This window comes from Fundulus heteroclitus, chromosome 17 (genome assembly GCF_011125445.2).
Source record: "Fundulus heteroclitus isolate FHET01 chromosome 17, MU-UCD_Fhet_4.1, whole genome shotgun sequence".
In the NCBI taxonomy this organism is placed as follows: Eukaryota; Metazoa; Chordata; class Actinopteri; order Cyprinodontiformes; family Fundulidae; genus Fundulus; species Fundulus heteroclitus.
This window is the reverse complement of record NC_046377.1, coordinates 16493638-16637816: the sequence shown is the minus strand read 5'-3', so window position 1 is coordinate 16637816 and position 144179 is coordinate 16493638. Positions and strand designations below refer to the sequence as shown.

The 144179-nt window shown below is 39.0% G+C and overlaps 6 protein-coding genes across 7 annotated transcripts; 4 read left to right on the top strand and 2 right to left on the bottom strand.

Annotated features, from left to right (window-relative positions):
* The first annotated feature begins 258 nt into the window (after nt 1-258).
* mybpc1 (myosin binding protein C1) lies at nt 259-45669 on the top strand. Its single transcript, XM_036149157.1, is given in 32 exon segments — nt 259-496; nt 6935-6961; nt 9632-9703; nt 11286-11501; nt 13117-13158; nt 13601-13642; nt 15367-15477; nt 16744-16892; nt 16984-17101; nt 17206-17257; nt 17877-17933; nt 23884-24050; nt 24124-24256; nt 28571-28695; nt 28784-28889; nt 29773-29939; nt 30031-30196; nt 30309-30415; nt 30510-30646; nt 31260-31419; nt 31503-31607; nt 31688-31876; nt 32777-32911; nt 33001-33168; nt 33255-33343; nt 33419-33614; nt 33701-33840; nt 33915-34074; nt 36904-37040; nt 37859-37957; nt 37959-38046; nt 44857-45669. Coding segments are annotated over 32 exon segments (3780 nt in total). The 5' UTR covers nt 259-474; the 3' UTR covers nt 44955-45669.
* Nucleotides 45670-46992: 1323 nt separating this feature from the next.
* chpt1 (choline phosphotransferase 1) lies at nt 46993-64320 on the top strand. Its single transcript, XM_012873833.3, has 8 exons — nt 46993-47414; nt 51708-51855; nt 51962-52103; nt 59359-59443; nt 59850-59981; nt 60056-60214; nt 60352-60477; nt 62725-64320. The coding sequence occupies exons 1-8, from the start codon at nt 47175-47177 to the stop codon at nt 62839-62841; spliced, it is 1149 nt and encodes a 382-aa protein (XP_012729287.1). The 5' UTR covers nt 46993-47174; the 3' UTR covers nt 62842-64320.
* A 2424-nt stretch (nt 64321-66744) lies between these two features.
* On the bottom strand, nt 66745-106194 carry gnptab (N-acetylglucosamine-1-phosphate transferase subunits alpha and beta). Its single transcript, XM_036149052.1, has 21 exons — nt 105905-106194; nt 104415-104500; nt 103400-103519; nt 103030-103080; nt 101237-101439; nt 101018-101082; nt 99372-99506; nt 86534-86695; nt 86246-86425; nt 85974-86144; nt 85770-85893; nt 85486-85692; nt 80833-81839; nt 79880-80079; nt 76481-76700; nt 76266-76379; nt 76098-76183; nt 75909-76007; nt 74845-75012; nt 70971-71061; nt 66745-68149 (listed from the first exon to the last, which is right to left on the bottom strand). Exons 1-21 carry the CDS (start codon nt 106064-106066, stop codon nt 68078-68080), a joined length of 3723 nt encoding a protein of 1240 aa, XP_036004945.1. The 5' UTR covers nt 106067-106194; the 3' UTR covers nt 66745-68077.
* A 9290-nt stretch (nt 106195-115484) lies between these two features.
* dram1 (DNA-damage regulated autophagy modulator 1) lies at nt 115485-123500 on the top strand. The gene is made up of 7 exons (XM_012869706.3): nt 115485-115859; nt 117581-117648; nt 117890-118032; nt 118124-118301; nt 118459-118517; nt 121407-121499; nt 121591-123500. Exons 1-7 carry the CDS (start codon nt 115576-115578, stop codon nt 121627-121629), a joined length of 864 nt encoding a protein of 287 aa, XP_012725160.2. The 5' UTR covers nt 115485-115575; the 3' UTR covers nt 121630-123500.
* A 2223-nt stretch (nt 123501-125723) lies between these two features.
* On the bottom strand, nt 125724-130368 carry washc3 (WASH complex subunit 3). The gene is made up of 7 exons (XM_012869707.3): nt 130210-130368; nt 129569-129667; nt 128848-128913; nt 128626-128763; nt 126360-126479; nt 126209-126273; nt 125724-126133 (listed from the first exon to the last, which is right to left on the bottom strand). Exons 1-7 carry the CDS (start codon nt 130258-130260, stop codon nt 126034-126036), a joined length of 639 nt encoding a protein of 212 aa, XP_012725161.2. The 5' UTR covers nt 130261-130368; the 3' UTR covers nt 125724-126033.
* Nucleotides 130369-132553: 2185 nt separating this feature from the next.
* On the top strand, nt 132554-140306 carry LOC105931150 (zinc finger protein 184). 2 transcript variants are annotated; one of them, XM_012869703.3, is made up of 9 exons: nt 132554-132701; nt 133215-133417; nt 133497-133595; nt 133673-133768; nt 133845-133955; nt 135368-135485; nt 135566-136232; nt 136847-136905; nt 138820-140306. In XM_012869703.3, exons 1-9 carry the CDS (start codon nt 132668-132670, stop codon nt 140280-140282), a joined length of 2850 nt encoding a protein of 949 aa, XP_012725157.2. In that variant the 5' UTR covers nt 132554-132667; the 3' UTR covers nt 140283-140306. The 2 variants fall into 2 exon arrangements, with proteins under 2 accessions (XP_012725157.2, XP_012725156.2); XM_012869702.3 differs by having other exon boundaries at nt 133670-133768.
* Nucleotides 140307-144179: the final 3873 nt, after the last annotated feature.

The following is a 144179-nucleotide window of genomic DNA, read 5'->3' as shown; positions in this document are numbered from 1 at the left end:
AATCAAGGTTTTGTTGAGGGGCTATAATTTCATCTTTAGATGTTTTATAATTTATTATTATCATTTTGGGATGATGGTATCATTACAGTTAGGGGATTGAAAGATGGTATGACAATTGTGAGCTAAAAACACAAAAATATAATATTTTTGTCTGTTTTATACAATAACCCTGCTATAGGTGTAGCACAGAGCTCCACCAGAGAGGAGGAGCATTCCACCTCTCAATATAAGCCCTAAAAGCCAGTCCCCCCCCTGGATCTGTCACTGGTCCTCCAGTCTCCCCCCTACTAAGACTTGTGTCCTCATCAGTTGTGGTTTAAGGGGATCATAGCTTCTTTTAAAGTCTCATCATCATAACTTTGCTGTTCCTCCTGGACTAAGGGGAACCCAACGGCCTAAAGTCATACCCACTGACTGCATCCACCAGCAGAAATCTTCTGATTCCTTGAAAGTTTTCTTGCAAGTCGGCTCAAGATGCCCGAGCCAACAAAGAAAGGTAGGAGTCCTGATTATAAATTCCCTTCATTCTAAAGCATCAAAGTTACACCTGCTGCTCTGTTGGTTTAAACCCACTTCTGGGTAAAATAGTAATTTCTTTGAGATGCAAATTGAGAATGTATTTCTATTAATACATCGTTGACTGGGAGAACAGAGAGTTGCTTCTCACTGCAGGGGAATCCATCACTTTGCAGCTTGCCTGCCAGCTTGCGCATAGGAATCCTCAAAGTGACTTTGACAGTGGTATTGTATTACTGATGCATGTGTGCCTCTGCCATCTTTGGTGCAAGAAATAACCTGAGGTTTGTGGATGGACAGTGTTGGTTGCGCGCCGGACTGATCTGACTGGAGAACAGCACGATGATGGAGAGCGGTTGCAGGAATGTGGATGAATGGTCTCAGCCGGACACAAGTGAACCTCTCAGGAAGGATGATGCAACTTCAATGAGTCGCCATACAAGGATAAATCGTCCAAATGCCTTCCTGATGACTTGTGTAGCCAAGCAGAAACGGCCTATTTTTTCCTACGAGACCTTCCCACTCCACATCTTAACTCAACCAACCACAGCGTCACTACGCCGCCCTATTGCTGAACCTTTATTTCAAAACATAACGTCTCTCATCTGCACAGTCATGTCCATCAACACACTGTTTGTGTCTGTCACCATATCATGGTATTACGCCCTGGCTCCTCATTAGCAATGCCCTCCCCGGGTCTGATGTCCACTCAGACGTGCCCTTACAGAAGAAAATTGAATACCCTCTTTGGGTAAGAGGATGCAAGCTTTTAATAGTGTTACTATTCAACTGTCCAACAGACTAAACACTGGACATCCATGAACAAAGTTTTCCATGGCTATTTAAGATCGGCCAGGACTTTTCTTCATTTAAAAAATTAAGGTTTAGGTTGAAAACTGGACTTTATGTCCATAGTTCCTGTCCAAGTTTAGCCTAAATACAGATGTTGAATTTGATCAAACCCTTGATCCACAGTTAGACATCAGTAAAGGTTGTTATTTTGAGAATGCCCTATCTGGTGCAGCCTTTGAGCAACTAGGCACAGTTCGAACCACTTTCCATAACCATCACAGAGACTCTGTCTCACATAAGGCTAAAAGGATGAATTAGGATTTTTTTCCAAGATTTTCTTTTCCTAAAAATTTTTTTAGGATTTTTTCTTTAGACAAACCAAGGAGCCACATTTACAAGACTCCCATTGCCTTAGTCAATGGGGGCTTAAAAGCTGTGCCACATGTAAGATAGAAATTTCCCCCAAACTCTGGGCATCACTGGTAACCGGTTTTATGACTATTATGGCTTTTAAATCATTCCTGTCTTTATTTAGCCAGGAAAGAAATGTCAAAAACTAGACTTTTGAACCCATCCAAATTAATCTGGAACAACTTTTGAGAAACTATGTAGTAATGTCTTTTTTAAGCCAAATGGAAAACTGTAGATTTAAGCTAAGAATCCTTTAAACTGAAAGCTGAAGCTTTCCTTCAAACTCTGAAGTCTGCTTAAGGTTGTGCGATCTTTTGTTATTTATCTCAGAAACGTGACTTTTTTTTTAGCTAACAGGTCCTTTTCTAAATCTAGCTGACAACAGAGACCATGAAAGTCGTGTATTTTAGCCCAGCTGATCTACCCTTTTCTCTTTTTAAACTCCTTACAGGTTCTTTATATAAAAAAACAACTGAATCCTTTAGATGTCGTTTTTCCTGGAGGATTTTCTCTCAATTCTTTGGTCAGTTATGGTCTAGAAAGTGTCGTTTGTGGAGGCAGACACACCTATTGTACCCTCTTGGCCTCCAGCTACTGATATAAACATCACAGACACCCAGAGAGGTAAAATAAAGCCAAAACATTCCAGTCCGCTGCAACTACTTCCCAAAAATAGCTACTAAACCAGCAGATAAATGAGCGGAAAACTATTGATCTTTAAATGAGTCTGAACAGCTGAGGAGGAAGGGGGCCGGTGCTGTTGTTTAGTCCACCCAAGTCAACGCTAGAAATGGCCGTCTGTGCGTCTCTTGGGAAACGGATTCTTGTCCCTGGAATAGTTCAGAATGAGCACACTTTTAATCCCTGCGCCCTGTTCGGTGCCATCTCCAACTATCGCTGCCCAACCCGTCCCCCCCACCCCCCTTCTTCCTTTCTTGCTGCACGCCAAAAACTGCCATCTCCCTGCCACGTCCTAAAGATGGATCGCCTAGAGGTCAGGCATTTGCCCATTAAACCTCCGCCGCCGTGCCCACAAGGCCCTCTGGGGCTGTCCTGACTGTTTACACGTCCGGCGTGTCAATGGTGGTCAGACCAATGTCTTCACCTCATGATGTTTATTGTATCCAGTCCATCACTCTCTCCGGACGCCGCCTCCTGACCGTGGCGCTTTGTGTTATGTGAAAACACATCATTAATCAAACCTGTGGTAAAAGGAGGACGGGCTGTCAGCAGTTAATTATCACCCCAAGGCAGTTCTCGTGTACCTTCAGAAGTTGGCAAAGGCGAAAGGAGGCAGAGGGACAGAAAAAAACAAACAAACAAAGCTAGAAACAAACGGACCGTCTTTGCCAACATCATAAAGGTGTATTTTAGGAAAATATGAGGCTGATGGTAATTTGGCTCTCATGTGAGCCTGTATGAGCCCTTCTGTCTGCAGGCTAGCATTGACAACAGCTGCACATACCTGCAGGCATGTCAGCTGCACTGGGAGCCCACCCCCCCCACCCCCCCGGGGTAAAACAAAACCTTTCTCCACACTCATTATCTCAGCGGTGATGAGACCAAGCGAGGCCGAGGCTCAGTCTTGGGTAGATGATGTGACCCTGCAGGATTGTGGTCTGCTGGCCAGCAGCGCATTGTTACGAAGTGAGACAGTGAGACAGGAGAGTGGGCAATTTTGAGATTGACAAGGAAGGCTAACGGGACTCGGTACAAAGAGACGCTTCATGAAGACGGTTAACAATCAGACTTAGGGTTTGCCGTTTTACACAAAAACGAGACGCCATCGAAAGGAGAGAAAGGTTTATCTAAAACCTCACAGTTTGTGCTACATGAAAAAATTAAACACTACATGCGCTAAATCTGAGATATTACAGTTTGAGATTATTGGGGCTGCAATACAATCTTTATAATCTCTCTTTTTTAAAGAAATATTGTGCTGTAATTCATTGGTTAAAGTTTAAACTTCAACTTCTCCCATAGGACCAGATCTTTCCATCAAGAAAGTGTTTTCATTCCTGCTCAGATCCCGTTTATCTGTCCCTCTCCTGTTTCCAATGCCTTCATACTGAGCTCAGTATTGCTTTTAGTTTGTTTCCATTCACGGGGCTGTCTCAGATTACTTTTGTGAATGTAGGTAGTGAATTGGGACTAAACTTATATGTTTATTTTTGTAATTAGGACAGTAAATCAGATGAATCTAATATTTTTTTAGGGGAACTCACTGTACTTTCTGCTTGATAATAAAAATAACTTAAAACCGAAATGGTCATAGTACGGTTGAACTTATATAGAGTGGGGATTTCTTTGAAGTGAGAATCAGTGAAGTTGTTGCAATTGGAATACCATGGTGGTTAATGTAATTGGTAGTAAGAAATTAAGTAGTTAAGAAGCTCTTTCTGGAGATGCCAGCTAACAGTTAATACATGCGGAGCCAACTTTAACTTGGATTTTCTCCATCATGAAATAAATGTAATCTAAAAACGTTTCATACTGATTCATGCAAACATAAATGTAACATTCTTTGACCGTATTGCTTTCCTCAGAATATTTACTTACATCCATTGAGGTGGTTGAAGTAAAAAAAAAATAACTGCTAGCTTTTCCTCTTAATTTTACTTTTCACATCCATGTCTAATTATTACTGTTGTACCTACAGAATCAAGAAATCTCTTCTTTTTTTTCTTTTTTTTTAAACATGTCTGTCAACATGAAGTGGGCCAAAGGATCTTAAGCTGCAGCACATCGAATCAAGAACACAAAATACACAAAGTCTTGACATCTAGAAAGGTCACAAAGCCAGTTGTTAGGTGTTGAGAGTCGAGGGAACCACAGTGAGAGCCATTAGAAAAACATACAACAGCGGAGAACCTTTCCCGGAGTGGCTAACCTATCAAAATTACTCCAAGAGCCCAGCAAAAAGGGAACTAAAAGGAAGTAAAAGTTTTTTGAAATGAGTGTATTTGTCCTTGATTCGAATAGCCCATTGAATAATATTTTTGCACTTATAATAGGAACAACTCATCTCCATCATCTTATTTCAAGTGCAGTGTATACAGTTATCTTATTTCAGGGGTCAAAATACTAACTCCATTAGCAGATAATCTTATTCACCTGCTCAAATTAAGGTCAAATACACTCATTTCAAGAAAATTTCACTTACTTTTAGTTCCCTTTGTGCAGTGAGTTCATTCACTCAACCAGTGGGTCACAAAACAACCATGAAAACATCTAGAGCTCTGCATTTTATATTTGTATCTCTTTCCCCTATTACCAATTGTTTGATTATCTAAGCTAGATTATGAGCTTTAGTGCCATGTTTTATTTTACACATACGAGGAATTTGCTTTGGTGATAAGGAGCTACGCATAGACAAACATACAGTTGACACAAGTAAATGTAAGATTATGGGATATGGAATAAACAACAAATGTAAGTTGTATACGAATAAGAGAAGAAAAGATTAGAATTATACGACTATTTGCAGAGGGCAAAACCACATTTTCACGGCACTTTAACTTTCATGAGTTACTGTTTTAAAAGTCTTGGGGTGGTTTTTATGCCCATTGTTTCCAGGTGGCGACCATTTCAGGCCCATATGATTGCAATGAGTAGATGCTCAGCAGATTCAGTGTGGTGTTCGTGTCATGTTAACACCGGTGATTAATGGCTACCTTTGAATCAAGCAGCTGAGTTTAAGTATCTAAGTGTCTTGTTTATGAGTGATGATAGGGCAGCGCAGGAGATGGACAGACCTCATCTGCAGTAATATGGGTGTTGTTCGTCTTTTATGTTGAGGAGCTGAGCCAAAAAGCAAAGCTCTCAATTCACCGGTCTGTCGGTGACTTATGAACGAAAGAATAAAATTTCAGATACAAGGAGCTCTATCATGGGATCTCTAGGGTGAGGATCTCTATCATTTCTGAGGAGCTCAGAATACGAGATGGTTTGGGTATTTAATCAGGATGTCTTCTGGGCACCTCCATTTAGAGGGTTTCCAGGCATATCCAGCTAGGGACAAACTGATAGTGCTGGGTCAGACCCAGATTGAGTTGGATAATGTTGTCTCCAGAATCTGCTTACAATGCCCTCCCTACACTAACCACAAACAGTTGTATTAGTACAGCTGGAAGTCACCTGCAAAGGCTTGTGAAAAAGCATTTTTTTATGGTTATTTAAAAAAATAAACGGCCAAGAGCTAGTCTAAAATCTATGTTAATGCCAATTTTGGAACTACGACATTTTCTTTATCTGTTTTTTTTATTTGAGATCCCAGTAAAAAGCAAAATTAATAATATTGTAACTTGATCTCCTAACTACTTTGATTGTATTTTTAACTTTCCTTCAGAAAAGCATAGCTTCTGGCAAACAGACAGTTTGTGCTTCACTGAAAATGTTAAGAAAACTAAACATTTTCCTCCACAGCTGCATTATGGGAAGCATTTCTCGTAGCATCTTCATTTTATCTTTGTAATCTATATGGTAAGATACGTTTATACTATGCTGAGCTTCAGCAAACGCAGATATGGGTGTAAAGAGCCTGAAGACACCCATCATAAACTTTGCAAATTATATAAATCAGTTCAAGACAGTGATTAAACAGTAAGCTTACACTGCAAAAACGGAACTAAAAATAAGTAAAATTTTCTTAAAATTAGTGTATCTGTCCTTGATTTGAGCAGGTAAATAAGATGATCTGCCAATGGAATAAGATCTTTGCACTTAAAATAGGAACAACTAATCCCCATCGTCTTATTTCAACTGCAGAATGTCTAATTGTCTTATTTTATGGGTCAAAATACTCATTCCATTGGCAGATAATACAATTTACCTGCTCAAATCAAAGACAAAAACACAAATTTTAAGAACATTTTACTTATTTTTAAGTCCGTTTTTGCAGTGTAAGAGGGTTCACAATTTTTTGTGCATTGTATCAGTACCATATCATCATATGACATCCAAGTGCTCAATTAAGATGCTTTTAACAAATCATAAACATTTTTAACCCTATAAAACCTAACATGGTGTCCAACCATGAGGCGCCATTTATCCAGCACAAAGATAATAAAGCTAAACGGTGAACAGGTATCCAAGTGAGGGGTCAATGCGTTCAAACAGATAAAAACAAAAAGGTGATAATTCCTTTTGCATTAAAGACATGACACAAGACCGTCTTACTGTCTTGTCTGACATCGTTTTGTTTGTCTTTCTGCAGACGAGATGCCAAATGGTCAGCCAGAAGGTGAGTGCAAATCTTTTCTCCCGGTCACCTCACGGTCTAGCAAGCAGATTAGAGCTAGCAAAGATGAGCAATCTTCCACAATTTGGTTTAAAACAAACAACTGCCTGAAGAAGAACACCAGAATCAAAACTGTGACGTTTTATAGAATCTCCCTCCGCCCACATGCGTGACATGTACATTTCAAGCATGTGGGCAAAGATCTGCGCGGACGCCGGACAGAAAGACATACATCTTGAGGATAAAAAGCGGTGTAAAAGTGCCAACACGGACACATGGGAGTGTAAATGTGGAGCCAATAGACAGCAGTATGGATGTGCTGCTGCTCTCTGGACTTATCTGTGACCAGGCTGTCACCATCTCATGCATTCCTCTCCCCTACCAGCTGATCCCCCCTTTGTTGATTCAGCTGACGGCCCTGCCATCCCATGTGAGCGCGCCGCTGGCATCTAACAGGCTTTTAGCAGGCGCTGCGGGGTTGACCTTGGAGCTTTAGCATCTTGGGGCTCCAGCATGGTTTACGGGGGGCGAGAGAGAGAGAGAGCTCATCTTTTTACAGTCCAACTAAAAATAATCCAGGGGACAGTTCAGATAAATAATTCTGTCCACTAACTCATAATACTTAGTGCTATGATAAAAGGATGACATGTTTACAGATACACTGCAAAAAGGGAACCAAAATTAAGTAATTTTTTTTTTGAAACTAGTGCATTTTTTCATGATTTGAGCCTCTAAATAAGATTATTTGCAAATGGAATAAGATTTATGCCCTTAAAGTAGGAACAATTTATCTCCATCATCATTTTTCAAGTGAAGAATATGTAATTATCTTATTTTAGGGGTAGAACTACTAATCCCATTGGCAAATAGTCTTATCTACCTGCTCAAATCAATGACAAATAGACTAATTTCTAGAAAATGTTACTTACTTTTAGTCCCCTTTTTGCAGTGTATATCTACTGAGCCCTTCGAACGATTTAAAACATCGTAAGATCTTTCACTTTTTGACATGATACAACCTCCAGCTTTCATGTATTTTATTTAGACTGCACGACCAATTCAACACAGTGGATAATTGGGCAGTGGAAGTACAGTAGTGAGGTATGTGGCTTTTAAAAGGGTAAAGAAAATATGTGATGTGCATTCATGCTCGGCTCCCTGAGACAAACTGTTACTACATCTGCTTTGGTAGATCTCTACCAGCTTTGTACATTTAGAGACTTAAATTGGATGAGGAGTCTCCAAGAATGTCAATTTTCAAAACTTTCCACAGATTCTCAGGTAGATTTAGGTCTAGACTTTGACTAGGCCACTTCCTCCAGCCCAGTCTCAAGTAATTTGCATCCCTGTACATGTTTAAGAAAGGATTCATACAAAAGGATGCTCCCACCATCATGTTTCAGTGTGATGTGCCGTATTTACCACTTTGCATATAGGCTGAAAAGTTATATCACTAGAGCAGCATCGTCCTAGGGCTGGGCCATATAGCTTAAAAATAAAATCTGATTGCTTTTAATCCGATTAATCGATTTTCTTCCCTTTTGTTACATAAAAACAAATTGCTAAAATTATTTTTAACAACTTACAGTACTTCTATTTCAATAATGTCATCTGGGAGTTCAAAGTGCAACTTATTAGGAGCTTTAAAACCAGCTTATAAAAACAAGATGGCAGGCCCCGCCATTGCATATAATAAAAATATAACACAAAATGTTTTTCTGCTGGTTGTATTACACATCCAACAACATGCTTCACTTCATTTGTATAACTTCACTCATAAATATAATTTATGACAATATAATTGCTATTACCAAAACAATTTCCCCTTTCAGGACTGATATAGTGCAAAGTTTCCAGGAGAATGCATTGGCAAAAAAAAAGAAAGAAAATCTCGACTTTTCAAAATTAGATCTTCAGGAGTTGCAAATTTTAATTAATGGATAAAATTGACTTATCACCCAGTCCTACTTTGTCCTCATGTTTGCGATATCTTTGACATGGTTAGGGCCTAACTTTAAACAGTACGTCTTGCACCGTCCCCTTCAATAAAAGAATTACAGAATTAACAGATTTGTGGACTGCATGTGTAATTGTAATCCTGTCAAGACTGTTTGTGGCTCGCTGCAACCCCTGTAGTTATCATGGATCTCTTGGGTTCTTCTCTGATTAATTTTTTTTTTTATTATTATTATTATTTGTGAAATTAATGGAAATAAATGTATCACATTTTTGACTTCCACTTGCCAGCTATGCACTACTCCAAGTAAAATACATTTAGGTTTGTTGTTGTAACAAGTAAAAGTTGACACAACACTTATGCACTGCAATTAATTACCAACTTTAAAAAAAACATAAACATAAAGGCAGCTTCAAAAACTGCCTTCTATCAACAAAATGCATGTAGAAACTGTCCATTGAGGTGCAGAAGGATAATTCTGTGTATATTTTGTATGTAAATAAACTGTGAGAATGCTAAAGAATAAGAATAATAGGGTTTGTGGCTTCGTTCAGGTAGGTTTTTTTTTTTTTTTTTTAGATAAAGATGTGTTTTTCATCTACCTGTCCGGTTTGGTGTGTATGAGTGGGAGAATGAAAGGCCTTGCAGATGTTGAAGCTTTCGTAACTCATTTAAAGCAGTTGCTCCATCCACCACTATATCTGTCACACGCTCAGAAAATGTTGCCACAGAAAGTAACGGTGCCCCAACCCTACCTGAGATTTCCCTGGAGGTCTCTCCCCCACCAGGTGGGTAATGCTTCCACCTGTTTATGTCACTCCCCCCCCCCACACACACTGTGTTGCACCCCTTGCACATCCCACTTACACCACATGTATTTCTGTTGTGTTTTATCACCTTTTTACGTTCTAAAATCACTTTAAGAGGCCTGAAACTGCACTTTTCTTGCACTGTATTTTCACACAAAAACACCTTGAATAGGTAGTTCAGCTCTATCAAATCTAGGGGCATGTGCTCCTCTAACTGGAATGTGGTGCTGTTACTAACTCAAGCTGTGGCTGTGTCTTTATGGGTCATACTGTATGTCATAGAGCAGGGGTGTCAAACATACGGCCCGCGGGCTGGTTCCGGCCCGCCGAACAATTAAGTCCGACCCAGTGGCTAAATGCATTATCATTAGTCAAAAAAAAAAAAAATAATCTTTTTTTTTTCTCTTGAGAAAAAAAAATCTTTTTTTTTTTTTTTATCCAGTGTCCCGTCTGTCAATGTGGTAATAAAAATTGATGTCTTAATGCCAAAAAAGAGCTCATCAGATTTGACTTTCACAAGTGGAGCATTACTGCTTTTGCCATAGTGCTCCGCTTGATTTATGAATGTGAATAGTTTTATTATGATTCATGCGGGGAATATCTCAAATGATATGGACACTACAATGGGAAAGTAGGAGAGGAAAGAAAGAAGAAGAACAACAAATGAAAAGGTGAAAGAAAGAGGAGATAAAAGAAAGAAAATGATAAAACAATTATTGAAAAAAAAAAAACATGTACTTTCGTTTAATTGAAAATCTGCAGTTCCTATATTGTCCACGAGGGGCGCTGTGTTTTAATCAGCAGATGGTAGCACTGAGCTTCAGATGTGGAAAATTGATTTTAAATAATTTCTTAATTTTTATCTGTTTGATGTATTTTGTCATGCAGGACAGTGTTTTTAAGTTCCAAGAAATGTGAATAAATGTTTTTCAACATTGTACAATCACTGTGATCAGTTCTTATGCATAATGCACTTAAGTAAATGTTTAACTGAGTAAAAGTATTGTTAAAATTGCACATACTTTTCTTAAAAACACTGAGGTTATTCATAATATATTGTGTAAATGTGAAATTCATTTAATATAAAAATCAACAACAAGTCCACTTTTATTAGTTCTATTTAATCTTGCAATGAGTTTACTCGTGTGGCCCTCTTGAGATCAGCTTAAGCTGTATGCGGCCCCTAAACCAAAATGAGTTTGACACCCCTGTCATAGAGTGATCAAACAGGAGCCATATTAATGAGATTGAGCCAAAATACTGCAAGAAATCAGAAAACACTCGCCTGCTTGATCACTCTAAAGTATAGATATGCAAAGACCAGACAGACTGACTACCCCAAATAAGCCAAACAGCGATCTTACAGGCCAATGTTAGCATGCTAAAACTTATTTAAAGGACATAAAGCAAATTTCAGACTCCAGCAATCTGTTGAAGATTGAGTCTGTCTGGTCTTCAGCTGTTTATACCAGCCTCGCCTGAACAAGCGCCGTCTTGTCAGGCAGCCGGTGTTTGTGCTCTGTGCTTGCTGCTCCAGCCTGGCGCTTTGTCTGCTGTACAGAGTCGGTAGCAGAGGGGAAAGAGCCGGTAGAGACTGAGGGGAAGAAACCAGAGCCCACGGGGCCTGAGCCAGTACAGGCTGTGGTGGCTCAGGAGCAGAACCCCGTCAAGAACGGCTCAAACCAACCAGAGCCTAGTGTGGTTGGGGTGAATGAGCAAGCAGAGTCCTCTAACCCTCCTGTAAAGGAAGAGAGCCCTTGCTCTCCCCCACCGCCTGGTAAGTATGCTGCTTTAATAATGTGATTCGTTCCCATGTCTCTATCTCAGTAAAAGTGCACGTGTCCCCCCCACCCCCCTCTCTAGTCTACAGACAAAAAGCTACTAAAAGTGGTCATGAAATTTGCAAAAGCAAACAACAATCTCCAAGCAGTCGGACTTTGTAAAAAAAAAAACGCTTTCTAGGAAACTTTACTTGCTCTTGGGTTGGAGCTTTGCCCCGGTAAGAATGCCATGGACTCTTGCTGTGTGACAGGAGCCATGCATCTTACCAGTCCAAGCTGGGTGTTGTTAATGGCATGCAGAATAAAAACGGGAACGCGGTACAGTGCAAAAGGGTTAACGAAGGCCTTTCAAAGCTTTTCTTTGAACTTTGGCTTGTTTCCAGCTAATCAGAATAAATAAATAAAAACTTTAATCACCAGGTTTCTGCACACAAACAAGGAGTTTCACTTCAGTTCAACTCTTCTATAGCATGAATATATAAAAGGTAAATAATTTTTTTATTTCTAATTGTGTAGTTATTTTTGCAACGTTTTTCTAAAAGAGTAAGACAAGGTTGAATTGGTGCAAATAGGCCTGCTATCAGTCTGGGTACATCAGAGAGACAGCCTGGGGGGAAGAAACTGTCTAAGGTCGCTGTTTTTTTACTTTCTTTATATAAAAATAGTGCTCTGTAGCGCTGACCCAAAGGTAAAAGTCTAAACAATTTGTGTCCAGGGTGTGTTGGGTCTGCAGATATTGTATGTTAGCTGCTCTATTCCTGACCCTAGACCTGTCCAAGTCCTGGATGGAGGGAAGATCAGCCCTGAGGATCCTCTCTGCAGACCTAATTGTTCGCTGTAGTTTGGACATGTTCTGGTTGGGTTTACAACATACTTTAAACGGGTCTACTGCTCTGATTGACAACTAGGTTTTAATAACAGCTATAGTTCAAACAAGCCATTAAACAGCTAGACATCTGAGCAAATTATCTAGTCACATCATCTTTAACATCCAAAATTCACAATAATTAACTGTGAACATTAACATTATAGCATGCTAATGTTAGCGTTAGCCTTCTCCTTCAGGCTGCCGTGCTGGAGTGGTGAGCCAGTCCACCTCTCTGCTGTTACTAAATGTTGGGAGAAATTTCCCTTTGACTTTGGATTGGATGAAAAATGAAGGTGAAATTTTTAAACATCAAAAACAAAATGGCAGGCTCAGTCGAGACAAACTACACTCAGATAGTAAACAGGTAGAGCAGATGAAAAGTTTATATACGAACGAACAAATAAAGGGAAAAAACTAATTATTAAAAATAAAATAAAATAAATAAAATAATATTCATAATATTCATACAAAGACAAAATTAATGTTTCTTAAATATGCCACAACTTCGACAATAAAAACTTACTGCAGTAACAACACCTTGATGAAGCAGATCGGACAAACCTTGAGCTGCCTCGGACCAGAGGGGGTTTGGTCTGAGCGGCTCAGGAGTTTGTGAAAAACAAGGTTGATTGTTCTGACTCTGTTAAAAAAAAAACCCTAAACACTCAAAAGATAAAGAAGGGAGCTTTTTGATTAGAGTACCTTGATTGATTTCAATGGTAACTGTGCTTTTTTCCCCACAGAGAATGGCAATACAGTGAAGAAACTCTCAATTGACCTGCCCAGTAAGATCCTTTGATTAAAACCCAGCATCGTCCTAGTCCCTCTTATCAAACTAGCCTACGCTAATGCAACACGACTAAATGTAGAAAACATGGCTGAGACATGTTTGATTTTGGATATTTTGTGTGTTTGAAAAGTTAGCGTTTTCAAAACTGGATAAATATCCCCTTGCTAACACATTAATACAAACTAAAAGGTCCTTCTAAATTTTATAAATGGCAAGTCATGCATTCAAACCTAAATAGTGCAAATTTTAATAAGAAATAAATAAAATAAATAAATACAAAAATCAGGTATCCCTGTATAAATATTTAATTTCTTCCTTTACCAATCTTACCCCCAGAGTGCATGTCTCTAACTGCTCGTAGCTCTCAGATTTCATGACTGCGTGCTTGCTTCTAAATTTTTATTTTAAATATATTGTGAATTTCTCTTTTTGTTTAGATGATAGTGCCCCTGTGGCAACCACGGGGAGAAAAGACTCAGGTAACAAAACAGTAAACAAAAGAAATTTGTGTGCTTTGCGCAAAAAAGGGGGAAAAAAAGCAGAAAGGCTTTTCTACAGCTGTCCCTCCACCATCCTGCCTTTCATGCCCTTGAAAGGCAAGATGGACACAACAGAGCTGTTAAAAAAATTATGGAAATTTATAATACAGTCTAAACTTTCCTGGAATTAATGCAAAATATATTTCTGCAAATCGCACAGTACTTTTTTGACAACTTGCGGCACACTTTCCAGGAATTTATAGGGTACTTAGAGACAGAGCCGGACCTGCCGTTAAGCGGATTAAGTTGCTGCTTAGGGGCCCTGTGGTAATTGGGGGCCCCCGAGATTAACTCAGTGTAAACTGACTCAATATTGCTCCACTGTCTGGGACAAAAAAAAGAGTACATTTTAATGACATTATAGATGATTTTGCTATTAAATAAACAAAGATACCTATAATTTCATGATACTTTCTATTAAAAGGAACAGACATTTTAAAAGGGATATGATTTTACCCCAAGGACATTTTATCAATTGATTCTTTTTAGATATATTCAACTATATTTTAATTTAGATTTTTTAAATTTATTGCCAATTGCCAAGTTGGCAATTGGCAATAAATTGGCCAAGTTTTAATACAAAGCACTACCAACAAATGGTAACTGTCTGCACTTGTATAGCATCTTTCTAGCCAAGCAAACTACTCAAAGCTCTACGTAACACAATCTGTGCCCTTGTTTACCTATTCAAACATGTATTCATTCAGCCTTTTCGGTGACTATGCTCAGTTATCAGTCAACTACGATACATCATGGTCATGTAGGTCAAGTGTTATGCATAAGGTACATAATTGCACACAGTATTTGAGTATTTTTCACTTTCTACTTATGGTTAAGTGGAGCCCCCACATTCTGGTTAGAGCCCCCAAATGCCCAGGTCCGGCCCTGCTCACAGAGCAGCCTTCTTGAACTTACAAGTCACAATTGAGCTGCACAAATGTACCTGTGTGATTTAGGTACAAGTACAGCTAAGACCTCAAAGTAGTCCGTAAATTCCAGGAAAGGACACTTATCATTTTTAGAAAGTAACCGATAAGATAACGAATGTACCTGGGTACAAGCAACTTTACAATACAGCCTTGTTTTTGGAAAGAAACATAACCCTATAAGTTCTATGAAAGTAACTTGTAAGTTGTGGAAAGTACTAGGTTACAAGTCACTTCATAATACAACCTGGTCCTCGAAAGTACCCTGAAATTACACATTACTAGTCACCTTGTAATACAGTCAAGTACCTCAAGAAACCGTGCAAGTTTCAAAAACCCTGTAAGTTCTGGAAAAGACAGCGTACACAAAGTATACATTTTAATAGGATAAAAGCGGGATTTGTCAACATTCCGACCTTGTGATCTTAAAAGATTTATCGCTCCATGAAAAAAAAAATTGTTACAAACTAATTCTTCCACACATGTTGTTTACATCTGTTTTAATGCTTTTCCATGTCGCAGAGAGCTAAAATTTCAGCTGCTGTATGAAGCGTGAATGTTGAAAGTGAGCAAAAGAGTCTGACTGTTGTGTTTTAGTCGTTCTTTATTTTATCTTTGTAACACTATGATCAAATAAAGCTTTCACAAAACAAAAGGTGGGTGTCGAGAATTCTTACTGTATTATTCCAACGACGTGACAGACGACGGTTATGGATTTATTTTTCCCTTATCAATCAGTATGGTCTCTGGGAGACGGTCAGGCCCCAGAGGATGTGGACAAGCCAATCGACAACCCACCACTGTCTACGCTTTTGATCGAGAGCCCACAGAGTGGAACTGTCACTGTGGGTGAGTGACAAAAAACCCTGACCCTATCTAATGATTAGACAGTCCATACAGAGTTTAATAGGGGCAACATTGTGGGTTTACATGAGGAATACAGGGTACCAACCCCATAATCTGGAGGATAGAGCAAATTAATTCAATGATTTAGGCAGTTTTAAATATTGGCCTTTGTCCAATATTTATTAAACTCTGGTCAAATTAAACTCTGGTTTGTTGATCACTAAGAGTTTAGTGAGCAACAAATAAGCTGAAATTTCTCCACCACCAGGTCTATAGAGGCACTGAAGGACAAAGAAACTTGTTGCTTCTGCCAGGTTATTTTGGGGATACCGGCACATATCCAGAAGGAAATCGGCAAAAAGTTATTGTTAAACAAATAAATAAATACAGATGGGGCCAAAATAAAAAATAATAAAAGACAGTGGCCAACTAACATACAAAAATATTTTTTCTGGAAACTCATCCACTGAAGAATCTGGGTGAATCTCTTATTCCAGACCAGGAAGCAGAGTTGTAGTATAAACTAGTGTTGCACCGATACCGATACCAGTATTGGACGAGGCCCCGATCCAGCACTAAAATGGTGGAATCGGCATCGGCGAGTACCAACAAATAGGCACCGATACCATTTTAATGTTTGTATGTCACTTGAACGCAGCCTTCTCTCTCCCGACTAGTATTATACATGTCATATATGTTCATGAAAGTTGCACTATTTTGGCATTTGAGAGACAAAACTCAGGGTTTAAAAGAGATTATTCAATTATTAATGTAATTTTACTGTTTTACTGTTGCACTACTATTATACATGTTATAATTTCACGAATGTTGCACTATTTTGGCCTTTGAGAGCCAAAGGTTTATTCAACTATTGTCACCCATTCCAGGTAGGCAATAAAAAGTTCTACTACCCTAAGTAGTACGCAGTTCTTCATATATATATATATATATACACATATCAATTTCAAACAGATGGTATCGGTATCGGCCAATATTGCACAGCCAGGTATCAGGTATCGTATCGGGGCCAAAAAATTGCATCGGCGCAACACTAGCTCCTCTTTGCAGCTTCCGTACAGTTACTCACCCATTACCCCAACGAGACACTTTAAAACGGCCCAAATCATATCAAAAACAGACTTAAACACAGTAGATTAGGTAAACAAGGAAGGAATCCCAAGGAAGATTGATTGCTGGGATACAAAACAGTAAAAGAGAATAATATATAATTGTCTTTTGAAATAGTCAGTTTCCTTTAATTCGTTACAGGTGGCGACATCACATTTGTTGCCAAGGTGGAAGCCAAAGATCTTCTCCGCAAACCTACTGTTAAGTGGTTTAAAGGGAAATGGATGGATCTGGCGAGCAAGACGGGAAAACACCTACAACTTAAAGAGACATTTGACCGGCAGACCAAGGTAAAGTGCCCACAAACTCCCACATCTTCCTTCACCAATCGCTCCAATTACGGTGCTTTTCACAAACTCTGGTTCCTCGCCCTGCTGGCAGATCCACACATTTGAGATGCACATCATCAAGGCCAAAGACAACTATGCTGGAAATTATCGGTGCGAGGTGACCTACAAGGACAAGTTTGACAGCTGTTCCTTTGATTTAGAAGTGAAAGGTTAGTCACGACACAAAATATCTTTAATGCTGCTTTGCACTGATCACATAGATTCCAAGTGGAAATAACCACGGATGTTTATCTATTGTTCTGCTGTTTTACAGAAGTTGAAACAGGCTCACATGCTATTGATATTCGATCAGCATTCAAGAGAAGGTAATAAAAAAATACCAATGAGACACCAGGAACCGTCATAAGTATAACAGCAAATTGTTTTCATTAGATATTTCAGAAAACACAGTTTAACTAAATATCTAAATTCGTCAATACGGGGAAAAATAAGAGTCTGAACATTTCTCCATCAAGTAATACTACTAAATTAAAGCTTTACAAGATATTTGTAATGTCATCAACCTTTCCTCAAGGTAATTACAAAACAATTACTTGACTGAATGTGAAATTAAAGGCAAACTCTTGCACTTTAAATCTCCATTTGAACAATGTAAAGCAATGCAAAGCATCCCAGTTACCATGCCTTACTACAATGCTGCTATTCAGCAATGTTGCTTCAACGTTGCAGAAACATTGTGGCAATACTGGCTGGGATAGTTACTGATGTGGGTTACACAGAAAACCTTGTTTTGAGCCTTTTGTCCATACAACCAGGGAAAAAAAAGGTTTCATTGTAAGCACAAATCATGAGTTAGCTTGGCGCTAATTCATCGATTGTCATCAGAGCTTTTGCTTTGTGTTGCTCTTATGGCATTGTTTTCTTCTGCTGGTAACAATTGCAAGTCTAATCAAATGTTCAATAATTTCTCCTTGTTAACAACAGCAGTGAAGGACAAGAAGATGCAGGAGAGCTTGACTTTAGTGGTCTCCTTAAGCATAGGTGAGAATCACATCCTGACCCTGAGTTTGTCCTTGTCATACTTTTTTGGATGTGCTTCTTTTTCTTTCCTTTTTACATCCTATGTAAAAATTGTTTGATGCTTCTGAGCAGCAAGTTAGATCAGGGCTATTTAAAATGTAAGACAATGTTATATTCAAAGGTTGAGAATTGCATTATTATAATATAATTGTATCAACCCTTATGAGCCATAACCATTGTTTTCATCTCTTCAATTAAGCAGTTTTATTTATTGAATCAACAAATGTGTAGAAAATGTAAAATTGTGTTTGCTAGTGCAGTTTAAAATAAGGAATTATTAATATAAATTATCATTTTACAAATGTACATCCTTCAAACAAGATAACTATACTGGAATGTGTCTTTTAAAGGTGCAATGTGTGGAAGCTGTTTAAATAAGCATAAAATACTAATACAATTTTCAATCTACAAGCTAAAAAAAGGAAAATAAATCCAACTTACTTGGATGGTGAACAAGGTACAGCATCTCGCAGGAGCAACCTAATGCCTGTAGCTGGGGAAAGAAAAGTCACAGTTGGTACTGTCGATTTATGTTTTAAATTACCTAATTAGGTTAGTCAGGCATCTGACTTCCATTAAATATTTTAACATTTACTCTTATTAAAACAGTTCTCATTTCAGTGTCTTAAGCAAACTAAAATCCCCAGATTGTCAGGTTGAAAGTTAAAATGAGTTTGTTGCCCCACCACCAACATTTGACTCAAAGAACTCGTCCTAGACGGAGATCGAGGATCCAAAAGGTCCAGAATGGTTTGGGGGGGCCTGGCCATGGATTGCCCTAAAGGTTACAATCAAATCCTCCGGTGCACAGGAAGCCAGGGCAGGGAGACCAGAACAGAAGTTATGTATTCTTCAGGAGTTGTGTTAGTTTCTGTCACCTTCAGTCGCCTTCAGTCTGTGAAACATTCTGACTGAAGGAGAGCCAAAGAAGAAACCATGAACAACCATCTCAAGCTCAGTCTGAGACACAAAGGATCTTAACTTGGAGATGAAATACACCTAGACCCTTTGTTAATGTTCGGAAGACTGTCTGTCTACTTACCGGCTCAAACATAGCTTTAGCTAACTAGCTAGCTTTAAAGCCACACTGACCATGTGCTGCACCACTCAGTTTTGGTCCTCCGTCTGAAACAGTTTTGTCTCAACCTTTTAGGTTTCACGTTTGCATCAATGTGACTGTATAAAATGACGAAATCCAAATAGTTATCGATTTGGCCATTCATAGAGCATGTTCCGCTACTCGTTAACTTTTTGGAATTTGTGCACACGGCCTGTGCCTTTGGCAAATTACAAAAAAATATAAAAAGGTCAACCATTTAGTGTAGAATATAAAGCGGGGTTAAGGTTCCTGCTGTTGAACAAAAGGTTCAACAGCAGGAAATGTTTGTTTACAGGGTAGCATGCTAACTGGTTAGCGTGCTCATTAGCAAGCTAATGTCAAGAAATCAGTAACTAGAAACTGATGTTTTTAAAACTAAACAGATGACATTTCTTCACATTTTGTTCAACTGTGACTTTTCGTCTACTTTAAAAGTTTAAAACAAATGTATGCATTGCACCTTTAAGTAAGACAGATATTTTCAGATAATCACACAGCTCAGTTATCTCAATAACTATGAGAACTGACTAAAATAGACAAATGGGAAGTAATCTTCTCTTATTCTCCATTCAGTTTAGGCTCAAAGCTTTAAAAACCTCAGCTTTATAGTTAAGCTACTGTATCGGCTCAGATTTAATCCCATGTTGAATAGTTGACATCCTGTTCAGGACAGATGGACCTATCAGCATCACTGTACACGAGCTAAATTACACATTTATTTTGGGCTTGTCTCTTCTTCTCCCCTACATATTCAGAAATCAAAGGTTAGTAAAGTGAAAAATATTGGTAATAAAACGATTAGACCTTACTGCAGGTGAGTACTATAATCCTGTAGATTCCCCAGCATGACGTGTAGCTCCAGGAATTGGACGAGCAAGAGTGTTGGCCTACTGTAGCATGGTAACACTTCATTTTGAAAGCAACATTTCTATCTGCTCTGTCAGAAGTCAGTAATGATCATGATGGGCCTTGCGTCAACTCACTGTATGAAGCAAAGACCACCATTTTGGATAATTACTGACGTTTTAGTGGGCCATAGAGAAATGATGCTGTAAAATAGTGTTATCACTACACACTGTCATCTGTTTCAGTTTAGAAATGTAAGGATAATACCACCATGTTTATGACAGCTTCTTTATAACTGACTGCCAATAAACAGATGAGAAAAGCAAGAAATAATAGAATAGCAATTCATGCCGTTTTTTTTAATTTAACCTTTCCGACATTTGGGGAAATGTCCAAGAACGAAAGGTCTGACTTGATGGTTCTTTGTTTGATCTAATATGTACACTCATCTCCCGTCGTAAGGAAAAACTCATCGCTTAACAATGTAAGAGCATTTCTGGAGTCATTGTTCAAAAAAGACAAATATCAAAGGGATGGGCTAGTTAACAAGAGCAGTTCCCATCTTCCTGCATGCAGTGTGCAATTAAACACATTAACCTCGCAGCTCGATTCTTCATCTACCTTAAAGTTTCCCATTCATCTTTGATGGACCCTGTGTTGAATTTTTATTTTGATTCTGTGTCATTTTCCACCCTTATATCTAAATTACACACACCAAAACTCCTCTTTAACCTACCTTTAATATTTACCCTTCATCCCTTTATTTGTTGTAAAAATGGAATTCTCAAAGTAGAAGATTGGTATAATTACGAATGAGCAAAAAAATAAAGTCTAGACAAAGAGAAATTATTTATTAGGCCAGTGGATATCTCAGTGTATCGTTGCATATGAAAAACGTAGGACAATGAGTACAAAGACAGCAAAACATATTGAGCTGAACACAGGCACAATCCATTATGTGGAAAAAGCAAAACAATAAATACTTAATTGCATGAGCAATAAAAGAAAATACAAATTAGCCGAATTACTTGGACACAGGAGCCTTCTGTGAAGATCTCAAAATGCTTAAAATAAAAAATATGTATAAAAGTTGTGAAAGAGTGTGGGAGAGGAGGCCTTGTGGTTAGAGCTGGGTGCTTGTCAACTGGGAAGGCTACAACTACCCCAGTTTGAATCCCACTCTGGGTACCTGAACAAGATCCTTAACCCCACTACGTTCCCTGTGGCTGGACTGTGGCAGCCTGTGGCTCCCTAAAAGGGATGGGTTAAATACAGACGACAAATTTTATTGGGATGTAAAGATGACAAGTTGAAGAGGATATGTACAGCGCCTTGTAAAAATGATAACCCCTTGACCTTTGAAACATTTTGTTAGAGTCAAACCTGTAATTTAAATGTCTTTAAATCCCGTTATGTAATGGATCTGCACAAAATAGTCAAAGTTGATAAAGTGAAATTAGAATTAAAAAAAAGATTGAAAATGTTTAAAACCTGGTAAACTTGGTAACCTATAATGCCCATATGTATCCAACTCCTTTGCTATGGTCCCCTAACAAGTTCTGGTGCAACAGATTACTTTAAAAAGTACCATAATTAGTATAATGAAGTCCACCTGTGTGCAGGTGTCACATGATCTGTCAATATAAACACTCCTTTTCTAAAAGGCACAAAGCTGCAACACCACCAAGCAAAAGGCATAACATCTTTAAGATCAAGGCCCTCGCCAAATAAGTCAGGGACAAAGGTGTTGAGAAGTCAGGGTGGGGTTATAAAGAAATATTCAAACTTTTATGATACTGCTGAGGACCATCAAATCCATCATCTTCAAATGGAAAGCACACGGTACCACAACAAACCTGCCGAGAGAGGTTCCACCACCAAAACGCAGAGACCAGGAAAGGAGGGCATTAATCAGAGAGGCAGCACAGAGGCCAAAGATTACCCTGAAGGAGTTGCGGAGCTCCAAAGTAGAGACTTGAGGAGCTGTCCATAGGGCAAAAATAAGCCATACACTACAGCAAGGCTGTTTGGATGAGTGAACAGAAAAAAGTAATAACTTTAGGGTAAAAATCAAAAAGCAGGATTTGAGATTGCCAAAAAGCCAATGGGCCACTCACCAAACCCAGGGAGGAAGGTGCCCTGGTCAGATGAGACTAAAATGTAAGTTTTCAGAAAACGTCATGTCTGGAGGAGATGCACCTTCTAGCAGGACAATGACCTAAATCATACTGCTAAAGCACCACTCTGGTGGTTAAAGGGGAAACATTTAAACGTATTGGAAAAGCCTAGTCAAAGTCCAGACCTCAATTCAACTTAGAATATGAGGATAAACTTGAAGATTGCTGATCACAAGCAAAAAAAAAACATCCAACATGAAGGAGTTGGAGCAGTTTTGCTTTGAGGAATGGGCAAAAATCCCATTGGCAAGATGTGGCAAGCTCATGAAGACCGATCCAAAGCCACATGCACATGTAATTGCTGCAAAAGGAGGCTCTAGAAAGCACTGACTTTAGGGGTAGTGAACAATTATGGATGATGAAGTTTTATTTTTGAGTAAGACCATCTGAAACATTATGCACTAAAACGGCCTGACTGTTTATATCAGTCAATAGCAAGATAATTTAGGCTAGATTCCATTTACGTAGCCGATATTCATAGATTCTTCCCTTTTATTCAATGTCAAATGGGTTATTGGTTGAAATATCCCTCTGCTAAACGGGACTCCTCCCCACTCCAAGAAGCTTATTACGAATTTCTGTGTTTTTGTTGGACTTTCAATACACCCCAAAACTAGTTAGCAACCATACCAACAGTGGCTGCAGAATGACGCTGTGCAGATGCTTTTCTTCAGCACTCCCACAGCATAAAATGGCTGATAAATAGTTTAGATCAAAGCGTATTCATGCATTAGAATGGCCCAATCAAAGTTCAGGCCTAAATCTAAATGAGAACCTATGGTGAGATTTGAAAATGTATATTGGTAGATGCTAAACATCAAATTAGAGACAGCTATTTTACAAAGAAAAAAAATAAGTTTCTAGAAGTCCAAAGCTGGTAGGGACATGCCCAAAAATATTTACACCTGTAATGGAAACAAACGATGGTTCTACAAATTGAGTTTACGAGGCCTGAATACATATGCATATTTAAAAAAAACAGAAAACCATGTATTATTTTAAAATTTACACAATCAATCACATAAAATCCTAATATTTTTATAATTAATGTGTTGATAGAGGTATTATACATCCCAAAAAGGCTTTGCACCAGACATTTGAATGAATTCAAGTGTATTTTAAAAGAGGCATACAAAATATTTTTATGCTTATTAAAATATTTTAAAGAACACCAGATCTAAAACATCAGGAAACCACAAAGTATTATTTTGTCATCAAAATATTATGCTTGTGTTTTCTTTGAGTTTGCTTGCTTGTATAGCTGGTAGTTTTTAATTTTTAGTGTCCTTCCAAATAATTTTATTTCATATAAAATGAAATAAAATAACAAAAAACGGAGAAGTCCCAGATCTGATGAGCATATGCTGCACGGGAAACAAGCAATCATTTTTCCCATAACAGAAAATCCTAAGTTATAAAGATTCCTGAGGGAAAGACCATGAGGGGGGAAAAAATCCTCCAAACCCTATTAACTCTACCTTCTCCAACACAAAACCTTCCGTTTTTTTGTCTACCCTTTTACCATTAACATATGAGATCAGATCCCAAGTCATAACAAAGAGAGCCAGGTATTATCCCCATCCCTTTGGGCAACATGACCTGAGGAACTCGTGACAAAGAATAATTAAGAAAAATATGAATTAATCAGTAAAATGGGTTTAGGTAAAAATTATGACATTGCCTGTAAATTTCCTTTTTTAAAGGCAATTAGTGGTTCCTCAGAACATGTTGCAAAACCCAGCATATTCTGCATGGTCTCACATTTTTACCTTGTACATGGCAAAACTAGGGAGCACAAGCAGCAAGATGACACCCCGGAGGTGGACGTGTGGGAGATCCTGAAGAACGCCAGGCCGGACCAGTATGAGAAAATTGCCTTCACGTATGGCATCACTGACCTGAGGGGTCTGCTGAAAAGGATGAAAAAGATGCCCAAAGAAGAGAAGAAGAGTGCAGGTATTTAGGTTCCTGGATATTTTAAATGAAAACATGAAAAATTAATTTCACTGACCCCTGCTGTGACCTTAAGCCTTTGCAAAGAAGTTGGAGCCAGCATACCAGGTGGATAAAGGTGGAAAGATCCGCTTGGTAGTTGATCTGGCGGACCCCACAGTGGAGCTAAAGTGGTACAAGAATGGACAGGAGATCAGGCCATCTCCAAAGTATGTAACAATGTTAAAGCTTTTTGATTTCATTGCCAAATCTGTTTACTTCTATGTTTTCATTTTATCACCTCTATAAAGCACAATGGTTCACATTATTTGAGTCCATATATTCTTTTACAATTATATGAAAAAACACTTTACATATAAACTCAAATTGCATTTTAGTAGAGACTGCTAAATTAATTAAACAACATAGGTTAGGTATACATTTTGGTATTTTGCGTGCAGATTAGTTCAATTAAGTCTAATTTGACATATTTACAACCATTTACATATTTACAACCATTAGATGACAGTGCTTCTAAAACGATCCTTGACTGTGTGGTGGTTTGAGGCAAATTTGCGACAATAGTCTGCAAATATTTTTACACACTGCAGTCTGCAAGTCATTAAGTTACCTTTATTGACGAAAAACATACACCTTGTTAAGTGTACAGTGCTCTAAAAGCTGGATTATGCTTGATGCATGTATGTTATGCACGGAAATGGGACTTGTGAACAATACGTCTGCAGCATTTATGCTCCATGTAGCTATTCCTCCAGAGTAGCATTATTCTCCCTGACTCTAGAGCAGGGAGCCTGCGTCCCCCCAAAATAACCATGCCACAGGCTGGTGACCCACTTTTGGCAGGGCAAGGGTGTGTTTCTTCTCTCTTTTTAGAAATTATGAGAATAAAGTCAAAATTACAAAAGTATAGTAGTAATTTTATGAAAACTCTTACAAAAAACAACAATTTTCCCCATGTGTTTATTCTCATATTCTTGTAAGTTAAACCTAATATTAGAATTCTGTTCTCGTAATAACAAAAGTATTGTTAATTAAAGAAAATAAATTACTAGGCACAGAGGACTAAATTTCCACAAAAAAACCTGAAAGGATTTGAGATTAATTTTACATAATTGAGAGAAAATACTTGTATGTTTTCTGATGTCAAATAGATTTTATTTCCATGGTGTGGTAGATGTGTCAAGCATAAACCAGCCTTAAGTTGTGACAAGATCAATTTCAGTCTTCTATGAACTTAAATAGAATACTTGCATTTTGCTATTTTGCAGATGCTTTGCAATGCAACAACCAGCAAATGCATCAGCTGCCGAATTCAAATCAAAAAAATTATATTTCAGTACACACCATCCATTGGACCATGTGCAATCAAATTGTATACATGCATTGTATGATGTCTTTAATTGCCATTACCTGTTGTATATGTCCTGCTCTGTACAGAAAAAAGGTGGTAACTCCTTCAAAGGTCTTTAACCAAATCTGGCTTTGGAGCAGTTTTATATATTTATTTTCAGACTTTATTCAATTGCCTAAATATTCAGGCGTTTTAGTTTTCAATATTGTAGTAGTTACAGTTATGACAGTAATTGCTGTGAATGTTTTCTAACCTTTTAAAAATCAGTAATTATCAGCAAATGTAAGCAGGGAAAAGATGTTTTTCAGCATTTTTCTGCTGCTTTGATCTTTGATATTACGTAAATAATCCATATTGACATTTGACATAAATCTACAAAATAAATAGTGGTGATGAAAGATAAACACAATGCGATGAAGAGGGAGATGTTGCCACCTAACATTTAAGGCAGCTTTACTCCTCACAATCAGTCAAGGTATTTACCAATAATTTAGTCAGCCATTTTCTTTAGAATATTTGAATGGAGAAAAAACATTTTTCTTCAACAGTTTAGTAAAAATGTTGTTCAACTAATTAAACAAACAAACAAATCAAAAACATTCTCTAATTAAATATATCTACAAAGAATACCGATAAGACGGCTTAAAATTGTGAACATTTGATGATTGTTTCTTTTCTATTTATAAACAGCAGCACATTTTCTTTTGTTATCAGAATTTTACCAGTAAAAATGTTTAAAAACATACTTTTTAGAGGAACTACTGTATATAAAGCATTCACCCGGTAAAGTTGATAAACGGTGAGGTCGCACATGTTCAGGCGGTAAACAAAACTCCGAAGTTTGCGTCTGATTCGTCACTTCCGGTTCGAAGTTACAGAAACGTAGCCGCGCCAGAATCAGAGGCTGTCAATCGTATGCCAACTTCAGTTCGCAAGGCCTAGAAAAGCCGCTTGCTAAAATGCTTTATCAAAACTGAAACCTAAGAAACAACACTAAGTAATAAGTAAATCTGGAGTCAAAATCTAAAAGCGAACTAAGTAAACATTAATTCGTTAACTTATTTCTGATCCGCCAACCGTGACCGTTCAGTAGAGATACCGGAAGTTAATGAACGGCTAAATTTGATTGACAGGTGCGGGAGGCGATCTCGACGGCAGGTTCTGAAATGGTACAGTCCATTTTAAGGGGTGTCTGGGTTCCCATTAAGACATTCTTCCACACTCACTTGTAATTCACTTAATATAACTTTGTGAATAATAGAAAATTAAATATATCTACAGAAGTTTTATATCTCACTGTTGCTTTTAGTCCAAGCCTAATTTTGGGGGTCAAAACTCCCCTTCCCCCCCTATAATTTGCATCTCCTGCTTAAGGTAAACCATTTAATTTAAGATTTTATTTAAGAACATTGTATTGCTCAACCAAACAATGCTGAAATTGGCTTTCCTTAATCTCATGGTGTTCATGCCTAGACTTAACCAAACATGAATTAAAATCAGTAGCAAGGTGAAATAAAAAGATTGTAAAGTAAGAAGAAATATGCCTAAATTTACTATAACTATTCTTGCAAAAAGAAAAAAAAAAACTCTGTCCAAAGCCATTTAAAGTTAAAGCCATCTGGGAGGATACTGCTGTTTTCTGCTTTTGATCTCCTTTGCCATTTTCTCCAGAAATCCCCTGTTCTGGAGGCTGTTCTATAAAAATCTTCATTTCTATCTTTTTTGTTTGTTTTAATACTGTCACCAACAACATTCTCCACCCCTCCATCTGTCTGTCATACCTGGGTACTCCCCACCGTCATATTTACTTCCTGTGATCCGGTCCTATTCTGGCTCCACCGATGACTTTTAGTCAAAGGAAGTAAGTCCATTCGTCTTGTCGACTCTCCTGCTTCATGTCATGGTATTTTGATGTGAGACCGATGCCTCTGTGTGCAGTCTCGCCCTTTTGTTTCTGAAACATATCTTTAAGCATAGAAGTTTACACTATAGTATTTATCTTTAGATAGTAAGAAAGATGTGTAGTTTCTACGGATATCTGTTACATAAGAGGCATTTATAATTATTTTTTACACTCTTTCCTGTTCAGTTGTGTTCTGGGTTGCACCTCATAATAGTTACATTTATTTCCATTTCTGAGATATAGAAATATCCCAAAAAAAGAAGAAAAAAGTGTAGAAAATTGAAAACTACGAGAACCAGGCAGCTGAGAATATAGTGGAATGCTTTAAAGGAAACCTTAATGGATAAACTTATTGATCCAGTTGACACCATCAATAATTGGAAACTTGGCTTGGAACCCACACAATTTAGAGGGATTTCAAAGTAACTGAAAAACACAAAAGTTCTGGCAGAATATAAATATTTGGTCTAGCTCCGAGTACCATTGTTACTCTGATCTACACCGGGATATATCATCATGTTCCTTCCAACAACTTATCAGATTAGCCTACATTGTATTTGCAAACCATGCTGCGGTTGTGCGATTTTTCTTTACATAATCAGTCCAAGTTTTGCATATAAGGCTTTAAGTGTACCACAGTGTAGCTGCCAAAACTCTATTCTGACAAAATCTCCAACTCCAGTCAATGTTTAGGAGTCTATCTTCTAAACTTTCATATTAATGATAGACATGACAGATGGAAGGAAAAAAAACAAAACACAACTTATATACAGACTGCAGCTGTGCCAGCTTTATGGCTAATCATGGACGTAGAATCATTTGGAAGGAGCAATTATTGAAGAAAAGATGCTAATTTCCTCTTTTTTGTGTGTTACCAATAAGTGAAAAGCCCTTCAACATATTTTCATTAACATTTTTTTTTCTGTCCAGGAATCATTTTGATTATCATGACAGTCTCAGATTGTGTAGTTACAGGTGCTAGATAATCGTCTAGTATTTGTTCTGCTTTGCTGTTTTAGCTGAACTTACTCAAACGGCTTTTTGTTTCAGGAAGTTAGCTTTAAGATTACATATCTGCTTTTATGAACAATGCAAATGCCAAAATGTGATTTATTCATGTTTCATATTTCCAAGATTTATAGGTTTTCTGGCTTTAGGATATAGTGATAGATGTTCTTTAATTAATTTTCTAATGAAGAAATATTATGCATATTTGTAAGCTGCTTCTTTTGAAAGCCAGTGATGTAACTTCTTTGACTTTTCATTCAGGTATATTTTTGAACATAAGGGCACGCAAAGGATAATGGTCATCAACAACTGCTCTTCGAATGATGATGCAGCTTATTCTGTAGTGGCAGGGGAAGAGAAATGCACCACAGAGCTTTTTGTCAAAGGTACCAAGAAAATGGCCTTTAACTTTCACATATAAGCATGTAAAAAGTAAACACATTTTTAGTTTCTTCTTCACCTGTTTCCTTTCAGAGTTACCAATAAAGATTGTTAAAGGCATTGAGCCTGTGAAGACTACAGTGAACGAGAGGATTGAGCTGGAGTGTGAGGTGTCAGAGGAAGGTGCTCAAGTTAAATGGTAAGAAAATGTTATTTTTTATCCTTGCCAAGATAATATTTATTGCCATCAGGGAATCAAAAACTTTAAATTGTTACCAGTAATACTGTTCTAATGAATTGTAGACTTTCAGATACCTCAGCTTTAATGGAATGTGACTTGATAAGCAAACATGTAAAATACCAACTACACCCCATGATTTGATTGCTTGCAGAAACACCTTCAGTAGCATTACTTTTAAAAATGTGTCATGTTACTTAGGTTACTTCAACAAAACAAACAAACAAAAAAAGAAATTTCGACTTCTGAGTAGGAAATTTCAACCAGAGTGCCCCTTTAAAGACCAAAAATACAAGTCAGAAAATCAGAGCAACAGGACCAAACCTGACTATCGCATGCTAATTCTGCAATATAGTCTTTTGTTTAGACTGAACTTTATGAAACAAAGCCAACTTCTTAATTTTCTTCATGTAGGACAGGCAACATCGGTTGGTTGAAGTTGGTAAACTATTTTAAGTTGGCTTAGGTCCAGGTAAATTTTTCCCCATTATATCCTAATTTTGAAACATATACCTTTGGATGTTTTGGAGACTCTACTGTACTGAAAGTGCTAAAATGTTGAAGTTAATTTCATGTTAGTAAAGTGAAGTAAAGCTAAGGGAAAAGTAAATTCAAGTAGAAAGTAAAAACTATATATTTTACATCAAGTCTTTTTTCCCTAATATAGGTAAGTAATAATTCTTTTTTTTTATCTTGAAACTTTCTATTCCAAAATAACCAAACAAAAACTGAACTTCGTCCCTGCTTTCATTATGAGTGTTTAGATCAGGCGTTAAAGCATCACAGACATTATTAGTAATGTTATCCATCTGTGAAGAAAACTGACTATAAAATTATCTGGCAGGATGAAAAACGGTGTTGAAGTTCCAACAGGAGTTCGCTCAAGGTACCGAGTCAAGTGTGAAGGAACCAAACATTTCTTGGTCATTGATGATGCCTCCAGAGACGACACTGGAACATATTCTGTCATGGCCTCTGGCGGCACCTCGGAGGCTCAAGTTCAAGTGGACTGTAGGTTTCATCCTATCTTTTTCTCCCAATCTTAACATCGTTGTTCAAAACTGTTCCTTCTACTCTGGTCTATCTTTTGACTTTTCTTCAGTAAAACCCCTGAAGGTGTTCCAGGACCTGCAGGACATGACAGTTATGCTGGGACAACCCTTAAAGCTACACTGTGAAATCTTCCCAGGAAATGTCCCAGGCCGTTGGTACAGGAATGGACAGCTGATCCAGCCCAGCGATCGTCTCAACATCATACACAGAGCTAAGTATGCCTCCCAGGGTTCCCGTTACTCATCCAGACTGAACTTTTGAGGCCATCTATATATAGATATATATGTTGTTTTGTTTACTCTAACAAATACCTCTTTGATTTTAAAGGGTTCACCGACTGGAAATTGAGACAAGTTCACTTCACGATGCTGGAGATTACACTTTTGTGCCTGAGGGATATTCACAAAGCCTGTCTGCCAAAATCCACATCATTGGTACCTAAAGTGAACCAGAGCGCTTCATATCTTTCTCAGTGTTTTTACCCGGGCTATGATCAAACGATGGCAATAATCGGCTAAAATTCTGCAGATCCTCCAAGAGTACACCTGGAAAGCTTGAACTTCCCAGACAACACGGTTACCGTCGTGGCTGGGAACAAACTTCGATTAGAGATTCCCATCAGTGGAGAGCCAGCGCCTAGAGTGGTGTGGATGAAGGGAGAAAGGGTGAGCTCCTTGCTTATTTGTCATCTAATGCAGAATCTGACCCACAAAATAACAGCAACCTTCCCATGACTCTGATGGTCATGAGCTGAGAAGGCAAACAATATTAACAAGCCAATTAAACAATGACATGATGAAACAAAGAGTCTCTGTGACCTGGAGGAGGGTGGGGTATGAAGTGGCTCCTTTAGATTTAAAGAGACAGCACCAAAACGAGTTGCTATCAGATACACCCAGAACAGAAATATAAAAAATAGGGACGTCTGGTTAAATCAACGAGGAATTCTGGCCAAAGCATTGCAGTTCCACTTTTTATATACCACAACAGAAAAATTTCAATGTGAAAAGAATGGACTGAAAAGTATTAGATGTCCCCTTTAAGCTTGATTGTATGGGCCAGTCATTGAGCTAGCCAAAACATGTACGTTTTAACCAAACTTGGATGATTTGTGAGTTGAAAATTCTGATTTTCAATGTATATCTTGAGCTAAATAATCAGAACAACCACCAAACCTGAAAGAAAGATGACCAGAGTTTAAAGGGTCGTTATTATCTGTTTACCAGACTTTCAGTAGTTCTATCTCTGTTTTATTTTCCTTTTTTTGTTTTGTTTTAGGTAATTCTTGATTCAGGCCACAGAGTTCACGCTGAAACCTACGGCGACCAGACAAGCCTGACAATTGAAGTGACAGAGCGAGAAGACACAGGAAACTACAAGATAGTTTTGCAGAACGAGGCAGGAGAAGCCACAGCCAGTGTCAAGATCAAGGTTGTTGGTAAGAGAGTGTAAATATGAAAACTTTAGAACTAGATTTGGTAAATTTAGTTGATTTGTTAAGGGATCATGTGTCACTTGCAGACATTCCTGACCCCCCTGAGGCACCCTTGGTTCCAGTCGTGGGTGGTGATTGGTGTTCTATGACATGGGAACCACCCAAGTATGATGGAAGTTCCCCCATATTAGGTAAACAACGCATCATTGCACTTGCTAAGCCTAAAGATCATGCTTATCAAAATGACAAGCTTTCTTTTGCTTCTCTGAAGGCTACTTCGTTGAGAGGAAGAAGAAACAGAGCTCCAGATGGATGAGGCTCAACTTTGACTTGATCAAAGAAACTTCATTTGAACCCAAGAAGATGATTGAAGGAGTGCCGTATGAAGTTCGGATCTTCGCAGTCAATGCCATTGGTGTCTCCAAACCCAGTGAGCCGTCCAAAGCCTTTACCCCTCTTGGTGAGTAGCTCAAATGTCTCAAACATTCTTACCAAAGCAAGAAACCCTTACATAGCGTTTCAGTTGGTCCGACAAGAGTTTTGTAAAAGTGGTGACTTTCTAAAAGAAATGCTGTGTAATACAGACCTTGTTATCTGCTCATAGTACCGCGGCAACGCATCTGCTCACTCCAATACTCATCATAACAAAGCACTTTGACTTTGACCTTCACTAGACATACAACAGCTTTAGACGATAATAAATATGTCTGTATAATGGCTGTGAAATCATCTGTGGATTAGAGGTTTACGAGATTAGGCCAGTCAAAGTTTGAATAGGGGTTACATATGATTCAGAACACAGGAATAGACCCTAATGAGTTCTGGCAATGAGACTGATGGCATACCAGCAAGAGACAGGAGTCTATTACTCGCATACTCTTTCGTCTGTCCGTCTTCATTTCCAGACTTTCTATCCTGTGGTCTAAATTTTGCTTCCGTGTGTCCTTACACCCATCTGTTCGTCTGTGCAATGTTCCAATTTTATAAATTTTACCCTCCCTTCCAAATTTAAATAATGGCCACTGTAAAATACTCTGTGGTACAGCAGGCACGAATGAGTTTGGATCCCAGCTGCCTGAGGAAGAGCACATGGCTTAAAGTTTCTGCCAAGTCTATACGCAAGTTTTGCTGACTTGCAGTGGTGACCCCCAAATGAGGCACCAGCCGAAAGGACTCCCTCTCACCACTGTAAATTAGATGGTATAAATTCACATTAAACATTTGATTTTACACTTTACAGATTAGAAATAACCAGGAATCCTGAATTTGAAACAGCAAAAGCATACAATTTTGACATGAAAATGTACATAAACACCTACTGTGAGTCATCTGAATATTAAATAACATTTTTCTTTTACAGCCGTGACCAGTGAGCCTACTATGCTGGTTGTGGACGATGTTACAGACACCACAGTGACTGTAAAGTGGCGTCCTCCAGAAACCATCGGGGCTGCTGGATTGGATGGATACTTAGTGGAGTATTGCATTGAAGGAAGTGAGTCTTATCCCACCAACGTTGAAGTCTAATTACATATGAAACATTTCCAGAGGCTGTTATCACAATTGGACTATCATTACCCACAGGTAATGACTGGGTGGTATCCAACAAAGAGCTGACTGAGAAAACCAAGTACACTATTCCCGGACTAACTCCAGGATGTAAAATTTTAGTTCGGGTCAAAGCCATTAACAAAGCTGGAGCCAGTGCTCCACGGACTCTGCAGCACTCTATCCTGGTCAAAGAAGTTGTTGGTGAGTTGTGTGATGTTTGTAACGTCAGATCAACCTTAACTGCAACAAATTAGCCGATGATTTTACAAGCATAACTTCATTTGCAGAACCACCAAAGATCCGAGTCCCGCGACACCTAAAACAGACTTACACCCGCAAAGTTGGAGAGACCGTCAACCTTGTGGTGCCTTTCCAGGTAAACCTCCAACCTCCTTCAATGTAGCACATCTCTGAGTAGTATACTCACTGACATGTCTCTGCGTGTGCACAGGGCAAACCTCGGCCGAAGGTTACTTGGGTCAAAGAAGGACAGCCCATAGAACCTTCCCATGTTAGCATCCGCAACACAGACTGCGATAGCATTATTTTCATCCGTAAAGCAGAGCGAAGCCACTCTGGGAAGTACGATATGACAGTGCAGGTTGAAAACCATGTTGACACGGCTATTATTGACATACAGATTGTAGGTAAGTGCTCTTGTGTCCTTAAATTAGATGAACAACATTTATTTTCATTGTAATGTCAGCTATTAATTTAAATTTCTGATTTTAAGACCTACCAGGACCTCCTCAATGCGTTACAATTGAAGATGTGTGGGGAGGAAACGTAAATCTAGTTTGGACCCCTCCGAAAGACAACGGAAATGCCCCAATAACAGGCTACACCATTCAAAAAGCAGACAAGAAGACAATGGTTGTGCTAAATTCAAGCCATAAATCAAGGTAAATGCTTATTTAATATTTACACAATGTTCCTCTGTTTTACAGGAGTGGTTCACATGCATTGAGCACTACCATCGCACCTGTGTCACCATCACGGAACTGGTGGTCGGGAATGAGTACTTCTTCAGGGTTTACGCAGAAAATATGTGTGGCCTGAGCGAACTGGCCACTCAGACGAAAAAGAGTGCTCTCATCGTCAAAGAAGGTACAACGGTGTGAATGAAGAGTGGAATGTCATTTTGACTAATAGATATATACTTAGTGTGTATTGCCTGAACAGAATCTGGAGGCCCGATATTTCAACCGACATGAGAAGTGAACATTTCAAAGAGTTTATTATGAATGAACGGGTGTTGCTGGAAGAGGAACTGACAGGAACTCAGTGGTGGTAACAGCGCACTGAATGAAAGCCACTAACCTTCTCAGATGCCAGGAAGTTGCACTGGCTCTGGAGATTGATCCCAACGGCTCTGTCTGGATGATTCGGGTCACTAAGAGATTGATCAGAATCTTGATGACGCCAGACAGGGCAAAGGCTAGCAGTGAAGTCATTGTCAGTTTTAAGGGTCATGCTAGGCGAGAGGGAAATCTTGGATCCAGGCGAGCAAATCGGTAACCGGAGGCACACGCACCATGCAGAGGGAGGAGACATGTCCGAGGTCCAGACTTGGGTCGTTACCGATAGGGAGGAGAATTCAGAAATGGGGAGAGGCAGACAGGCTTGGTCAGGAAGTCGATGTCCAGAGATCTGAAGCCAACAGGAGTATCCAACAGGTGCAAGTCAGGCAGGAGAAAACAGGAAAGAGACATGTCTATAACAGGAGGTGAATACAAGTAACGTGGGATGCTCTACTCACACAATGGCTTTCAATGGCTTTCTGGCAGTTATCCACTGGGAAAGCCAGGAATATCCAGTGCAGCAATTCCTAGTAATTAGAGGTTCTGCCGGTGTAACCACTCAGACTTGATTGCCAGTACAGCACAGGGAGCAGGGAATGAGTCATGGGACTGCACACAGCAGCCTCTCAGGCAGGAACAGACAGGAATCATTACATAGTGATTTAATAAATAAAAGAAAAACTGACCATGAAGTAATAGGAAAAATAGTTTTCAGTGATTTTGAATATTATTTTGGTATGTATTTATACAATCTAGAGGCCTTTAATCTGAAGTAATTTCGAACACTGATAAAAATGCGAATTTTTTTTTTTTGAGAAATACGTTCATAGTTGGCCAATCAATGTGTTTTTGCCATTATTACGCTCCAATTTCCCCATTGTGGAACAATAAAGGTATTTGTATTCTGTAAAAGTATTTCTATTCTAATGGGGGAGATTACTCCCATCAAGATTGCAAATTACAAATTATAAAATTGAAAGCGATTATTACATCTGTTCTGTTATAAATTCTCTTTCACTTCTGATTTTTCAGCATTTCACCATTGCATTTTGGGTTTATTTAAGGTCATTTTTGTGTAAGTCATATTTTTTAATGCCATGGGACGCCAGATAGATGAACGCATGTGAATGCTTTGAAACTTCCATGTGACTCCATGCTGTTTTCTAATTGGTTGCTTAAAGATTCCAGATTTTGTGTCATTCTTCATCCAATCAGATTAATTAATCACGTCTGTCAATCAAAGTCACATCCCTGGTAAACTCAGATGCTCAGGTGCGAATGTCACATACGAATCCAAACAGAAAAGTCAGACTTCAACAGCTACAAGACAGGAGTATGCTGGAAATTTGTTTATTTATTTATTTACAAAACAATAATTTCACAAGACTTTTGCTGCAGGAAGTAAAGCTGATAGAGATATTTAGACCAAACTAACCAGACTTAAAAATTCCAGCAGCAGGTTAATGACTGTAGACAGATATACTTCCAGGTAGAGTTTAGAGTCATAATCCCTGACTGGCCAAATATATATCAAAATATTCTTTAATATGTTTTTGATATGTCCAGTATTCAAGGCTGTTCTGTTGAGGAGAAAGTGTGCATGTATTCTAAAAATCTTTTTATATGTTTGGCTTCCTGACGCTGGTTAAAGATGCATTAACCACTTTTATGGGTAAGCAGTTGCAACAACCTTGTTCTTACACAAGTATTGATAAAAATAAATGAATAAAGGTAATAAAAAATTCATAAAGATAAAAATATTTAAGATAAATATCTTTAATTTAACTGTAAGAAATGGCCAATATGATATTTTCTACAGCCATATTTATTTACTTTAGAATGTCTTATTTTTCTTTATCTCATTAAGTACACAAAAATTAAAGAGCAGTGGGGCAGCAGCAAGAGTTAGGGAGGTTGTCCTGTAATTGACAGGTTGCGGGTTCAATTCCCCGCTGATCTTTGGGCAAGACACCTGACCCGTCCGGTGGATACCTATGCATGGGAGCCTCACCTCTGTCAGTCTGCCCCAGGGCAGCTGTGGCTACTAACATAGCTCACCACCGTCAGGGTGTGAATGTGTGTGTGAATGGGTCATCGGACTAGTTAAAGCGCTATGCAAGTAAATTTACCATAAATTTGTGGGCTTAAAACAGGCATTGATCATTATCTGTTTCATAATTGTTTTTTATATAATACACAAATTAAAACTTTTTTAGTAATTTAAGTTATACTTATCTTATATTTGTAATGTTAAACTTTCTTGAGTTTAACCTTGAAATATCAAGATGGTTCCCAACCTTTGTTAATGATGGGGGGGGGAAAAGATAAAAGTCGAATCTTTAGTAAAACTTAATTATTTAAGAAAATAGCTGTTTTTCCATTCACTGGCTATGTCTACATAGCTGTATTCTCCAAAGGTACTGTCAGTGATCTTTTCTGATGAACACCCTCACTTTTAAAGTGCCTGTCAGTCACTTTTAGGTATGACTGACAGGCACTTTACCGATGGCGTCTCCGCTGGTGATGAATTAAAAAAATGCGTTCTCCTTCCCTCATCACGTAGGGAATTCCCCACATGATACCGCTCAGCGTCAGTATCATGCACGACCCCATTCCTCTACCCTTACCCCCACAGGCTTGCAGATGAAAATACCCGAGTACAATGACCGAGACTTCAAGGAGCCACCGAAGTTCACACAACCGCTCATCAACACCTCTGCCGTTGCTGGCTACAACGCTACGCTGAACTGCAGCGTCCGTGCCAACCCGAGGGTAGGTCTTTAAAAACAACAGGTTAAAAGTTTATATGCAATGATTGTAAAACGTGGAAGACAACTTTTTTTTTTACGTTTGCCTGTCTCTCTAAATATTGTACTTTATATTTCTGCGTCTCAAGTGTTTGCCAGATCATTTACAACCTCACTGCAAAAACAGAACTAGGAAAAAGTAAAATGTTCTTAAAATGAGTGTATTTGTCCATGATTTGAGCAGGTAAATAAGACTATTTGCCAATGGAATAAGATTTTTGCACTTAAAATAGGAACAATTCATCTCCATCATCTTATTTCAAGTGTAGGATGTCTAATTATCTTATTTTAGGGTCAAAATACTAATTTCATTGGCAGATAATCCATTTTACCTACTTAAATCAAGGATAAATACACTAACTTTAAGAACATTTGACCTTTTTTAGATCCATATTTGCAGTGCTGAATTGTTAAAATGTTTTTTAAAGAGTCTTTTATTCAGGATCACAATGAGGTCAATAACTCTTTTCCAAATTAGATTTGAAATAATAACAAACGCAGCAGTCAGACTTGTTGAATTTTGGCTGCCATTAACAAGTACTTCATTTAGGAATGTTATTTTAGACCATACGTCGAAGAGGATCTTCAGTTTAAGAGCAAGAGACCTCTAACATTGGCATCTGCCATCACACTAAAGGGCTGCATAATTAAACATGTTTCCGAACAGGAAAAAAAACAAAGAACTGTGCAACTTCCTTTCTGTCTTTGCCAAATTTCACTAGGACATGTCATTATAACAGCATAGCATTACCAAAGCCTGTTGCCTATCTCTTCTTCCTGCAGCCAAAAGTGATTTGGATGAAGAATAAGATGATGATCATCGATGACCCTCGCTACCGGATGTTTAGCAACCAAGGCGTCTGCACGCTGGAGATCAGGAAGCCCAGTCCCTTATGATGGAGGCATGTACACCTGCAAGGCCATCAACGACCTGGGGGAGGCCCAGGTGGAGTGCAAGCTGGAGGTCAAAGGTCAGTGTAGACAAGGAGGCCCAGCACTTAAGTCTATCGAGCTGGTTTTCCATTTTTATCTCTTTATTTCCTTATCAGTAAATGAGAAATTGGGCATACACTATTAAGACCCTTGCCTATTTATGCTAGAAAGACAAGACAGTAACTTCTTAATGTTCAGAATCATTAATCTATAATGATTGCAAAGAGGCAATGCATCTTTTGGGAAACCAACTCTACCAAGATCTCATAGCAGTCTACCAAATGGACGATACCGGGTGGAAACGTAAGTACTCTGACTGGGTTGCACCATTTGTTTATAAATTCATTACTTTTTTTGCATTCAAAACTTCATAGGATTAGCAAGTGATAATTTAGACAGCTGGGTTATAATTTGATCCACGTTTGTGATAAAACAAGTGAGTATAGGATTAAATATGTAGACAATCTGTATATAAGTCCAAGATTGTTGGAAATTTCTCTTTAATTGAAGCTGTACTTTTGTCAGATATTTAAGTCACGTCCCATTTTTATCTTTGATTTATGGTCTATTTGTAGTTTTCTTAATTAAAGCAGACTGAATGTGCCTTTTTATCCTGGCCGTAAAACCTTTGCAAAACACTGGAAATTTGTCTGTCTGGTCCATTTGTGTTTTTTGGGCCTGGAAATATTTAAGGGATATTTGGTCTGACTGCTTGTAAATCCAAAGATGCATTCTTGTTAAAAGTTGAGCTTCTTCTCCGTGCAGGCTGGAGGCCAGGGGTCCCCCATGTTTACTGATCTGGTTTCATGGTATTCATGGAGAGGATCTCCAAGTACATTTGTGAAGTGGTGGGGTGTTTGGTTTGGGAACCCTAGACCTGGGATAACAATCTGTTCCTTCAACCATAAAAAAAAAGGAAGTAGACTGGTCCCTCCAAGTCGAGGGTTAGTGTGTTTGTCTCAAATAGAAGAGTTCAAGTACCTTAAGGCTAGAGTGAAGAGCTCTATCATCTGCATGTGAAAGCTTCTTAGTAAGCTTCGTAATAAACCTTGTTGTGGTTTACTTACACAAGGAATGCCACCAGGCTATCCAGCAAACCAACCACAGAAAGTGACCCTACTGAATTTTTCTAATCTATAAGCAAATGGCTGCCGCGCCTGCTGCTCATACAGGGGATATTCTTGTAAAAACCCAGTGAGGATAAAAAAACAAAAGTAAGAAAACCCGATTCTGTATACAGTTGATGTTACTATATTGTTTTATTTGTTATAAATAAGCTTACTGAAGAGCACAGATTCCTCCTTCATTCTTTTTTTCCCTTCATGATTATTCCTCATTTCAGGCTGCACCGGCCTAAAGGCAGTTGCCTACTCTTCCTCCTTTAAAAAAAGCATGCCTGGTAAAAGTATTCTGACAAGAAAAAAAAACATTTATGAGTCCAGGTATGAGAATAATTTCTCAACACGCAACTCAACTGTACGTTTCTCCTGTTTAAGCCCCCCCACTCCCACTCTTCATCTAATTCTAATAAACCACTGGGAGGCTGTACTGTTGGGATCTGGCCCAGATCATGATCCCGTAGGTCCTGAGGCGGTGCCAGACTTAAAACAGAAACTCACGCTATTCAGCATTGCTCCTTTGGAAAAGCGATCATCATCAAGTTCCGGCTTGTCTGAATCCCAGCAGCCATATCCAACGCTTTAGATCAGGGGTGTCAAGACTTTTCGGTACATGAGCCAAAATTGGCAAGTCAAAGGAACTCGAGGGCCAAAAAATGAACACAATTTTTTTAAACCAAAAAGATTATGTAATTTTTTTTACCTGCTCTACAAAATATGATCATTTTAAATAAATAAATAAACTAAATCATGGTAGATCCAAAATTAAAATTAAGGTTTTGCTCAGTTGTTGTAATAAAAGATGGTCATCCAATTTTCAAATTATTTAAAATAATTTAATTTGACTCTAACAATAATAAACTTTACTCTTTTAGGTCTGACAATATAAGAACAGTATTTGAGTTAGTTCTTTGAAAACACTTGCAGTAATTAGCCAATTTTAATAATTTAATTCAAAGCAGATTTTAATGTACCAAAGTCTGTATTTGAGTAATTAAATATTATTGGATAGATGCTACTATGAAATTAAAGAGAATGTCAAAAGTGTGTTTACTAAAGATGAATACTTGGTGTTGTTCTTAACATTTTCAATTGTAGGACTTTAACTTTTCTGTAATAATTTTGCCCTAATTAAAAACTAAAATCTTCCATCTTCATCAGCCTCCTGTACTGGTGGACCAGATCTTTCTTAAAAATGCAATGGGGTGAGGGGTGGGGGGGGGGGGGGGGGTCACCCAGAATCAGTACAGGGGCCACAAATGCACTTTGGACATGCCTGCTTTAGAATAAATGCCAGGCCGTATTTGAATTCATAAACATCTGGTGCAACCTGGGCTTGATAATAATAATCCGTTAAAGTATGCGCAGTGCAAATAATATCATATGTGCAGTGATACGTCACAACACGTCACCCCTTATATTTATGTCTTCTTTTTCCGATCCTGCCCTTCCTGCCATTCTATCCATCACAGCACATCACTTCAGACACCAATGATATTGTTGCATTTTAATGATTCACGTCTCCATCTTAAACTATTTCCAGTGTCTCCTTTGTTCTGTTAACTCTCCATATAAAGAGATCAGTAATAACTCAACTGTATTCCCTGGTGCGCACATATAACTCCATGTAAACGTGGGTTAACCCCCTCTTCTCTTCTTTCTCCCCCAGTCCCAACTCAAGAAGTGTGAATGTATGTTCTCATATAAAAGATAAGGTAAGCTTTCATATGGTTTCAGCATATGAAGCTTATTTCACTCATTGTGCATCTTTTGCTCAGCCTGTGTAACCCTGCCTCTCTCATTTTGGAGGGACAGTAGTTATTCTCATGAAAGCAGAAACCAGTAAACAACGTTTTATGTTTACGTGGTAACTTTTACCAGTGGAACCAGCGTCTGGCTCACTTATATGAACACATATGTCAGTTTTGAACACATTTACTGAGTTCTGCTTTAAAACTGTTTGAATGCTGTGCTATTTTCCGTGTAAGCTGTGATGGAGACAAGGTGAGCACATTTCTTTTCTTCCAACCCCAGTCCAGTAAATTGGGGACAACTGATGCTATAAGTTGTTGAAAATGTTGCATTATACTGTGCAAAAGACACGACTCATCTGTCATTTCTTTATGATGTCCTTCCAAGAAGCCAGATTTTTTTTGTAATTTGACTAATAGCTCTACTAGCTTAAAGTATTTCAACGTTTTGCTGTTGAACTTTGGCTGCTGTTTTGACAAACTAATCATTCAGGCATAAAAAAGGCCACTGAGATCAAGAGGTGAATCAATCTCTGGTCGACAGAAAAACAGAAAACTGAACAAAAAACTAATTTTTGGAGACCAAGGCTCAGCCTGCACAGTACATTGTCCTGGTAAAATACTGGGAAAACTTGATTTAAAAATCACCCGAAAAAGGTCTGGCTCCATGAAAGTTGTGTAATTTATGAATCTGGATTTTGCAGCATTGCGAAACTTGGATTGTGCATGATTGTTGAATCAAATAATATTGCTGGAGTAAAAAGAGTCCTGGTTCCATGTTTTGTCTGCATTGTGAGTGTGCCATTCACAACAGCTGTGGAATGGCGTTTAAAACAATGAAATAAATACATTGCTTTAATGCATTTATTATAATTAAATGCTGTTGCCTAGCCATGTATGCATTTCCTTAACACGCTTAAAGGTATGACTCTGGAAAGGGAATGACCTTTCAGGTTTTGTCCTAAAAGACCACAAAATATTTAAGTATCTTAAAACTGTAAAAGTAAATTGATTGGCCTGGAAGAGATGTATCTCAGGTGATATTTGTAGGTACCTCTGCAGTAACAAGAGAATGGTCAAAAATTCCCATAAACACACTCCTAAACCTTGTAGACAGCCTTCCCGGAAGAGTTGAAGCTGTTCTAGTGGCAAAGGCTGGACCAATGTCATATTGAACCCCTATGGATTAGGAATGGGATGTCACTTAAGCTCATATGTGAGTCAAGGCAGGTGAGCGAATACATTTGGCAATATAGCGTATCTACTGTCACATTTAGTTACATTATACCTACTAATACTCGAGGTAAGAGAACAAAAGTAAGAAACAAATTTTGCAACAGCTGACTGTCATTTCCATAAAATAGCCTAAGGGCTTGACAGCATTTACTTCTTGAATTACCTAAATACTGTTTAAAAAGGTACGGTATATGGACTGGCACTCAAAATATTCCCTGTAGAGTACACTGAAGCTTTTGAAACAGCACCATGACTATTAATTCATTAATATCCGTACATTGTCTTTGGTAATACCTATTTACATGCCCATAACTTTAGACATTGATTATTAGGAATACATGTGCATGATCCCACTGTGATCTTTACCCAGCTGTACATTTTTAACACCAGTAGCTTTGCTTGAGTCCAGCCCAACTAAGCAGCTTGCATGACTTTAAGCTCATGTTCTAAACGTTATCAATAACTTCTAGTGAGACAGTTGGTGCATAATTTGGAAGTGGGGAAAACCGATTTACAAGCTCGGTGTGCATGGCGCTTCTCAGTCTCTCCATATCCGGTGTAAAGAGCTCCTTGCCTCTCCGTTTTTGCTTTACTTTAGCTCCATATCTGTAGCTCTTCAGCTGTATACAGCTCCCTCCACACTTTTTTGCACCCATGGTAAAGATGTGTAAAAACTGATCATATAAATTCCTGTTTCAGTGCAGTGGCATAATCCCATAACAAACAAACAAACAAACAAAACTTTAATTACCTAAAGTCCACTTGAAAAACACGTTGAGATAATAATTTACAAAATTACCACTGCCACAATTACCGGTAGCCCCGCTGTTACTACGTTGTGTAATGTTGACTTACTGCTGTTCCTTTGGCAAAAGGAAGTTGTACAAGGTTGGCGCACATATGTTGGGAGGTCATTCACTTTTTGCACACTCTCTATAGATCATCCAGAGTTGTCTCTTTATGGTACTAAAATTTTTTAAGCTCAACATGTCCAGTATTTAAAATTCAAAACATTTATTCACAAATATCAGAATTAGAATCAGACATACTTTAATGATCCCAGGGGGAAATATGTTCTTTTTTATGCCAAGTGGAGCCAGCCAATCCTATTCGCGGATGCAAATTAGGCATGTGCGCGCCAAACAGAAGAATAACGTAACGTTGACAACAATTAATACTAAAAATGTTTAAATTTTAGTATTAGGAACTGATCTTACCTGTTGTGCCTGTGAACTTTATCTGTTTCACTGTTGGTGAATGAGAAACATCCTCTCGAGTCCTTGTATGTCTGATGAAGAATTGACATTAAAGCCAACTTTGACTTTGACATTGTAATGTTATAGGCCTACTGCATATTAAGAAAATTTACATCGTTATTGCGCAACAATTGGGAGATGGGGACCCCCCCCAAATATTGACAGGTATTTCGCACACTGGTTACATCTCTTTAGATCAGCCGACAGATTGTCCACAAGCTTTAGGTCTGGAGACTGAGCTGACCATGCAAAAAAGACACGTTTTTTTTTATTTGTCTGATGGACCATTTCTGCAGACATTTAAAATCATTTTCCTGCTGAAAGGTTCAAAAAAATTGCCCTTTTTCTATTTTCTCCTCCATTAAACCTGAATTTATTTACTAAATTTGGTATTTCAAAAGAGGTTTATGATCCCATGCAAGCTTTTCTTGCAGGAAGGAAACAAAAAAAAAAGGCCCACGGCATCGCAGATCATCTTCTGCATTTCACGGCGGCCAAATTCTGCTTTTCAACACGTTTCACACACATGGAGTGTGTGTTACTGAAAAGCTCAAGCTCTGTCTCCTCTGACCAAAGCCAGTCCAGTAGCATTTATCCGTTTACATTTTAGAACGTAGGACAGGAGATAATGTTCCTGGCTTGTTTCCCAAAATAGCTGTCTGGTATAGAGATAGCATCTGAAGATTGATATTCAAAACCTTTCTGACTCTCCCAGATGCTATTCTTGGCTCCAACAGTAAGCTTTAGAGATCTTTATTTTTACTGCACTGTGCTTAGAGATAAGATTTACTTATCGTATCCAGCCTTGTTTGTCAAATTTTCTATTTAACCAAGACACCCTGATCAACTTAAAATGGGAAGTCTAAATTTAAAACCAAAATATTTATGTTAATTTTATTGTGGTGGCAAGAGTAATTTTGTTAAAAGCAATCGTTATTATTCTTAGCATTGGGAGGTTTCCCCCCTTGGTGTAAAAGGTTTCACTGCAAAAACAGAACTAAAAATAAGTAACATTTTCTTTAAATGAGTGTATTTGTCCTTGATTTGAGCAGGTAAATAAGATGATTTGCCAATAGAATAGGATTTTCCCACTTAAAATAGGAACAATTCATCTCCATCATCTTATTTTAAGTGCAGGATGTCTAATTATCTTATTTTAGGGGCAAAAATACTCATTCCATTGGCAGATAATCTTATTTATTGGCTCAAATCGAGGACGAATAGACTCACTTTAAGAACATTTTACTTGTTTTTAGATCCGTTTTTGCAGTGTTTCTATTTGAGGTTGGATTGTCCCCTTTTTTTTTTGGTATGAGATTTTGCTACTGCAGTCCAAAATGTATTTATTTCAAGGCTTTTACTCAAATGTATTAATCAGGGGTATACAGCATAATAACTTCCACTATTCATCCTTTCATTTCTCTTTCCACACACACTCACACACCTCTACCTTTGCAGACAACACGATAACTGTTTTTGTTCTTTAGGAGGCTACACCTTCTACGAGCTCATGCAGCGTGGAGTACCCTTACACCTGATTGATAAATACATGAACGAGACGAAGACTGTTGAGCAAGACAAATGAAACTGAACCCATTACAATAAGAAGCTTTAGCTTTGCAAACATCAGCAGCCGCCAGTGACCCTCTTCTCTCACCACATGGGATCGGCACAACGACGGCGGAAAGCAGGGTGACCGGATCGGGTCGGGTGGAGGGAGTTCTGGTCTGTGGTGTGGAATGCTGTGTGCATGTTTGAAGCTTGTTGTTGCCATAGGAAAAAAAAAAAGCAGCAATTTCTTCTGATTTTACACCCTGTTTTGTTTGAAATATTTTATCACCTCGGAAGTATGTTGGCAGTGTTTTGGATAAACCTTTGTGAAGATGCTGTTGTGGGAAGAAAAAATATCATCTAAATAAGGAATAATAAACAGCAGGTCATGTCTGAGGTATTTTAATGTGGGGTTTTTATTTATGTGTTATTTTTCCTCTGGGGAGTTACATGGAAAAGAAACAGAAATGTTTAAATTATTGATGTTAATATGAGTTTAACTCAGCACTATACAACAAGATAAGAACGACCTGGGTAATGTTGGAGAAAGGAACTTGATTTAATCTTCCTCTTTTTTTCTGTGTAAGGCATTGTTGTTGTTTGTCTTGTGAGAAAATGTAGAGGTTAACTCACATGCATGGCACCTAAACCTTTGCGTTTACTTTGGACTGATCGAGGTTCAATCATATGGGCATGCCGTTACCTTTGTAATTATGAACCGCAATTACAATAAACCTCTCAAACGTGTCCATCTTTTCTTGTTATGAGTGCTTCTCCCTCTCAGATGGATTTAAAGTGTTCCTTTGTCTTAACCTTGTTTTGGAAGGAAATAACCTGTGTAACAAATTGATGGTTTGGCGACATATAAAAAAACAAACATAAACCTTTGTATTAGTTTTGAGATGGTCTTTAAAATACAAAACTTTATAAAAATATAAAAACTTATGCAAATGCATTCTCAGATTGTTTAGCAGCTTGGATGGAAGTTAATTTCTCGTTAAGTTTTAAGTTGCCTCCTGCTCTGTGAATCAGTGTATGAATTAGCTTTGTGGGTGCAGCTGAATAAATGTGTCTCTAGTCTATGAGTGCATTGAGAAGACATCATCAAAAACGTTGGATAAATTCAGCCCATTTAAAATGCACTATATGTGTAAGTAGTTAAAAAAAGAATACATCAGGAAGCACTATTTAATAATTTTAAGGAAAAACTTTAAATACTTAGAACAGTGACTTTCGGTTTATGAGGTGGGCATTACAATATTTGAGAATTAATTTGAAAAAACGAAACTAAGTCAACAAAAACTAATGAATATACATTTTCAATTGTTGCATAAGTGGCAATATATAAACATAATATACATTTTTTTTTATATATTCAAATCTTCATTGTTTCATAATCTTTTAGCAGAGTAATTTTATTTGCATTGGATATATTTTACCTAATATCTTGAATCAGCTTTATATGCCATACATGTTTTAGAGAGAAAAAAAACCACCATATATTATTATTTCATAATATTCCTTATGGATTTATATATTAAATAACACAATTAAATCCTTTTGATTGTATTAGTTAAATTTTATATTAATATGTCAATTGTTTTAAATTTTCTATCATGTTACGTTTTATTTATATTTCGAGTGCATTTCATAGTCAATAATTCAAATCCACTATTATTTCGACCCTTGTATTCTGCGCTTTTCTAACATACAAGTAGCATTCCATATATATAAAACTTGAATTACTATGTTTTAATTAAATAATGTTCATGTTGTGCTTTTACAACTGAAAAAATATCAAATTTTTTCTTTAATAAAATTTTACAATTTATAAGTAAATCTGTTCATTTCTTTTTCTAAACCATTTATTTATTTAACAAAAAGGTTCAGTTTAAATTATTGGTCTGCCTAAAAGTTGTAATAAAACATTAATAATAGTCATAGTTGCCAGATTAATTGCAACGGCCAAGAAATAAGAGGTAAAAATGTTAGACAGAGGAAGTTTACGTGCTGATTTAAATTTCCCGGTGCGCAGGCATGTAATTGCTCGGCTTCCTACACACTATCGGCTGACTTTGGTTCCGCTGCGAAAAAAAAAATGGCCTCGACCGCTCACACGGCAACAAAAGCCAAATGATCTGCTCCCGTACTGGACTTGGTAGCGAGAACCGTGAACCCTTTTCGCGAGGCGCCCTGCTGGGGGAGAGCCTGGAGTTTGTTACGGCACTTGGAGGAGTGACGAGGCCGACGGATAATGCCACAGTGCCTGTGGCCAGAGCCGCTGTCACCCGCACAACTGAAGCGGCTGGAGGAGCATAAATACAGCGCCTCCGGTCGCTCCCTGTTCGAGCCTCCGTGCCAGGTCTACTGGAACTGGCTGGTCCTGCAGGTACCGACATGGGTCGCACCGAACACGCTGACCATTGTTGGACTCCTGGTGAACGTCCTGTCCACGGTGGTGCTGGCGTGGTACTGCCCCACGGCAACGGAGGAGGTGAGTTAAAATAGAGCTTAGCCGAAGTTTGCCCACAGATACGAGCGCTGGTCACCTCCCCGTCTCTGGCGCTGTCAGCGCGCCGAACTGCATTCAAAAATAGCCCCAAATAAACATCTCCTGGCTGCTGTTTGCTGTATACGTGCTGAAAGACAAATGTGAACGTAGTGTCCGAATCAGCAACGCGATTTTGTCAATTCGGCATAGATATGAGGAAGATTTTCCTTTTTTTACATAAAAATAATTTCCGATTAAATTACCAGGATTGTTGCGAAAGCTAACGCAATAGATGTATTTTTTGTTATATTTTTTTTGTAATTGACGTCTGAATTTTGTATGCAACGTAAGCCGAATTAAATGTAATCTCAAAGATGTGTTGGTGTTGTATTATTAACATATATAACATCTTAATGACGTCACGGGGCGAGGACGATTTAAGCAGCCGGGTTTTGATCCGATCCTTGGCAGATTTGCGGAACCGATTAAAGGGCGCACATAGTTGGAAAGTTTACAGATTATTATTTTTATTTTTTTGACGTGTTGTATGTCCCCCCCTGTCGTGATGCGTTGCCGGGACAAAAACAGCATTTGAGAGCAATCATCTCGTTTTTCCAAGTCATGTGTTATCATTTAGCAATGCTGTTGTGTAAACAAGGCTCTCTAAGACATTTGATCCCTATTGCATATAGAGCTAAAATGCAAAAATAAATAAATAAAATGCCTCACAGCTGACCTATGATCCAGTTAAATTGTGTGCGTGGGTTCATCTGATCATAGCTACAAGTTTAGGGGTTTATCAGCTAAACCACCTTTGGCCGCTCCAAGCATGAGAAAGAACTGATGAATCAAAGTCCATGCAGCCTGCTGATAGGGTCAGATCCCAGTCCCTGTCCACAGCTCTGCCTTACAACACCTTGCAAAATGTGAGGTAACCTTTTTCACATAGCCACAAACCGTAATGCATTATATTGGGCTGTAATGTGACAGTTAGTTGTGTATTTTTTTTAATTATTAGAAATAAAAAAATAAATAAAATCAAGTGCGATTAATTGCCTTCAGAGGGGAATTAATGATTACTTAGTCCACGTGTGTGCAGCCTATTCTCAGTATAAATATAGCTGTTCCGCGAAGGTCTCCAAGGTTGGTTTGTGAACAAGCGCCGTCATGAGGACCAAGGGACAAAACGAGTCGCATCAGGGCTAAAGTTGGGTGGAAATCCACACTGCAAAAACGGATCTAAAAACAAGTAAAATGTTCTTAAAGTTAGTCTATTCGTCCTTGATTTGAGCCAGTAAATAAGATTATCTGCCAATGGAATGAGTATCTTTTCCCCTAAAATAGGATAATTAGTCATCCTGCACTTGAAATAAGATGATCGAGATGAGTTGTTCCAATTTTAAGTGGAAAAATCTGATTCTATTGGCAAATCATCTTACTTACCTGCTCAAATCAAGGACAAATACACTAATTTAAAGAAAATATTACTTATTTTTAGTTCTGTTTTTGCAGTGCAAAGCAGGGTTATTTTATAATGCAACACCCAGAGCTGTAAATACCTCTTAGAGCACTGTTAGACACATCCTCTGAAATTGGAAAGTTGGTTAAGAGAGATAAAGGAGAGCATTAATCCTTTACCTTCCAATCCAATCCATGCAGAGGGTGACACGTTAAGTCGATGCACAAAGAACCCAAGCTGGGATTCAAACCATGGACCTTTTTTTTTTTTTTTTTTTTTTTTTTTTGGTAAGAAATTTCAGCACATGTAACCATGCAAATTAACCTGCAACTAAATTAGGACGCTTGCAGACCTCATCAAGCTGAAAACCCGTACCAGGGGGGTAATGCCACACCGAGCATCCTGACGGGATGTATGTCGCTTCCAGTCAGCGGTGTCGAAAAACCTGGAGCACGTCCAAGCTAAATAGGAAGCTCGTTAAAACGGAAACATCCAGGTAGACCCAGGAAGCCAAAAGAATCAAATGTCTAGATTTAAATGTAAAATTATTTCAAGTTTTTGGGTGAAAATCGAAACGAACGCTGCAGAACTGAGCCTGAAACAGCCCTACTGGTGCGATTGAACTTGTTTTATGAGTTTATGCACAAGTCAAACGCACACCTTAACGTATTCAAGCAAGAAAAGGTGCCGTATCCAACAACCGTAAGTGCTAAACTACTGCTAGAGTGTCCTTTTCTGTTTCCATCAGCACAAACATGGACTCCAGCGAAACAGCGTCGACCTATAAACTCCAGGGTTGCTTTCGCTTTTGACGCGCGTCACTTAAGACGAGGAGCAGAAATGAAACCACACACAGGAGTTTCCACAGGAAAAGCATGAGGTCAGCACCCTTACCGTCCTGTCAGCGTGGCAGGAATCTTCACCAAAAACACTCCTTGTTGTTTAAGACAGCCTAAAAACACATTAAAGCGGTGCTATTCAGGGATACTCGCATCATCTGATTAAAACAACTCCCTGGGTTGTCGTGCTCTACAGTAGCCTAGAATACACAGAGGGACGGATAAGCGTTTACTGGAAGACACCTTTTTGTTGACATATCAACGCGGTTTCGAGCTGTGGAAACATTTTTTTTTGGTTCTGTAGAGACGGTAAAGAGCAGCTCTAGCTCCCTTGATGAAGCACCAGAACCCTAACTGGACGGTTCTTTTTGCTCCATATTTGCTGAATCATTTCCTCGTTACCGACTGGTTTCATTGCACTTGTTCCTCTCTATGTCTCTCTTATCTTAATCTCTTTAAGGTTTGCTATCAATGTAATTTAATTTATGTACATTTAACAAACCAAGATTGTTCTGCTGTTAAATAAAATAGGTGTTTTATATCATTTTTTTTGTTTGTTTTTGCCTCAAAGCAAAAACAGAGTGAATGTCTGGACCGGACCAGAGGCGATCCTTTGCAAACGCTTCTTTTTGCATCGTAGCTTTTGCCACACTAATGCAAACACCGCATCATCGCGTAGAGATCCTACAATAACCTCCGCCCCTAAATAAAAGTAACTACTCTGACTGACCCTGGATCCCTGCCTCAGCAGACCGACACGTCACGCTACACCTACATGTATACGACAGCCGTGAGCCGTGAAGGTGGAGAGGAAGAAAAAAAAAATAATAATTTTAACTCAATTAGCAAAAGAGTCGTGACCAATAAAACAACTTAGAAGTGTCGTCCATTTTTCTGACAATCGCTCTTCAGCATATCACGAATTTATTTGATCAGTCAGGCTTGCGTATCAAATGCAGCGGCTCTCGGTCAAGTTGATTGGTTCAGGTTAACCAATCAGAGTGACAGTTCACATTATTTCATTATGAGCGCCATTACAGGCACAATAAATATAATTACACGTGAATACATTTAAATGTAAATGACTGACTTTCAGTTGTTATTTTAGCTATGGATTTAATGAAAGAAAATGTATTGATTCTTCTATTTATTGAATTGTTGCACTTTTGACCGTCCACATCCCTCCGCATATAATAAAGACAATAAGTTATACGACAAACGACTTATGTAACGATGAGTTATCTGACATGTTTTAAATCAGCAGTATGCCGAATATAAACCCAAAAGACCAATCCTAGTTAAACCTACACTGCAAAAATGGAACTAAAAGTAGTTAAAATCCTCTTGAAATTTGTGTATTTTTTTTAATTCAAACTGGTACATCATTATATCTGCCAATGGAATAAGATTTTTGTACTTAAAATAAGAGCAATTCATCTCTATCATCTTACTTCAAGTGCAGGATATCTAATTATCCTATTTTAGGGGTAGAAATTATCATTCCATTGGCAAATAGTCTTATTTAGCTGCTCAAATCAAGGATAGATACACTAACTTTAAGAAAATTATACTTACTCTTAGTTCCTTTTTTGCAATGTATTTGTCTGAAGAGACGTCTGTATTCATTTGCAATTACTTGAGGCAACTTGTTAATTAAATATCAGTGATGAAAATGTTATTCATCAAGAAAAGTAAATGTATTTTTTTACAGTAAACTTACACATTTATTACATCTTATAAAATGAAAATGCAAAGATTTGCACTGAAAATGTCTCCATTGACAGCAAAGTGAAACCAAAGTCAAATTTCTTGTTTGTGTGCAGAAGCTTAGCAAAAAAACAAGCAGATTCTGATTCTTAAAGCGTGAAATATATTAAAATAAAGTAAAGCCCTTGTAATTTATTGCCTTAAAAAGCCGGAGTTTTCTGAAAGTCAAGTTCTTTAAGTCAGTGCTGATTGTGGAACTAACTCATTCCTTCCCCTGGTCTGTGACTTCAGGCTCCGGCATGGACCTTCCTCCTGTCTGCGCTGGGCCTCTTCATTTATCAGTCTCTGGATGCTATTGATGGGAAACAGGCCAGGAGGACAAACAGCAGCTCACCGCTAGGCGAACTGTTCGACCACGGCTGTGATGCCGTCTCCACAGGTGCTTCAGTCACGCCGTCTAATTTCTGCTTCATTGTACACTTGCTGTAGATTTTAAGAACCAGAGGAAAGGTAAAAGTTCTCTTTGTTTATTTGTGTTATTTCAGTCTTTGTCGCTGTGGGAACCTGCATTTCATGCGGAATAGGAAGATACTCCAACTGGATGTTCTTCTGTGGTTTCATTGGGATGTTTATGTTCTTCTGTGCCCACTGGCAGACCTATGTATCCGGGACGCTCCGCTTTGGGCTGTAAGTCATGCATGCACTGAAAACAATGTGTCACGTTACAAAGTTTATATTTCTTTTCTTTCGGTTCCTTAAAAGCATAGCTGGGAACACTTCTTTTCAGCGTTAAAAGTGAGGTGCTTATTGAATACCAGGGTAAAACTAAGATAATCGTCAGTCATCAAGTTTATTAATGAACTCTAACTGAAGCTGGTTGCAGATGCAAAAAGAAAAATGCATTTAGTGGTTGGTTCCTTGTAACTTTTGCTGTTTGTCCAATAAGAAAATTAATAAATGCTATTTTTATGTTTTTATGTTATATTTGAATAGTTGATTTAACTAGAAAAAGCTGTTCCTGCGTAACAGCGAGTGAGAATGCTAATCTGCAGAATGATTGAGCAGAAGATGCAGAAAACATTGAAATCAGATTTGAAGAATTTGAAAAAATTTGAAGGAATTTGAAAAATGTGAAGAATTTGAAGAATTTGAAAAATTTTAAGAAATTTTAAGAATTTTAAGATTAAGAACAATTAGAAGAATTGGAAGAATTTGAAGAATGTGAAGCATTTGAAGGAATTTGAAGCAATTTGCATTGATTTACAATTGGAGCAACCAAAAACGCACAAAAAGTGAAATATTTTTAAAAGTGTAAAAGTTAGCATAACCATGAGATATAGCAGTCATGCCAGAAACGAGCCGGACATTTTGATACCACAATTGTTGAAATTGGTTGGGAAAAAAAATCATTGTCTTAACAGGGATTCGAACCTGGCCCCTCAGAGTGAAAGGCAAATGTCTTAACCATTGTACTAAACAGTACACATACAAATATAGCCAACATCTGAAGCCTTCAAACAGTTTGGACTACCTGAACAGTCTGAACAACAAGGAAAAAGGGGAAATATTTGAAGAATTTGAAGTATTTGAAGAATATGAAGAATGTGAAGAATTTGAAGGAATTTGAAGGATTTGAAGGATTTAAAGGACTTAGAAGAAGTTGAAGGAATTTGCATTGATTTCAATGGGAGCAACCAAAAACGCACAAAAAAGTGAAATATTTTAAAAAGTATAAAAGTTAGCATAACCATGAGTCATAGCAGGCATGCCAGGAACGAGCTGAACGTTTTGACACCAAAATTGTTGAAATTGGTTAAAAAAATGTTTTTTTGTTCTAGTGGGGATTCGAACCTGGCCCCTCAGAGTGAAAGGCAAATGTCTTAACCATTGTACTAAACAGTACACATACAAATATAGCCAACATCTGAAGCCTTCAAACAGTTTGGACTACCTGAACAGTTTGAACAACGAGAAATATTTGAAAAATTTGAAGAATTTGAAGTATTTGAAGAATTTGAAGTATTTGAAGAATTTGAAGAATGTGAAGAATTTGAAGGAATTTGAAGGATTTAAAGGAATTTGAAGAAGTTGAAGGAATTTGCATTGATTTCAATGGGAACAGCCAAAAAAACGCACAAAAAGTGAAATATTTTAAAAAGTGTAAAGGTTAGCATAACCATGAGTCATAGCAGGCATGCCAGGAACGAGCCGAACGTTTTGACACCAAAATTGTTGAAATTGGTTGAAGTATGTGGGAGTAGTTACACGCCGACGGAATAATAATAATAATAATAACTAGAAAAGGCTGTTCCTGCGAAACAGCAGTGAGAATGCTAATCTGCAGAATGATTGAGCAGAAGATGCAGAAAACATTGAAATCAGATTTGAAGAATTTGAAAAAGTTTGAAGAATTGAAAGAAATAGAAGAATTTGAAGGATTTTGAAGTTTGAAAAATTTGAAGAAATTTGAAGAATTTGAAAAATTTGAAGACTTTGAAAAATTTGAAGAATTTGAAAAAGTTTGAAGGAATTTGAAAAATTTGAAGAAATTTGAAATATTTAAAAATTTCAAAAAATTTGAAGGAATTTGAAAAATTTGAAGAATTTGACAAACTTGAAGAATTTAAAAAATTTAGAAGAAATTTAGAGAATTTGAACAAATTTGAAGGAATTTGAAAAATTTGAAAAATTTAAAAAAAATTGAAGAATTTGAAGATTAAGAACAACTAAAAAAATTCTGAAGAAATTTAGCAAGGCGCCTGCCTCGTGGTACCGTCAAAAATACTAACGGGAAGTAACACTGCGAATTTCAGCTTCCTACGGTCTTCACAGCACCCGCAGTGCCCTTCGAAAGGTGCCATGTTAAGTCAATGGACCTCCTAGAAGCCTCTGGCTAAAAGGGTTGTCATGGAGACTCCCTCACAGCTGTAGCCCTCTATTTGTCTGTAAAGGCAGAACAACCCCGGCTAAGCAGAAGTTGGTAGGACCTTTCTAAAGCTACTTCTGGTTAGCAACATGCTAACCGTTAGCCGCTAGCATGGTTGTGTTCAGTATCACCGGGTGATTGTACTCTGTCAGTTTGGTCCAAATCCTGTACTGGGAAGTGCCTCAAAAAGGGGTGCCAATACTTAATGTCACCAAACGTGACCAAAGTTCATGGGTCAGATTGGCCTCCTTTAACAACTCAGCCTCACCACATCTAAGCCCAGAACTCAACATTTGACCAAAATGGTCAGTAGCGCCATTTCCCACAGGTGGGTGTTGCTGTATTGGCCAATAGGGGGTTTTCAGCTGACGTCACGCTCACGTGACTACTCAGCGCGTCCGCCATATTGGGTGGCACTGGCAGTCGTTTCGCACCGTTGACCTGCATTGTATGATGCCTTAGGCAGTATTGGAAGTGAACAATGGGGAAAACGTGTTTAATGGTTGGTTGCACGGCCCGTGGAGGTGGAGATCAACGCTCTTTCTATCGCCTACCAGCCGTAATCGTGAATCAGTGTGAAAAAAAAAAAACAGCTGTCTGAACAACGCCGTCACCTATGGCTGACACGGATATCCAGGTCCGATTTGGACGGTGTTAAGCTGGAATACGCCAGAGTCTGCGGTGCTCACTTTGTCACAGGTAATTAACTGTTAAGTATTTAAAACATGTAAGAAGAATATATTAATAATATGGCTTGGGCGTTATGACTTATTACTTTCCGCGGCTGTCATGTTGACTGCCTCCGCCGCCTCTACTGCCTATTACTACCGCATACTGTACTCCCTCTCTCAGCCGTGTTTTAATTTGATTAATTTCACCTTAACTTGATTTCAACCATGGTAAACCGTTGCTGTATTGTGGGCTGTAACAGCGCAACACATGATCGCCATGGGAAAAACATAGAAACAGATTAATTTTCCACCGCTTTCCTGCCTGGAGGCGCAACCACGGAGAACAACTGTTAGCGATAACAAAGAGCCGTCGGCTCGCTTGGATCGCGGCTGTAAGTCGACCGAACATAACTTTCCACAGTATCCCGATGTCAATGAGAGTGTGTTCTAAACGTTTGAAACACATAGCAGCAAGTTAAAAGTACATTACATGCGCGAGTGGTTGTTAGCGCTAACGGTTAGCATGAGCCAGAGCCCGTCTGAGCACAGCTTACCTTTGAACGAGTTACAGAGATTGGATCGCGGCTGTAAGTCGACCGAACATAACTTTCCACAGTATCCCGATGTCAATGAGAGTGTGTTCCAAACGTTTGAAACACATAGCAGCAAGTTAAAAGTACATTACATGCGCGAGTGGTTGTTAGCGCTAACGGTTAGCATGTGCTAACCCGTCTGAGCGCAGCTTACCTTTGAACGAGTTGCTGTGTTCCCACTGTTTGCTGGCTTTATGATCTGCAGCTCCTACCGGCGCCAATACGGTAAATACAACTTAATTTTGCACTGGTCATTGTTCTGCTTAAATAATTAAAGCCGCGAGCGGCGTCGATCGGCCTTGCAGCCAAGCGCCTTCGCGCACCGCCCGCCGCCGGCGGGCGGTGCAACACATTTGCAACACATTTGCGTCGGATTGTTTACATTTTTACCATCTTATTAAAACTCACCCGTCCACGTATGATGGCGATTTCCTTGATGTACATAACCAGATGTGAACTGGTTGTGAGCCTCTAGATCCTTGTAAGCTCTCATTTCCTCAAGAGTGTGCAGAGGGTTTTCACCGAACACCAGGTAATGCACTATGTCGCCGTGCTCTACATTTGGCCGATCATCTGGATTACGGCTAAACAAGGCACCGTGGAGGGCATACGGGTCCATATGGTCGATCACGGAACATTTCCTCAGATATACGTCCTTATCTGGTCGCTCTAGCGTGCTGGCGTACTTATCCATTCGCAATACGATAATACGTGTAAGACAACTAGAGATAAGGAAGTGTGCCACCCAATATGGCGGACCGGAAGTTGGCCAGTGACGTCAGTGAAAACACCCTATTGGGTCGTGTCTGGGCATCATGCCAGGTCCTGTTGGAAGCAAAGGCCCAATAGAAAAGCATGTGAAATCCAAAATGGGTCAGAAAAGTGACATATCGCTGAAAGTCACTTGAGAATTTTAAAATGTCAAGAGGAAGTGACTGTGCGAATTTCAGATTGCTACATTAATCATAGCCGCTGCAGCGGGCGTCGAAAGTTGCCATTGTATCTCAATGGAGCCTGTCCCTCTGGCCCTCAGAGTTCCGTCGTCATGGAAACTCACTGACACAGCTGCAGCGGGCCAGTCTCCCGAAGTGCAGAGACTTTGTCAGACTCTGCCTCATTGAAATAGAATGGAGAACTTTGCCTCAAACAACGCTCCATATCTCCTGTTCTGTAAATGGTAGAGACATAATTTTTTCAGCGTTTAGTTCATAACGGATAGGAGAACAAGAAAAACTATCGGTTTTTGCTAGAAATATTTTAATTTAGGCGTAAAAAATTATGATATAAAGAGGATTTTTATGAAATTTGAGAAATCCTCTACAAACGGTCCCGAACAAATCGCTGTAGCTGAAAAAGTATAAGAGATATCAAAATAATTCTTTCACTCTGAGTATCAGCAGGCTTTTGAGGACTATGGAGTTCATTTTTAGGTTTGTACAAAAATCGGTGTAGGCACAGCGACGATGTAAAAAGTGGATGATGTGGAAGAATGAAGCTCCAAAGCGTTTTAAGGATTTTGCACATTCGCTACTCCCGAACAAATTGTTCCTGCGGAAAAACCGTAACAGTTATCCACAAAATTCCTTTTTTATGAGTGCCAGAAGGGTCGGGACATTCATGTGTGAAAGTCTCATGCCTGTACATAAAACGGTTTAGGAGTAGCGACGATGTAGAAAAGTGCCTCATTTGGGGAGATTGAAGTCTGATCCTGTTTTAGCATTTTCCCAAAACGCTACTCCCGAACAAATTGTTCCTGCGGCAAAACCGTAACATTTATCGACAAATTTCTCTTTTGTGAGCGCCAGAAGGGGCTGGACATGAATGTGTGAAAGTCTCGTGCCTGTACATGAAACGGTTTAGGAGTAGTGACGATGTAAATACATGTGATGTTTTGGATTTCCAGGTGTCATTTTTGAAAACCGCTCCATAGGAAATGAATGGGGAAGGTTTCGGGTTAGTGTCGCTCTGAGGTGATTTGCGAAAAATCTATAAATCCCACACCAATGATGGTTACATTTTCCGAATCCAGACAAAAATTCCTACGTTTTGATGTATAATTTATGTGGATAGGTTGAAAATTGAGCGAGTGAGAAGAAGTTGTTCGGAGAAGAAGAATTTGTTGAATTTCTAGAGTGCGCACTCTAACAGAGGCTCCTTGACAACCATAGCAACGCATGTTATTTGCTGAATTTCTTGAAAAAGCCAAAATTATTTTAAAGGACGGTACTATACTGAAAATGGTAAAAGATATGAAAAAGCTGAACTATACCATAATAGCTGAAAGATATCACTACATTTTAAAAGTTGAATGGCGTTTCTAGCTGAAAGTAGGCTGAAGCAGTAAGCTGTCAAAAAGCTGAAATATTTGAAGAATTTGAAGGATTCTCCATTCATTTGAATGAGAGCAAAAAAGTTACAAAAAGTTGAATATTTTAAATATTATAAAAGTTATAATTACCAAAAGTCTTAGCAGTAATGTCCTGAAGGAGCTGAACGTTTTGATACCAGAATGGTTGAAATCGGTTGAAAAATGCAGAAGTAGTTAGAAGTCAGAAAACGTACGGAATAATAATAATAATAATAATAATAAAAATAAAGAAAAACAGGAAAACAATAAGTGAGAATGCTGTATAGCATTCTCACTTGATAAAGAAAAACAGGAAAACAATAAGTGAGAATGCTGTATAGCATTCTCACTGATTAAAAATTATGTTTTGAATCAGCCTGTTATGCTTTTTATACGTGAGCGCATCAGAATGATTGGCACGTGGGACAACCAATAGATAATGTATTTATTATTATTATTATAAGGTGAATCCTCCAGAACTTGAGGGACAGGGGAGAGTGAGAGCAGAACCAAAACTGACCAATCACAGCCATTCGGTACGAATGACAATGATTGGTCACAGGCCTTGCGCTCCCACAGAGATCAAATGTTTTAACTTCCTTCTTCTGAATACGTAACGTCTTGACTACTGTCAGGAAGAACCATTCACCCAGTATAACAAAATGTGTTTCTGAACAGGATTACCAGCTAAAGGAGATATAAAAAAAATGCTGAAAAACCGCAGAGACCCTACATCTGTTGTTTAGTCTACTTTTGTAGGTAAAATTGCAGAGGAACAACGTTTTAGGTGTTATTTTACAATCTTGTTTTTTATTAAACTATCTGAATAGCTGATGTATCACATCAGCTATTCAGATAGTTTAATAAAAAAACATCAGTTTAAAACAATGCGCAAAGCCTGTAACGCAGTTTTGGAAGGCGTGCACACAAAAATAGCTTGTGAATTTTAGAAATTGAGCCAGGATTGCGCCGATGATAATTTCTCAGGAGCCAATCCTCAGGTTAATGGAAATCTGTGCAACTGGAAAATAGCCTTAATCAATTGGACTTTACCTGTTGATCATAAAGACACTTATCGGATGAGGTCAGATAAGCTTCAAAAACACCTAGATTGCACAAATCTGTACTCTGAAAAAAATGTTTCAGTCAAGTATAAAGTGGATCTTATTAAAGCTTGTGCAAAAATGTTAAATTCTACAACATAGCAATTTTTATGTTTAAAGAAAACTGTATATCATATATGTGATGAGATTAGGGGAAAAAAAGATCATGCATGTTTTAGGAAAGCATTAAAAATGGTTAATAATCAATGTTTTCTGCATCGTCTGACACTATGCTGTCTACATGTTGCTAACAAATGCCCTCCTGTAAATGACATTCAGTTCAGCTGCTCATCTCTTCACAGGGTCGACGTCACAGAGGTGCAAATTGCCATCATGATCATGTACCTGATGTCCGCTTTCGGAGGCGTGAGCCTTTGGGAAGCCGTGGTAACTGAGAACCTCCTCCTTCACCCTCTCGCATGCAACAACACTGTAGGCGCGCAGGGATGTTTTCATGTCTCCTGAGTGAAGAACAGTTCATCACTTTCTTAGTTTTAGTCGTTTTTCTAGCCTTTCAATAGAATTTGTGTTTTACTTTCACTCTGTGCTGCCTTCGGAGGCTTGACTTTACAACACTTGAGGGAAATGCGAAGGTAAATATGGGTAGCCAACGCCGTGCCAGCAGGTCATCTATTGGACATGATCTGGCTCAAAAAGCTGATGATGTCACCTGCATTTTCTGTTTGTTTTTTGCTTTGCGCTGCCATCACGCTCAGCATGCTGCAGCTCATGTACAAGGTAACTTGTAGAAATGTAGTTATTTGATTAATTTTGACTTCCTGTGTTTCTATAGTTGCCTGGGATAGGAGTGCCGCTGTTTGTTTTCCCCATCATGGGCATCATCGGCGGCGCCCTGTACTCCTGCTACAACTACTTCTATGTGATTCTGAATGGAGGCGTTGGAAAGAATGGCTCCACTGTGGCTGTAAGTGCCAGCTGCTGACCTTATAGGCGTTGTTATTTTGGATCTTGAGGCTGATAATCTTTATTCCTTTTAAGGATACCAGCGTCTTGACACCTGGTCTACACATCGGTCTAGTCCTCACCTTGGCCTTCATCATTTTTAAGAAGTCGTCCAGCCATCTGTTTGAGCACCATCCCTGTCTGTACCTGCTAACCTTCGGCATGGTCATCGCCAAGATCTCCAACAAGCTGGTGGTAAGCTTGATGGGTCCTGATCGCCTTAAAAACGCTAACAATTACAACCAGTTTTCTTATTCCTTTTTTTTTTTATTAATGTATTTTTTTTTTCCACTGGACAAAGGTTACATTTTATCGCATGTTTTTATTTGTAGATAGCACATATGACCAGAAGTGAGTTACATCTTCCAGACACGGCCTTCCTTGGGCCTGGGCTCCTCTTCCTCAACCAGTACTTCAACAGCTTCATTGATGAATACATAGTCCTCTGGATCGCCATGGTTAGTATTAAATGGATGTAGTGGGTGGAAAAACATTGATATTGAAGGGAATGGAAAGTACTTTAAAAAAAAAAAAAATCCCTTCAATGTCCCTTTAGGGGCTCCGTAGGGCAGAAATCCGTCCAACACTTTTCTGTAGTTTAAAAGTAAAAAAACAATAAAATATTTGGATTTACCAACTTTATTACTTTTCCTATTGTTGAAAAGTTGTACCTATCCATTTGTTTTACCCACCAACACATTTATCTAGCTCACAACTGCAGAACTAATTGCTTGCTTATGTTCAGACTTAAATACTGGGCTTAAAGGGGAAAGTAAATCTAGAATACCACTATAGGAAAGTATGGGTATTTGACATCAAATATGAGTGGGAACAGCAGTCATTTACAACACAATGAGCGCAGCAGATGAGGCTTTTTCGGTTTCTATTATTACCAAATGGTTCTGGGACACTTAAATCTGAAGAAACAAAGATAATTGGTCTTCTGAATTAGCAAAACTGAATAATTCCCTGCTAATACAAACCTTTACACTTTATAAAACATTTAAAACATCTAAGTTACATTTAAATTACCTGTTTTTTGTTGTTTTCTTAAGTATTTAAACCCATGTTTACAGTAACATAAGGCACATCTTTTCCAAGCTGACATTACAATATTTCTGAAAGAGGGGCAAACATCACTGTGTAAATTTACCTTTTGTTGAGAAATTGTAACGTTTATTCAGTAGTGTTTTTTAACTAGTTATTGTGTTCACTAGCTGCTCTGTCATGGTTTTCAAGCAGCTCAACAACTACTCAAATGAACTGCTACAGTCAAGCAAACATCTATCAAGTGACAAGCTATTTTAAATAAAAACAAAAAGCTAATCATAACCAAACTAAGAGATAGTTTGAGTTAAGCAAACAGCTAATCAAAGTTAAGCTAAAATCTATTTCAGCCGTTGGGTACTCAAAGCTTGTAATCAAGCTAAGCGCTAATCAATGGCTAGCTACTTAAGTTAGCAGCTACCCAGTCCCAGATTCCAACAAACGACGACTAGAGTCCAAATAAGAGCTAGTTAAAGTCAAGTTAACAGCTACTCAAAGTTTAGAATAGCTTCAGAAATTCACTACTCAAATTAAGAGCTACTCAGAATCAAAGACATATTCTGCGCAAAGCTAACAGCTACTCAAACTGCAGTGAAGAGCTAATTTGACTAAGCTGTTAGCTATACAAGCTAGCACATACGCAGAATCAAGCCAGATCCTGCATATGTGTTCTGAGTATTCTGAGTTTAAACAAAGAGCTCATCAAGTTTAGCTTGCATAGCTTAAGCGCTACTTAAAGCTATTTGTCACCAAAGCTAACAGCTGCTGACAATAAAGCTACAGCTTGGAATCAAGTAAACTACTAATCAGCAGCATCCAGCACAGAGTTTCTCTGGGTCAATCTAAATGCTACTCAAACTTAAATCTATTTAAGCAAGTACCTACCTATAATAACAGCTACTTTGAGCTGTGAAAAGCTAATCAGAGTCCAGCTAAGAGATGTTCTGAGTCAATCATTTATCTAGGGTAGCCACCAGGTAGCCCCCAAGGACCATATGTGGTGTCCTTAAGCCTGTTTAAAAAAAAATAAAAATAGCACAACCCACCAGTGCGCTATATTTAAAATGCCTATTTAATCATGCATGTATTTATATAGATTTAAAAAAAGCATTAAAAACATTTATATTATGTAAAGTTAAGGTGAGCTTGGACTCTTGGAGTTTGAAGGTCAGTGCAGGTAGCCCTTCACATGACTGTACTGATCAAGTAGCTCTCAGTTTCAAAAAGGTTGGTGATCCCTGATCTAGGTTAAAGCTTTTTGCTATATAAGGTAGTTGCTATTTAAAGTGACAGCTGTTCAGGTTCAAACAACGAGTCATAAGTAAATTTAGAAAAACTCAGACCAAAGTTAACAGCTACTCCATGTGCAGCTAACACCTACTCAAGCTAACAGGTGCTCATGATTAAGCTACAGTCATTCCAAGCAAGCATGTGGCGAACTGTGGGAATAAACAACTTCCTTTTAACAGAAACCTGTCCTCTAGCCTAACCAGCCTCTGTATGAATACGCATCTGAGGTGAACAGCTGGGGGCTTGAGAACATAGAAAGCAAACACTTGTCTAGGAGTACCGTCAAGAATAATAGCTTTTTTAAAGTTTAGCTTAAAGCTATTAAAGGTTTAAGCTACTGGGTCTGACATTTTTTTCTATTTTCCAAGGTCCTTTCTCTTCTGGATCTGACACGGTACTGCACAGGCATGTGCCTCCAGATCGCCTCCCACCTTCGCATCCGGGTCTTCAGCATCACGCCGCAGGCCAGCACCCACCAGGACTGACGGCTTGCCCGGCGGGAGGAGGCGGGAGGAGACGCAGATCTCTCCCCGCTTCTGAAAGCAGACGACCAACACAACGAGGAAAGACCTTCGACCCCGAGCCACTGCAGCCTTGACAAAGTAACCACCTCTGATTAAAAACTGCCTCACTCATAAAAAAAGGAACAAATAAACCAACCCGACACCGCAAACCAAAAAAGATAAAAAGAAAACGGCTTGAAAAGCTGTTCAGTGGAGAATTAAGTGAGAAGTTGTTTAAAATTCTTACTGCTGAAACCAATATGATTTAGTTTAAAAATTGGTGCACGCCGTAGAGGAAAATGTCGATTGTTATCGCAACCAAAACACCAAATGTTTTTATAACAAAGTATTCTTATTTGTTTTTAATTTAAAAGAATGACTGAGTTTATCATATTTTTTTTAATTCTCCACATAATTAACAGTAAAACCAAACATCTCTTTTAAATATTCCCAAACTAAATAGATTGGCCAATGCATCTTTTGACTTTTTTTTATTTATTCAGTGTTTCAATGTGACACAAATCAGGGCTTTAAAACTGTAATATTTGAAATCTCAGTAATTCAAATGAAATCTCTAATGTGAAGTGGCAGGTTGTCAATGAGCTCTGTGAAGGGGTAGGGGTCACGTGTTGATGCTGAAAACGACGACAGGTCCCTCTTTGAAGTTATTCCACAAACATTACTCTCATTTAAAGGGAATTTACTTTTCATAACGTTAAGTCATTAATAAAACATCCACACCCTGGTATTCGGAGTGCTGTCGACTTATGAAGCATTAACACTCGACTCGTTCTGCTTTCTCATTTCTTCTCCCTAAAGGGCTAATACGTAATTATGTATGATTGTACAGAAGTTAACTGAATACGCCTTAAATATTTTTGTTTGTAATTACTGTTTTACTTGTATTTAAAGCAAATTTGTATGTGTTTTTTTTTTTTTTTTTTTTAGTTTTTTTCCACTAAAGTTTATCAAATACAGCAATAGTTGCAATACAACAACTCCACTGGAATATTGCTTTTGGTTTTATTTTTCATTGTTCGCCTACCTGAGTGAATTTCATTGTGTGATTTATTTGGTAAAGTGATTATTAGTAATTGTATATTGATTGATTATCAATTAATAATTGTGTATTGATCAATTATCATGGCAATGTTGTGCTTTGACACATATTTTAGCTACGTTGGGATCTGAAGGGATTTTTTCAAGAGGCAGTAAAATGTCCTTGATTTTGTTATGAAACATTTTCATCTCACATTCTGCTTTCGCACCATTAATGACCCTACAAAAGGAGCGCGGTATTAAGACACTATTTTGCATAATTTCCAGATGAATGTTTGAACTATGCATTGACATGTAATTTGATTCCAATCACCTCATTGTACTGTTCGGTGACACAGTTAAACATTTCTAATAACAGATGTGAATGAAAAGATTGTAATAAAGATCATATTTTTCATCGTTTTCAGCGGTGCTGTCAATCGGGCCAAATGGTGAGAGATTACTGCACTACAAGTACTTGTACTGCATTTAGATTTAGAGATAAAGCCAGAAGGTTTCATCTGCTTAATGTCAATGTCTGACATTGGAACAGTGCAAACTTTTCCCGTTTTAGGCCAGTTAGTTTATTACGTTTTTCATAGTCAGATGTTTACGTTCATCTCCTTAGAACCTGTTAAATTGTGTGACTTGAGTCGAATGTATTGGGTTTCCTTCAACATTTTGCACAGAAATCTGCTGAATATCCTCAGATCAGGGCGATGGGAGGACCTGTCCAAAACATAGACTTTGTTATTCCCAAAGTGGGGGGGTCGCAAGATAATCCAAATTTCTTACTTTACAATGTCAGACATATATTATTTTGATATACCAATTGTATGACTTTAGGTATGGAAAATTATTTTTTTCCCATTGAAAATTGTACCGTTTCTGACATTTAAAAACATCCAGGTTTTTTTAATCGCAAATATATTTACTCAGTGGAAATTTACTTACTTCATCTACAATGGCCATAATTAATTTTTAAAGAAATTATGACAGTTATAAAATGAGAACAAGGTCAAAATATTACAAGAACAAAGTCACACAGTCATTTGCACAATCGTTTCAAAGTCCTGATGATAACTAATAATTTGATGCTGATATGCTAAAAAGATTTCTTTATTTGTGAAACGGATACCAAAGTATAACTTTACAGGATGCTCAACATTCATAGTCTTAAAAAAAAAAAAGAGGGCAATGTTTTTATAAGTGTTATCATGAAATGACTACTGTATTCTCGTAATTTCCAAAAACACACCATCCCCTTACCTATAGACGGTCACCAGTGTCTGGCGCTCGTATTTTGGGGGTCGCAGGCTAAAAAGTTTGGGAACTTCTGCTCTAGACACGTAACTAATTTGACTGTTAATAGGGCCACTGTCCATTTTGAGGAACCATTTTTGCCCAAGCTTCAACTTCCTATTTATTGTTTTGAAATGTTGCTTCAATATTTCTACATAATGTTCTTTCCTCAGGATGTTTCGTGAAGTCCACCAGTCCCTCCTGCAGCAAAACACCCACACAGCATGAATTCACCCACCGCCGTACTTTATAATTGGGATAGTGTTGTCAGGCTTTGCAAGTTTCAGTTTTTGTTTTTTTTTTCTTTTTTAAAGTAAGGATGGCCATTATGACCAAACCCTTCAGCTTTAGTATCATTAGAGCTCAGAACTTATTTATGTTGTTGGCTTAGTTTAGAGCAATGTGTTCTTTGCTGAGTGGCCTTTTATGTCACTGTGGATAATGACATCTAAAAGTCTAAAAACCATCTAAAGATAAATGTTGGTGCTTACAGTAAAAAACAGGAAACCTTGTGCAGAGACAAAAAAATGTAAATGCAGTAACCAAAATGTTTTGTTTGGGGTTTTTACCATACTCCTTGATAAATAAAAAAAATGTCATTGGCATTAAGACATCAATTCTTATTGCCACATTGCTAGACAGTACACTGGGGGGAAAAAAATAATAATACAGTTTGTTAAGTATTAGCCTAAGATCACTTTTTTGGATGAGTCCTGATTTGGTATTGCACCCTCCATTATTGCTTTTTACTCATTGTACATTACTCTTTTTCTCATTTTAATCCCACTTAAAATCATTTTTGTTAATTTTCCTTCTTCTGTGGAAGTAGATGAACCATTGTTGATCCAAAATTAGTTTAATATTTTTTCAGGATTTCAACTTCTCCTCTTACTTACTATGACTGTTTTCAAAGCATTAACATTGAGACATTATTTTGGAAATAAAGAGAAAAACACTGACCAAAAAAAAAAAAAAAAGAAATAAAAAATGTTTTTCATGGTTTACTGAAGAATAAAACATTTAATTAGTTTGAAAGAGATTTTAAAGCAAATACAGCAAATGTGAAGAGTCAATAGTTTGTGTTAATCCTTCAGCTCTAATTCACTGTGGGCTAAATCCTGACTGATGTTCTCGTTTTATTAGTGAGAGTTCATTATTTTGTTGGCTCCCGTCTCGTTTATCCATCCTGCTTTCTTTGAGACCTAAATACATCTTATCAAAAGGGTCATGACCTACACAGTTTCTTGGACTTAAGTGCAAAGGCAAAGAAACATGATTTTTTTTACTATTTTTGGGTAATTCACTCTGGGTTTTTTTTTTCTTTTCTTTTTTTTTACATCCTAGCAGCAAATGATTTTTCTAGCAGCATCATGCTGGGGGCCTGTTATGATGTCAGTGGTACATCAATCCAAGTGGATGAAATAAAGCAGGAGGATTACATCTATTGTTTCAACTAAAACACAGCTTGGCATCCCAATAGGAGACAAAGTTGTAAAACAATACTCCAAAAGTATCTTTTCTGTTTAGGCCAAGAATGAAAGTCTGTTTTTGTCTTACAAATGATCTTTTATGCAGAGTTCTTCTTTTAAATACATCAAGAAACAGACATTATTCGAAACAGTCAGTCTGTTCCTTCAAAATAAAAACAGAAATGCCCCCAAAGTAGAACCCAGACGACTGACCAAATAAAAATGTATTTAAATTTGACGAACCACTGACTCAAAGTGAGGAAGAGTCCTGGTCCGCCAATATGCTCGTTAGCATCTTGGACCACCGGATGGCACAAACAGACGACATCTCCCACATCTCTGTCACTGTAATACAAAACATTCTTAAAACTAACAAAGATGGCGAGTAATTTATCCTGGCAATCAGGCTTTCAGGGCTTCTGGAAAAAAACAAAAACAATGTTCAGATGAGTCTAAAACGGGATTATTTGGGACACTAGAAAAGAGGACACGCTTGGCATCAACCAAACACAGCACTCCAGATTCAACTGTTACCACATCAACACGGTGAAAATAAGTTAGAGAGCATGCTGTGGGAGGTCTGAATGTCAGACAGCAGCGAGCCTGCCGGGTCCCACAGGGACACGCCTACAGGAGCCAGTGAAGCTGCGCAAACATCACACATTACACAATCACGTACAGTGAGGAGCATCCATCGGCATCCGACTCGTCGTTTCTGTAAACCAGGAGTGTTGGGGCGCGTTCCCACGTCAAGAAGAAAAAGTTTGACTCTAGCAGGAATAAACAACGAAGGCACTTCATGTTTTTCATGTTTTTCAAGCGGCAAAAAGGTGAAAACGGCCACAACCCAAAATACTTTTACTGAAATCTTTACATCTCTAAAACAAAAACTAAAAACCCAAGGCCGTAAAAGCAATACTTTCCGTTTAAGCCCGCCTTATTTTTTCCCCAGCAGCAAAGGTGACATCGTCAGATGTCTTTTAAACAAAATCATATTGAACATAAAAAAAACAAACACATTTTAGAAGTTTGTACCGTTATAAAATACAGGTATGCTTCGTGTATCTTCTAATACAACCTGCTGCAAACAGCTTCATAGTTTAACATCTAGAGTCGATGTGATGGCAGCATCTGACGTGAGGAGTGTTGTGTGTTTGTCTTGAATGCCCCAAATAAAATAAAAATTAAATTAAAAGTTTCTTTTTTTGTTGTTTTTAAGTCTGGCTGCAGTAGCTTACTGCCGCCATCCGCATCCCGAGTCTCCAACACTCTGCAGTCCAGACTGTTGTGTCCAGCCCAGTCACCTTGTCTGGGTCCGTTCCTGCCGTCTCCGGCCAGCAGGAGGAGAGCAGGAGTGGAGGAGGAGTGGAGGACGACCTCCAGAGGAGACGACACGACAAGACTGTCTCTTACACTCGCTCTGGGTTGATGTCCCCGTTGACTCTGCGTCTGGGGAACAGTTTTCGCTTCAGCAGGATGAGCTGCAGGAAGGAAGGAGGGAGGAAGGGGGTCAAAATGTGAAATTCGCACCGTGACAAAGCACAAATTATTATGTGCACATTCCTGGTAAAAAACAAGGCGACTGCAACGGCGATGTTCTCCAGACATAACATCTAATATCTTTTAAACAGAGAAACAGCCCTAAATGTTCCCAGCTCATAAAAACCCACCACTTTAATTGTTCATTTGGGGCTAAGATGTTCCTTATTCTCTAAAACTGGGTTACACACTTTGCTCGACCTGATTAACATAGTGCCCTAGTTTACAGGGCAAAAAAAAAAAAAAAAAAACACAACATATGCTAAATACATTTTAAACTCCTCTATCCAGAATTTGGATCATTTATCCTCTCATCGTTACGAGTTATTAACACAATCCTAGTATTTTATGTTCACCTTAAAATATAAAATATTAAAGTTCACTACAAATATAAGGCACATTTTTTAGGAGCAGGTGGGCTTTAAATGTGTAATCTGAAAAAAATATATATATAAAAATGGAGGGATGGAAAGAAGCTGGGCCCAAGAAGGAAAAGAAAGGAAGGACACAAGGAAAGAAAGGAGGTAGAACTCAAGGATAGAAAAGGGTAAGGAAGGAAACAAGAATATGACACAAAGAATGAAGATGAAGCAAGGGAAGGAGGAGGAGTAGGGAGGATAGATGGAAGGGAGATAGGACACAAGGAATAAAGAGGAAAGAAGGGAGGATCCCACTGAAGGAAGAAAAGACTGCAGGAAGGACACAAGAAAGGGGATAGAGGAAGGATATAAGGAAGGGAGGTAGGACACACTGCAAAAACGGATCTAAAAATAAGTAAAATGTTCTCAAAGTTAGTGTATTTATCCTTGATTTGGGCAGGTAAATGAAATCATCTGCCAATGGAATGAGTATTTTGACACCTAAAATAAGATAATTAGATATCCTGCACTTGAAGTAAGATGATGGAGATGAATTGTTCCTATTTTAAGTGCAAAAATCTTATTCCATTGGCAAATCATCTTATTTACCTGCTCAAATCAAGGACAAGTACACTAATTTTAAGAACATTTTACTTATTTCTAGTTCCGATTCTGCAGTGCAACAATAAGGTACTGCATTTGCGCACTGTAATTTGTGTGGCGTGCAGGTAGAGGACGTGTGCATAAGGCTCCCAGGCATTGGTTTTAAGACTTTAAGCCTTAATATACGTGCCATATTAAGGCACTTTGTGCCATGTTCAATTGCTATAATATGGACTTTATAGGCTTTAACGGTGGCGGAATTCAAGGCACTTTGTAAAGTGCCTTGAGATGACATGTTTCATGACTTGGCGCTATATAAATAAAATTTAATTGAATTGAACATAGAATCAGCCTGACAGAAATGTTATTTTGCTCACCGTCACTTTTTAAATAACTCAAATGTGTCCAGGACTAACAGAAAAGTAAAGTAAATATAGTAGATGAACGCTCCGTGTCTGAATTAGCGGCACCGTATGCTGTAATATCGCTTCCCCCGCGTTAATGTGGCCGAAGCAGCACTTCATTCAGAGTGATTGAGTTTTAGCGGCTTACAGAAATATAATAAGGGTTACTTTAACACATCAAATTGCTTTAAAAACTGGGAAAATATATTCCTCTTTATCATCGCAGTAAGGTGTGCCGTGCAAAAGCATTTTGTCATGGACTGATGGGAAGACCATCAACCTGTGATTATCCAGAAGCTCTTAAACTAAGCTTAACTTTAGTGTCCCAGCTTAAGACAGAGACGGTGTCCCTGCAGAGGACAGAGTGTCCTTCGACAGCTGCTGCCTCGAAGAGAATCATAGTTCTCTTCATTGCTTTCAGCGATCTTTGAATGTTACCCACAACCCACCACACAACCAGAAAACTCGCTTACTGCAAAGTAAGCAATGACACAAGGCAAGGAAGGAAGGACATTTAGACAACGGATTGGAGGATATATTTTGGGAATCTCTAGGTTTTTTCCTCACTCTTCCAGACTGTGTAGGAACCCTGTTAGATGTCGAAGCAGAGAGAAATAATCTCTCTCTAGGGACAGCAAGGACTCCCTTGATCTCTCTGGTAATAACTGTACCTTCTCTAAGGCAGCGAGAAAACCGGACCCATCTGCTTCCAGAAAGTCATGAGCTGTCCTGTGACAGAGACTCTGATCCAGTTTGGGACATTCCTCAGTGGGAGCGCTGGTCCCAGTGGGATGATGGGAGAGATTCTCCTGAGGTCACTCCAACAATTAACCTTTCCTTGGCTTCGCTGAGGAGAAACTAAAACCTTTGGATTGAGGTAGAGGCTCAAAAAAGCTCATTGCGATACCTGGGTAGAGTAGGATTTCTTTAAAACAGCTTGAAATGTCACTTGTTAGGTTTCCTGCCCTAAACTGCAAGACCTGACCAAAATAAAAATAGCCATAGGGCCATTTTCAACCTACAGATCCAACCAACTCGGCAACAAAGAAGTTTAAAATAAACCAAAGTGCAGTTTGATCCAGATCAACGAAGGTGGTCGAGTCTCGCCTTTCATGGAGGATGTCTGGCGGTCTTTTATTTCTGTTAAGTCGCGTTCTGGCCCAGCTCACCATTCCGACCTGACACATGAGCTCAGAGTGAAGTTCTGCATTGAAGGCCTGAATCATAGCACCAGCATGAATCATGGAAATGATGTAAGGGAGCAAATGCCATGTTTGCTTTTACTTGAATGTGCGTGTGTGTGTGTGTGTGTGTGTGTGTGTGTGTGTGTGTGTGTGTGTGTGTGTGTGTGTGTGTGTGTGTGTGTGTGTGTGTGTAGATCCAAGGTTGGTACTGACCTGCTCAGCGAAGAAGGACATAACAGTGAAGACGACCAGAGTCACGAGGACACAGTGGGTCCAGAACTTCAGCTTGTCCCGGTACACCCGCCTGTAGGAGTTAGAGCTCTTTAAACACAAAAACCAGACGGAGCACGTCTCTGTAGCTCTAGAAAGGTCCCCAATGTCTGAGAAACCGACCCACAGCATCCCAGAACCTCCACCACACTTGAAGGTAGCAACAAAGTGCTTTTCTGTAATTTCACTCAATGTTTTCTGTCAGAAACTATCCACACGCTTAAACCTACGAGAGCTGGGTTTAATGTGTTCAAGGACCAAGAAAGACTGTGTAGAAAGAAAGAAAGAAAGAAAGAAAGAAAGAAAGAAAGAAAGAAAGAAAGAAAGCAGAAAGAGAGGCTGAAAGAAAGAAAGAAAGCAGAAAGAGGCTGAAAGAAAGAAAGAAAGAAAGAAAGAAAGAAAGAAAGAAAGAAATAAATAAAAATCATAAAGGCTGCTTAAAAAAGGTCTGAAAGAAAGAAAGAGGCTGAAAGGCAGAAAGAAAGAAAGAAAGAAAGAAAGAGGCTGAAAGAAAGAAAAGAAAGAAAGCAGAAAGAGAGGATGAAAGGCTGAAAGAAAGAAAGGCTGAAAGAAAGAAAGGCTGAAAGAAAGAGACTGAAAGAAAGACTGAAAGAAAGAAAGACTGAAAGAAAGACTGAAAGAAAGAAAGGCTGAAAGAAAGAAAGACTGAAAGAAAGAAAGAAAGTGAAGCAGAAAGAAAGGCTAAAAGAAAGGCAGAAAATGAAAAAAGAAAGCAATGCTGAAAGAAGGAAATAAAAAAGAAAGAACAGAAAAGAAAAAAGAAACAAAGGCAGAAAGAAGGAAATAAAAACGAAAGAAAGTCAGAAAGAACAGAAACAAAGAAAATGAAAAGAGACAAAGAAAAATAAACTATGATAAAGAAAGAAACAAAGAAACTACAATAAAGAAAGAAACAAACAATCAAAGAACGAAAAAGAAATGTGTTTGCGTGTTTTTTTACACATCTTTGAAAGGCAGCGCCTATTCTGTCACTGGGAGCAGCATCTCCCCATTTAAAGCTGTCCGGTCTAAAATAAAGTCTCTATTCAGAGCCGCTCTCTCTGACAACAGCAGCAGGGATCCCTTACAAGAAGCCTTAGCCAGCGAGAGAATCCCTCAGGTCCAACATGGCCACCCTTGGTCCAAGTGATGACAGCCATAAACTCTTCACTTAATAGTCCGCTCATCTACAGCAAGTACTCGTTAATTTACTCATAAATCAACTTGTTTGGACATGAGAGCAACAAGACGCAACACGTATCAACCAGAAGTGCAACAAATGCACTTAGATGACTTTCCTTATTTTTGCTGAGTGCACAGTTTATATTTTGTCTGCATGTTTTTTTACAGCGTTCTGTGCGACTTGTGTAACTAGCTGCAGAAATTCCATTTTTATTGTAGTTTTAAAGAAAGCATAAAACTGATTATCTACATTTCTAAGGTACATGCATTTTAAAAAGACACCACAAGGTTTTGTGCAAACAAATCTCAGTAATAACAATGAGGAAAATAAGTATTTGAACATCCTGCGACTCTGCAAGTTCTCCCACTTAGAAATCATGGGGCGGTCTGAAATTTTCATCTTAGGTGCATTTCATCTGTGAGAGACACGATCTAAAAAAAAAAAAAAAAAAAACCCAGATATCACAATGTATGATTTATTTAATAATTTATTTGTGTTACTGCTGCAAGTAAGGATTTGAACAACTGTGAAAATCCATGTTAGCATTTGGTACAGTAGCCTTTGTTTGCAATTAGAGGTCAAACATTTCCTGCACTGCAAAAAGAGAACTAAAAATAAGTAAAATTTTCTTGAAATGAATGTATTTGCCCTTGATATGAGCAGGTAAATAAGATTATTTGCCAATAGAATGAGTATTTTTACCCCTAAAATAAGATAATTAGATATACTGCCCTTGAAATAAGATGATGGAGATGAATTGTTCCTATTTTAAGTGCAAAAATCTTATTCCATTGGCAAATAGTATTATTTACCTGCTCAAATCAAGGGCAAATACATTAATTTCAAGAAAATTGTACTTATTTTTAGTTCTATTTTTGCAGTGTGTAGTTTTTCACCAGGTTTGCACAAACTGCAGCAGGGATTTTGGCCCATTCCTCCACACAGATCTGCTCCAGATCAGCCAGGTTTCGGCGCTGTCGCTGAGAAACACAGAGTTTGAGCTCCCTCCAAAGATTTTCTATTAGGGTTTAGGTCTGGACTCTGGCTAGACCACTCCAGAACCTTGATATGCTTCTTACGGAGCCACTCCTTCACAGTAGGGATGGTGGTTTTGGGACGGTACTCATAATTCCTCGTCGTCCAAACACGACGAGTGGAATTAAGACCAACAAGTTAAGTTCTGTGGTCATCCGACCACAGAACTTTGTCCCATGACTCCTCTGGATCATCCAAGCGGTCTTGGGCAAACTTAAGACGGCCTGGACGTGTGCTGATTTAAGCAGGGGAACCTTCCCTGCCATGCATGACTTGATACTATGACGTCTTAGTGCATTACCCACAGGAACCTTAGAAGCAGAGGTGCCAGCTCTCTTCAGGTCATCGACCAGCTTCTCCTGTGTAGTTCTGGGCTGATTCCTCGCCTTTCAGCTCTTTGGTCTTAGCCATGTTAGTACTTAGAGCAGGGGTGTCAAACTCATTTTGGTTTAGGGGCCACATTCAGCTTAATCTGATCTCAAGAGGGCCACACGAGTAAACTCATTGCAAGATTAAATAGAACTAATAAAAGTGGACTTGTTGATTTTTATATTAAATGAATTTCACTTTTACACAATATATTATGAATAACCTCAGCGTTTTTAAGAAAAGTATGTGCAATTTCAACAATACTTTTACTCAGTTAAACATTTACTTAAGTGCATTATGCATAAGAACTGATCACAGTGATTATACAATGTTGAAAAACATTTATTCACATTTTTTGGAACTTAAAAACACTGTCCTGCATGACAAAATACATCAAACAGATAAAAATTAAGAAATTATTTAAAATCAATTTTCCACATCTGAAGCTCAGTGCTACCATCTGCTGATTAAAACACAGCGCCCCTCGTGGACAATATAAGAACTGCAGATTTTCAATTAAACGAAGTACATGTTTTTTTTTCAATAATTGCTTTATCATTCTCTTCCTTTTATCTCCTCTTTCTTTCACCTTTTCTTTTTTTCTTCTTGTTCTTCCTTTCCTCTTCTACTTTCCCATTGTAGTTTCCATATCATTTGAGATATTCCCCGCATGAATCATAATAAAACTATTCATATTCATAAATCAATCGGAGCACTATGGCAAAAGCAGTACTGCTCCACTTGTGAAAGTCAAATCTGATGAGCTCTTTTTGGCATTAAGACAACAATTATTATTGCCACATTGCCAGACAGGACACTGGGGGAAAAAAAATAAAAATAAAAAAAATTGTTGAATAATGATAATGCATTTAGCCACCGGGCCGGACTAAATTGTTCGGCGGGCCGGAACCAGCCCGCGGGCCATATGTTTGACACCCCTAACTTAGAGTCTTACAGATTGTGTGTGGTGGACAGATGTCTTTATGCAGCTAACGACCTCAAAATGGAGTGGAGGGGGACTTTTTAGAGACGAGGGCCAGAATTTTTGCTGATTGGCAGATGTTCAAATACTAATTTGCAGCAATAACACACAAATAAATTATTTAAAAAATAATACAGTGTGATTTCTAGATTTTCTTTTTAGATTATGTCTCTCACAGTGGACATGCATGTATTTTTCCTTGCCTTCAAACACTTATTTTTCCTCACCGTACCAGTGCGATAACTTACCAGTCCTGGAGCTCTTCCATGTGCAGGAACCTGTTGCGGTACTCTCTGGGAAGCTCGAACTGGGATGGCAGCGGGAACATGGACTCATAGAAGTCTCTCAGCACAGCTTTCACAGTGGGAGCGTCCTTGTGGCTGTGGTCGATGTTGTCGTTCAGACAGATGAACTTCCTGTGGGTGACAAAGAGATGCCGCTGCTATTTCAACCAGCAGGTGGACCAAGCTTTCCACACTTTCCCAGATTTAAATTCCTAGATTTTGGTTTCCTTTTGGAACGTATTCCATGTGTTTCAGCATGAAATATTGCTGTGAACATTTCTGAGTAGCATTTCGGTCTGATTATCAGCAGGTCCTATAATAACGAAACAACCTAACGCACAAATTGGCTTCCGGATTTTGGAGGCTAATACAGGACCATGTCACTGCTTTTGTAACATCTGGATGACCTTAGTTGCACTTTACTGCAAAATCTAAGAACTCCTGTACATGTCAAATAAGATTTAGAGTTTCCTCGACTAAATGCAGATACTTCAAAGCACAGTTTGTGAACTTTTGTACTTTTATTTTGCTTTTAAGGCTCCTATAAATAGTAATTTCAGTCCTTTTTAGACCCAGTTTAGGAACCGCTGGTACAGTTCAACCTAAATTAAAGCTGTCTAGAAACAATATGTAGCAAAATTTGTTTATTTTGTATGTGAAAAAACAAATACTGGTGGGTAAAATGTCTGAAAATGAACATTTTCCACATGTTTCTAGTTCTGTAAGATGACAGAAGCTAACTTGTTTCACCCTTTTCAAGACTGTGATGGAGTCCCTGTTTTTTTACACGTTACGCTGCAGAAAGGATCTACAGCTTCCTGACAACAGCACTAATACCCTAAAACTTTTTCATATTCAATCAAAATGTCACAAACAACACACAAATGCACTTTTAAGTTTTTTTTTTTTGTAAAGTATTTTTTTAAAACGCATGTGCTATTTTCCTCCTGCTTCATACTTATGCTCAGTCCATCATATAAAAAGTAAATAAATAAACATTGTGGTTGAAAGTTTTGAAACCTTCTCACCTGGGGTTCTTCCTGATGTCGTCCAGCTGGCCGACCACGTGGGACACGTTGGTCCGGACCATCTTGAAAGCGATCTCCTCCTCTCCCATTATCTCAAACCTGTCAAGAAGACGGTTTCATCTCACCATTTCAAAAAAAAAAATTAACTAACTAATTGAATAATGATGAATTTAGTAACTGTAACCTCACTTGTATTTGTTCTGATCTCTGAACGCTTTATGAATCTTCTCTGTGATCGGCTTGCAGTGAACGATCAGGTCCTTGGTGACAGGAGGCTGCAAATACAAAGTTAAATAGATGAAATTTAACTTTTAGCTCTTATTTCTAAATATTGTTTTAAATTCATCAATAGCTCACCATGTTGGGGTCAAAGTAGGCTTCCTGGGTGGGGCTCACCAGGTGGAGACGGGTCAGGTTAGTCGGGAGGCTTTTAGAGCAGTTTATCAGCATCTGCTCCAAACCTGTCAGATCCTGCATTTGATATTTACAGTAAAGACATCAGAGCCAGCTTTTTTTTTTCTTTTTTCTTTTTTTTATCAGGAGAAGAAGAAACACCCGATCGTCAGACTGACCTGCAGGCTGAGGGGAAGCTCGTGAATCCTGGCGGCTAGAGTTCGGATTTCGCGGTCCGACAAGACGCCGGAGTGGTCTGTGTCGACCTCGTCGAACACTTCTGAGACGTTGAGCTGCTGCTGGGCGCTCATCAGGAAGTAGAAGTAGGAAAAGGCGAACTGCATGTCCTCGGAGTGACGAACGCGGTGGCCCGAGGTTTTATCGAACTCTTCTGGAAACCTGTAGGAAGCAGTTGAGCTCGATTAAAAAACAGAAACATGGGATTGTGGGTGAAAAGTGGGCTGCACAAGATATGTGATATTATTTCTGAAAACTGCAACGATGTTCATCTATATTTCCTTTCCTTCATCGCAGCATCCTCTATTGCCACAGACACATATACACAGACGGCTCCGCCATATTGTATGTGGCAGACAGTAGTGAACGTCAATCGGAGAAGATGCCTCATTCCTAAATATGTTTTAAGTATTTATATATATAGAGAAAGATATAGATGGAGCTTATATTTACATATACTTGTAAAGAAATATATATAGATCAATTGATAGAGATTGGCAGAACAGAGAGCTATTGAGATGTATAGAAATATACGTATAGAAATATATATATATGTGTATGTGTTATGAATATAAAAATCAGTTGGTTAAATCTAAACATTGTGGTCTTCATTATTTCATAAAGCCGTGTGAACCTTTTAAGATCTGGTATAGATACAGATTAGCAACAGACTTTTTGGGGGAGTATTAAATAGATTAAGTTACTAATATGAGAAAAAGTCATAGGAGAATAAAGTAAAAAAAAAAAGACAAAAGTGGTAATATTGTGAGAAAAACGTCATATTATGAGAATTAAGGGGGAACATTTCCAGAATAGTCACAGTTTACAGAACTATCTTAGTCCTGGAGTAAAACAGCCAGGTTATATTCATTTAATTGTTTTTATTTTTTACGAGAATAAAGTCAAGAGAATGAAGCCAAAGGGATACCAAATTAAACTTGTAACATTACAAAAATAAAAATATTACGAATATAAAGTATATTCTGAGATTAAAGTCCCTCTGATACTGTTTAAGTGACTGAGTCTGACTGCAGATTTGCCACATTCAACATGGCGGACGCTCTGACGCATCGCATTATATACAGACCCCGCCCAACAAGGCGTCTACGTATATAATGTCTATGTCTATTACTACCTTTGGGAACTCCTTCAAGACAGTTGGAAAACCATTTACGGTGACTAACCTGATGAGGGGGACTCATTTAGAAAAAAAGCTAAAAGATGTTTATTATATAACAAATGACATAAAGATCTTTATGTATATTATAAATACAGGCTGTAATATATACATACATCTCCACTAGTATTAATAAGTCCTCAGCAAATTGCGACCAAAACACTCTTTTTTGTGACCATCAACAAGTTTCTGCCATAACTTTGGTTGAATATTTGAACAGCCTTCTTGACGAAATCGAAGGAGTTTACTTCAACACACTACATTACTTGGCACAAGCTTGTGTTTTAAAGCATAGCCCAGTCCACTTGGGATCCAAACCATCTTCCTCAGAGGAAAGCAGCTTGACTCAAGTCTGCCGTGAAGAAAACATCAACATGGGAGGCCAGGAAAGAAGCCCCTGGGACAAGGTTAACATCTTCAAGCTGGACTGAAATTTGCATCTGTCCACAGGGGAAAGTCCATCTCCCAAAAATATAGATAATGATTGTTTATTGGTTATCAATTTACAAAATGCAAAACGAGAAAACAAAAAGGAACAATAAGCAATAATGACACCTAGTGGTTAAAATCGGAACAACACATACACAATGCCTTTCACGGACAACCACTATTTACCCTACGGTCTGTTGTTGTACTGATTTTTTACTTCCACAGGACAGGTCTATGATGTTTGTATTCTGTTCTTCTTCTGGTCCGCTTCTCTTACTGGCTTCCATGTTTGCAGGCTGCTGCTCTTTTGCCAAGATAAAATACCAAATGCTGCGCTCTGTGTTGGGAACCCTGGGAACTCTCGTATGATTGGTTCAGGAACCAGGAAGTAAACACGGCTACACACTAAACCTAAGTCGTTCCGGACTGTACTTCTTGGTTTGAAAGGAGAAAACTTGACTCAGACAATGTATATGGAGAGGATCGATTGTTTAAAGGGAAAGTTACTTCCATACCAGATGACAAATGAGAATAATTTAGGTTGATTTTACAGTAAATATCTTACTTATACCTCCTTTAAGCTACATTGATAATTAGCGTTACTCCACTTTGCCTTCAAACCAGCATCAAATCTTTTAGATGCAAAAAACCCAAGGATTGTGTAGGATTGTTGTCCAATAATAAGCAATTATACTAAATAGGTGCTCAAGCTCATCAATATCATATGCAGGCTGAAATGCAGTCTTTAAATTAAACAGAAGCAGGTGTGGAGGAGGCTTAAAACTGGCTGAGGAACCGCCAGACTCCGCTACCAAGGTGAGGTTGTGGAGGACACTATGGCCTGACAACGAGCAACGAGACACGAGACAGGAGGAAGTTATAGTTATAAGGATTCAAAGAAGCCTACAGCCACAGAACATCTATGGTTAGGACTACAAGATGTTTGGAGCGACCCAACAGTCGAGCTTCTTTAAAAATGTGTGCCAGGCAAAGGCTGGTAACAACAAATATGGTTTGAATTTACAGCTCTTTTCTGTTAAGTCACTGCATTTTTGTTAATTAACACTTCAACTGTTAAAAAGATTCATAGTTTAAATAATTTTTTCATACCTACCTAAACCTATTGCACTGTACTCTATGTATGTTATGCTAACTGTGGACCACGGTGGTGGCAGCATCATGCTGTGGTCTGCTTCACTGTAAGTGGTATATGTGCATTGCACAAACTGGAAAAGACTGAAGAAGGAAAACCACCTCCTGTTATACCAGCTTTACCTTAAAATAACTCTAAGATGGTTCAATGTTGGACACGTTTAGATGTTCTAACAGAAAAATGGACCCAAAACACATCAAAATTGGTTCTGGAATGGCTAAAGCCTGAGCTAAATCAGTTGATAGTTTGTCGATCATGCTTGTAAAACTTTGTCTGTTGCAGGATAGCAACAAATTTAAATGAACCTGAATGATTCTGATCCAGAAGAGCCAGATTCATAGCAGAATCCTGTTAATGGCTTCAAAAACCACGAGGTGGAGGTGCAGCCTGCTTCGACAACCTTACCACATCTTAGAGATGATTAACATATTAGAGTGTGGATCAAAGGAAATTTATATTGATCTAAAACCTGTGCATCAGATTATGTGGGGGTTTTTCCCTCTTCAAAAAGAAAAGCTCAACTGAATCCTCGAAAAACCCAGAAGAGGAATGGAGGGAAAGCATTTAGACGTAAAGCCTTACGTGTCCTGGAGCTCCTGCATGACGAGACGGTCGATCATGTGCGGCATGTGCGCGGGCACTTTGCGCGACGTGAAGCCGAACTGGCCGTTCAGCAGCTTGTTGACGTAGCGCAGCGAGTCAGCGAAGGTGTCCTGCAGCTTCCGTCCCGTCGCTGCGCCGTCCGTCCTGTAGGACAACGCTCGCTGAAGACGCTCCTCCTCCTGGGAGAGTCAGCACAGGAGGAAATTACATCCTTTCCTTGGGAGTAAAATTAGGGCTGAACGATTTTGGAAAATAATCTAATTGCGATTTTTTTTCTTAATATTGCGATTTAATGCAATTTTTTTTTTTAAATATACAAACAACAAATCAATTTGTTTCCTCGCTGTGCAGATTAGTTGCTAAAAGACCCACAGCATCTAAACTCAGAGCAGAAATGATTGCGTTCTGCCTACGAATATATTTCAACCAAAATTGCAATTTTGACTTTTCTCTGCGTTAACCACAAGCAACAAAAATGGCCTCTAAATAAAGATGTTTGTAAACTAGGACTATTTTAAATAAGAACTTTTAATGTTTCTATTAATCAGAATATTATTCAAGAAAACAGCTTTCAGTTGATTTGGACATCAATCCTTGTTGAACATAAAGTGCAGCCAACAAGCAGGTCTATGTATTAAACTGATTGACCTGTACTTAATGCTATGTATGATTATATAAACTCTAAAACAAGTAATAAAGTTAGATTATCTCACTGCTGCAACTGTCTTCCCTTCTATGTGAAGGCAAACCCACTTTAAACATTTTACCAACACCTAATGGACGTTTCTAATTCCCTAATTGTTACATAGCCAAAAATTGCAGACCCTGCGATTTGGAAATTGCGTTTTTTTAAATCGTGATTATATTGAAAATGCGATTAATTGTTCAGCCCTAAGTAAAATCCTAAAAAAAAACGAAAGGGTTCTGCTTACCTCCAACAAGGCCTGGAAGTATTTCCTCCTCTCCCACGGCAGGAAGCCTCGGTCTGAGGAGGTGAAGTGCTGGAGCTTCCTGCCGACTGCAGGAGGGACCTCAGCTTGAATCTCCTCGCTCCTCTTTTGGGAAACGTTGAGAAGCTTGGACGTCCTGGGCCTCTCGATTACAGGATTCAGAGGATAACGTTCAGGACTTAGAACACTTTTTATTCTGTCATCGATGCGGACCGGGACCAGAGAAGGGGAAGGTTTATTTTCCAGAGCCTCCTTTGGCGCTTTCTGATCAGACTTTTGATTTTCCTCCGTTTCTTTTCCACCTCCGTCGTCCTCCAGGTCTTTGTAGGGCCTCTTCTGGACTTTGTCTGGCTGTACAGCGATGTCCTGACGCTTCTCAGACCGGGTACGATACGGTTTTAGAAGCTCGGCTTTGGTGAGATTGTAACCCTTCCTTGTTATGTCACCAATTAGAAGTTTTTCCTCCAACTTTTCCAGCTCTTGTCGCACGACGGCTGGTAAAACGGATACATTCACCACAGGAACCTCTATGAGAACCGGAGATCCAGCAGGCTGCTTCCTCTGGATCTTAGGCCCTCGTTTGTCCTCGGGGACATCGGAGAAAGGGAACACTGGCTCGGGCGTCGGGGCGAGTTTGGACTCCCCTCCTGCTGCTTTGCTCCCGCCCTTTGAGGCATTAGTCTGAGGAACCTCACGCGTGTCGACAGCGACGCTGAAGCTCATCGTGAACTGAGAGTCATCCGCTCTCTGGAAGGTGACGTTGTACTGGAGCTGGGTGGCGTTCTGCCCCGGATAGAGCAGCAGGTGAATGGTTTTCCACTTGTTGGCTACGGACGTGTGTCGCACCGCGGGGTTGTCCCTGACGTGGGCCTCCGAGACTCTGCGGGCCAGCTTCTCGAAGCTGAAATACGGCCTCGTCTCGCCTAGAGGGAGCGTGTAGAGGCTCTGGTTTCTGACCAGGGTCACACGGTGCAGCTCGCCAAAGTGCTCTGAAAAGATGGAAATTTGTTTATTTTATTTTTTTTAGGGCTGGGCAACGATTAAAATATTTAATCGCGATTAATCATGATTAATCGCATTGTATTTACAAACTCCAAGAATGAATTCAAAAGTAGTGTAAAGAGCACTTTTATCTTAATGTTCTGCTGCCATATGAACAACAGTGTTGTAACATTTGTAGCACTTATCAGTAACACATATTTAGTGTAAAGCTCAACTTAAACATGTAAAACAAAAAATATCAATAATAATAAATTAAAGCTTATTGCCACTGACAGGGAATTCTCTTTATGGGGAAAAAATCTACCAAAAACAGGGAATTTCTGAGGTAGCAGCAGGGAGCAGCATTACCATTTTATGTTCAATACCAAAGTTTAACTTGGCAGTGGTTACAACTAACTTGTTTCTGTCATATTCGATGCTGGAAGAACTTTAAACTGAAATGCTTGCTAACTCGATATGCGTGCGTTGCTTGCGTTTATTTGACGTTAACACGCGTTTTTTAGTTGTTGCTTTTTCGCGTGCATATAGTGAATGGCAGGGAAAAACAGGCAAAAACACATGGATACTTTGAAACGAGAAGCGATTTCACCGACGGCGTCGATGCAGCTTTGTTTCTTCCCCATGTCAGCTGTGTTTTTTTCCGGCCAGCACCTTTCTTCCTCTGAATCCGAGGCTGGGCTGACAGCGAGGTTATTGCCGCATTATCGCCACCTACTGTTCTGATTCAAACCCCTACACCGCAGCAACAGACCTTCACAAAATAAAAGCATGTGAGCAACATGCGTTAATGCGCGTTAAAGTAAATATCGCTGTTAATAGTCTAATGAATTAATGCGAAATTAACGCGTTAACTTGCCCAGCCCTAATTTTTTTACAAACCGTATTTTTCGGACCATAAGGCACACCGTGAATTTACGTGCCTCTGTGGGTCTTTGTCCACATATAAGGCACAGCGGACTATAAGGATCATTACATATTCTTCCCAAATGTGCAATATCATTCCGTCCCTCCGGTAGGTGACCAGACGTCCCCGATTTACAGGGACAGATCTGCTGCTGTCCCGACATAGACCAGCTTTGTATATGTCAATGTCAAATTTATTTATATAGCACTTTAAAAACAGGTATAAAACTGCACCAAAGTGCTTTACAAAAAGACAACAACAATCAACAAAACAGAATGGGAAACACTGCTTCAAATAAAAGCCAACGAATAAAAATAAGGTTTAAGAAGCGATTTAAAATGATCCAGGCTGTGGGCAGATTTAATTTGAAGAGGTAGACTGTTCCACAGAGTTGGAGCAACAACAGAGAAAGCCCAATCTCCTTTCCTCTTAAGTCGAGTCCGAGGAACTGTCAGTAATAGTTGATTATTTGAAGGTAGACTTCTCGACACAGACTGGAATTTTAAAAGGCCTCTAAGATAAGGGGGAGCTAATCCATTTAAGACAGGGGTGTCCAAAGTGCGGCCCGGGGGCCATCTGTGGCCCTCTGAAAGATTTTGGGCGGCCCTCGTTCCCCAGCCATATTTTTGCTTTTAATTTAAGTTAATTGTAAATAAGACCGCAAACGTTTTACCTAAAGGCAGGCCTGGGTGCGGCCATTTATTTAAAATAAATTTACAAATGTATTTATCTGTAAAATAAAGGAAGAGCGAGCCCAAATTAATCCTGTTCTTGTTGCTGAAAAAGACACAAAAGAAACCAACAGAAAAAGAGGATCAACCCAAATAGTTTAGGACATTTGTTTGCTGGGCGAAACTGTGTTTTTATGATTCAGATCTAAAATGATTTACAGATGCATTTTATACAGAAATCAGACCGATTTGCTTGTTTCATTAAAGTATTTTGTGTGTTTAGTTAATGTTGAGCAGTTAAAATGGAAAAAAAAAAGGTTTTTGCCATTTTGATTAAAAAAGGCTTTAGTTTTGTGGCCCCTTAGTACTTTCTATGGGACGTTAATGGCCCCATGGCAAAAAGTTTGCACATCCCTGATTTAAGACCTTATAGGTTAATAAAAGAATCTTAAAATCTATCCGTCTATTAAAAGACGGGCAGCCAATGTAAAGAGGCCAGTATAGGCCTTATATGGTCACGCTTCCTGGTTCCTGTAAGAAGCCGAGCCGCTGCGTTCTGGATCAATTGAAGTCGCTGCATCTGTGATTTATCCATGCCTATATAATGAATTGCAGAATGGCCCTTCCCCACCCGCCTCCGTCGGCGTTGCAGTTCAGACAAAACAAACCAACCCCCAGGCAGAGATTCTGCGCTTAACAAAATCAGAGACGTCCCCGGTTTTCATTAGATAAATCAAATCTGGTCACCTTACACCTCTCTCACCTGAGAAGGAGAGCTATCAGTCTCTGCCGGGAGGACAGAGTGGTTGGACTACACTGCCCTGTTTCTAACATAAGGCCAAAATAAACACAACTTTTATATTAAATTAACTTATTGTTGCTAGCGCGTACTCAGGCACGGGCTGCCTTACAAGAATGCACTTCTAGTTTAGACGTTACAGTCAGGCAGTCTTGTGGACAGCTCAGGGGTCCTATCAGGTAGTAACACAGTGTACCGTAATGCTCCAAATATCTATTCAGCAGAGCGGCTTCGTTGCTCACCAAAGTCATACTTACACATTTTAAACAGATTTCTGAGTTCATTGTACCACATAAAATCGGTCAGTATGCACAACGGTAATCATATATAAGACGCGGCATCAATTTATGAGAAAATTTAAGCATTTTAAGTGCGCCTTATAGTCTGAAAAATACCACTGAGCTATATTATACACTGGAGTGCTAATCACAGTCTGTTTGAACGAGTCGCTTTGAAGCCACCAGCCGCCATATTGGTACTCCCTATTCCCCCCAGTAACTAGGGAATATGTGCGCTACAGCATCGAATAACGAGGATTTTCTCATGTTCAGGGGGGGCTTAAAACTTTTAAAATGTCAAATGCCATATACTTTTATGCTATGTTCTAAAACTATCAAGTACTGAGAAAGTCATGTGCTGAAATATTTTGCATTTTATTAATTTAAATATATATGGTTAACATTTATAAATATATAAATAACAATATACAAAAACATATATTTACATATGTGTATACATATATACACATACTTATATATACATATATATTTAATATGAATAACATGTAAAGTATTTCAGCACCTAATTTCCTAGTAGTTGATAGTGTTAGTACATCCACTGAATGTTGAATTACCTGTGAAACGTTTTCACACAGCCAGAAAACTGCTTGTTGTTGCAACCAAATCCTATGGGATTCTGGGAGAGTAGGGAGTAGCAAGATGGCGGCCAGTGACTTCAGTTTTTCGGCAAAATCAGCTCTCCAGTGTATTATATAGCTCAGTGGTAGTGACCCAGTGTACCATAATGCTCCAAATATCTATTCTGCGGAGCGGCTTTGTTGCTTACCAAAGTCATATTTACACATTTTAACAGATTTTTGAGCGCATTGTCCCACATAAAATCAGTCAGTAAGCACAACGGTGATCATATATAAGGCACACCACCAAATTTTGAGAAAATTTAAGCATTTTAAGTGCGCCTTAAAGTCTGAAAAATACGATATATGGAAAAATAATAATATTTTTTTCTTTTAAACAGACCTTGGCCGCAGTCGCCCACATCAAATCCACAGGACACCACGTTGCAGGCCTGATCACAGAACTTGTCTGCCAGCCAGGAGTTGGCACAGCCCTGATTGCAGTACGACATCCCGCCGATTCCGCCTCCAATCTGCCACACGGGTCCACCGGCTCCTCCGGGGCCGACCCCGCCGACGCCTGCAGGAAAGCGGTTGTTTCCTGCTGCGCCTGGCAGAGAGCGTTAAACACGAATTAAACATCTATCCTGCTTATTTATGCGAGGACAACAGAGTCAGCTTCCCCACCGAGGCAGTCTCCTCCGTCCCAGTCGCAGGCGGAGTTGTTGCAGGACTTGTCGCAGTATCCGTCTTTGATCCAGGATCCTGGGCAGCCCTCGGCACAGTTGGGCACTGGCCAGGTTAGGTACACCTGAATGAAGGTGGAGTTGAGCTTTGAGCATTAAACCACAGATTTATGTTTTTTTTTTTTTTTTCTGTTGCCCTAAACACCTTCTGTCCTTTGGAGTGGCTGTAGAAGTCGTCTGGCCAAACGTCTTTGCCAAACATCACATCATCGTTCAGGTAAATGAACTTCTGGGAGAGTCCCGGGATGCGATGGATGTGCGTCTCTATGGCGGGGGAGCTGAAAGTGGGAAGGTGGGAGCCGTTCAAGAAAATATCCTGCAACACAAGAAAGAACCTCATTCACACACACATGTTACGCTATAATCTAAGCCAACTTTCACGTTAAGAAGCTGACTGTGGGAGGGGTGGAGGCTTGCCTGATGCGTCACCACCGTAACCCTGGGGTTATCCAGGTTGAGCCAGGAGGGAATCTGACCATTGGTCACGATGAAGATGTGTCGCACCCAGGGGGCGTGCTTCTCCACAGAGCGCAGCGAATAGCGGAGCTCCTCGTTGTCTTCGAATCGGCTTGCCGATACATCTTCGTCCTGCTTAGACTGAGGTGCATCGTGATTTTCTTTTTTAAAAAAACTTTCTAAAGCCACCGCAGCAATCACAGATCTCATTTACCCGCTGACGCAGACTCCCAAAAGGTGAAGCGTTACCTGCGAGATGGCAGTGAGATCCCAGAACAAGTAGGCCGGACTGATGCTCAGCTCCTTCCCGTCCAGAGTCAGGTTCTTTTTAGCCTGCTGGCTCAGATCGGCGAAATCCTGCTGGCTTTTCAGGTGAAGCAGAGCGATGCTGGCCTCAGAGTACAGCTCAAACTATAACACACAGAAATATAACCAGAAAAATATAGAAATTTGACGGCACAGAACGTGACGTTGTTGGGCAAAAAGCAGTTCTAAGTGAATTGTCTTTACTTTTGGACAGAGTGCAGGGAGTGTTTGTCTATCTTGGTATAAATATGTGTCATTTCATGCAGCTGATGGCATCTAAGGGGGTGAAGGACCCACCTATAAATCTCCAAAGGGAGAAAATGTTTCCATAAAAAAAAACAGATGTCATCTACCTGCCACCTGGGTAGGAAAAGCCTCTCCTGACCCTGCATCCCCAATTAAAACAGAACTAATCTCTCCCTGGACTTTCACTAGAACCACGTGTTTAAATGAGGAGGGAACACGGTGCAGTAGAAATCTCCCGCCTGGAATATGTGGAGAAAACGTCTGATAAGCAAGGGGGAGGATGTGTGATACTGTGGGCCTGAGAACCATGTTAGAGTGAACAGCATCCCGATTTCTCCTCCACATTTTTCCAGATTTGTTTTCTTTAAAGATTTTATAGACAGTCGAGTAAATGTTTAACCCTAATGACGCGATGCTGCTCCAGTAGTTTGATCCGGTAGTTTGTTAAGGACAACTGGTGATGTTTTATGAATAGTTTTTACAAGTTAAAACAACTCTACTCATTTAAAATCTAAAACAAAAGATTAAAAAAAATTGTCTGGACAACAATTTATAAACATAAGTGTTAAACTATTACAAACTAAAGGGTTTTGTTGCTTTTTTTTATGCTTGAATCAGACCGGTTTTAAAATAAGACAGTTTAAACTGCGTTTAAATTCACACACAAAAAAAAAGCTAAATGGCTCTTTTGTGTTTTTGGTTTTTTGATTAAGTTTTTGTCTACAAACACAAATTAAAGACAAACCAGATAATACACATTTTATTTTCTAAAGGATAATCCTGAGATAAATTCCGACAAAACCACACTCATCAAAAAATTAAACGCAAAATAATAAATTACAAATAAACATAGGAAAGACCCACAATAAAGTCAATTAATTCTTACGTTTTAATTATTTGGGCAGCAGAATCAGGAATAAAGTCCAGAAAAGCAAACATGTTTATCTTCCCAATTTCTTTTTTGTGAACTTATTCAGAAGTGGAAAATAATAAAAGCAAACGCCAGACTTCTCCAAACTGTATGAGAAATCTTATAAAATATAAAATCTGCTGAACTATTCCATAAAACGGGTCACAGAGCTAACAGGAAAAAGATCGGAATCATCTGGCCGAATAAAAACCGAAATGATTTCCAAGACAAAAACAAAATAAAAAAACAAATCAACCATCTTCCATTTCTACCTCAATCCTTAGACTTACACCTTCTCTAAAAAATATACTCTTATTTTAAAGGCGTTTTAAACCAGGGGTGCCACTTTTAGCAGGAAATATTACCTACAATTAGCAGTGACCTCAGTGCCACAAATAAAAATCAGTCACATTCTTTGACAACAGCTAAATCCTTAAAGGCCACCCCCGTTAGTGGCCGGGCTCGGAGCATCCTGGTCACTTTCTCGACAGCTGTAAGAGCAAAGCAGCTGCGAGGCGTGTGTGCAAACCTTTGTTTGGTGCCATGTTCAGAATGACAAAGCCTGTGTGAGCTAAATGTGTTTACGAGAGTTTGGAAAAAACCTCGGAGGTCGCGAACCCTGCAAGCGAGAACATGAAAGGGCCTTTGAGTCAAAGCTACGTGGCAGTGATCCGTGGCACTGCAGGACTTCTGGGGGGGTGAGTTCACAAAGCTGTTGGTGTGCTTAAACTGTGCAAACCAGAGTGGGAATGAACATGATTTTTTAAATATAATTTATAATTCTTTGTGGCTCTTTTATTGAAAGTATGCAAACAAGGGAGAGAGGGGAGGCCATGTGCAAAGGATCACAGGCCAGAATCTAAGCTAGGTTAGCCACGTCGAGGACTGAAGGTTTTGCACGGTAATCAGACGCCTGCAGCATTTATGCTCCATGCGGCTTTTCTTCCAAAGTAGCATTATTCTCCTAGACTCTAGAGGGCAGCGTTGTGCTCCTACGTCAATCATACTACTCCCTACTACACGTAAAAGTAGAAAACACTGTTGTTTCCAACATTTTAAAGCCTCTTCCTTTCTTCCAAGAGTGACGACGATTTCTGTCCAGGAATTGTTAACAAGTTGTTGATCGCAGCGATCTTTTGGGCCGAATCATAATGCAAGGCAAATTTATTTGTATAGCACATTTCGATACAAAAGACAATGCAAAGTGCTTTACAAACTTTCTGTCATCAGAACCTTAAAAACACCGGGCCGAGCATGTCCCAACTATAACAGAAGGGAAGCAGAAAGAACAGAAACACATCAAAGATGCCCTCCAAACCTGTGGGTACACTAACTGGGCTTTCATCAAATCAGCAAGAAAATCCAAAAGACCTGCTGCAGAACATGATGGTGAGACGAATAAACGCAAAAACATTGTCATCCCATATGTTGCTGGAGTCTCTGAAAAAAATCAAGAGGATTTTCTCCAAGCACAAAATCTCAGTACATTTCAAACCAAACAGGACCCTCAGACAGAGGCTGGTGCATCCCAAGGACAAAACCCCCAAACCTAAGATGAGCGGAGTGGTGTATGCTGTTCAGTGCAGTGAGGAATGTTCTGATCTTTATATTGGAGAAACCAAACAACCTCTCCACAGACGCATGGCTCAACACAGGAGAGCTACCTCCTCGGGACAAGACTCTGCTGTCCACTTACACCTTAAGGACAAAGGACACTTTTTTGAGGACCAAAATGTCCACATTTTGGACAAAGAAGACAGATGGTTTGAAAGAGGTGTGAAGGAAGCCATTTACCTTAACCAGAGGAGGACGACTTAGGTTCCAACTTTCAAAAACTTAAAACACAGCAATAGGTTTGATTCCTTGCAATTTTCACCTCAATCCTCACCTCCATGCAGGTGATCACAACATCTCCCCTGTAAGCCAGGCCAACGATGACCCCAACGACTCCCCATTGCTAAGAGGCGGATGAGTTTCGGTTTAATTTGCATGTTATCTAAGTCATAACAATGCTTTTTTGGGCAATAATATAAAGCGTAGAACTCTACACTACTCAAGGCAAGGTAAATTTATTTATATAGCACAATTCAGTACAAGACAATACAAAGTGCTTTACATGATTAAGATATAGCAAAATAATAAAATGTAGATAGAAAATAGAATAAAAGCAAGTAGGGATAGAATTTAGTAACAAAAAAGAACATTAAAAACAGTAAAACTCTTTAACTGGAAGAGTCAAAGGCAATTTTAAACAGATGTGTTTTTAATCTTGATTTAAAAGAACTCAGGCTTTCTGCACTTTTACCGTTTTCTGGAAGTTTGTTCCAGATAAGTGGAGCATAGGAACTAAATGCTGCTTCTCCTTGTTTAGTTCTGGTTCTAGGTATGCAGAGTAGGCTGGAGCCAGAGGATCTGAGTGGTCTGGAGGGTTTATACGCTGATAACAAGTCTGTGATGTATTTAGGTGCTAAGCCATTCAGGGATTTATAGACTAAGAAGGATTTTAAAGTCTATTCTCTGAGATACAGGGAGCCAGTGTAAGGACTCTAGAACTGGGGTTATGTGCTCTACTTTCTTAGTCTTAGTGAGGACGCGGGCAGCAGCGTTCTGGATCAGCTGCAGCTGTCTGACCCGCTTTTTAGGCAGACCTCTGAAAACACCGTTGCAGTAATCAATTCTACTAAAAATAAACGCATGGATTAGTTTTTCCAGATCCTGCTGAGACATCAGTCCTTTAATCCTAGAAATGTTCTTCAGGTGATAGAAAGCTGACCTTGTAACTGTCTTTAGATGCTTTTGGAGGTTCAGGTCTGAGTCAATCACTACTCCCAGATTTCGGGCCTGATTAGTGGTTTTTAGCTGAAGCGACTGAAGCTGTGTGCTAACTTTTGATCTTTTCCTCTATTGGTCTCAAGACATTTGAAAGCGTTCAGGATGGCAGGCGAAACTCCTTCAAACTTTGAAAAAAGTCCAGTTGTTTTGTTTTTTTACCTTTTTTGGAATGAGCATGACCTGGATGACTGAGAATCTTCACCAGCATAAGCATGCAAGAAGCTTTAATTTATTTTACTCTAGTCTCTAAATACTTGTTTCCCGTTCATAAACATGGCCGCTGTTTGCCTCCACTTGTCGCCTTCCCTCAGCTCCCGTTAAAGTGGGAAGGATGTGGTTTGGATTTATAAAGGCAATGGACGCAACAGGCCGCGGGTCACGCTGTCGACTTTATTTTAACGCTCTTTATAGTCCCGTTAATGATCTAACAAAAGGCAAACAAAGCTGAGGTGAGTGAAGACAGGCACGCGCCTCTGAACAAGTGTTGAGATGATAGACGCAAATAAATGTTGGCGTTGCCACGGTTGTAAAAGTCAACTCTGTGATCAGATTTCGCACTAATAAAAACTTACTTCCTTAGTCCATATAATAACATGACTTAGAGGATTGATTTCAGCCTTTTTGTAATCATAAGTGATCCGTAAATACTCAAAAAAAGAAGCAAATAAAACACTAGAAGAGGAAAAACAAAATCCATTTGTGTTTGTTTCAGGGGAGACTTTATTTTAGCTCTTCATGCTTTTATTCTGGTAGCATAACTGTACACTGGAAAACATAGTAAAGTTTAGTCATTTACATCTAATAGGGAATAAGACCCCAATGTTAAGAAAAACAATTTTTATTACATATTCAACCCTAATAATTCCTATAAAATAAATAAATAATATTTTATCACTGCTTAAATTTCCCACTTAAATTATCAGACTAAAGTGACCGGAGTAAATAAAAAAATTAAAACGATAACTTTGGATTTTTTAGAAGAAAAAAAAGCCATTTAAACCAGCATAATCACAGCAGGTGGAAGTATTAATTAATCATTAACACACCACACCCCCAACTTTAGTAATTAAAGAACAAATTACCTATAAATGGAGAAAACATGAAGCAGTGGTAAACCTTTCCAGAAGGAGAGCTCATCGACGAACCACGCACAACGTCACTAAACAACCCAGAACAACATCTAAGACCATGCAGTCCTCCCTTCCTCAGTTTGGCTCAAGGTTTTTCATTTTAACTATAATAAACAGAACTAGGAAGAAAATGGTGTCCTTGAGAGAGCTCCAAGGTCTCCAAGAACTTGTCATAATAGATGGAAAGATGATTTCTGCTCTCTAGCAGAAAAGTCCCAAAGGAGAATGGATGTTCAGGACATTTCTTCAAAGAGTGGAAAACCAGTTACTAGGTTTAGGGGGAAATTAATTGTATTCTTAGTTTCAGTTGGGACAGTCTTTTTTTCCATAAATAAATGAAAACTGAAAATGCAAAATCATTTAAAGCCCCATTTTGTATTGTATTAATGTAGGCTATCATTTAGGAGTGCGCCTTTATCGTATAGATTTATCGTTATCGTTTAAACTAGGATGGCACCGTCAACCTAGGTTCTCTCCTAAAAACCAGGGTGACCTCTGCATGTTTTTAGCAGCCTTGTCTCTTCTTAATGTTTCTTTTTACACACAAGGATAAATCTTATTTTAAATACATTTCAAATAACAATAAAACATATTATAAATGCAAAGGGCAGAGCTGCCTGTGTTTAAAACAAACTAACAGAGGAAACGAGTCTAACCAAAAGAAGCTGAAATTTACTGGATGCACATTGAGTTCCTGTGTCTATATCCTCACTGGCTCAATTTTGGAAAATTAGGAAAAACAAGGCTTCTTGGAAGAAAAAGTACAGATGAAGGCCCGAAGAAACGCTCTGCTTGGATCAAGATATTTGCTATTAATTTTAAAAAATCTGAATTAATTTCAACTCTATGATCCAATTTGTACTATATATGATAGAAACAGCAATTATTAAACTGAAGAGGAAACAAAAATGGATCAAACACTGTGGACAGACTACCTTATATGTGGCGGCTGATCTGAAGAGTCACAAGTTACTGATCAGGGCAGGAAATGCAAGCTTTCCATCAGGGGAAACAAATGCATTTAAATCTGACAAATGCTGACGATCCAAGATAAACTAAGCCACAAAGGCATGCAAGCAGTGATTTAAAGCAAATCCCATTTGATGAGATTATCTACAGATAAAAAAAAAACCCACATGATTAAACAGTTTTATTTTTGTTTTTGTCCGATTAAAGATTAGAGGGAGGTTGAGGACAATTTGCAGCTCTGCTATGATTAACGAAATACAAACCAGATAATTAATATTTTATTTGCTTTAATTTATACCCTGAAAACTAACATTTCGCCGACTTTAACGAATCCATGAAGGATTGCAGGATTTTTAACAACCTTAAAAATCAATCCAAGATACGTAGCAGTCTGAATAATTTTGAATTACATCAGTGGCTACAGGAATATTGGATTAAGCAAAAGAAAAGAAAAAAAAAAAAAAAAAAGAAGATCATGTAACAATGTGGCAAATAAAAAAAAAAAAAAAAAAATTAACTCTACAGCAAGGCTGTAAATGCACAGACTTCTTCCAAAAGTGTAATTATATTTTTATTTGGTACGGTTTTATGCTTTAAACAATTATATCGATAGATCGATAGCTAGATAGATAGATAGATAAGATCGATTAGTAGATAGCTAGATTAGATAGATAGATAGATAGACTAGATAATGATAGATAGATAGATAGATAGATAGATAGATAGATAGATGATAGATAGATAGATAGATAGATAGAAGATAGATAGATAGATAGATAGATAGATAGATAGATAGATAGATAGATAGATAGATAGATAGATAGATAGATAGATAGATAGATAGATAGATAGATAGATAGATAGTAAGATTAGGATCGATAGCTAGATAGAAGGTAGATAGATAGATAAGATAGATAGATCGATAGATAGATAGATAGTAGATAGATCGATAGATTTAGACTAGATAGATAGATAGATAAAGTAGATAGCTAGATAGATAGATAGATAGATAGATAGATAGATAGATAGATAGATAGATAGATAGATAGATAGATAGATAGATAGATAGATAGATAGATAGATAGATAGATAGATAGATAGATAGATAGATAGATAGATAGATAGATAGATAGATAGATAGATAGATAGATAGATAGATAGATAGATAGATAGATAGATAGATAGATAGATAGATAGATAGATAGATAGATAGATAGATAGATAGATAGATAGATAGATAGATAGATAGATAGATAGATAGATAGATAGATAGATAGATAGAAGATAGATAGATAGATAGATAGATAGATAGATAGATAGATAGATAGATAGATAGATAGATAGATAGATAGATAGATAGATAGATAGATAGATAGATAGATAGATAGATAGATAGATAGATAGATAGATAGATAGATAGATAGATAGATAGATAGATAGATAGATAGATAGATAGATAGATAGATAGATAGATAGATAGATAGATAGATAGATAGATAGATAGATAGATAGAGAGATAGATAGATAGATAGATAGATAGATAGATAGATAGATAGATAGATAGATAGATAGATAGATAGATAGATAGAGATAGATAGATAGATAGATAGATAGATAGATAGATAGATAGATAGATAGATAGATAGATAGATAGATAGATAGATAGATAGATAGATAGATAGATAGATAGATAGATAGATAGATAGATAGATAGATAGATAGATAGATAGATAGATAGATAGATAGATAGATAGATAGATAGATAGATAGATAGATAGATAGATAGATAGATAGATAGATAGATAGATAGATAGATAGATAGATAGATAGATAGATCTATTTATCTATATATAGATATATCTATTTATCTATATATAGATAGATCTATTTATCTATATATAGATATATCTATTTATCTATATATAGATATATCTATTTATCTATATATAGATAGATAGATCGATAGATACACACTCACACACACACAGAGGTAAATATCGGTTATCGGAAAACCTATGTCGGCCCAGATTTTTATATCTGTGCAACGCTAAATATTTAATAGATGTGTTTAGAAGTTATTCTAATTTATTGAATGTAAATTTGTTTTCTGAAGGTACATCACGTAGACAGACAAGTCCTCCTCATATCTATTAAAATACACAGCGATGTAAACACGTCAGCTCAGCCGGCTCGTACACAAACACGGGTCAGGACTCGACAGGCGGCAGCTCGGGCCGATGATGGGGCCTGTAGTCCAGCTTTCATCACCGCATCACTCAGTCTAATACCCGCTATAAATACAGAGCAGCTCTCACCGCTGAACCGCTCCCTCCGCACTATGCACATCATCCCCGTTTCAAAGAAGCGGCCCGGCGGCACCAGGAAGCACCCTGAAACCCAAACTGTGCATTGTGTGGAGGCCTGTGCAGCGGGAGGGAGCCCATGCCAGCTGGAAATGGCAGACCAGCACAGAGCCCTCCGCCGTCTTTCCTGGACTCCGCCTCACTCGTTTCCAGCGCGCCGTAAATCATCAAAAGTGGACTCGAGGTAGAAAAGGCGAGGGACGAGGGGGGCGACTCTCACGAGGTCAGGCAGGTTCAGAAAAATACTGGTGACCTTTCAGCACGCAGACTGGCATCATGCCACAGCAAACAGTTGTTCTAATGACAGCCACCCTCACACAAACCAACACCAGATACAGTTACAGCCTGAATATCGCCGGATATTATCACACCAACCTGAAGCCCGGAGGCCGGTTCATGGAACGATGGGACAACTGGTTTGGGGAAGATGATATGTGGGTTAAATGCTGGTAACTCACAGGTCATCACACGCAGCCAAACAGCTGCTTTGGTCACAGACTCTTGAAATTAGGCTCAAATTTTACAATTCAAACAGAAATGGTACTTATTGTGCCAATTAGTCAACTGATGCCAGTTTAGTGATATTTTAGTACTTTATTTCAGTAATTTCAGAAAAACAATATATTAAAAAACTAAACCTATTCCCTTGATTCAGTTTTTCTCACAACATCAGAAATAGCTCAACACTCATGTCCATCCAATTCCTTAAAGTTGGATTAATAAGCATCACCAATTTTTGGATGTGACCGGGTTTTTTTGTGCCGTAACCAATGACATCCGGTGTCTGGCAAAGGTAACCCCATATCCAACTTTTCCTCTACTTTCTCTCACTTTACAACCACAGACTCAACAGTCTTTTATCAGGATTTTATGTGATAGGCCAACATAAAGTAGAGAATGATTGAGAAGCTGCAATTACAGCCACAGCTTTCTGAGGTATGCCTTTCACAAACTTGGCAATCTAAAGATTTTTGCACACTGCAAAAACAGACTGAACTAAACTAAAAATAAGTTAAAATTTTCTTGAAATATGTGTATTTGTACTTTATTTGAGCAGGTAAATAAGGTAATCTGTCAATGGAATAAGATATTTGCACTTAAAATAGGAACAACTCATCTCCATCATCTTATTTAAAGTGCAGTATGTCTAATTATCTTATTTTAGGGGTAAAATGACTCATTCCATTGGCAGATAATCTTAGTTACTTGCTCAAATCAAGGACAAATACACTAATATCAAGAAATTTTTACTTATTTTTGGTTCTGTTTTTGCAGTAGATAAAACACAAGCTCAACCAGAATGAGTGGAGAGTCCCAGCAAACACAGCAAATTCCAAGGTTTTTCATAGATTAATAATTGGATTTTGCTCTGGACTTTGACTAGACCATTTCCACACCTGAATGCGGACCCATCTGAACCATTCTCGTGTAGCCCGGGCTTTATGCTTAAGGTTGCTCGCCTGCTGGACGGTGAACCTCCACAACAGACTCAGTTCTACCGCTGCGGAAAAGCGATCCCACAGCATTATGCTGCCACCACTGTGGGGTTGGAGCGCTCCGAGGGTTATGCACTGTTAAGAAAATTTAAATATAGAACTGTTCATTTGAAACATGAAATATACAGTACTAATATGAACATATTAATTCATTTAATGTATAAAACAGTTAACATGAGTATAGATTTTAGGATACATATAGAAAATTAAAACCGTAGGGCAAAATTTGTACTAGAAGCTGGATAATTTGTCTCTAGTTTGTGTCGGTCATGATGTGATTCGTTATGTAGACAGATTTAGGGATTTATTAATTTTCCACAACCAAATAAACTCTAGGTATATTTCTATATAATTAAAAGCTTGTTGTGAGATTAAGTAAGAGGAAAAACAGAATGAATAATTCATTTTAATGCAAAACAGACATTCACAAGATTTTTTTTCTTTTCTTATTGGACTAATATAGATGAACTTGCACATATTTTGGCCTTTTGTGAGCCAAACAGAAACGTCTTAAACAAATTAAAACATAAGACATATTAAATTGTACATGTTAAATATTAAAGCTGTTTTTTTTTTTTTGAGGATGCGTATTTTTTTATCTGCAGGGTCGCCCAAACGCAAAATCTTGGTTATAAAAAAAAAATTATTTGACAGCTTTTGTAAAACGGTCACAGAGGATTGAAGTAATCTTTATTCAAACTAAACAGAATGCATGTTGTTAGAATTAGTCACCATTTAATTAAGGGATCATTTTCTCCCAAATTCAGAAGTAGGAGGGCAACACTAGCTTTCCATGGATTCAATGAGCCTGTTGTATATTTATCTGCTTTCTCATCGTATACAACGGTAGTAAATATGTCATCTAACATGCAGCGGCAGGATCACTCAGCTTCACACTTCTTCTGTTTTCTTTCATTGTTCTGGATCCCTCTACACTCGTTAGTGACACTCCTCTCGCCCAAAATACTCAAACTGCGAGACGGCGAGCCAAACATAGAGCTTTCATCCTCACATCAAAGTGATTGTTAAAAATAGAAGGAATATTTTTAGCTTGTTTTAAGCCTCGTCAGGCAAGTCCTGACCCTACTTAAGAGGCATAAACAGTCAAAAGCTTATGGTATACATACAACATGTTATGGTTAGAAACTGGCTTTAGTGGAATTTAAATACATAAAAACTAACTCAAGTATTTTTACAGGGCTTTAAGAGTAACATGAGTGTTTAAATGTACCAATTTCAAGGAAATTCAAAGTAATAACTTTCATTTTCAGGATCACATATAACTACAGTGGATTAGAAGCCAGAGAGCATCAACAGCACATTGATAAGGAGTGCAACTCTGCCCCCTGCTGGGCTAAATGTAAAAACTTTCCCACCTAACTTCTCAGAGGAATCGACAAATTTTTATAGGTTATTTTATTCTTGTCTATTTTTTTTTACAGCTTATGGGAATAAAATGTCAGGTTTCTGCTAAGTTTATTTTTCCTCTACATACAATAATACAAGTCAAAAATTCCTCAGATCTCAATATTTATGATCCTTTGTTCCAAAAAATAATGGATGGATGGAGATATGAAGAGATGGATGGATGGTTGGATGGATGAACAGAGAGAGAGAGATGGATGGATGGATGGATGGATGGATGGATGGATGAAGAGATGGATGGACGGTTGGATGGACGGAGGAAGAGAGAGATTGACGGATGAATGGAGAAATGGATGGATGGATGATAGAAAGATGGATGGATGAATGGAGAGATGGATGAATGGATGATAGAAAGATGGATGGATGAATGGAGAGATGGATGAATAGATGGATGGAGAGATGGATGGATGGTAGAAAGATGGATGGATGAATGGAGAGATGGATGGATGGATGATAGAAAGATGGATGGATGGATGGACAGATGGATGGATGGTAGAAAGATGGATGGATGGATGGATGGATGGATGGATGGATGGATGAAGAGATGGATGGACGGTTGGATGGACGGAGGAAGAGAGAGATTGACGGATGAATGGAGAAATGGATGGATGGATGATAGAAAGATGGATGTATGAATGGAGAGATGGATGAATGGATGATAGAAAGATGGATGGATGAATGGAGAGATGGATGAATAGATGGATGGAGAGATGGATGGATGGTAGAAAGATGGATGGATGAATGGAGAGATGGATGGATGGATGATAGAAAGATGGATGGATGGATGGACAGATGGATGGATGGTAGAAAGATGGATGGATGGATGGATGAATGAATGGACGGATGGATGGTGATAAAGAGATGGATGGATGGATGAATGAATGAATGGACAGATGGATGGAGATAAAGAGATGGATGGATGGATGGATGGATGGATGGATGCATGGATGGATGGAGAAAGAGATTGATGGATGGATGGACAGATGGGTCGATGGAGATGAAGAGAGGGATAAATGGGTGGATGGAGAGATGGATGGATGGATGGATGAATGAATGAATGAATGAACGGATGGATGGTGATAAAGAGATGGATGGACGGAAGGATGGAGAGATGGAGAGATGAATAGACGGCTGGACGGGCGACTGGACAGAGGGACGGACTGATTGATGGACAGATGGATGGAAACCATCAATAAACATTTATACTGTTTTTTTAAAACAAACTTCTGGGGGTGATTATCTTGAGGAAACAGATGCACAGCGCGGTGATAAAGGAGCAGGAAATGTAGACGAGAAATATTAAAACAGCTCCAGACACCATTTCTCTTTTCCAGACCAGGCAGACGGCATCCACACAGCGTGGGAACCCTGCAGACCACCACAACCAGCGCCAGCGCCAGCCCGTCCTACCTGCTTGATCTTGCTGGTTATGGCTGAAGGCAGTTTGACGCGCAGCTGCTCCGTTTCTTTGATGGATGCCGGGAAGCCGCTCAGGTAGGCCAGAGACTGCATGTGGAGCAGACCCGGAGCCTCTTTATCTGTCGTCTGAAAGAAAGACAAACCGGTGGGACTGATGTTTCCTAGTGGAGCTATATAGAGCCGTATATACACTGCAAAAAGGGAACTAAAAGTAAGACAAAGTTTCTTAAAGTGTGTATATTTTTACTTGATTTGAGCAGCTATTTGCCAATGGAATGAGAATTTCTACCCCTAAAATAAGATAATTAGACATCCTGCACTTGAAATAAGATGATGGAGATGACTTGTTCTTATTTTAAGTGCGAAAATCTTATTCAATTGGCAAATAGTCTGATTTCGCTGCTCAAATCAAGTAAAAATATACAAACTTTAAGAACATTTTTCTTACTTTTAGTTCCCTTTTGCAGTGTATGTATATATGTATATATGTATACGGTATATACAAAGGAAAACAGAGTATACTCTGGTATACAGTAGGGCTGAACAATTAATCACATTTGCGACATAATTGCGATTTAAAAAAAATGCAATTTCCAAATCGCAGAGGTCTGTAATTTTTGGCTACGTAACAATTAGTGAATCAGACGCGTCCTTTAGGTGTCGGTATAATGTTTAAAGTGGGTTTGCCTCCACATGGGAGGGAAGGGAGTTGCAGCAGTGAGATAATCTAATTTATTGTTTGTTTTAGAGAGTTTACATAATCAAACTTTTTACCAGAAACTTTCAGGAATCTCACCACAACATTAAATAGCTGTCAAACTGTTTAATACATAGACTTGTTCGTTAGTTGCACTTTATGTTCAACAAGGATTGATGTCCAACTTGCAAAGTTATTCTCCTGTTTAATAAAAACAGTTATTTTTCTTTTGTAAATAGTCCTTGATTATAAACATCTTTATCTACGGGCCATTTTTGTTGCTGGTAGTTAAAAAGCAGAGAAAAGTCAAAATGAAATTGCAATTATGGTTGAAATATATCGCAATTTAGATTTTTGGCAGAATCATACAGCCTTAGTCTACAGATGAGCTCATGGTCTACTCTGCAAGGTAACTGTTTAAATCATCGCACTTTAAACCCCAGACTTGACAGCTACTCCTAAATATTGAGCTAATACCATGTTATTTGTAACAAAAAAAAAAAATGCATATTTGCTCCATGACATGGTAATATCATGCACTAGGACATTTAACACGTTGTCTGAGGCCTGCAGATGTTGAAATTGGTCTGTTTTTTTTTTTTTTTTTTTGCAATTTCTCTGTGCATTAAGTACATAGTTTGCAGGAATATCCACTGTAGAAATGATTGGCAGCTTTATTCAAATAGTCTCCACTTTGAATGTGTCCAACATTAGAACGATGGGCTGCAAAGGAGGAAGAATGACTCTCCAATATCCCTGCTGGTGTTTTTCCATCTTGGCATTGTGAAAAATGACATCTAAGCTGTAGAGTTTTTATGGTGGTGGTCAAGGTGCTTTTCTAGCAGCACTTTGATGCTACGGTTTACTTAGTTTATTGCAAAACTGTATCGGGAGAATAAAATAACAGATTGAAGGCATTAAAACGGGTAAAAACACTCACCAGATAGCATCTGGAAACAGCAAATTTCTGCACCTCCCTGGAAAGATCTTTATAGGCTTTATCAGCTGAAAAAGACACAAATGAGAGGTTTTTACACTTCTAATTTATCGTCATATGAGAGAAAAGGGTCAAAGGTGTTGCACCATAAATTAATTTAAAACAATCCTGCATTTTCTGCTAAATCTAAGCCTCTTTGCTCCCAGAAGCAGCCGTTTTTACCGTCAGCCTGCGAATGAAAGACGACGACGGAGACGCTGACGGGCACGTGGAACGGTTTGCTCATGACCAGCAGCTCCTTGGCGGCAGAGAGGGAGGCCGACACCGCCGGCAGCTCTTTGAGAGAGAGGTTGGCCGGCAGCGCGGGATCCAGCGCCAGCATGGGCGCCACGATGCAGTGGGACAGCAGGCATTCGGGCTTATCGCTGTGAAAAGACGAGAAAGGCACAAATGGTCTGTACAGACAGGGAGAGGCGAGACCTTTGTCGTGTTGTGCTTGTGCCGTTTTCTGTAGTGACAATCCCACATTCAGCCGACGTGAAAGGTTGCACCAGGCGGTTTAACTTTGACAACGCAGACGAGGCGGAAGACGCAGAACTCCGTCAGAACGTGAGCGAAGAAACAGGAACCGCCCTGAGCCGAATTTCAACCTTTGCTACAAATCATAACGCAGATTTTTCTCTCTGTCATCGAGGTTTAGAAGATGTGGTCATCTTTTTCGATTAGCTCATTTTTTTTTATATGTAATCAATATAAAAACTCAAGTTTTACTGAGGAAATAAACACCCACGCCTTATCTTTCTGGGATCTTATCAGCTCAGACCTTTGAATTGCATTCGTTTGCGGTCTAACCGACCCCGGCTTCCTGTTGTAGGGGCATTGTTGCTTTGCTCTCAACAGGCAACTGCTTGCAAGTCTGACAACCCGCAGCCCCAGATATCTTCAAAAATAATCTGAATAAAACGGTGTGTGCTTACCTAGATAAAAGCGACGCACTGCAACAATTGCTTACTATACATCTTTTATCTGCGACTTTCACCTAAGCCATAAAGTCTGGGACAATGATAGAATAAAGCCCAACAGACACAAAGAAAAACAACAACTCTGCTTTGCAAAACAATTCATACACAGTAAAATTTTTCAACTATAGACATTGTTGTGCGACAGACCAACACAAAATATTGCATAATTGTGAATCGCATTAAAAATAATGTAGTGGTTTTAGAAATGAAAAGATGAAAAGTGTTGAACACACATTAATCTACAATTTCTAGATTTATGTGGTCCCTTTGCAGCCTTTCCACCTGCATCTAGCTCTGATCCATCTTCACGTTAATTCTCACCAGCCTCCCAGCACCTGTTGAGGGAAAGCATTCCCGCAGTATGATGCTGCCATCACCATGTAGATGGTGTGTTCAGACAGATGTGCATTAATAACGCAGCCTGACTCCAACTGGGAGATTTGTGGAGGTTAATTTTGCACTGGGTATCATTTAAGGGAATCAAAATAAAGGGATGCATGTAAACAGAAAAATTATGCATCCCTTCATTTCAGCATATATATATATATATATATATATATATATATATATATATATATAGATAGATAGATAGATAGATAGATAGATAGATAGATAGATAGATAGATAGATAGATAGATAGATAGATAGATAGATAGATAGATAGATAGATAGATAGATAGATAGATAGATAGATAGATAGATAGATAGTTAGAAAATAAGGGGGGAAAATACACGTTATTAGATAGATGTAGGCCAACTAAGTACTCTACAGATCAAAGAACTACTAAAACCAGCTCTGCAGATTTCCAGTGAATCAATGCCTGTTTCTAGATAATTTCCTTGTGTTAACAGCCTAAACTGACCCCAGCAGCAAACAAACGGTCTTCTGCGTGATATCTTGATCAATTACAGTGGTTGAAATATAGCAAAATGTGGAAATAAATGCAAGGTAGAAATATTTGTCAGGGCTCTGTGTGTCATATAAACACTCACCTATCTTTTGGCACCTCTGTGGTGTCACTTGTGTTTTTGCCCAACTGTTCCCTGTGTGCAAAAACACAAACAAACGTAAAACGATCTGCATGTTTATTCACTGCACGCTATCCTGCAAAACAAAAAATGTGTACAACACGTAATCTGTGTTTAAAGACACTTGCTAGAAACAATGCAGGAAATATCTACACCCTAAAAGAATCGATCTCTCCAGGAATAACCTTAAAACGAGTCTTTTTTTTAAAGAATCTAATCATGGTGAAGGTGTTTGTGCTGATCATGATAAGGCATAAAAATAAAAGTTAGTATTTTCAGCATGAGTCTGAGCAAACAAGCTGCTCTGCAACAGATGCTGTGCGGCCAGAGCTACCTCAGAGCTTTCTGTTCCTCCTCCAGCTGCTCTTTGACCGCCCTCAGTTCCTTCAGGAGAGCCACATCTGTACCGTTCACCCACGTGTACACGACGTCAATAGGCATGGGCAGACAGAGCCTGAAAGGTAAAAAAAAAGAAAAGATCATATCAGCGAAGACTGGGATCTAACGGCAAAGGTGGGACCTCGTTTGTCTACCCAGTGCAGATGTTTGGAATCTGGACCCGGGTTTTTCTTTCTGCTCGGCCCCACGTCCTGTTTTTCTAAGCAAAGGCAAACTTGTGTGGAATCTGGGAATATTTTTACCAAAAGAATTAACAGGATCTTTTAAAATATACAATGCAAAGCAAAAATGTAATTTTAGAGCCAAAGAGAAAAAAAAACACTCTTAAGTATGAATCAAATTTGTACACGTCGTCTTTACTGCAGTTTTTACTGGTTATGTATCCTGCCAGTACAAACTGTTCGGCGATTATCTCAACAGACCGACAGAGGTGATAAGAACAGCGGCACCGGGCTCTCTGACCACCGCCAGCACACAAACCGGCCCAAGGACGAAGCAGGGGATCGAACCGGCAACCCACCAGCTGCAGGACGAACTCCCTAACTCCTGCCACTGTCGCCCCATGATGATGAGCTACAAAGATTCCCTTTTTCTCCTCAGTGTCTGAGCCAAATGACTGACAGGTTGTGTTTCAGTAACTTTTCTCCGCTTCCAAAAAACATGCATAGCCTCAGCTTGGAGCGGCTTCTTATTTAGGGAAACCAAAAGCAGACTTATAGACTTTAAATGGTCTGACTTTGCCGCGTTCGCTCCCGAATGTGCTTCTACATACAGATAATATGCAAGTCACTCGCTCAAAACGCCTGGACCGCGTTCAGTGTGAACGCACCATTAGAGAGAAAAGGCGGATTGAGCTGCTGAAGAGGAGGAGAAGAGGGGGAAAGCCAGAGAGTGGAAGGTTGGTAGGGGGTAGAGGAAGATATTAGGAATGGGGCGACATCGAATCTTACCTGCTCTGGAATGATTTTCCACCCACATTGTCTCTGTAGGAGTCAAAAAGCACGTGATACTGATCCCGGCTCCACTCCACCACCACCTGTATGACGAGTAGATGCAATTTTCACATATTTCTCCACCCCAAATGTGACCCACAACCAAGACACTACAGCACTGCATTAAATGTATTTAAGCACAACGGTAACGTTGAAGTGCATTTAAATTAGTAAAAGTACAGAGCCTTTTTTTTTTTTTTTTTTTTTACAGTTTCTCCTGTAATGATCACAAACTTCCAGTTAATTTGTTGGGATTTATCTTACCAGGTTCCAATGGTTTTTACTGAGCTGGGGAAGAAATCCTTCTCTTACTTTGCTCCATGGTCTTGGAATAATTTACAAAACTTGCTCCATTTAAATGATCTAATCCCATTGAATGAATTTAAAAGCCATGTTAAAATGTCATGTAATTGAAAAATGTAACTGCCCTATGTGACCTGTCTTTTCCTATATGTGAGATTTTATCTATGTTGTACTTCTGTTTGTATTTTAACTGGTGTGCCGTCTTGGCCAGGTCTCCCTCGAAAAAGAGATCTTAATCTCAAGGGACTTCCTGGTTAAATAAAAAAAAATTTAAGGTCGGGAAACAACACGAAGAAGTGTGTAACTGTGAAGTTAAAGGAAGCGATAAACGCACTTTACTCTGGTACTGTTACACAAAATCCAGCACAACCGGCTGTCTGCAGAAATCAACCACTCAGTGAAATCAGAATTAGGACCAAGAAATCCACCAGACAGGTCAGGAATGAAGCCGTTAAAACCGACCTGTTCTCCTGTCCCCCACAGCATAACGCTGCCACCACCGTGCTTCATCATAGGAACGGCGTCTCCAGGACTCTGTGCAATGTTAGACTTTCGGCATATATAATAATGTTTTGCATGTAGCTACATTATAATAAAAATTGTGTGGACTTTTGATGAGAGCGCCTCTTTGCACGTGTTACCTAGGCTCTACATCAGGAGAACTGTGGCATGCAAAATGCAAACAGGCCTTGCCGTGTCATGAGATAACCTGCCAGGGGAGTTACATTTTGTATATTAGAATACAAAAGGCTGCAGATTGCAGCGGTTTCCGTCCACTTCGCAATCACACGCCACTCACTGTTACTGTGTCACACTAAATCAGGGGGATTGTGATTTAACAGGACAAAAATGGGAGCTCAAAGGGTATGAATCCTTTGGCAAGGGTTTGTTTGTTCAACGGTGTTTTTTTACAGTGACGAATTTTCCTGTATGCCGTAAAGACTGAGAAAAACTCCTACATACCTAAGGACAACTCGTGTCTGCTGCCTGAAGAGTAAAGTTGCTTAAATTGGCGTTTTTTTTAATGGAATTTGGTTTGAAGAAGGCTTTAAACCGCCAGTTTAAGGCGTCACATTAAACTGGTCTAGTGACATAAAATAAAAACGAAATTACAAGCCTGACAAGCGACACCAGAGCAGGCTCACCTCTCCAAACTGAAAGGCGGAAACGATCATGAGGACGAGCCCCCCGAAGCAGAGGTAGAGACCGTATCGGTGGGACAGACAGGTGTAGGTCTGCCTCTGCAGCAGCTTCAGCACCGAGTTCACGACGACCATGGCTCTCCTGGGTCGAGCATAGCGCTGCATTCATTCAGAAGAGAGGCGAAACGACCACCGACAGGAGCGCTAGACAAAAGAAAGTAAACATCTCGAGCAAGGGGGAAGGACGCGTCAGCTGACTGCACATGACAACCGCCGCGTCTCACTCTTCCTCGGCGGCGTCGCGCTGGAGCGAGGTGCCGCTTCTCCGGTTAGGGCTCCATGTCGCCCCCTGGTGGAGAGGAGCTAACATAGCTTTGCTGGTCGCTCAAATTAGGCAAAGCAAAGGGAAAAAAGTAAAAAACAAAGCAACTGGAGTTTTTTTTTTTCGTACTACGAAAAACAATTCCAGTTGCTTTGTTTACTAGTTTTGGAATGGACCATGACCTGGATGACTGAGAGTCTTCATCAGCATAGGCAAAGCAAAGGCAAAATAAAATAAAATCGCTGGCTCTCATATATATATATATATATATATATATATATATATATATATATATATATATATATATAAATATATATAAAATGTTATACGGACACCACAATGAGAAAGTAGAGGAGGAAAAGATTTTTATATTCTAACAAAAAAAACATTATTGTCTTGTAAAACAAAAACTACCTATGGTGTTGCTGTTTTTATTCTTGCACATTATTATAGATATTTTATAGATAATCAAATCAATTCAATTCAATTCAATTCAATTTTATTTATACAGCGCCAAATCATGAAACATGTCATCTCAAGGCTCTTTACAAAATCAAGTTCAATCATATTATACAGATTGGGTCAGATTATACAGATTGGTCAAAAATGTCCTATATAAGGAAACCAGTTGATTGCATCAAAGTCCCGACAAGCAGCATTCACTCCTGGGGAACCGTAGAGCCACAGGGAGAGTCGGCTGCATTGTACATGGCTTTGCTGCAATCCCTCATACTGAGCAAGCATGAAGCGACAGTGGGAAGAAAAACTCCCCATTAACGGGAAGGAAAACCTCCGGCAGAACCGGGCTCAGTATGAACGGTCATCTGCCTCGACCGACTGGGGTTACAGAATACAGAACAGAGACACAACAAGACAGACAAAAAAGCACAGAAGCACACATTGATCTAGTAATCTGTTCTACATTAGATGGTAGTAGCGGGTGATCTGTCTTCTCTGGATGATGTCACAGTTAACAGAACGCCAGACCAGGTGTAGTTACTATGAAGAAAAAGAGAGAGAGCAAAAAGTTAAAAGCTGAAATGACGACAGTCATTTCAATGTAATACAATGCAGAACTGGAGAACAGTAGAAATCAGTAGAGTGAGAAAATTAGACCCTGATGTCCTCCAGCAGCCTAGGCCTATCACAGCACACATCACTATAGAGATAGTTCAGGGTAACATGAGCCACTCTAACTATAAGCTTTGTCAAAAAGGAAAGTTTTAACATTAGTCTTAAAAATAGATAGGGTGTCTGCCTCACGGACCAAAACTGGGAGTTGGTTCCACAGGAGAGGAGCCTGATAGCTAAAGGATCTGCCTCCCATTCTACTTTTAGAGACTCTAGGAACCACCAGCAGACCTGCAGTCTGAGAGCGAAGTGCTCTGTTAGGAACATACGGGGTAATCAGAGCTCTGATATACGATGGAGCTCGATTATTAAGGGCTTTATACGTTAGAAGGAGAATTTTAAATTCTATTCTTGATTCGTGCCTCTTCTAGCTTGACATTATTCATCAGTAAGCTGACAGAAATGTTAACGCCCCCCACTGCATTAATTAACAGTGTGATCTAGTTGTTTAGTAACTGAATAAACAGTTATTTTTGTAAAGTGATTCACTGTTTAAAGAAATTGTAGTTGGAAAGAAACAGGAAGCATTCATATAAAATCCATAAATATTATAATAAACATCATAAACACCACCTGTTATGTTCACTTTCAGAAGGTTCTACAGAAAATCACCTCTTCTCCTTCTGACCTTCAGAGAGGTCAGGTTACACACCCAGGAACGGTTCAGCCAGTTGGTTTCGATTTGGAGATTTATTTCCACAAAACATAATTATTTTTCAGTTAGTTATTTTGTTTTCTGAGAATTGCTTTATTAAAAGGTATTGGGCTCATTTTGTAACATTTGCCATCCAACTTCCTCAAAAACATTGAACTATTTTTCTCATTCTTGTCTCCTATTGGCTTAGTTAACTGTCTTTTTGTGCCAGGCAGATGTCTGAAGTAAACTCGGACTTTATTGTTTATTAAGCTTTTAAATTTGTCTCAAATGCCACATGGTAGTAAGCCATCTCAGATAAAGGATAATATTGCCCAAACATCTGCGTGACTAAGGGACTGTTCTGTGCTGCAGCCTCTTAGTGCAAAAAAACCCCAAAACAAAACGATAAACTAAGTGATAATTATCTCCTGGATTTGCATAAGAAATTAACACGATTTAAAAAGGGGAATTGTATTATTTACACAGTACAATTTACCCAGGGTGGATTTCCTGTTAATTTTAAAACAGATCATAAAGCACAACTCCAGGAAATAACAGATAAATTTAGCTAAAAATTTACTTTTGACTAAAGAAAGTGAATCAAAAAAAGTTGTCATAGATAATAATATTACTTTTCATTACCTTGGATTTGGAACATTATTCTTGGGTTTTGTGACTTTTATGATCCGTTGTAGCTTAAAATCTAAGCATGACTTAAAGTTTAACTCCAGGGATGAGAAGAAGCTGTCAAAAATGCATCTTTATCAGTAGGTGCTCTTTAAAGTGTCCTCTGAAACCCAAGCAGTGCTGGACACATGGCGCTTTTAAAGTTTACGAAAACCATTATTGTCTGCTTCTGTACAAAGCAAAAAAAAATTAGTTTGTGTTAATTATATTTAGCAACTAATAAGTGCTGGAAACATAGCTGATTTGGTTACAGTGAGAACATATGCTTGTTTCACTCACAATGAGCTTGCAGGACCTGCATGAGTCAGGCCAAAACAGAATGATAAATGCTATATATGTGCTCGTAAAAAAGCAGAAGTTTAAATAACCCTGCCTTCCAAATGTTAAACTCTTAGCAAATGAACCCAGGCGCTTTGGGCTTATCTGTTGAAGTTGTCCTGATAAAACCAGGAGTTTGTTGTTGCAGCCTCCTGCCTGCTGCATGTTTTTTTTTTTTTTTGTCTCTTTTTTTAATGGTCTCACTGCTCACAAAAGAAGAAGCCCAAGTGAAAAAAACAACCTCTTTGCAACGAAACCATGTCTGAAGGAGGCGTCAAGTCGGGCCTTGGCAAACGTAAATGAGTCGCTGCAACAACAGAAGGCCTGAGGCCCGACTGTAGACGTGAAGGCGTGAGAATCCAGCAGATGTTTCAGACTAGTTATTTTTAGAGCCATCATCACAGAAAGCTTACAGCTCCTTTTAACATTTCTCCATCCACAATACCAAAGTTCATCATCAAATTACAATAAAAAAAACTGTGCTTAGTTTCTGAGCAGATTAACTTGAATGTCTTTGATTAGTGAAAAGTTGCAGCATCATTCCCCTCCCAGACGCTGATTAACGATCGATCACTGATAATCCCTTTAATTTAGCCGTTCACTGTCCTTGAAAATCCCTAATCTGGTTTCTCACTTTTCAGACTTATTTTTTCCGACAGTTTGTTTCGTTTCTTTTACTTGTGGGGTTTTCACTATTAACACGTATTACTTTCGGTTTCCTGCTCTGAAACTGTGCCATCTTACCCAGTTTGTGTTTGAAGGCGCCTCTTTCTCGTTGGTTTTTGGGGAACAGACGACTTATTATGCCACACATCATGAGGCATTTGTAATCCTTTCTTTTAGTTTCATATGACAGCTGCGGTTCCTGTCAGTTGCTTAACGGTACCTACACTCATGCAGATGTTTTTTTTTTTTTTTTGTTTTTTTTTTAAACAGATAACAAGAGGATTTACTGAAATATTTAAGCCAAAAAACGGACAGTTTTCAGCTTCTAAACACAATCCTACGTTAAGCAGTAATTAAAATATTTACTGGTCACATGGAGAATAAGTTATCAGAAGACAGGGGAGTGATTTTGGGTACTTTAGTTCTAAACTGCACTGCAAATTCTGTCCATGCTTTGCTTTTAAGAAGCTGGACTTGTTGTACAAATACAATCCTAGAAAGTGAGGCCAGCTTTTTCATTCCCCCCGAGCAAGTAATTTGTATAAATTTGTGTATAATTTTTATTTTTTTTTTTTTACAAATCTTGTATATATATATATTTTTTTTTTTAACAAATCAGCTTAAACTGCCAGGATCCTCTGGAATTTGATGATTCAGTGTTAAGTTCCTGGTGATCCTGTAATTTTGGTTTATGTGTTCCCATCTTATCAATTAGTCTGTTAGTTTCTATTTATTATTATTTAGTTTTAGGTTCCTGGGGCTCTTGTAGTTCTGTTTAGGTTTGCACCTACAGTACTGTTTATTACCTGTAAAGTCTTGTTTTTGCTATTAGTTTAGTTCTCTGTTCATCATCTAGGTTAGTAGTTTTGGGTTTTTGTCATTAGTTTAGTTGTCTGTTCTTCATTTATATTCGTAGTTCATTCATGTTTCTGTTTCATTCCTATTTTTCCTGCCTGCCCGTTCTCAGTTTAGTTAGGTTATTCTTCCAGACTTTGTTCTTCCATTGCTGTTAGATTTGGTTCTCCTCCTGCCTCTGTCAGATCATAACCCTTTCTCTCTTTTGGTCTAATTACCTACCCTCTCCTCACCTGTGTTAATTACCACCTGTTGTTCCTTCTATCTTCTCCTATATATAGTCTACTAGTTTAGTTTTAGTCAGTATTAGGTCGGCCATTATGCAATCCCTGTTCCCTGCTAGGTTCCTGGTCCTTGTTTTCTCCTGCTGATCTGTAAGTTTCTTATCATTTTGACCACCTTTCGCTCTACCAGGACCTGCATGTGTAAGGCTAAAGAGAAATGATCTAACCAACGTACCCCTGTCCTTCTGCGTAGTCTCGTGCTTTCATTTTGCCTCACTACCCCACACACGGCTTCCGCTTCCCCGTTGATGAAAAGCATTCCCGCACCATAATACTGCCGCCACAATGTTTCACTACAAGGATGGAAATTCTGTATCATATTTGCTGTTTCCCTCTTTTAGCAAACTTAAACTGGAGCTTCTTCTGGCTTTCTTACATCCACAGCTCTATTCGTACAACTCTTCTGCGATGGGTCATAAGATTGTTCCACAGTATCTGAGCTGTGAATCTCTGCAGCTCCTCCAGAGTTCAATGGGCCACTTGGCTAAACAATCCTCTCCTTGTACGGCTCCACGGTTCGAGGATATTTTTCCAAAACCGTCAAGCCCAATAAGGTTTCAGGAGCAATTTATGAAATAAATCAAGAATAGCTCCACAATTAGTTTTTGTTCCAGTGTAACCACTATCACAAATCTTACTATGTCTGATTTATTTGTGATTAAACAAAGAAAAATAAAACATTTTTAGCCTCACCCAAAGCTTTTTCTAAATAAACGGCAAAAAACACTGAAAATCCTTTTGTTATATACAATGATCAAATAGATAAAGAGAACGCTAAAATAACAGATCCTGGATCTGAATTAAATATTCTTAATTAATTACTTTTCTCTTTACATAGTTTAATGTGCTGACAAGGAAATCAAATTTATTAACCCATGGAGGTCTGGATTTGGAGCCACACTCAAAAATAAAGTGGGAAAAAAAACAGACAGCTCCAACTTTGCCCTTAAAACAAGTCAATAGGATTCAGGTCTGGGGAACGGGCGGGCCGGTCCATAGCATCAATGCCTTCGTCTGGCAGGAACTGCTGACGCGCTCCAGCCATATGAGGTTTGGCCTCGTCCTGTATTAGGAGGAACCCAGGGCAGACCACACCAGCATCTGGTCTCACAATGGTTCTGAGGATCTCATCTCTGTACCTAATGGCAGTCAGACTACCTCTGGTGAGCACATGGAGGGCTGTGCAGCCCCCCAAAGAAATGCCGCCCCTCATCATTACTGACCCAAACGTGTCATGCTGGAGGATGTTGAAGCAGCAGACCGTTCTCCACGGCGTCTCCAGACTCTATCACATCTGTCACATGTGCTCAGTGTGAACCTGCTTTCATCTGTGAGGAGCACAGGGCGATAATGATGAATTTGCCAATCTTGGTGTTCTCTGGTAAATGCCAAACGTCCTGCACGGTGTTGGGCTGTTAGCATAACCCCCACCTGTGGACGTCGGGCCCTCATACCACCTTCATGGAGTGTTTCTGATTGTTTGAGCAGACACATGCATATTTCTGGTCTGCTGGAGGTCATTCTGCAGAGCTCTGGCAGTGCTCCTCCTGTTCCTCCTTGCATAAAGACAGAGGTAGCGGTCCTGCTGCAGGATTGTTGCCCTCCTGTGGCCTCCTCCACATCTCCTGATGCACTGACCTGTCTCCTGGTACTGCCTCCATGCTCTGGACACTACGCTGACAGACACAGAAAACCTTCTCACCACAGCTCACATTGATGTGCCATCTTGATTGAGCTGCACTACCTGAGCCACTTGTGTGGGTCGTAGACTCCGTCTCGTGCTACCACCAGAGTGAAAGCACCGCCAGCGTTCAAAAGTGACCAAAACGTCAGCCAGAAAGCAGAGGAACTGAGAAGTGGTCTGTGGTCACCACCTGCAGAACCACTCCTCTATTGGGGGTGTCTTGCTAATCGCCTCTAGTTTCCACATGTTGTCTATTCCATTTGCACAACAGCAGCTGAAATTGTCGATCAGTGTTGCTTCTTAAGAGGACAGTTTGATTTCACAGAAGTGAGATAGACTTGGAGTTACACTGGGTTTAAGTCTTCCCTTTTATTTTATTTATTTTAGCAGTGCATATCAACATCTTTACCGTAACTGCAGCAAATTTTGACTGAATCAGCTGATGCATATTTGATTTGATAAGTGTTTTAGTGGCCAATTTAGCCAAATGTGCCAAATGTGTTTTTCACCTCCATAAAAGGGAATCTGGTCAAATAAAAGAGCTGATTTCTATTGTAGGACTCGTTCTGCATATGATCGAGCTTCCAGCCATGAGCAGAACATTTGTTGTCCTGAAGCATTTTTCCAGAAGAGTCCGCCATGTTTGATAGACCTTTAAGTGACATCTTCTGTGTTTAAAGTAGAGCCGATAATATTTATGGAGGGGGGAAATAATTCCTGTGACTTGTTTTAGAAACATTAAAATATATGACCATGTTTGAATTACTTTTAGCAAAGGCAAAACATGGGCTTGCTGGTTGGGGTGTCAGAGTAAAAGCTGGTTTATGCTTGACAGAGGTCCGCACGGTCTTATTACGTCATTTTGGCCACCACACCCCATCCGTGCAACCAAAAGTGTCCGCCCCGTGCGCCTAGGAAAATTCCTAGTTACGCAGGCCGTCCCAACCACTGAGCTATATTATACACTGGAGTGCTGATTTTGCCGAAAAACTGAAGTCACTGGCCGCCATCTTGCTACTCCCTACTCTCACAGAAAGGATTTGGTTGCAACCATAGACATCATATAAGAGTAGACGCGTCATTGGGCGGGTTCTGCCTATGCTGCGATGCGTCAGATCGTCCGCCATCTTAAATGTGGCAAATCTGCAGTTACTCACAGTCACTTAAACAGTATCAGAGGGACTTTAATCTCTGAATATACTTTGTATTCGTAGTATTTTTTTTGTAATATTACAAGTTTATTTTCGTATCCCTTTAGCTTCATTCTCCTGAATTTATTCTCCTAAAGAATAAAAATATTTAAAATAATCTAACCTGGCCCTATTACTCCAGGAGTGAAATAATTCTGCAAACTGTGATTATTCTGGAAATGTTCCCCCTTAATTCTCATAATATGATGTTTTTATCATAACATTATCACTTTTGTGTTTGTTTGTTTATTTTTACTTTATTGACCTAGGAGTTTTTTTTTCTCATATTATTATTTTTACCTCTTTAATACTCACCCAAAAAGTCTGTTCCTAAAGGTTCACATGTGACACGGTTTTATGAAATAATGAAGACCACAATGTTTAGATTTAACAAATTGATCATATTCATAACACATTCACACACACGCACACACACACACACACACACACATATATATATATATATATATATATATATATATATATATATATATATATATATATATATATATGTGTGTGTGTGTGTGTGTGTGTGTATTTATTGCAGCACAGGAATGAGGCATCTTCTCTGATCCACGTTCACAATAACAGAACTCAACTTTTTTCTGCCACATACAATATGGCGGTGACGTTGACGTGCGAACCTGCGCCCTATGACGCGTCTACGTATATATGTCTGTGGTTGCAACAACAAGCAGTTTTCTGACTGTGTGAAAATATTTCACAGGTAATTCTTCAGTCAGTGGATGTACTAACACTATAAACTACTAGGAAATTAGGTGCTGAAATATTTTACATGTTATTCATATTAAATATATATATATATATATATATATATATATATATGTGTGTGTGTGTGTATATGTATATATGTATACATATATGTAAATATATAATTTTGTATATTGTTATTTATATATTTATAAATGTTAGATATATATATTTAAATAAATAAAATGCTAAATATTTCAGCACATGACTTTCTCAGTACTTGATATTTTTTTAACATAACATAAAAGTATATGGCATTTGACATTTTAAAAGTTTTAAGCCCCCTGAACATGAGAAAATCCTTGTTATTCGATGCTGTAGCGCACATATTCCCTAGTTACTGGAGGAAAATAGGGAGTACCAATATGGCGGCTGGTGGCTTCAAAGCGACTCGTTCTAACAACGGGCGATTAGCACTCCAGTGTATAATATAGCTCAGAAAAAACATGGCGGACAAGCAACCGCTCTTTTGTAAATATAGACATCTTTATGATTCAGTCCGTAAAGATCACCGTGATCAACACATTGTTAAAAATTGCTGGAGCGAAATCGCAGTCACTCTTGGAATAAAATGTTGGAAACAACTGTTTTCTACTTCTAAGTATCTTGGGGCGTAGAATGCTGGGCATAGGAGCACAACACTGCCCTCTACAGTCCCGGAGAACAACGCTACTTCGGAGGAAAAGCCTCATGGAGCATAAATGCTAGAAGTTGCGTGCAAATGTATGCCACACTTATCAGATTTAAAAAAAAAGTTACATTTGTTAAATAAAGCCTGATTAATTCGCTTTCCCCTGCACTAATGCAATGCTTTGTGTTGGTTCATCATCACATTAAACCCCTGGAGAAATATTCTGATTTAATTTGATGTTATCTCACATCCACAAATATCAAAGGACATGAAAACCCCTGCAAAGCAACGCAACTAAGGAAGAAAAAAAAAAAAACTTCCACTGATGCTCCATTTTACATATAGACGTCAAACGTGTAGGTTGTGCCTGAAAGTGTCATTTTCGGTGCCGTTGAGCTTTCAGGAAATGAGGCAGCAGAGAAGGAGCCGGGCCAGCGGTAACAGTGCATGTAGGCGGGCCCGCAGGCAGGGAGCCTCTTTTGGGGAAGAGGTTACTGTATGTGGAGGGAGGCTGCAGGTTCACACTTGTTAACTCGGCCCAATCATGTGACGGCGGCGGCAGATAAGCGATATCACTCAGATTTCTTCCTGCATGGCTGTATTATCTCTGCTGAAAGGAGACCGGAGAGTTGCGCTGAAAGCTGCCTGGAGATGTTCTGGTTCCAGCAGGGGCTCTGCTTCCTGCCCGTCTTTCTGGTGGTCTGGTCCTCGGCTACTTTCATCTTCCCTTACATTATCGCGGTGTTTAGAGGCGACGTGGACGTCGTCTTCCCCTATATAAGGTACGTTTCTGTTGTCTTATTTAAGGAAAAACTAACGTGGGACAGTTTTCCGACTCTGATTTGTGTGAGCCGCTTTAGTTTCGTTTTCCTCTGAGTTTTTCTGCAGCTGGCTGGACTCCAGCTGCACGTAGACCTCCGCTTCTCACAGCTGCTATTTTTAAGTATTTCTAATAATAAAAGGGTGTCGGTTCCTTTCTTTTACTCTTACTTTAAACTTTCAATTTTAATTTAGAAGATGATTTATTTAAAAAAAAAAGAGGTAAAGATGAGGATTTCATACAAAAACATGAATAAACTGAAAGCCTGAAGTGTTGAAAAAATCTGTAATTTTGTTTAGACCAGCGGTCTGAAACCTTTACGGTCCTAAAAGCCATTGTTGCCCTCAGTCCAGCTAAATTAAACTCATTTAGAGCCACCAATGGAGCAGTCAAGCACCATTGGTGAAGCACCAAAGCAGTCATTTTTAAAGAGACCCCATTTTATTAATATTTTGTATGTCTTACAATAAAGAAAAAACGTCAAAACCTTGACCTTGAAAAATGTGTTTTCCCTTATAAGATGTTTATTTGTGGATTTAAGAAAAAAAAGCTCACACTTTCCATCCAAGTGACAAGAAAAGCAGTTGTGTAAAAAAAAAAAAAAAGATTATTTATTTCTTTAATAAGTAGAGGCGTAAACATGAAACTCCAAATAGCTCTTAACAAATACAAATATGATGGGAAGTTTATAGTCATATTTTATAAATTGGAATATTATCAAAAGGTCCATTTGTTTCAGTGACACAATTAAATGAAAACATTATGTTGATTACTGATGTTTTAAAGCCCTTGTTGCTGTCAACAACAATGTTTTTTGTGTGTGTATATAATGAAAATACGAAATATAAGATTAGAATAGAACATACAATTAATTTTAAAAATACGTATTTCATGTGAGCATAATGATGTGTTTAATATTTGCTTAGAGACTTTTATTTTCAAATAACAAATAAGCCTCATTGGAGCTCATTCTAATTTATTGAATGCAGAAATATGTGTCTATAGCCTTTTTTTTTCACCGTTAGCGTTTTAAGGGGAGGGGAAAACACCCAGTAGCCTTTTTAACCAATTAATATCTGAAAAATATAGCAGGCATGTTCAGAAACATTTATGCAGATATCCCTAAATGATCCCATTGATGATTTTCTGGGAAGGCCTCAGAGGTGTTTTTTAAATAGAACATTAGTGGAAAAAAAAGCAAAAGCAAGTCACATGGTGGCGGCAGCATGATGCTATGGGGATGCTTTTCTTAAGCAGCTGGTCAGTAAACTCGAGACTGAAGCTCATCTTACAGCGTGACAATGAGCCTGGACATACAACCAGAGTTACAACAGCCTGGTTCAGCTCAAAACCTATCGTTGTGATAGAATGGTCTAGTCAAAGTCTAAACATAAATCCCATTAAGAGTTCTCAGATGCTCTTCGTTTAATTGACTGAACCTGAACAGCTTTGCAGATATTTAGCAAAAATAAATGTTCGTTTCTAAATGGGCAAAGATGGCATACCCTGAAAGACTGTATAATTTATTTGTTTATATATTAATTAAGTTAGAAACAAGTTAGTAGTGACCACATGATGCAATCAAGCCTGTTACCGGTACTAATATATGCGATGTGTATCTATTAGTTGACATTTTGCAAAAACCTTTTGTGAGAGACCGTAACGTTTCCTCTGTTTTCTCAGTGACACAGGGGCAAATCCACCTGAGAGCTGCATTTTTGGCCTGATGACCTTCGTTTCTGCATGTGCTGGTATTTTTTTGTTTTGTTTTTACAATTTTTATTTAGTTATTTTCTTCTTCCTCTCAAGTTTCGTAATGGATATCTGCTTTAATTATGCAACTTTGGGTTCCCCCAAGAGAGGAACATCCAACGATGTTCCTCACATTTCCCCTTTTTCATCAAGAAAAAGAAAGCAAGCGATACATATGGGCCTTTAACTGTAAAATTTGTTGTTTTTTTTTTTTTATGACTTGGTGGTACTCTTTCCCAGGAACTGCCACCATATATGCCCGATACAAATATGTGGAGAAGCTGACTGAGCAAAACGGCCTTGTGAAACCACGTCTGAATGAAGCCACCCTGGGGCTCGGGATAATCGCCTGTCTCGGGATGTGCATAGTTGCTACTTTCCAGGTATTTAAACTCCACGTTCTGTTTTTGTGCATTTTGAATAATACTCTAATGTGATGTTAAAATGTGTGATTTTTATTCTTTTTACCTGCAGGAGACGGCAGTGACAATAGTCCATGATGTCGGAGCGCTGATATTTTTCATCAGTGGGATTGTTTACATAATTCTGCAGTGCGTCATATCGTTCAAAGCATGTCCGTACGGGTCGTCCGTCCGTGTGTGCCGAGTCCGTTATCTCATCGCCGTCATCGCTACAGCTGCATTTTTCCCAAGTATCCTTTTGCCGTTAAACGCGACCTTCTTGGTTTGCTTTGTCAACCTTTTGCTTTTAATTTGGATGAATTGTGTTTGTGTCCTTATCAGCAGAGAATCAGCTCTGTGCGCTTTAGGGATGTAGAAGGAAAAAATGTTCCTTAACCAATAACTCAGCTGTGATCTGCACAGGTTTTGTTAAACAAACCACCCTCCACAGGCACACATATGACGAGGTATGCTGAGGACTTTATCCATTAAAATATTTCATGCCTTAAGCCAGGGTTGCAGACAATCAGAATGAAAGTAACACCTCTCCCCAGCATAAGTTAGCCTTGACCACATGATGCCACCAAGGCTGTTAGAAATGTAGTTTGCAAGTGTTTGGAGGCATGTAAGCTTTGAGCTTAAGTGAAAAAGCTTTAGTTTTCATCCAAAATGGGTAAAAACTGGGGCTGCAATGCATTAGAAAAACGTAAATATTGTTGAAAAGGATATCAGTTGCAATTAACCCCCATGTTCCTCCCACTTCTTTATCCTTTCCATCACCATGTATATAATCTCTGTGATCTTTAGCATCTTGGCAATTCAAATCATTCATGTTTGGCATCAAGGGCAGCAAACTTGCATTCTAATGGCTAAATAGATCATGGTAAGGCACCCCTATTATTATTTAATTTTGCCATGCCACTTCCAAATTTTTCCTTTTAATTAAACCTTTTCTATTCACCGTGCTGCTGCCTGCATGCATTCGGATCCTACTCCAAAGAAACACACTCCTGACACAGATACCGACGGTTCTCTGTCCCCGAGATGACTTGTCTTTGGGGGAAATGTATAGATCGACCACAATACAAGCGCAAACAGATAGGAGGATAGCTCTGCGACTAGGATCAAATGTGTCTAAACTGACCAAACAAAACCTGAAAGGATCTGCTCAAAGAAAAGCTAAAGAATATGACACATATCAGTGTCTAAATACGGTAAACAGTAAAGCACAACACAACTAAGCTCCTGGAAACTAAACTAAATCTGAATAGTAGGATAACCACAAATCATCACAAAATACTAAATCACAGCCCAAAAGACCATTAAAAGGTGAAGTTCATAAGACTAAGAATTAACACTAAGAATAGTGAAGTATGGTGGTGGCAGTGTCATGATGTGCACTTGTGCTTTGCTACAGGAAGGATTGCTGCAATTTAGAACAACGGATGGCATGACGAGGAAAGGATGTGGAAATATTGAATCAACATCTTACAGCATCGGCAAAACTATGGCTTATTTTGTGTGCTTTGGACATTTCTTCATTAGCCGTGTTTCCATCAACGTTTTGAAGTACCGCATTAAAAAAGGTCGATGGAAACGGCAAAATTTGAAACAACTTTCTCGATTTCTTTGCATGAGGTGTTTTTTTGGCTTTTCCAGAAAAGAGTTAATGTGCCAAACGGGAGATGGAAACACCTTGGCAGGATAAGTTCTGACGTAGCGAACATTTACCTCGCCTCTCTGTGTCTTCCCGGATAGTCCCACAATTGCGCATAGAATTGCTTGACTTTCTCAAAGTCTCCAATACTAGTTGACATGAGAGCAATTACAAATTCCCCAGTAGCAACACATTCCTTAAAAACCTCTCGTTTCCTTTCAGATATGTGGTCCATGCTGGTTTTCAGCCTAAACTTCCTGTTTATTACAGCCGTCAACTTCTGATAACGTTACGCCTTATGTGGCCTGGTTCATTTGCTCCAAACCAGTAGATGGAAACATGACTATTTTTTGTGTCTTTGTTGCAAAGTTTCAAAATTGCGTGACAATTGGGTGGAAAAATTGCAACAGTTTGTCTTATAAAGCCCTTTGAAATGGCACATCACTAGAAAGCTGCTGTATAAAGAGGAAATAGGCCTTTGAAATGGTCTATGTGTCTAATAATCAGTATGACAATTAGCATACTGCCAAATTAGTTACATTTGTGAACTATTTAATTTATAATGCTGAATTGGGCCTAAGAATAAAATGTGATGAATTCATTATCTAAATCTTGGCTATTTTCTAGTCAGACTAGGAGTCGTGCAGCCGACATAGACCTTAGATCAGACTTGGACTTTGAATGAAACGATTAGTGCTGCGCTTCCGATCCTCCTGTTAAAGTTTTACATTGAAAACGCAAACCTTGCAAACGTTGGACCATTACAGCCGACAGTGTCTCAAATGCAGAGGTTAACAAACATAGCTTGAATAAACTGGTGAAGATTCTCATTCATCCCGGTTATGGTCATTCCAAAAAAAAAAGTGAAGACGTTTCGCTTCCCATCCAGAAAGCTTTCTCAATTCAAAATGTCTGGAGTAGTGTGGAGTTCCAAGCTTTAATAAACGCTTGAATAAAGTGAATATGTTAACAAAATCCATCGTTAGTGTGCACAGTAGGGGTCACTCTGAGTAATAACCCACCAGGTCGGTTGCTGTACATTGGCTTCATTTATGAAGCAACAATAATAACAGGGGAGTGATGGTGCAGAAATATCTTTTGTAGCAGATTTAAGCAATTGTGTTGACATTTCTAATTTCAATCACATTTCTTTTAATCTGCAAGTAAATCAGTAAAAAATATATATATAGTTTTGCTGTCTTTTACAATCTTTAGTTTTGCGTTAAAAACATCTACATACCGCCTCAGTTCTGAGCCTCGATACTTGATGTGTTAAAATTTGGCTATCTTCCTTCGCTCTGTCACCTTTGTGACTGCGCTCTTTATTTTTGGAGGAAGTCCTGTGTTGACTGTGAGGTGTGAACAGCCTTGACACGGCACAGAAAGCGTGCACAATTGCTGAACTTGATGAACTTGATGTTGGACCCGATTATAAGAATGTTTGGAAACCTTATTTGATTTAATAATACCAACTGGAGTGTTTTTTTTTTTTTTTTATTATTTGTTTTTGGGAAGCCAGACTAGTCACTTGTGAGGATTGTGCAGCCAAAAGATTGAGTTAATACCTAATGTAGAGTTATTGTAGCGGATGCTTGAGGGTCCCCTATTATTTTGTATCTGCACAAAATAAGACATAAATCTTTTCATAATATTAACTTCTTGTGGCTTAATTACAGCCGTATCCGTTTCTCTCATGCAGGACTATCCCTACCAAATAGCCAGTGCCGTCTGCGAGTGGACGGTCGCCTTCAGCTTCGTCTGCTTCTTCCTCACGTATATCGAAGACTTCAAAGTGAGCATCACCTCCCGTCAGTCACAGGGATTTTTTTTTCTCTCTCTCTGTTTTCTAAAAGTTTTTCCTGTTTACTTTTTGTTTCCCGCAGATGTTTAAGTTGCGAGTGAGGACCGAATATGAAGATTAGACGATCGTCAGCGTAAATGGGATGAATTTGAGTATTTTGTTGTAATTTTTGCCCTCATTGCACCAGACCGGCTTTTTATACAATCGTATATTTTTGCTACTTGAACTGTTTCAGAGATCATTTTCCTATACCTGATTATTTTAGATGGATGAACTGTATTTTTTTACCTCTTTTTTTTTATATACAATCATTTTATATATGCATTGACTTTTTTTTTTTTTGCCATTGTTAAAGCATCACTGCACTTTTATTGTTGCCACACCATCATGACACATCCTGGGAGAGCTGTGACCACTAATAAGAGAAGTTCATCACACAGTTAACACATGACCCCGGCGCATGAGGTAAAACGAAAATACGGCTGAAACCAAAGCCCTCTGTGACTCGAGGTGCTGATATCTGGTGCTTTTGCAGCGTCCTCCACAGTTAGCGGACGACAGTGTTAAATATGCGCAAAAAGCCTTGAAGTAAGTTTGTTGCAGTAGCGCAGCCGCACTCTGAAAAGCTTTCTCATCACTTCCTTCCATTCACCCAATATTGTCGGCTAGATATGGGCAAGTTTAAGCTACTATGTTCTTGTGTTTATTTCCTGTCTTACTTGAACGGCGTGTTTTTTTATATTTCCCGTGTTGCAAAGCAGCTGAGAGAAAGGATTTTTCGTGTCAAGTCAAACGCAACGTTTTTAGACACTGTGATTCGCTTAAAAGGCAAAGCGCAAAAAAGCTGTGGCTACATTTATTTATAATATGAATCGTTTGGGAGGAAAGTAACCGTGGCATTTTTTTTAAACAATCATATAGCACTGAATAAATGTGCTCAAACTTAAGGTTGGATTTTTATAAATTTATTCAGTGTGAGATTACGCTACTGCAACAAATGATTAATTTATTTGATTTTTATTTTTTATTTTTTATGCAGACTTTCCAGCGGTACCTAAGATTACTGAGAGCTCTGTATGCAGAGAAACCAGACATGTACATATAGTGTGTAGAAGGACACATAACCATGTTTTCATTAAATCAGAACTTACTGTTTTAGGTCAGTAAATGCCAAAACAATGAGATGTTTTTTTTAACCAATTCCTCGAATTCAGATGTTTACAATACACTTCTATGCCTCACTATTGCTTTAAACAGTTTGGGAAAGCCCAGACAACAATGTCTGGCTTTGTAATGTTGCTTCACAACATTTTAAGTGATATTAGACACACCTGTGGATGTGTTTTAAAGGGAAGACCTCAAACGCTCTCCACTCTTGTCTGTGAAGTACGGGGGTGAAAGCATCATGTTGCTGGGTTATTTTGCTGCAGAAAGTACTGATGCACTTAGCACAAAATAGATATATCATGAGGAAAAAGGACATTTAACGGAAATCCTGAAGCAACATCTCAACACATCCTAAACAACCTAAACACACCACCAGATTAGTTAGAGTGGTTTCAGGAGGAGAAAGTCAATAATTTGGAGCCATAACTAACCTAAAACAGGAAAAAAAAAATGGTTGCGTCTTTTTTACAGTTTCTTTGAATAACTGGTTTATATGGTACGTGTTAAACAAACTATCATCAAGATATCAGTGCTGGAATATGCTTTGGTCTTGTCCTAGGTGGCACCAACTAACCCCATGTGTGAGCTCCTTTTATTCAGGTTTAACAGTGATGGCATTTAGCCTCTCTGTAGCTTTAAGAAGAGCCTAATTATATTGAAGCACAGAAATGGCAGCTGATATTAGTCAAGTTAGATTAAAGGAACTTTTTATGTCTTCTGATTCGTAGTTTAAGCCGTGAACAGACAATTATTGCAGATAATGGATCAATATTTTGACTATTGGTTTTTCCTGAAATGTGTATAACTAGAAGTCACTTTATAGATATGGTGATATTACCATACTCGAATCGGGCTGTTTTTTTTATTCTAAATCAACACAAAAACATCTGGAGGAAAATTTCTAATGCTAAAATCAAAATTTATTTGACTAAATATGTGAATCTGGCCTGTTTCAGCTCAACAACAGCCAGCATGCGTCCTGCTGCGGTGACGAAGGGGCAGGCCCTGACCTTATTTATGACTCCAATAACAAAATCAGACTCAGAAACATTTGGATTATTCACCATGTTTAGATTTTTATAGAATATTAACTTTGTATTTGAAGAACATGATAGTTGTGCAGCTTTTAGACTGGTGTTAAAAACGGGGAACAAACTACTGGAAAGCCTTGAAAAGATGTGCTGAAAACAAACCGTTATTTAATGAACGTCTCTTTTAGGTGCCTGAAGTTTCACATGTTGATGGTCTCTCACAATAATAGAATATTCCACTTAGTACTTTTCTTTTAAGAAATAAAGTGCCTTCGGTATATTCTTATGCAGCAATAAGAGGCAAGCGATGTCCAATCTACATGCAAAGTCGTCCAGTTATTGTGCTTAAGTGTTAATTTTTGTTACTATACAAGCCAAGACGTATATATTCCAATATAGTATTTCGGATATATTATGTGGACAAAACTCACTTTCACTACAAATGTTTTCACAAGAAGAAATGTAACATTCAGCAAACTAACAATGTACTTTTACTTATGACTTCATGTACTGTAAATGATCTGAAAAATAAACTGCACTTTTTATATCAACACATTTGTCTTTATTAGACAGAGAAAAATCACAAATGACGCTCTTTATGGTTTCCAACTCTGTTGAATCTTTAGAACAACGATGGCACCGACTCTCTTTCATTTGTAACTGCTTGAGTATGATTAGTGCATTTCCTGCATTTCTTGCAGACATGACAGCAGCTTTGATTAGTAATAATTGTTTTCATGGCAAAATAAAGCCCTACAGTGCAATCCATACTTATGGTAAAAATGCCTGAAGACTTAAACTATTTGACTCAAGTGGTTGAAATCATGAAATCCTAAATCTAACTACATGTTTTAAAAACATTCTTTATTGTATTTGATTTAATTAGTTGTTGCCTTCCTATTTTCTTCAAAATAGGAAAGACAAGAATTCATACTAATACAACTAGGCAGAAAATGGCTTCAAGAAATCAAACTCCATATCTACAATCAGAGCAACAATCAAAATAGTAAGAATCCCAACAAAGTTCGTAGTGTCTGTTTTAAATACACTATTTTCTTTTGCCAAACAGATCGTTTTTGTCTAAAATGTACCTGACATGTTTCAACGTTAACTTCCATCTTCGTAGTAAGAAGTAGAAGGAAGAAAAGGAGTGCCGATTTCTTTAGTGTGGGATTTTACTGCTGCAATAAAAGATTCATTTATTCATATCAGGGATCCCAATATGTTTGGAGGGCGCTACAGCTTTAATAAGGGGGGGAAAAGCATTTTTTTAATAGGATAGCTATTATGTTATCAGGAGAGGTCAGGAAATGCATTTATCATCCTGCAACTGCAAAAACAGCAAAAAAGTGTTTTGTTTTATAGACCAAGACTCACATAGCTACATGAGAATTAGTTTAATTTATAAATATGCCTCTAGTTTCATCATATAATTAAATTCTTTAAATCCTTTCATTTTAAAACTGATTTATTGATTAAAAACACAAAGGAATTAAAATGTTCCTCATTAATGCTTACAGAATTGATGAGTCAATTACTCCTAAATACCACCTGGACCTCTTGATCCTCTCACAGTGCAAAGCTCAGCTGGTAAAATCAGCTTTGAGATGCAGCAAATATGTTCAGCTGGAGTTTTGGAAACAAACAATGACCCACGGTCTTGATCCCACTTCCAAATGCAGCAGATTCCAACCCGAATCCACGAAGGCACCAAACTACAATATGAAGCATCTGATATTTCAGTGCCGAAACAAGGTTCACTGTATAGTATTAAAGGTTTTGCTGATGTAGAGACTGATTTAAGTGTTTTGTAGCTTTACATAGCAGCCAAGCCTTCCACATAACATGTAAAAGGGACAGTGATGGAATGGGAAGGTCAAACTTCATCTACAACTGATGAGCCATTGAGTCTTCATGCATAAGTCTCTCTAATATGAACTCGATAATGACGAGCAGAACAGCAGCTACTATTTTATACCACTGGTTCTGTTTTCTAACGACTCGTACATACATTAGAGAGATTCAAGCTTGTTTTATAACTAATATTCATCATCACTAGAAAAAAAAAAATCCAAACAATGGACGAAAAAACAAACAAAAAAACAATCATGGTTGCTTGCTGACAAACAGCGACGCGATGGTGGCCCGTTTCCAGGTAAATTACAATCATCTGAGTCCCTTCATGTCCGCCTCATCACTGGTGTCCTACAGGCTGAACGAAGCCGCTCGCTTGCTCCGAGCAGACTGCAGGAGGCGCGAGCTGCAAGGAACCTTAAAAACGGAGCTTTTTCAAGGATGAAAACAACGGTGGACGAGCGAGGCAGAGATCAGTCACTGAAAGAGGATTCACTATCAGAGCTGGTGGCGGGAAGATCGTCATTCTCTGCACTACCTGCTGCTCCATCGGGCACCGGGGCATCAGGTGTGCTGTTGTTGGCAGAAAATAATTCAATTTAGGTTTATTTAACAGAAAACTGTAAGTATATAAAAATAAAAACTTACTCAAGCAGGTTCGGATCCAAACCTTCCATAATCATTTTATTACGAATGGCCATTACTGGGACTCCCTAGGAAAACACAACATTAAGATATAAAAAGCACGTTTTGTTTAGTAACTGATTTTTGTGCATAGCCACATAACACGATGGCTTACCACTTGAACCATTTTCAAATAACGTGCATAACGTGCGTCCTTGGCCACCGTCATGATATTCTCTGAGACCGCTTCTGCTTTTTCTTGTGCAGGTGCAGCTTCTGGTGAGCCCTGATCCGGCTGCAACACAAAAAGACGCCCTGTTGTTAGACGAAGTGGAAACCGGAAGCAGCTACAACACAGCGTCAACGGGAGCCTTTATCTGGACGACGATTCCACTGAACTAGAGTTCCAACCATGAGGAACCGTCATGGTTGGAAAATACTGGAAAAACCTTGATCACTGTCCATAACTGTGACAAAGAAAGAGGTGTCGGGTCCAAAAAAAAAAAAAAAAAATCATAATATACTTAAATCTGTAGCTGCCTGAATGGACAAGTGAAATATCTTCTGGAGAAAAGTAACGATGAGTTGAGACAAAGATGGAGCTACTTGGCCATGATGTCGAGAAACATTCGTCAAATCTTTCAAATCTTAAGAGCGCTGTACCAACTCTCAAACATGGTGGAGGCAGCATTATGCAATGAGGCTGTTTTGTGTCCAGCCAGCTGTGTATTGATGGAATGATGTGACTGGACATCTTGATTTTATTACATTGACTTCATTAGTGCTAGGGCTGAACATTTTTGGAAAATAATCTAATTGCAATTTTTTTTTATCTTAATATTGCGATTTAATGTGATCTTTTTCCCCAGTTTAATTTAGCAAGCTTTTTAAACATATACAAACAACAAATCAATCTGTTTCATCGTTGTGCAGATCAGGTGCTAAAAGAGCCGCTGCGTCTCAATTCGGAGCAGAAATGATTGCGTTCTGCCAACGATATATTTCAACCAAAATTGCGATTTGATTTAGACTTTTCTCTGCATTAACCACAAGCAACAAAAAATGGCCTCTAGATAACGATGTTTGTAAACAAGGACTCAAACAAGAACTTTTAATGTTTTTATTAATCATAATATTATTAAAGAGAACAGCTTTAAATTAGGTTGGACATCAATCCTTGTTGTACATAAAGTGCAAACTGCAACAAACAAGCAAGTCTATGTTTTAAACCAGTACTTAATGCTATGGTGAGATTCCTGAAAGTTTCTGGTAAAACAGTATGATTAAGTTATATAAACTCTAAAACAAGTAATAAAATTAGATTATTTCACTGCTGCAACCGTCTTCCCTTCCATGTAGAGCCAAACCCACTTTAAACATATTACTGACACCTAAAGGATGTCTGATTCACTAATTGTTACGTAGCCATAAATTGCAGACCTCTGCGATTTGGAAATTGCATTTTTTTAAATTGCGATTATATTGCAAATGCGATGAATTGTGCAGCCCTAACTAGCGCTAACTGGTTTCTGGACATTTCTGATTTCAATTATTGCAACTGTTTTTATTTTGCATTTATTCTTACCGTTGAAAGCCCTTCAAGAGACAGGTGTTGCGAATTAACCATGACCATAAACTCTACAATACAGGTATCAGATTATTTATTGCAAAGTAATCTCTGTTTATTGTATCTGTCCCTACCAAATAAACAAACAAATGTGTGAAATAATCAAGCTAAAAGACCGACTCCATATTTTTCACCTGAAATCAACAGCGAGATGGTTGTAACTGGGGAGCTACCCACAGGAAAATCATTCATAAAAATGGAAATAACAACACCCATAACTCTGAGCTGCCCTACAGAAAAGTTCACAATACGGTTAAAAAGACAGATCTGTGCCAGGAAACGAAGCAATTTTTAAAAACTTTAAAAACCAGATATTAGCTGTTATGTATACATTTGAGTATGTGTCATGTAGCTTGTGTGTTGTATAATCATTCAACTCTAAAAAAGAACAGATCCAGTTAACTTTAAAAAAAAAAAACAACAACAAAAAACATAATTATTATGGCATTTACGTCCATGATGGATGGATGGATGTAAAGCTCTATCTGGGACTGTAAATAATGATAGGGTTGTGTTTACCTAACTTTATGACTTAGTCCGGTCCAAATTATTTTCATAACTTCTTGATACCCAAAATCTTAGGCTAGAAAATCTACTTTGATACATTATTTATCAAATATGTCCAAGTATTCACTAAATAATTTGAATAAATGAATCCCTAACCTGACCATATAAGCCCTGTGTTAGAGGCCACAGATCCCACTTGACTTAATCTAACAGGACATATTAGGTCTTGTACTTCAGAGCAGTTTAGGCTCCAGTAGTTGTAATATGTAACAGCACGCGTAATCAGACGATATTTTTGTTTGCCTACCTGTGAGGGAGGAGCTCCCTCCGCTGTTACACCAGCCGGTTGGTTCTGACTGGCCGCAACGGGTCCATTGGTCTGCACACTTTGCTGCTGGTTGAGTCCATCCACTGTGACATCCTCCAGTCCAGGAATGGAGGACAACTGCTCAGAAAAGATCATAAACCCATCAGTAAAAAAAATGGCAAGCAGACGGTAAAACCAATCAGAGTTCAGGCTAGAACTTACTTTGGCCTCCAATATACACAGGGTGGTTTCGATCTGCTGTATGCGGAGGGAAATGTTTGATAGTTTCTGCAGTCGGGGGGGGTTTAAAATGAGGTGATTAGTGAGTTTTTTTCCACACAACACTGATGTAGAGGTAGGGCTGGGCGATATGGATTAAAAAATAAATCTCCGATTTTATCATACCAAATCCGATTAATCGATTTTTTTCCTCCTTTTTGTTTCATAAAAAGAAATTAAAGAAATTATTTTAAAACCTTGCTTTTATGTCAAGCATTTCGTCAGGGAGTTGACCTGAATTCAAAGTGCAACTAAAAACAAGCTGTGAAACATGCTTGTAAAACAAGATGGCAGCTGTGCCATTATAAACAATGAAAATATAACAAAACATTTGCTGCTAGTTGTATTACACATTGAGTTAAGAACAGGCTTCACTGCACTTGTGAACTTCAATCTAAGTTAAAAAAAAGTAAATAAGTAAATGAAGTACCTTGTATTATGGTAAAAAAAAAGTTTCCACTTAACAATATTTTGACAATACATTTGCCTAAACATATATCCAGCATCACATGCTGTTCTCTTCATGGAAACCCAATGAGAGTATTGGCAAAATAAAATCCAGATTTTCCAAAAATGAAATCTTAAAGAATTGTAAATTCGAATTAATCGATTAAATCGATTTATCGCCCAGCCCTATGTAGAGGGAGTGAGGAAACACGCATACCTCTTCACACACCGCGGAGAATCGGTTAAGGAACCGAACCGTGTGCACGACAAACTGGTTGAGGTGGGCGACGACTCTTCGTTGTTGTATCGCGGGGACCTAAAAGAGGCAGAGAAGAAGGAGCTCCACTCAGATTTACATTAACACCTTAGAACAACATGCTGCGTTCACGTGTCTGGAGCAAAATAGCCGCAGCAAGCAGAAATGAGGACAGGCAGCCCACAGCATGATGCTGCCACCACAATGTGTGACCTCTGATGGGTGGGAAAAAACGGAATTTGTTACTCAGATTCTTTTTATAAAATAAAATAAATTCTACTTTTAATGTTACTCTATCACATAAAATCCTAATAAATTATTTATGGTTTATTGTAAGGTTTCAAAATGTGGGTAAAAAGATCGCTATCCTTCCCCGGAAGGCGGAAGACTGCATTAGGAGGCGTATTCAGACGTCACCCCGATGTTAAGCAAACATAGCGGTCAGCTTACTGTTAAAATGCAATTTAAAAGCTGACACGGGCAGCGGAATGTGCAGAATAAGTTTTCGCTGCAGCAGCTGAGACTAGCCAAAACATCACTAAATGGACTGTTTTTCGTCGGTCAGCTGCTTTCCTGGAGAGCGACCGGTTTAAAACACGAACCTTGGTGAGATCGACTCCGGAGCCAACTATCGGCAGACCGTCCTCGTCCATGACGGCGCGTTTAACGCCGCAGACAAAATTAAAAAGACGTTGAAGCCAGGAAAGACTGGAATCTGTGAGCGACTCATGTGACAGATGCGTGACCTCTGCGTCGTGACGTCACAGGAAGTTGTTTAGTTTGAAATCGCAGGGATTTTTTTTTTTGTCACCCGATTTGAAAATAAAATAAATTGCAAGATACATGCTCTGATTGAACTATATAACAGTATGTCTTAGTAAAATTAACCTTAAATACTGAATTACACGTTTTTTTATGTCAACAGCGTTACATTACATTGAAAAAGTATTTTCATGTGTCTGCTGGTGCTTTAGAAGACAGCTACTCCTGCTAATTTATAGCAAAATCTGGAAGCTTTTATTGTCCTGTTTTTGGTTGATCCTAATATATTTTCATATACTTGGTTAAAAATGTGGGGCGCTGTTGCCATGCAGCAAGAAGGTGCTGGGTTCGAGTCCTACCCTTGCCCTGGGTCTTTCTGCATGGAGTTTGCATGTTCTCCCTGTGCATGTGTGGGTTCTCTCCAGGTACTCCGGCTTCCTCCCACAGTCCAAAAAACGTGACTGTTAGGTTAATTGGCCTCTCTAAATGTGAGTGTGTTGCTGTGTGATAGACTGGCGACCTGTCCAGGGTGTACCTCGCCTCTCACCCATTGACAGCTGGACATAGGCAGCAGCACCCCTCTCACCCCCACAAGGGATAGACGTGTTAGAAAATGTTTGGATGGTTAAAATGTGGATTATTACATAAATAAAAAAATAGGTAGTTATAGGGTAAATATTTGTGGTCGTTTGGTTGTTTATCTGGTTGCTCAACTGTGTAAATGTTTGGTTAAGCAATTGTTTTTTTTGTTTATAGATGATTTTTTAACTGCTTGGTTAGATTAGTTGGTGTACTAACTGGTTGGTTCTTTAGGTATTTGTAATTGGGTTTTTTTTGTTTGGTTGTTTGTAGCTGATTGTTTCTTTGTGTGTTTGCTTTGTTGATTGATTTATCTGTTGTTTTATTGATTAGTTCACTAGCTGACATTTAGTTGATTTGGAGGTCTTTTTTTTTTTGTTGCTTAACAGATTGTTTGGCTGGTTGCTTTTTTTTTTTGGCAAGACCATCAGCTATTGGTTGGATGATTATTTTGTTTAATTGGTTCATTTATCAGTTGGTCAATTAATCAAATGGCCAGTTGGTTGTCAGTTTGACTAATGGATTGGTTTGTCAGTTGGAGTCTGACAGGAAGAATTATTAGCAGGTTGAGGTTTGTGTGGCTTGGCAGCTGCTCTGCAGCAGAAAGGAAGGTACTGTAGAGGGTGGTGAAGGCTGAACGGAGGACTTTGTGATGCTACCTATGCACCACCATGGGCATTTAAAGCTCTAGATGCAGGGAACTGGTTGCCTGCATCATAAATGACTCTACTCACCCAATACACACACTGTTTGTCTCCCTCCACTCAGGCAGGAAGCGGTGGAGCCTTAAAAGCAGGACCACCAGCCAGAGGAGCAGCCTCTAAATGGAAGCTGTGAGACTGCTGAACCCTGGAGAACCCCTATAGCCCCTGCTGCAACTTTACCCTCTTCCTCTGACAACCACAAACACACACACACAATATCTGCATACAACAAGACTTGGTTTGGTTGGTTTGCGCAACTCCAAACATTGCACAATTGCACAACATGTCACTTTAAACTTTCCACTTGTACACAAGCCACTTAGCCTTATTGTGTGGTTATACTTAAACAGCCAGTCTTATTCTATTTTATACTTTATTACTTGATTCTTTTATTGGGCTTGCATGGGACCAGAGTAAAAAATTTCCTTCCACCCCGTGTGAAATGACAAAGAAAACTCTTTGAATCCTCAAAAGAAAGACAAATTATAATGTTTGATAAACACCAATTATAGTAAATTTGCCGTCAGCCTTAAAGAACACATCATTTTATTTTTGTTTTATTAAAAAAATTGTTTAAAAAAAGAAAATATAATTGTATTCACAAAAACAGGATGGATACATGTTCTTCTATGGGATGTTGAGATTTCTGCTAAAGTTTTTATATATAAAACCAACTTATCTTAAAATATATATTACCAGTGCTTCTGTTTTGGATATTCAATGCATTATATATATATATATATATATATATATATATATATATATATATATATATATATATATATATATATATATATATATATATATATATATATGTTGTACTATGCACCCAACACGTCAAACCAACAGGAAAAAATAAAAAGCCTTTGCATCAAATAGACTTTTACGTTGAAAACCGGAAGTAGGAGAGGAGAGTTGAGGAAGTGACACTTGCGCTCTAACAACGCATTAGCAACCGTCTGAAACAAAAATAATTTTATAACTGATTTATTTCCGTTTTGGTAGCTATGCGCTAATGGCGACTCTCAAGTCAAAACAAAAAATACTAGGTACGTATATGAATGAAATGCGTTTGATTGAATTTAGCGCTGACTATATTTCAGCTACCTGATATTTGGGGCCCGTCTATTTAACGGAATCGACACATGTTAAATTACCACCGTGATGCGCAGTGGAAGCTATCCTAGTATCGAATTAGTCATTTTTATTTTTAAATAACTCCGTATTATTTAAGCTGGAGATTTTAATTTATTAGCGTTAGGGTTAGTTAATTTATCAGTCTGCACAGTTAAAGAAGGTCTATCCAGCAATCATTCCAGTTCATAACCGTGCAACTTATAATTGACATCTCTCGAACTGATTATATATAAATCAAGGGCTCGGGACTGTTCTTGTTTGAGCACATTGCTACTTTATTAATATCTCATGAATGTGAAGTAAAAAAATTTGGAAAATTAAATAAATTAGCTGCAAGTGAAACTATCTGTAAACTCCAATTGAGTTTAGAGAGTTGTTGCTGCCCCCTAGAGGCCCTTTCTTCACACTGCACCTCTCTGTTTCAGACCCAAGCCTGCCCTTGCCAGCCCTTCGCCTCCTGGTGCCCCCTTTGCAGCTACTCTCGGCTGCCATGTGGCATGTGGTGAAGCAGAAGGATGTGAAGAGCTACTGGAAGCTGCAGGAGTTTGTATGCATGGTGACAGAAGCGGTGCCCGGCCTGATCAACCAGCAACAGAGAGCGCAGCTCCTCCTCGGCCTAAGAGCTAGGGTCAGCCGCAGCTCGTGTCACCAGCAGATGGGTTTTATTTCCCCATACTGCCGTTAACACTACTTGTTGGTATTTTCAGTTGATTCTGGAGCTGTGCAAAGGCTCTCCTCTAGAAGTCAAAACCCAAGAAATCCAGAGCTACTTGGAGAGACTGCCGGCTAGTTCTGCAAACACAGATGTAAGTACAGTTAAAAAAATATATATTTTTTTTTTTTGTTTTGTTTTGTTTTTTTAATGTTCCGATCTCTCCAGCAATGCACGGACGCAGAGGTGAAAACGACAGAGTCGACTTTTATTGCACTCGTGCAGAGCTTGCTAAAAGATCCGGCAGAGAGGGCCTATTTCTTTCAGGTGAGAACTGTTTGTGATTTGTCGTTGACGTGGTTCAGGGAAATTAGGTGAAGAGATGATCAACTGTCTGTGACAGGAAGTGTTTCCTGCCGAATATGGGCAACAGTTCGACGCGGCGCTCCAGGTGTTGTTGTGGGAGCTGCTCTCAAAGCTGGAAAAGCTGCTTCCAGTACCAGACCTCAAGCAGGTACAGTACCATACGGAGGTATTCATGTCGCTTTTTTCCCCCCGTTTTGTCACATTAAAACCACAAACGTCGATGTATTTCACAGGGCCGACCAACGCAAGGTAGTGTGTGGTTGGGAAGTGGAAGGAAAACGTGGTCTTCAATATTTTTTATTAATAAAAATACTCCTTGGATAGTAATTTGAGGCAGATAGTAGCCGTTCTCCTTTGATCTTCACTCACCTAATCATCAACCAGCATCCCCACAGCATGCTGCCACCACCACCATGTTTCATCATGGGGATGATGCGTTCAGGGTGCAGGCTTAGTTTGCCTTCAACGAAGGAAGATTATGCACACATACGAAGATGAAGAGACGGTGCTGAGAAAAGAATAGAGAAAGGCCCGCACACCTGATCTAAATGGGGTTTTCTGACACATTTTGGATTGAGAACATTTAGTTTCAGGGGCAGTGATGCAACAATGAACAATCCTGAACCACAAAAAAAAGTCTTCCATGAATCACGAATGTATCACAGATCCCAAAAGATGATGATTGCAGTAAGATTCAGTGTTAGTCTTCTAAATCGCTTTGCATCTTGACCAAACGGTTCCATCTACGTCTTCCTCCTTCAATGTGTTGAATCATGGCTTTTTTTGTGGCCTTCCTCTCTCTTTAGACTCTTCTGTATAGGTCGTATTCGCGAAGTGGGGTGCACAGCTAAATAGTTGCTTTGTTGACAGATTCTCCCACCTGAGCGGTGGATCTCTGCGGCTCCACCAGAGCCACCCTGCTGGTGTGTGTCTCCGAGGCCAGAATCACAAGAGCTGCATTTGCACTGAGGTTAGATTACACACTCTGCTAATTAGGAGGCCTGTGAAGGACGTCGGTGATTATTTGAGCACTGCAAAAACAGACTAAACTTGACCAAAAATAGGTTATAGTTTTCTTGAAATTCATGTATTTGCACTTTACTTCAGTAGGTAAATAAGATAATCTGCCAATGGGATGAGATTTTTGCACTTAAAACAGGAATAACTCATATTCATCAACTTATTTCAAGTGCATTATATCTAATTTTCTTAATTTTAGGGGTAAAATCACTCCTTCCATTGGCAGATAATCTTATTTACCTGCTCAAATCAAGGACAAATACACTAATTTCAAGAAAATTTTTACTTATTTTTAGTTCTGTTTTTGCAGTGAGGGAATCGTAGTACAGTACAGATTATATTTGCAAAGATTCGTTAGAACCATGTTTGGTTTTCCTTCCACTTTGCAACTACGCTCCATTTTTGTGTTGGTCGATCACATGAAATCCCCCTAAAAAGACGTTTGTGGCTTTAAGGTAAGTAAAGGCTCCGTTATTCATCTTATCCAGGTGTTTTCTATGAGGTTTGTTTTATGAGTTTAGATATCCTCTGTCACTGCAGACGACCGCCTGGTTCATCGCCGCTCCGCCTGTTTTGGATGAGTGTGTCCAGTGGCCATCAGAGGAGCTGAGCTCCGTCTTCCAGCACTACAGAAGCTTAGGACTACTGAAGACCGCCTGTAAGTTGAGACGAAACCGCTCTTCAGCCGACCCGTTGCCGTCAATAACGTTGTGTTTGTTTTTGTTCTCTCCTTCGCAGATGGGCCGTGTTCTTCCATCGGGAGCTGCATCATGTCTGCTCTGTCGGTTCCTCCCTCGCAGAAGACAAGCCTGTCGTTCGGACCGCAGTCCGTCCACGACTACGCGGACCCGCTGACCCGCATCGCCCTGGCGGAGGCGGGCCAGTGCGGCGTCGTGGCCTTCTACACCGAGGTGGAAGTCAGAGCGTCTGATCCGCACGCGGAGTCGTCCGCGATTCAAGTTCAGACGGAGTGTTATGAGGAGGAAATAGTGGCTTTGAGTGCAGATGCCTCCGGCGGAGGCGGCGAGGAGGAGGAGGAGGAGGCCTTTAGCTTCGGCGTGGAGGAATCAGGTGAAGCTGCGGGCGTCGCTAAGGCGTTGGAAACTTTAACCAAAACCTTTGGGTTGAGGAAGGAGGTGCTGGGAATTGAGACGAGCGACAATCTCGAAACAAGAAAGCAGACCCAGAGGACAGCAGCAGACGATGCAGAGGTGCTGCGTGATTTCCAGCCAGACGCTGTGGAGTCTCTTCCAGAGTCTAATACAGACCCGAAGGAAAACTGCGAGGAAATCAGTGAAGCCTCTGCGTCGCAGGAGCCAGACGTTCCCACATCCACGGGTCCACGGGCCAAGAGGATGGACGAGGATACGAGGACGCCAGGAGAAACGGACGACGCTCCAAAAATGTACAGAAACATTCCTGCTCTAATCGTTTTGTCGACCAAACATCATCTAAAGTTTAGAGCTTTACCTTTATTTTACTTTTGGACCGATCAGGCTTTTATTCAGGCTATGACATCCTCAAACTCTTTTATGTTCTAGCTCAAGTGTAACCATAAAACTGTGCAGGTCCCCGATCCTTGTTTTTAAATTTAAATTCAACAAAAATGAATGAATTATCCTACATTTTTAGACAACTTTTGTCCAAAAATCTATCTAATAGGTTTTAAGCATCATTCAAGTATATACCAGGTGTTTAAAAAGCAAGAGCGTATTTAACATTGCAATAGCACCCTTTTGTCTGTATTGTAGTAATGAGGCTACAGCTGACAGGCACAGATAATATACTTCAGTTTACAGCTGAAATAACAAGATTGACCACAAAACTGCTTTATTTCTGTGTTTGATTTGATTTATCAGCTAAACAGATCAGACGCATTTACTAAATTGCTAAAAAAAAAAGCACATATTTTCTGAGCTTAGGACTCTAGTACTTGTCCTGATTGATATGCGTGTTTCCATGTTATAAAAAAAAAAAAAGCCTATAAATGATCTTTATCTGTGGGTTTTTATTTCACAGGAGGTCAGCTGACGTGATCTTTGCCCCGTCTGTGGTTGCAGTCAAAGGAACAGACAAAGGTAACGTGACGTGAGGAGGAATCCTCCACTGCTGGAACCACGGGAGACAATTCAGTATATTTATCTATTGGGGGGGAAAAAATATCTGTAGATCAAACCTCTGCTGGTTACTGGAGTTTATAGAGAAAATCCAGAGTCCTGGGTTCCTTTTTATACCCTTTTCTCTCCAGCTCGGCCCGAAAATCACATTTCTTAATGCAGCTGGTATACTGTTTTTTTTTTGTTTTTTTTTTAAAGAGCTGTGTTTGTGGGACTTTGATCACTGTAAGCTGCAGTAACAGCAATTCAGTTACCAAAACAAAAAAAAAAAAAAAAAGCAATAAGGAAGCTATAAATTCCTTTTTATTGTAACTTTTCTTGTTATCACAATAAATACCAACAAATATTGTGATAAAACCCTAGGTCCATATCGCCAACCCTTTCTATAATTCCTACAAAGGGATACACAGGCATTTGGAAAGGCCCACAGCATCATAGGACCTCCACCATGCTTAAAATAGAATAGAAATTCCTTTATGGGGAAATTCAGGCGTGACGATGGCAAAAACCTGCAGGCAGGATACAACAGAGTTACACACTATGAGTTCAAAAAGCTGATTTAAAGTAGGGCTGGGTGATAAATCGATTTAATCGATTAATTCCAATTTACAATTCTTTAAGATTTCATTTTTGGAAAATCTGGATTTTATTTTGCCAATACACTCATTGGGTTTCCATGAAGAGAACAGCATGTGATGTTGAATATATGTTTAGGCAAATGTATTGTCAAAATATTGTTAAGTGGAAACTTTTTTTTTACCATAATACGAGGTACTTCATTTACTTATTTACTTTTTTTTTTAACTTAGTTTGAAGTTCACAAGTGCAGTGAAGCCTGTTCTTAGCTCAATGTGTAATACCGCTAGCAGCAAATGTTTTGTTATATTTTCATTGTTTATAATGGCACGGCTGCCATCTTGTTTTACAAGCATGTTTCACAGCTTGTTTTTAGTTGCACTTTGAATTCAGGTCAACTCCCTGAAGAAATGCTTGATATAAAAGCAAGGTTTTAAAATAATTTCTTTAATTTCTTTTTATGAAACAAAAAGGAGGAAAAAATCGATTAATCGGATTTGGTATGATAAAATCAGAGATTTATTTTTTAATCCATATCGCTCAGCCCTAATTTAAAGTAAAGTTGAAAAGAGAAAAAGAGAATGAGCTTCTCAGGAAGGGGAAAGATGTTAATCATAAATTGATAATAAGGCATATTCAGATAAAAATGCAGTGTTCAAGTTGAATAGAGGAAAGACAGAAGCTGATTTACAGAATGATACAGAAGGATCATTCACAGATTCCTTTTTGGTTTTAGGCCTCTCACGTTTATGTTTGTAACGATAGGGAACAAAACGATGTTTTCTCCATTTTTATCCATTTTATGTATTATGCTGTTATGACTTAGACATAGACAAAGCTTATTGCAACGACATTTTGTTGCATACAGCTTACGACAGTGTCATGAGATCGCAGTTGGAATAAGGTAACGTTACAATATAAAGTGCAGCAAGAATGTAACAATGCAGGTGAAATACAGGTTTTTTTTTTTTTTTAAAGTGTGCAAAAGAGTGTTCCACCATGTTTATGGTGCAAAAATAATGGTCCAAAAAGACATTAATATGAAAAGTTCAGTGCAGAGCAAAATAATACGATGCAAAAATGCAGTAAACGTTCAGTTGTTTACTATTTAAATGGATTATAAAAAGTTTGGCTAGGTTGGAAGTGCAAAATAATGATGCAGAGTCCAGATGGAGTTATAATGAAATATATTTCATCTCATTTGTTCTAAGGCTCTCAATCAGCATTGCCAACAGATTATATATTAAAAATAAAATCTATATTCAGTTTGTTTGGACATGTGTGTTTATCTGTGCGTAGATGAGACGACGTCAATCATTTTCACCTGCTCCCGGTGCCCCTTCCACGTCTCGGACGACGGCGGCCCGCCTCACTTCCACATGCAGAGCGTGCGCACCGAGGAGTACAGGAGGTTCACCGGGGAGAGGTTCACGCCGTCCGCCTGCCGCTCTGATGAAATATTTACCTCCATCAAGCTTTTCCCTAAAGGAGACGCCGAGCGAACGCTTCCCGACGCTCAGGCCCACGGCAGACGGAGGTCCCTGACGTGCGAAATGTGCGGGAAGACGTTCACCCGCACGTCGGACGTGAGACGGCACCAGCTCACGCACACCGGGGAGAGGCCGTTCCGCTGCTCGCGGTGCGACCGCACCTTCCAGCACTCCTGGGACCTGGCGAAGCACGAGGGCAAGCACGACGGCGCCGCCGCCGTCTCCTTCCCCTGCCGGGCGTGCGGCGCCTCCTTCGCCAACCTGAGGGCGCTGACCCTCCACCACAAGAAGTCCCACGCGGAGGCGAGCCGGCTGCCTCACATCTGCTCCATCTGCGGCCGGAGCTTCCCCACCAGCGGCGAGCTGCTGGAGCACAGGACGTCCCACGCCGCCGCGGCGCGCTACGTCTGCCAGCAGTGCGGCGGCTGCTTCGACACGCTGCTCGCCCGCTCCCAGCACAGGCGGGCGCACCAGGCGAAGCGGCGGTTCAAATGCCCGCACTGCGAGAAGACGTACACCCGCAGGTCGGACGTGAAGAGGCATTTGTCCACGCACACCGGGGAGCGGCCTTACCAGTGCGACCAGTGCAGCAAGCGCTTCTCGGTGCGCTTCATGCTGGTGAAGCACCTGCGGGTCCACACGGGGGAGCGGCCCTTCCAGTGCTCCCACTGCCCCAAGAGGTTCACGCTGGCGTCGGTGCTGGCCCGCCACGAGCGGATGCACACGGGGGAGAAGCCGTTCCTCTGTTCGCAGTGCGGGAAGGGGTTCCTATCGCAGGGCGAGCTCTCCAAACACCACAGGTCGCACCTGGACGACAGGCCCTACCCCTGCCCTCGCTGTGACAAGCGATTCAAGAGCAAGAAGACCCAGCAGGAGCACACCGCCTCCCACAGCGGCGCCCGGCCGTACCCGTGCGCCCACTGCGGGAAGGGCTTCTCCAAGCCGTACGCTCTGACCAGACACAACCTCATCCACACCGGGGAGCGGCCGTTCCCCTGCGGACACTGCGAGAAGTCCTTCCTGACGCCCGGCGAGGCTCAGCTGCACCGCAGGATCCACACGGGCGAGAGGCCGTACCCGTGCGGCGCCTGCGAGCAGAAGTTCAAGAGCTCGTCGGAGCTGGCGCGCCACAAGCGCAGCCACTCCGGGCTGCGGAGGGAGAAGCCGGCCTGCGAGCGGTGCGGGACGACCTTCACGTCAAAGGCCAAGCTGAAGAAACACATGGAGGCGCATGCAGAAGCTGCTGACCTCAGCAGGAATCCATTGCAATGATCGTATTGGTTAGCACGGTGGGCGAGAGGCATGCAATGAAAAAGTTCTGCAAGAAGCAAAAACAACAGTTAAAAGCTGCAAATTAGCTCCGCATAACTTAAGTGCTCCAGACCACTAGGGGGAGCCGGTCACCAACCAAGTCATACTCCCCCTAGTGGTCTGGAGCATAGATATTATAATAGCTGTGTCTCAATTCGCAGGCTGCGTCCTTTTAAGGCCGGTTACGTCACAATGATGCGCGGAGGCTGTCCCATTTGTCAAAGATTCTGAGGATGCTTAAAATGCAGCCTTCAAATGCGTCCTCCTTTTTCCCCGAATTCTGAGGATGCACCGCTACCATCCTCAGTGGCCTCGCCTGCCATAAGATTTCTCGAGGTGCTTTGCGCGCTTTTTTAGTGTCAGTGAAAGTAGTGGTTTAAGTCAGTTATTTACAGGGTTTGTACACATTTAACTATTCAATTCAAATTGCTAAAGTTACAAACATAAGCTTATATCAAGTCTTACAAATAAATATAACATTTTATATTTAAACATATTCGACAATCTGCTGACAAGCGTTTGTTTAATAACTGGTATATTATGATCATTAGCAGGCCCCTGTGGGTGAAAATAATAGCAGGTAAATGTTACCTCTCCACTGCGCTCTCCCAGCCTGAGAAAAAAATCGTCGCCGGTTTTGCTGCCGCCGAAGCCGGCTAAACCGACTCTCCTCCTCCAATAACAAGTAAATAAAATAAAAAATGGCAATTGGGACACAGCTACTGTATACCTAGACGCCTCGTTGGACGAGTTCTGCACTGAGCTATATTACACACTGGAGTGCTGATTTTGCCGGAAAACTGAAGTCACTGGCCGCCATCTTGCTACTCCCTACTCTCACAGAATCCCACAGGATTTGGTTGCAATAACAAGCAGTTTTCTGGCTGAGTGAAAACGTTTCACATGTAATTCTACAGTCAGTGGATGTACTAACACTATCAGCCACTAGGAAATTAGGTGCTGAAATATTTTACATGTTATTCATATTAAATATATATATATATATATATATATATATATATATATATATATATATATATATATATATATATATATATATATATATATATATATATATAATATTTCAGCACATGACTTTCTCAGTACTTGATAGTTTTAGAACATAACATAAAAATATATGGCATTTGACATTTATAAAGTTTGAAGCCCCCCTGAACATGAAAAAATCCTCGTTATGCGATGCTGTAGAACACATATTCCCTAGTTACTGGGGGAAAATAGGGAGTATCAATATGGCGGCTGGTGGCTTCAAAGCGACTCGTTCAAACAGCGGGCGATTAGCACTCCAGCGTATAATATAGCTCAGTGGAGTTCTGATCAGATCGTCCGCCATGTTGAATGTGGCAAATCTGCTGTTAGACTCAGTCACTTAAACAGTATCAGAGGGACTTTAATCTCAGAATATACTTTGTAATCGTAATGTTTTTATTTTTGTAATGTTACGAGTTTATTTTCGCATCCCTTTGGCTTCATTCTCTTGACTTTATTCTCGTAAAGAATAAAAATAATTAAAAGAATATAACCTGGCTGTTTTACTCCAGGAATAAAATAGTTCTGCAAACTGTGACTATTCTGGAAATGTTCCCCCTTAATTGTCATAATATGACGTTTTTTCTCATAATATTACCACTGTGGTCTGGGGCACTTCTGTTATGTATTTTATTAACTTGTAGTTGTTTTTGTAGCATTTTGCCTTTGCCTGTGTTTTGTGCGTTTGTGCGGCAGCATCATTTGTGTTTGTAACACTTTGTGTGTCTAATTTCTGTGATTGCAGCGTTTCTCTTTTGCTGCATATTTCCATCGCGTATGTTTGGGTGTTAGCCTTTTATTTTTTTAGTTTGCTGCACCGTTATGTACTCATCGGCCACCGTAGGTGTGTAAAGGGATTATTTCGTTTAATGCATCGACCTATCGGCACATCATGTGGAGATAAATGTTTTAGGTTTGGTAGAAATCAGTCTGACACTGTATATTTTTGTCATTTTTATGATTATGCTGCAAAGTTAAATTATTGATGATGAATTAAATAAATAGCTTTTCTCTATATTCCATTTGTTTGCTTCTGTATATTTTTGGACATTTAAGTATTCATATAAGGTGTTTGTAAAGGGATCAAAAACACAATCTTCTTTAGCAGCAGATGAGCAAACAACATATTTGTAACTTTGAAGTTTTCTTTAATATCTATAACATCCAGGGAAACAAACTGACGCTGAAAACCGAAGTGCTAAAGACCGAAAATCAGTGGACGAGAGCACAAGGGTTCCTACAGGGGTTTTCTTTTATGAAACGTATCATGATTCCTTCGAGTGTTTTGTGTTTTCTGCAATAATGATAAAAATCTTAATGGATATCCGAACTGATGGGGATTAAGTAATGTGTTGGAAGCTAAAGGATTCCCCATAATTTGATGAAAATTATCAGCGCACAGAGAGCTTAATCCAAAGTCACAGAGAAAGTGCAGCTGAAAAACTGAATGTTGGTCCAATTTATGGAAATGTCATTGCAGCTAAAATGTAAAATGGTTCTCAGTAGTTCGTATGCCCCCCTGCATCCTTGCACGAATGCCTGCACTGCGAAAAGGGAACTAAAATTAAGTAAATTATTCTTGAAATGAGTGCATTTTTTTCTTGATTTGAGCAGGTAAATTAGATGATTTGCCAACGGAATAAGATTTTTGCACTTAAAGTAGGAACAATTCATCTCCATCGTCTTATTTCAAGTGCAGCAGATCTAATTGTCTTATTTTAGGGGTGAAACTACTAATCCCATTGGCAAATAGTCTTATTTAACTGCTCATATTAGTGAAAAACTGACTAATTTCTAGAAATTATTGCTTTTAGTTCCCTTTTTGCAGTGTGACAACTTCAGCACTGCAAAAACAGAACTAGAAATAAGTAAAATGTTCTTAAAATTAGTATATTTGTTCTTGATTTGAGCAGGTAAATAACACTATTTGCCAACGGAATGAGATTTTTGCACTTAAAATAGGAACAATTCATCTCCATCATCTTATTTCAAGTGCAGGATGTCTAATTATCTTATTTTAGGGGTCAAAATACTCATTCCATTGGCAGATAATCGTATTTACCTGCACAAATCAAGGATGAATGCACTATCTTTAAGAACATTTTACTTATTTTTAGATCCATTTTTGCAGTGAGGTCATGGTGTCCTGGGGTATCTCCTCCCAGATCCTGACCAGGGCGTCACTGAGCTCCTGGACCGTCTGAAGGTCGACCAGATGGACCTAAACATGGCGTCCCAGAGAGGCTCTGTTGGGTTTATGTTGTGAGTTTAGGTGTGAAAAGCAGTCCTTGGTACCCATACCATAATCCTCTAGGACCTGCCTGCATACTCTCTCCCCGTGAGGCCGGGCATTATTGTCGTGGACCAGGAGGAACCTACCTAATAGCAGTCAGGTTCCCGTCGTTTATCCTGTACAGGGCTCCCCTAACCAACACTGACCCACCACCAAACGTCATGAAGTTTGTTCCTAATGGTTTGGTCGGACACATTCGTGCCAGCGGCCCACTGGAGGTCACTTTCTAGGCGCAGAACTGGACCCTGAAACATGACATTAACCCAAAACAGACTAGTAAATCCACCGAGGACTGGCTCAGATGTAAGCTGTAACGGGTTAAAGCCCTTAAACATCACACTGCCGAGCGGGGAGGAGCGCAGAGTGGGTCAGACGTTGCTCAGGCTGCAGGAAGCATCCGACTGAAGTTATTTCAACCTAACAGGGAAACATTTAGTAGGGAGAAGAGTGTCCCAACTTTTTTCTTACCTAGAAATACATTTTTGCTGTTATCTTTTGTTTAATGGGTAAAGCAA

Excerpts from the sequence above, each read along its gene's own strand:
- chpt1 (XM_012873833.3), top strand. The coding sequence starts at position 47,175 with ATGCCACAGTGCCTGTGGCCAGAGCCGCTGTCACCCGCACAACTGAAG. Across the intron at positions 59,982-60,055 it reads AGAATGGCTCCACTGTGGCT|GATACCAGCGTCTTGACACC; the intron begins GTAAGTGCCAGC and ends ATTCCTTTTAAG. Across the intron at positions 60,478-62,724 it reads TAGTCCTCTGGATCGCCATG|GTCCTTTCTCTTCTGGATCT; the intron begins GTTAGTATTAAA and ends CTATTTTCCAAG.
- gnptab (XM_036149052.1), bottom strand. The coding sequence starts at position 106,066 with ATGCAGCGCTATGCTCGACCCAGGAGAGCCATGGTCGTCGTGAACTCG. Across the intron at positions 85,693-85,769 it reads GGACGGAGGAGACTGCCTCG|GCGCAGCAGGAAACAACCGC; the intron begins GTGGGGAAGCTG and ends GCTCTCTGCCAG. Across the intron at positions 81,840-85,485 it reads TGTGGGCGACTGCGGCCAAG|AGCACTTTGGCGAGCTGCAC; the intron begins GTCTGTTTAAAA and ends CCATCTTTTCAG.
- dram1 (XM_012869706.3), top strand. The coding sequence starts at position 115,576 with ATGTGGAGGGAGGCTGCAGGTTCACACTTGTTAACTCGGCCCAATCAT. Across the intron at positions 117,649-117,889 it reads CTTCGTTTCTGCATGTGCTG|GAACTGCCACCATATATGCC; the intron begins GTATTTTTTTGT and ends ACTCTTTCCCAG. Across the intron at positions 121,500-121,590 it reads CGTATATCGAAGACTTCAAA|ATGTTTAAGTTGCGAGTGAG; the intron begins GTGAGCATCACC and ends TGTTTCCCGCAG.
- washc3 (XM_012869707.3), bottom strand. The coding sequence starts at position 130,260 with ATGGACGAGGACGGTCTGCCGATAGTTGGCTCCGGAGTCGATCTCACC. Across the intron at positions 126,274-126,359 it reads ATTTGAAAATGGTTCAAGTG|GGAGTCCCAGTAATGGCCAT; the intron begins GTAAGCCATCGT and ends GTGTTTTCCTAG. Across the intron at positions 126,134-126,208 it reads TTGGATCCGAACCTGCTTGA|CACACCTGATGCCCCGGTGC; the intron begins GTAAGTTTTTAT and ends TGCCAACAACAG.
- LOC105931150 (XM_012869702.3), top strand. The coding sequence starts at position 132,668 with ATGGCGACTCTCAAGTCAAAACAAAAAATACTAG. Across the intron at positions 133,418-133,496 it reads TCCTCGGCCTAAGAGCTAGG|TTGATTCTGGAGCTGTGCAA; the intron begins GTCAGCCGCAGC and ends TGGTATTTTCAG. Across the intron at positions 133,769-133,844 it reads AGAGGGCCTATTTCTTTCAG|GAAGTGTTTCCTGCCGAATA; the intron begins GTGAGAACTGTT and ends TGTCTGTGACAG.